At 36.0% G+C, this 121,664-nt stretch overlaps 3 protein-coding genes and 2 long non-coding RNA genes across 7 annotated transcripts in view; 2 read left to right on the top strand and 3 right to left on the bottom strand.

Annotated features, from left to right (window-relative positions):
* Nucleotides 1-3,430: 3,430 nt before the first annotated feature.
* On the bottom strand, nucleotides 3,431-56,998 carry LOC131937012 (glucose dehydrogenase [FAD, quinone]-like). 3 transcript variants are annotated; one of them, XM_059294191.1, is made up of 13 exons: nucleotides 56,829-56,998; nucleotides 55,283-55,491; nucleotides 54,440-54,632; nucleotides 53,915-54,046; nucleotides 53,679-53,800; nucleotides 53,391-53,558; nucleotides 53,139-53,289; nucleotides 52,726-52,865; nucleotides 52,003-52,180; nucleotides 51,473-51,698; nucleotides 50,576-50,712; nucleotides 31,519-31,545; nucleotides 3,431-3,869 (listed from the first exon to the last, which is right to left on the bottom strand). In XM_059294191.1, the coding sequence occupies exons 1-12, from the start codon at nucleotides 56,959-56,961 to the stop codon at nucleotides 31,529-31,531; spliced, it is 1,806 nt and encodes a 601-aa protein (XP_059150174.1). In that variant the 5' UTR covers nucleotides 56,962-56,998; the 3' UTR covers nucleotides 3,431-3,869; nucleotides 31,519-31,528. The 3 variants fall into 3 exon arrangements, 2 of the variants coding, with proteins under 2 accessions (XP_059150174.1, XP_059150173.1); XR_009386137.1 differs by lacking the exon at nucleotides 3,431-3,869 and adding an exon at nucleotides 26,033-26,055 and having other exon boundaries at nucleotides 31,375-31,545; XM_059294190.1 differs by lacking the exon at nucleotides 3,431-3,869 and having other exon boundaries at nucleotides 31,311-31,545.
* A 7,369-nt stretch (nucleotides 56,999-64,367) lies between these two features.
* LOC131936963 (uncharacterized) lies at nucleotides 64,368-65,717 on the bottom strand. Its single transcript, XM_059294108.1, has one exon. The coding sequence runs from the start codon at nucleotides 65,715-65,717 to the stop codon at nucleotides 64,368-64,370; it is 1,350 nt and encodes a 449-aa protein (XP_059150091.1).
* Nucleotides 65,718-67,582: 1,865 nt separating this feature from the next.
* Nucleotides 67,583-71,077, top strand: LOC131937028 (uncharacterized). The gene is made up of 3 exons (XR_009386144.1): nucleotides 67,583-67,921; nucleotides 70,618-70,708; nucleotides 70,912-71,077. It is a non-coding gene; the product is annotated as an uncharacterized LOC131937028 (long non-coding RNA).
* A 3,662-nt stretch (nucleotides 71,078-74,739) lies between these two features.
* LOC131937018 (uncharacterized) lies at nucleotides 74,740-94,644 on the top strand. The gene is made up of 27 exons (XM_059294197.1): nucleotides 74,740-75,882; nucleotides 76,538-76,788; nucleotides 77,517-77,649; nucleotides 77,788-77,894; nucleotides 78,200-78,257; nucleotides 78,560-78,634; nucleotides 79,460-79,545; nucleotides 82,461-82,512; nucleotides 82,677-82,816; nucleotides 83,419-83,551; nucleotides 84,403-84,537; nucleotides 85,095-85,170; nucleotides 85,360-85,483; nucleotides 86,299-86,348; nucleotides 86,497-86,620; nucleotides 88,194-88,294; nucleotides 88,539-88,641; nucleotides 89,770-89,932; nucleotides 90,145-90,214; nucleotides 90,550-90,616; nucleotides 91,657-91,742; nucleotides 92,012-92,138; nucleotides 92,640-92,681; nucleotides 92,828-92,899; nucleotides 93,175-93,226; nucleotides 93,328-93,581; nucleotides 93,911-94,644. The coding sequence occupies exons 1-27, from the start codon at nucleotides 74,778-74,780 to the stop codon at nucleotides 93,944-93,946; spliced, it is 3,822 nt and encodes a 1,273-aa protein (XP_059150180.1). The 5' UTR covers nucleotides 74,740-74,777; the 3' UTR covers nucleotides 93,947-94,644.
* Nucleotides 94,645-116,938: 22,294 nt separating this feature from the next.
* LOC131937019 (uncharacterized) overlaps nucleotides 116,939-121,664 on the bottom strand; it is a 5,737-nt gene continuing 1,011 nt past the window's right edge. Inside the window, exons 2-3 of the long non-coding RNA XR_009386139.1 lie at nucleotides 121,080-121,135; nucleotides 116,939-118,035 (exon numbers count right to left, since the gene is read on the bottom strand). This is a non-coding gene — a long non-coding RNA (uncharacterized LOC131937019). The remainder of the gene's footprint in view (nucleotides 118,036-121,079; nucleotides 121,136-121,664) is intronic.

Raw genomic sequence — 121,664 nt, 5'->3', positions numbered from 1 at the left:
TATAAAACTTCTACAAGGATATATCTTTAGAATGTTTTATCATATTTTTCTATGCTTCAATTTTTTAAAGTGAAATAAAAGTTTTAAAATTTTAAAAATGTTTTCTGTGTTGTATAAATATGTGTGAGTTGACCGTTTGAAATAATGATCTTATAACGACCTGGTGCTCAAACTATGGCACTACACTCAAAAGATAGGTTGATTTGAATATGATACCATTTATTAATTTGTCTAATTGATCTAATAAATGTAGCAATTATTATTAACACTAAGATATATAATTCTTATTATTATTTTTTCTTTCTAAAAATAAATTTTACGAATTTGACATTTTTAGTATTTTTGTAAACACACATATCTTTTCACACATATCTTTTATATGCAGTGGCGTAGCGAGGTCGGGTGTCACCCGGTGCGGTACTTAATGGTGTCACCCCCCAGAGGCGTAGCGACCCTTCCCGGGGACAAACTTTCAAATTTTCGATTTGCACCCCCCCCCCTCAACTTTTTCTCCATATATTTTGCTATTGTTTGCCTTGGTGTCACCCCCCTAAAAGGTGTCACCCGGTGCGGTCCGCACCCCCCGCCCCCCCCCCCCCCTCGCTACGCCCCTGCTTATATGATCCTACTTAAACAATCATACGCAATCTTAGACATACTAATTTAAAAAAAGATTCTACAATATAACTTATTTAACCTTGATAGATATAGTCATGGTACAGTTTTAAAAAATTACCTTTAAAAGGTCACATTTAGTCATTATAAAATTGGGTATATCACATATTAAGTATACCGGGGGTGATCTCCCTTAAACTTTCTCGAATATTCTTATATAACACTTCGGGGGATGAAAACTCGGGATAAAAATATGATTTTTCATTAGTTAAACTTTTAAAAATAGAATAGAATCTCAAAGAAAAAAGAATTGCGGACCAAGTGAACGAGAAGCAAAATGTGTATAATAGTGCGGTATATTATTAGTATTTTATAAATTCACCTGCGTGTTTTTGAGAAATCGGAAATAGCTAATAGCGAGTTTTTCAACTCGGGGGGGGGGGGGGGGGCTGGTGTAAAACGTCGAGATTTGCAAAAATATCTATTTTCATTTTTGCACGATTACAAGACTTTCTCTATAGGCTACTTCCTATATACGAGAAAGTAAAAGATAAATCTAATTATTATTTCTGCACTGTTCCTGTTGGCTCATCGATATTTTTCCTTAGGGCCTGCCACTTTTTCTTGAAACCTCGATGGGTAAATTGTGGTAATATCTGAGTTTTAGCAGCATAACACACGAAAAGATCAGACTTAAGATGGAATCTTTCAGATATTTCTACGAGGGAGGGTGGTGCCACTTGAAAATTTAACGAGAAGTGGTGGGGGGGAGGGGGGAGGCGAATTAAAAATTTGAGACAGGAATGAGCTTACTGTTCCATAAGAATATACGAGAAGGTTTATTAAAGGAAACCATTACCTATTTATTTAAAAAAGGTGATACATGTGTAAACAACAAATGTATAAAATAAAGGAACTTGTCCTGACTGACAGCTTAAACAATTGATAGAATAATAAAATTTACAAAAAACTGTGCCTTTATGTCAGAATGTTGTACTGTATCGGTGCGGTGGGCGGGGTCATAGCGGCATGGGTTGAAAGGGGGTGGGGATTGGTTGGGTACGGTGGCCCACACATCAGGAGCAATGTTGCGTGACCTGAACGCTGTGATGTTCTACATACAGCGTGTGAGTTCGTGTGTTTCTATTTTTCAATAGGAAACTGAATGACAAATTTTAAATGGTGCGAAACAAGGTGGGGACATGGGGGTTGAGGGGTGGGAGTCAAATTAATGTTGATTGAAATGTAATTAGATAATACATCTCCCCTAAACTTTCTCGAATCTAATATTTAAAGCTCAATTCTGTATGTAATAAGTTTGTTTGTCGTTGACATACTTCTATGGATTTAAGTGTTAGACTATTATGGTGCTCATAGTCTAAATTTATGAGTTAAAAAATTACTATTGAAAGTGTTGGGAAAAAATTTTCATTTTTCAAACTGATAATAATAATTGTCGGCATGTTCATTAAACACAATTTTTAAAAAAAAAGAAAAATTCTAATTATGTCTAAAAGTTATTTATATTTAGTCCTTTAGCACTTACTTCCCTTTGATAAATTAGGAAAACACAATTACTTCCCTTTATAAAACATAGCATTAGTGGAAAAGAATTTACTTTTTATTACTTTGTTTTGGTGTTGGGAAAAAAAAATTACATAATTAGCGGGGATTGATCAAGTGCAAATGTTGTAGGTATTTTAAGGTTAAGCTTGGAGTATTATAATTGTTCATTTGGTTTGGTTTGGCACCTACGTTCGTTTAAGTGAGTGTAAAAGACTACGAATAAGTTGGGGTACTATAGTCGTTTATTAAGCTGAAACAGGCGATTCTGCCCCGGGCTAGACTGAGAGCACTTTGCGTTTATGTTCGCGTTTGTGTTTTCATTGTGTTTAGGTTGGGTTTGCGTTAGTGGTTGCGTTTTGATTTGGTTCTTTTTTGTTCTTTCTTTTTTCGTTTTCGTTTGTGTTTTTTTTCTTTGGGTTTGTGTTTGTATTTGTGTTTGTGGTTGGTTTTGCGTTTGGATTTGGTTTCTTTTCGTGTGCTTTTTCGTTTGTGTTTTTTTCTTTGGGTTTGTGTTTGTGGTTGGTTTTGCGTTTGGATTTGGTTTGTTCTCGTTTTCTTTTTCGTTTGTTTTTTTCTTTGTGTTCTTATTGGTGTTTGTGGTTGTGGTTGGGTTTGTTGTTAGGTTTTCGTTTTCGTTTGCTTTTTTGTTTGTTTTTTCTTTGTGTTTGTATTGGTGTTTGTGATTGTGGTTGGGTTTGTTGTTAGGTTTTTGTTTTCGTTTGTATTTGTAATTGTGTTAGCGTTATGTTTGCATTTTGTTGTTTTGGTTGGTTGTGGTTTGGGTGGGCAATGCCGGGTTTATGATGATTACTAAACACACAGGTAATGGTCTTTAACAGAAAGGTTTTTCACAGAAGCCAGAGCAGGGCCTGGCCGGGACGGCTAGTATTTTTATATAACACTACCGGGGTGGCAACTCGGGCTATACAATTGATTTTTTAAATCTGTTTTTACGATGTCAGAAATCGGAGAAATCGGAGAAATATGCAAACTATATTTAAATGTCTACTAAGGAGGTTGGCGTTTGTCGGGTCGGCTAAACAAAGAAACGCTGGCAAAAAATCGGAGTCAACAAATGGCACATAACAAGCAGACACGTAATGTTGTTCCACCCTAGAATTAAGAAGGCAGAGGAAGAAGATGTCTAAATAATCGGAAAAAAGCTACGAAAAACATGTACATCAATAAAGTAGGTATATAATCGTTTATTTCATTTTAACGGTTTTAAAAGAATACTATAAATTTCCTATGCCCAACATTTGTTTTTTTTCCTGCTGATTAAACATGATCACGTAACGTAGCAGGTTGTATTTATGCTTTTTTCATTAATTTTAATGCAGATCTCCCCCACCAAGATCATATAAAGGGGTATACATGGAGATATAGGTTGCTGGTGGTCTGCCTTTATCATGTCTGCTGCTATAAATGTTCAACTGGTTGTAGTGGTGGTCTGCTATAAATGTGGGAGAGGTTGAAGTGGTGGTCTGCCCCTGATCATGTCTGCTGCTATAAATGTGGGAGAGGTTGAGGTGGTGGTCTGCCCCTGATCATGTCTGCTGCTATAAATGTGGGAGAGGTTGAGGTGGTGGTCTGCCCCTGATCATGTCTGCTGCTATAAATGTGGGAGAGGTTGAGGTGGTGGTCTGCCCCTGATCATGTCTGCTGCTATAAATGTGGGAGAGGTTGAGGTGGTGGTCTGCCCCTGATCATGTCTGCTGCCCTCTCACCAATCATGATTGTGGGGGCGTTGGTGTTGGCGGACACAAGCCAGGGCACAACACGGAGACCTTGGATGCCACGGACCCTGGGGAAAGAAATTTCGTGAATTTTGTAACTGTTCGAACATAGGCAAGCGTTGTATTAAAAATATAGGCAAACATTTTTATGTTTATATTTTAAAACAATAGTCTTTTAGATTTTTGTAACTGTACACACATTTCTACTGAATAATACTCTTGCAATAACTTAAAATAGTTTACCAGCGGTTTCCTTACAAGGAGTTGCACCCTCATTGGGGGTCGGGGGGGGGGGGGGGGGGAGAGAATGGGGGGTTAGGTGTCGATTGGAGGATCTACTAACTTTGGATTTGCCAAATATTGACAGGGGAGATAATCCGATTAATTTTAAACAATTATTCGCGCAGTCACGAGCTGGATTTTTTTTTAACTGAAAGCCTACAGATGACGGTATCGAAGTAAAAATTCATCGATTATCGTATATTGATTGGGATTTAAAACATCTCGTGAGATGTCAACATAATTAAAAAAGGGGTGTGTATGTAAGGGAGTAATTGTATTTAACTAGAACGGTGAAAATAAACTCGTTTATCGCAAAATGTATTTACACAATTTCAGGAATAAAAAACCCTTTTTAATTTTACTAAATTATAAACACCATCTAAACCACTGTACTCTAAGTTGCTATTATACGTGTTAATATGAGTTAATATGTTATAGTAATATAACATGTTTAAAGCGTAAGAAATTTTTTTTTAATCAAGGTAATTGTTCTACGCAACGTATTGAGTGACAGTGTGACGGCCAAAGTACGTAGAACATATTTTACACCTGCCACAATACTGCCACCATTAGTGACAGATTACCTGAGTTCAGGGTCAACGACCGCTGTTGGGTCATTAGCCGGCCCCATCTTACACGTGCCCACAGGGTGGTATATGGTGAGTGGTCTAAACTTGAGCATGCACGTCCAGTATTCGTGTGAGTCGTATCTGTGTTGTTTACACGAAGGTGGCGCTGATGTTTCTGTGAGTTCAGCACCGATATCTTTCATCACCTTTGTGTTCGTCAGCTTCCTGCATTCTTTTATACCTGCATCATGACACGAATAAAGGTTAATGACCCCATGCTTATGTTAAATAAGAATATCAAGGGGAGAGAAGGAAGTGGCATAGTGGTAAAGTTCGATGTTATAACTAGGTCGGACATATTTTACCTAGCGTGTTAACAGCTAACAGTTTATTTACAATATCGTTTGAAGCCTATGTATATAAAGAATTTTTTAAAGTAATGACTGACTATGTGAGGAGGTGTAAAATTCCACGAAAAAGGAACAGAAATCGTTTTTGTACGACCGATTAGTGTACTAAAGAAAGTTCTAGAAGAACCTGCAATGAGAACCTCCACGTCCCCCTGTTTGACCAGGTAGTTGGCCCGGATGACCGGATGATCAAACGGGTCTCTGGACCTGAGCCTGATGTGACCCCGACTCTCTGGGCGTAACAGTGCTGGGTAATATTAATGTTTGCGTGTCGATTTATAAACGTTGCAACGTTAAATTAAAATTTGGCTTTGTTAGTCTTGAAGCCAATGATGTCTAACAGAATGACTTTAAAAATCTGGTGATATCAAGTTACTGAGGTGTGTCTGCTAAATCACTGAAGCGTGGAGTAAACATTCTATTTGTGGAGTTAAGTTAAATATTACTTTCTTTAAATGAGATGTAATCTACGCTACTTTTTTTTTTAAATAATAAGACGGCTGTTCCACTCATTTGTAAACATTACAAATAGTTATAAGCTACATGTACTCTTAAGGCTTTATATTATTGTTTTATTACGCTTTATAACAGTGAAACTGTATGACAGTGATAATGTATGTTAGTGATACTTTATGTATGTGATACTGTATATTACTAACTAAATCCATTGTATAGTTAGTACGTATATCCACAACATTTAATACCCAAAATATATAATAATATACCCAAGTCCGACAGTTGTAAATAAAGAATATAGGCCACTACAAGCCAGTATAAGCCTATAATAAACTATCCTTGATGCTGTTTGTTTGTCTTTTATCACAGACGCAGTAGTGTGATCAATAAAATGTTGACTTATTAAACGTGTTTCTGATTGGTTATATATTTTGCAGGCGTGAGTTCGGTTGAACCCATCACAGGTGGGTGGGGGTTAAAGTCACGTGACAGGTGTTTGGTCTGGTAAACACGTCCTTGTAAACATAATGGTATCTGTCACACTCTGGTAAAGGTGTCAGGATAGATTCATGTTGAGAGATGCGCTGTAAATGTTTGGTAGGGATGTCTGGTAGTTTTATAGGATGGGTTAATGGGGATTGTAGAGGATGGGTTGATGGGGATTGTACTGAATGGGTTGATGGGGATTGTAGAGGATGGGTTGATGGGGATTTGTTTTGGATGGGTTGATGGTGGTTGTATTAGATGGGTTGATGGGGATTGCACTGGATGGGTTGATGGGGATTGTAGAGGATGGGTTGATGGGGATTTGTATTGCATGGGTTGATGGTGGTTGTATATGATGGGTTGCTGATAGTTTTAATGGACAGGTTGCAGGTGTTTAAGTAGGTGTTAAAATGGAATGTAAATGCTAGTATTAAGAAACAGTCAGAGTGTGATTTAAGACAGGTAGTACAGATAGGCAGTGGGTGTTTAAGACGGGGGTAGCTGTCATTGTAAGAAAGAGAATTAGACATGTTTAAATAAAGCGGGAGTGATCTCCCCTAAACTTTTTTTTTTTGTTTTTTTTTTTTTAAACTTTTATTTACCATAAAACAAATTACAACATATTTTACACTGGTAGGTTTGTATTACTTTACATAATGGCAAATCATATGTTGAAGTTAAATTGATATGTACAAATCGAAAGAATAACCAAAAGGGGAACAATCATAAGCGGTTAAATATAACAAATGACCACAATTTACTAAGAAAACAACATTTCCAGATTACAGTTTAACTTTTTGATCACTTCCAAAAAAAGGGAATAAATAATAATACATTTTAAACGGTATTCTGCTTAGTAATGTACATCTCAAATGCCTCGCATTTTTACTTTCTCGTATATACGTAGTATAGAGAAAGTATTGTAATCGTGCAAAAAAAAATCGAGATTTTCTTAAATCTCGACGTTTTACACCTCACTGATACGGAAAAACATAATTTTGCAATCTTGTCCGTATGTCTGTGTGTGTGTGTGTCTGTGTGTCTGTGTGTGTGTAAACACGATAACTTGAGTACCGTTACAGCTAGGTTGATGAAATTTCATGTATAAGTATTTTATCAAAATCGTAGATCCATATCAACCTTTGAGCGATTTCCGATAACCGAAAGTGGTACTTTTTCTACTTTGAATTTTTCAAAAGCCTATAACTTGAGTACTATTTCAGATAGATAAATGAAATTTCACATGTAAGTAAAAAATCTAATTCTCTTCGTTCTGTCAAATTTTGAGTAATTTCCGTTGACGGGAAGTACTAATTTACGCTATTTCCGATTTCTCAAAATCGCATCTAAATTTATATAGTACTAATAATATTGCGCACCATTATGAACATCTTTATTCGGCGTTCGCTTGGTGTGCAATACTTTTTTCTATGAGATTCTATTTTATTTTTAAAAAGTTTAAGTATTTAAAATGGATTAAAAATCATAACTATATCCCGAGTTCCCATCCCCTGTTGTTTTATATAAGAATATTCGAGAAAGTTTAGGGGAGATCACTCCCGGTTTATTTTAATTGGCACAATTCGAGGCTAAAAGATGAAAAATATGCTGATTTGAACTGCGAATTGTAAGCAAATGAGCAAACGATCATTATTCTATACCTCTTGATGAGGTAGATGACCTATCTTAAAACACGTCGATACAAGTTTTACTCCTGTGATTTATTCACAAGTCTAATCATTACAAACAAAACTGATAATTGTTTATTAAAATAATTTAACATTTAATCTTGCAAGTGAATTTAAAAAACAAAGCATTGTCATTTAGAAAAAAGAAAGTAATGAAAAAAATGGTTTAGTAACTCCGGACTTGATGGATTCTAATCTGTATGAACTCTAATGCTAAAGTTCCTAGGAATTTCTTGATATATATATATATATATATATATATATATATATATATATATATATATATAGATAGAGAGAGAGAGAGAGAGAGAGAGAGAGAGGTTTGGGCCCAAATATTCAGATTACACAAGCTGCATATTTCAACCTAAAATAGAATTAGTGATTGTCTGACTCGATCTGGTAGGCAAAAGATTGTCCGTTTAGCTAGACAGGGGTTGTAATATCTGCTAGACAGGGGTTGTCATATCTGCTAGACAGGGGTTGTCATATCTGCTAGACAGGGGTTGTCATATCTGCTAGACAGGGGTTGTCATATCTGCTAGACAGGGGTTGTCATATCTGCTAGACAGGGGTTGTCATATCTGCTAGACAGGGGTTGTCATATCTGCTAGACAGGGGTTGTCATATCTGCTAGACAGGGGTTGTCATATCTGCTAGACAGGGTTGTCATATCTGTTAGACAGGGGTTGTCATATCTGCTAGACAGGGGTTGTCATATCTGCTAGACAGGGGTTGTCATATCTGCTAGACAGGGGTTGTCATATCTGCTAGACAGGGTTGTCATATCTGCTAGACAGGTGGTTCTCTGATAAGATGTGGTTGTCTGTGGTTGTCTCGTGTTTTCCGTCAGACAGAACAGTTGGAAAAATCTGGTAGCTGAGTCTAAAGAACACGCAGGAGAAATGTTAAGATACGAGTCGTCTCTCTTACAGCACTGGTGTGGCCAAGTTGGCCAATCAGAGAGGACAACGTGGTGAAATTTAATTTTTATTTTAGTTTGACAAACAGGCGATCGTTACGGTCCATTGATGACGTTTTGTTGACAAACTAGAGATTGATGGTTTTATTTATTCGGTAGATGGACGGGCAGGTGATATTTCTGTGGCTGATGTGGTCCGGTGAACTTGACCAAATATTTTTTTACCTGCACGTTTTGACACCAGGCGGACAATCAGCCCGATTGGTTGGTGTAGCCGTTGGTCCCACTTTGATGTTGTTGTAATGTTATTGTAGCTACTGGTAGCCATTGACACTATGTTTACTTTCCTGGAGGATCACGTGACTACCGTAACGAGTTCTCGTGCTACCAGCTGTTCCCGCACAGATTTGTCACCGATCTTAGCTGTTCTACAACTTTACCAACTTAAGTCATCTAACTTTCAGCTAAAGAACTTTAATTTGCAGTTTTACAACTTTACCAACTAAAATCATTGTCTTCCAGCTAAAGAATTTTAATTTGAAAGTTGAAATATGTTTTTATGAATTTAAAAATGAAGAAATAAAGAAACACAATATTTACTTACTATTTTAATTTTATTTCATAAATAGAAAATATATTACACGTCTTCAATAAATTCATTAAAAATACAGGAAAACATTTACACAAAAAATAAAATAAACTATAAGCTATAAGCTAAAGTAAGTAGATATGCAACAGCATTTATTTAGCTATCATCTCAGCGAAACGATTAAGCTATCATTTAACGTTACACATATATTTACATTTCACAGATGTGTTTTTCTTTTGTTATACAAACATAGCTAAATGCACAGATATGGAAAGTATTATTACGCCAAATGCACATTTTAATTGTCTTATATTTCAAGCAAAATAAAATAACTCGATCTCCTAGATTGAGATATTACTTGAATCAGTGGGTGATTGACTTGAAGAATGATGGACAACTTTCTTGACTGACTCAGTGTGTGATTGACTTGAAGAATGATGGGAAACTTTCTTGACTGACTCAGTAAGTGATTGACTTGAAGAATGATGGGCAACTTTCTCGACTGACTCAGTAAGTGATTGATTTGAAGAATGCTGGGCAACTTTCTCGACTGACTCAGTTGGTGATTGACTTGAAGAATGATTGGCAACTTTCTTGATATTTTTAGATGTAATGCCTGTCTGGTAGCATGCGGATTCATCACTGGATTCTGATCTGGTGAAAATGTTTATACATCCACTGTTAGGATTATTGATGGATCCAATGTTAGGATTGTGGATGGATCCATTGTTAGGGTTCTGCATGTATCCACTGTCCTCTGTGTGTTCGCCTGCAGTATCCACATATCCAATGGATTCATATTTCTCTGTAACTGACAATGTATCACGTGAGTCGTGACTGCCATAGCTGTGTGTGTCAGTACAGGGTGAGTACATCATGTAGCCAGTGACGTCACACCAGACTGTGCAAGTGTTGGGTGGTGGAGGTGGCAGCGGTCGATATTTAGAGACATCTGAGACATCTTCTGTAGGATGTGGGTGTCTTCGCCCAGAAGCACCAGCACAAGATGGGGGAGGTGGACAGACCAGTTTCGGCCAGTTTATCTTCTCGTGAAATTGAGCATGTGACCCATGCACTGACCCCTGTACTGACCTCTGTACTGACCCATGTGGACGAGATAGGTTATAATGTGGCTCGAGGTTTCCTCTGGGAATAAAGTTACTGGGGAAAAACAAGTTGGTAAAAGTTATGTTTAATATATTGATTTTTAAAGTATTTTATCAGGAATGTATTCGAAAAGTAAAAAAGTTTTAAAACTATGATGTGAGTAGAAGACATAAAATGCTGCTGATATATTGGAACAACTTAATGCTGTAGATATATTTGTACAACCAAATGCTATAGATATATTGGTAGAACTTAATTCTGTAGATGTATTGGCACAACTTACTTTGTTTGGGGTATATGATGTCTGCTGTCGTTTGTTCTGTTAGGTGTGAAGTTGTGAGGTGGAAATCTGGAGAATCTAAAAGAACCTTGACAAGGTCTGGAAACGTTTGCACGTCCTCTTAGATTTTTAACAAATTTATTTTGATTGTTCTGGAAACATGGGTTCGCCTGCAACAGAAAAAAACTTACTGTTAAACTGATAATTTTAAAGTTTTAAACTACGAAATTTAACATTTACCACACTAAAAATACTTTGTATGTTGTACAGGAGAGATGCTGAGTATAACGAGAAAACACAGTCGTAAACTTCTTTCAGTTGTAAGCTGGGGTCACTATCTACTTTTGTCTACGCCTTACTTAAAATTAGCTAATTATTTAGGTTTTTAACAGGCCTATTTTTATGAAAAATGTATTTACAACTTTTAAATATGCTCACATTCTTGTAAAAATTAAAAACAATACAGATTTAACATACGAAATCTTCCAATTCCGCAAGTCCCATTAAAATTTAGCATGAAAGAGAGTACAATAGAACTAGTCATGTCTTCACGAACAACAAAGAACAATTGTAGGGTTAAGTGTTTATTATAAAAAGACTTGCATTTTCTTATTTTTGTAGTTCCAATTTTATATGGTAACATATGCTTTCCTCACAGCACTTTAAAATCTACTACCAAGTCTTCAACATTATATCAACTTTTTTGTTAATGTCGAACTAGAACACGATCAATTTACGACGTGCTTTCAAAGACAGATGTTGATTATTATTATATAATTAATTTTAAATTTTCTGCATCAGCCCCAGTAATATGAAAATATGTATTAGCTTTAAACCAACCTGCAAGTTAAAATTCTGCCTCTTGTTGTCTGAATTGAAATTCCTCGGCTGGTGTTTTCTTTTCTGTGTGTGTCTCATGTTCCCATCATGAGAAAAATGTCCTGTTGTATGAATGTCTTCCATGTCAGGGACTATTGATAACTTTAGTAGTTTTTAAAAATAACTTTAGTAGTTGTTTTTTTGTAATAACTTTAGTGGTAGAGGTTTTGATAAGCTTTCAGCACGGGCTGATAGAAATCAAGGTAGACTCATATCAGCAGGTAGCTCTCCTTATATAGGAGGTGGGTCACTGTGGTCACGCACCAGTAGTCCACACAGTCATCTGGCTATGACGTAGACTCCACGTGACCCATTGTCTGATCAAAGGGTCATTGATCACACGGGTGACACCGCCTCCCCTCCCTACCCATACACAAACACATTACACATTTTATTGGACAGATACTTTGATTATAGTTTTACAAAACAGCTTATTTAATTATAATAAAGGGTGTAAATAAAAAATATATCTAATTAAATATAATGCTCAATGTTCATTGAAGTTGCATATTATTTTAACCAATTTGTTCAACAATTAGCTTTTAAAATATTATATTCTGACCTAAGTTACTATAAAACAATATTAGATAAATAATTTATTTCTAGAAAATCGTACTGTTTTGACTAGATAATATGAATCATGAATATTTATACAACTTCATGCTAAATACAATATAATAAATCACACCCAAAAATAGAGTCTGTTACAGATGTTAACACATAAATTGAAACAAATATGTTTTAATTATGTTTGGCTTTAGTTAGAAAATGTACAGATTTTATATTGTTTGGGGGGGGGGTTGGGAGGAACGATATCCGTTCTTCGGGAGGAGGGGGTATACATGTAAGAAACTCTGAACACATTTGCCTTTAAGTATCAAATCATAATTAGTACTGTTTGTATTCTGTACTATAGGACCTATAAAAATGATATAAAGATTATTTTGCATCGACAATTTATCATATAATGTCTTGTTTATTTTTAATGTGATCTGGATTTGTTGTTAAAATGTGTTGTTTTGAAATATATTGTTAGATTGTGAAGTTCGTTTTTTTTTTGCTCACACAATTTATAAACTAAGCCATGTCTAATTAATCCTTTTCAATGCGTTGTCATTAGGGTAAGGGCTTTAAAACTCAATAACAAACTAAACCAAACGTTAACCCTAAATCGTTACAGTCTTTTGTATTGACCGCAAAAATATTTATCTGGAGTACAAAATACGTGTCAACAAAACATTTGACGCTTGAAAATCATTTACATTTCCGGTTTGATGGCCACGCCTACTTCGTCCACTTTAGAATCTCAACCAATCAACGAGTTGGGGCGGATCACGTGATCAGGTGTACTAGTGCCGCGTCACTAACGCTCTGACCTGTTGCTGACTGAGATAACAAACCTTTTGTTCTCTACCAGCCAATGGGAGGAGCGAGGTGTCACCCATTATAACACTAGTCAGTTCGTTACACGGCAGCCAGCAACCGTCGCATCCGTCCCCCCCCCCCCCCCCCCCCCACCTGATTAGTGTATTGTTTAAGTGCCGCGATCAGTGAATTTGACCTCTCAAAATATTTTTACCTCGCTTTTGTTTTTGTTTGTTCAAAACTCCTAATCCCCCACCCACGCCATCCAAACAAACACAAAAATACCAAGAGTAGGCTGATTGGCGTTATAGCCACCATTTCTCCACAGTCTATGTAAAAATAATCAATTATATAAATAGCACAAACGACAAATATGAATATTTTATAATTAGTCAAATGGCCTAAATAAATAATTTTCACATAAAATATAAAAAGAATTGTATTGTATTGACAAATCAACAACAAAACGATGTGTTGTAAAACTTATCATCTTTTATTTAGTTCGTTGTGGATGACAGGGCATGAACTCAGCCAACTGTGACAAACATAGTTCACACTCCACTTCCCTTTAATTAAGCGATCGAAAGTGGTTGTTTTAAATTGATAAATGTCCTATTATTTAGTAATTTAAAAAAAAATAGTAGGCCCTATTGTAAAGTAATTTTTAAATTAAATAGTTTATCTAATAACAGCTAGCTACTTTAAAAATTAGATATTCTTGCATTCTCGTCAGCTAACTCCCACTGCGCAAAGTTTGTGAACTCTAAGAAATATAAGTGGGTTAAATTGATGTTTTAAGTTTGCTGAGCGACACACATATTTAGCGAACAGAGTTTTTTCAAGGCATCTCTTCGTAGAGGGGTCGTCCCCCCCTCCCCCCCCCCGCACGAAAAAAAGTCTACCGCCAGCCCCCCCCCCCCCCCACCCAAACGAAATGGAATTTATATAGAAAAAATATACTATTAACAATGTCCGCCCTCCCCCCCCCCGGAAATTTGATTCCGTCCCCCCCCCCCCCCCCCGAAAATTTCAAGTGCACCCCGGAGAAAAAAGTCTGGAAGAAACACTGTGAGCGAACCTAACAAAAGCCTTTAATTAAAAGTTAAGTAGCATAAAAAATAACAAATTAAAAAAAACGATAGTCATCACAAAACGCCGAAAAGAGAATTCTTTAACGTGTATTGTTAAGGAAGTTTTTTTTTACAGCTATAAATTACTATAATATAAAAATGTAATTGTTCGAGTCCATGTTTCCCAATAACCATTCGCTTCGATTTAGGATCTAATTAAAATGTTTTAGAATTTAATTTTCTTTGGCATTTAAATTTCCAATTTTAGTTATATGTTTTTGAAGCTTTCTTAGTTAGTTGGTTATCTAAATATATAATTCTCTTCTGGGATCAGTTAGAAAACAAGCTGCAAGCGCGCCTTTGCAGTCCCCTCTCTTCCTCTCTATCACTACCACCCCCACCCCACCCCCACATGATCTGGTGAGCGGTGTTCACTCTGTTTACATTTTACAATCATAGAGACGGGTTTGGTGACGTCTATTAGGGGCAGATAATTTAGTTTGAAACGATTTTAAACTGAGAGGAGGTTACTAAGAGGAGGCTGCTTTCACGTGGGGGGGGGGGGGGTTAGTGTTTTTAAGCAAATATTTTCAATGGCAGCATTGGTACTGTCGAATTCACAAATTATAAATTACTGAAAAGTAGAAAAAAAAAAGCAACTAAATAGCGGCGTATGATACGCAGCGGGTCGGCTCGTGTTTTATAATTTGTGCCGTTTAGATGTAGGCTAACCATTTTATTTCGTGTTTTGCTAGTCGGAGATTGCTGGTGATTTTTATTTATTTTTTACTTTCTCGTTTCTCAACTGATAGTAGAGGTTGTATTGTAATCGTATTGTAATGTTTTGTCTTGTAATCGTAATACCTTAACTAGGTTAGGACACGAAACTTTATATTTAAATAATCAACAAAACAGTATGTTTTACTTGCATTATTTATACAATTTAGAGATTTTTACAACGTAATAGAGGGATTTCCTCATTGGGCCAATTTGGTTTTTCTAATAATTGTTCATAACTAATTATTTGCATAAAAACTACTACAAGTAAGTGCCGCCTAAAAAAAGAACCTATTGATTCAAGTCGATTTATGTCATTGTATGGCTAGGCTAGCCCTGACTCAAGTGGCCAGCGGCATTTGTCGGCGAACATCCAAGAAGAACACACATAAATAGAGCCCCTATCTGATGTCACCGACGTGATTCGTTTGATCGCCTCTTCTGTCCCCATAAGGGTGAAGGTCAGTCCTGGTAAAGCCACGCCGGACTCCCCCCCCCCCAAATCCTTTGTTTCTTGAATCTGTTTATACCGTGTGTGTGTGTGTGTTTGTCCGCGTGTCTCGAAGTGTGTCTCCAAATGTTGGAGAATCGCTTCCAAATGATTAAAAATTTGAGGTTTAAAATAATGTCTATATTAGTATAATTGGTTCTTCCCCTTATTTCATTGTTTTAAAATTATTTTTTTTTGGTCTTAGGGTGGGGACAGTAGGCCCGGGGGTCGAAAGAGAGTTTCAAATCCTGGCAGGTAATTGTCCAGTTTGTACACCAGGTCAGGTGTACAGATGTTATACACGTCTACACGTTTTACTGGCTACCAGTGAGCCTTATCGTTTAAATAACAAAATGCAATTAATGGTGTAATTTAGAGGATGGGTTGATGGGAATTTGTATTGGATGGGTTGATGGTGGTTGTATTGGATGGGTTGATGGGGATTGCACTGGATGGGTTGATGGGGATTGTAGAGGATGGGTTGATGGGGATTTGTATTGGATGGGTTGATGGTGGTTGTATTGGATGGGTTGCTGATAGTTTTAATGGACGGGTTGCAGGTGTATAAGTAGGTGTTAAAATGGAATGTAAATGCTAGTATTAAGAAACAGTCAGAGTGTGATTTAAGACAGGTAGTACAGATAGGCAGTGGGTCGTTAAGACGGGGGTAGCTGTCATTGTAAGAAAGAGAATTAGACATATTTAAATAAAAAATAAAGCGGGAGTGATCTCCCCTAACTTTTTTTTTTTTTTTTTTTTTTTTTTTTTTTTCTTTTTTACCATAAAACAAATTACAACATATTTTACACTGGTAGGTTGGTAATACTTTACATAATGGCAAATTATATGTTGAAGTTAAATTGATATGTACAAATCGAAAGAATAACCAAAAGGGGAACAATTACAAGCGGTTAAATATAACAAATGACCATAATTTACTAAGAAAACAACATTTCCAGATTACAGTTTAACTTTTTGATCACTTCCAAAAAAAGGGAAGGAATCCCCCATACTCAAATAATACATTTTAAACGGTATTCTGCTTAGTAATGTACATCTCAAATGCCTCGCATTTTTACTTTCTCGTATATACGTAGTATAGAGAAAGTATTGTAATCGTGCAAAAAAAAATCGAGATTTTTACAAATCTCGACGTTTTACACCTCACTGATACGGAAAAACATAATTTTGCAATCTTGTCCGTATGTCTGTGTGTGTGTGTCTGTGTGTCTGTGTGTGTGTAAACACGATAACTTGAGTACCGTTACAGCTAGGTTGATGAAATTTCATATATAAGTATTTTATCAAAATCGTAGATCCGTATCAACTTTTGAGCAATTTCCGATAACCGGAAGTGGTACTTTTTCTACTTTGAATTTTTCAAAAGCCTATAACTTGAGTACTATTTCAGATAGATAAATGAAATTTCACATGTAAGTAAAAAATCTATTTCTCTTCGTTCAGTCAAATTTTGAGTAATTTCCGTTGACGGGAAGTACTAATTTACGCTATTTCCGATTTCTCAAAATCGCATCTAAATTTATATAGTACTAATAATATTGCGCACCATTATGAACATCTTTATTCGGCGTTCGCTTGGTGTGCAATACTTTTTTCTATGAGATTCTATTTTATTTTTAAAAAGTTTAAGTATTTAAAATGGATTAAAAATCATAACTATATCCCGAGTTCCCATCCCCTGTTGTTTTATATAAGAATATTCGAGAAAGTTTAGGGGAGATCACTCCCGGTTTATTTTAATTGGCACAATTCGAGGCTAAAAGATGAAAAATATGCTGATTTGAACTGCGAATTGTAAGCAAATGAGCAAACGATCATTATTCTATACCTCTTGATGAGGTAGATGACCTATCTTAAAACACGTCGATACAAGTTTTACTCCTGTGATTTATTCACAAGTCTAATCATTACAAACAAAACTGATAACTGTTTATTAAAATAATTTAACATTTAATCTTGCACGTGAATTTAAAAAAAAAAGCATTGTCATTTAGAAAAAAGAAAGTAATGAAAAAAATGGTTTAATAACTCCGGACTTGATGGATTCTAATCTGTATGAACTCTAATGCTAAAGTTCCTAGGAATTTCTTGTTATATATATATATATATATATATATATATAGGTTTGGGCCCAAATATTCCCATTACACAAGCTGCATATTTCAACCTAAAATAGAATTAGTGATTGTCTGACTCTATCTGGTAGGCAAAAGATTGTCCGTTTAGCTAGACAGGGGTTGTCATATCTGCTAGTCAGGTGGTTGTCATATCTGCTAGACAGGGGTTGTCATATCTGTGGTTGTCATATCTGCTAGTCAGGGGTTGTCATATCTGCTAGACAGGGGTTGTCATATCTGCTAGACAGGGGTTGTCATATCTGCTAGACAGGGGTTGTCATATCTGCTAGACAGGGGTTGTCATATCTGCTAGACAGGGGTTGTCATATCTGCTAGACAGGGGTTGTCATATCTGCTAGACAGGGGTTGTCATATCTGTGGTTGTCATATCTGCTAGTCAGGTGGTTGTCATATCTGCTAGACAGGGGTTGTCATATCTGCTAGACAGGGGTTGTCATATCTGCTAGACAGGGGTTGTCATATCTGCTAGACAGGGTTGTCATATCTGCTAGACAGGGGTTGTCATATCTGCTAGACAGGGGTTGTCATATCTGCTAGACAGGGGTTGTCATATCTGCTAGACAGGGGTTGTCATATCTGCTAGACAGGGTTGTCATATCTGCTAGACAGGGGTTGTCATATCTGCTAGACAGGGGTTGTCATATCTGCTAGACAGGGGTTGTCATATCTGCTAGACAGGGGTTGTCATATCTGCTAGACAGGGGTTGTCATATCTGCTAGACAGGGGTTGTCATATCTGTGGTTGTCATATCTGCTAGTCAGGTGGTTGTCATATCTGCTAGACAGGGGTTGTCATATCTGCTAGACAGGGGTTGTCATATCTGCTAGACAGGGGTTGTCATATCTGCTAGACAGGGTTGTCATATCTGCTAGACAGGGGTTGTCATATCTGCTAGACAGGGGTTGTCATATCTGCTAGACAGGGGTTGTCATATCTGCTAGACAGGGGTTGTCATATCTGCTAGACAGGGTTGTCATATCTGCTAGACAGGGGTTGTCATATCTGCTAGACAGGGGTTGTCATATCTGCTAGACAGGTGGTTCTCTGATAAGATGTGGTTGTCTGTGGTTGTCTCGTGTTTTCCGTCAGACAGAACAGTTGGAAAAATCTGGTAGCTGAGTCTGGAGAACACGCAGGAGAAATGTTAAGATACGAGTCGTCTCTCTTACTGCACTGGTGTGGCCAAGTTGGCCAATCAGAGAAGACAACGTGGCGAAATTTAATTTTTATTTTAGTTTGACAAACAGGCGATCGTTACGGTCCATTGATGACGTTTTGTTGACAAACTAGAGATTGATGGTTTTATTTATTCGGTAGATGGACGGGCAGGTGATATTTCTGTGGCTGATGTGGTCCGGTGAACTTGACCAAATATTTTTTTACCTGCACGTTTTGACACCAGGCGGATAATCAGCTGGTGTAGCCGTTGGTCCCACTTTGATGTTGTTGTCATGTTATTGTAGCTACTGGTAGCCATTGACACTATGTTTACTTTCCTGGAGGATCACGTGACTACCGTAACGAGTTCTCGTGCTACCAGCTGTTCCCGCACAGATTTGTCACCGATCTTAGCAGTTCTACAACTTTACCAACTTAAGTCATTGTCTTCCAGCTAAAGAATTTTAATTTGAACGTTGAAATATGTTTTTATGAATTTAAAAATGAAGAAATAAAGAAACACAATATTTACTGATATTTTAATTTTATTTCATAAATAGAAAATATATTACACGTCTTCAATAAATTCATTAAAAATACAGGAAAACATTTACACAAAAAATAAAATAAACTATAAGCTATAAGCTAAAGTAAGTAGATATGCAACAGCATTTATTTAGCTATCATCTCAGCGAAACGATTAAGCTATCATTTAACGTTACACATATATTTACATTTCACAGATGTGTTGTTCTTTTGTTATACAAACATAGCTAAATGCACAGATATGGAAAGTATTATTACGCCAAATGCACATTTTAATTGTCTTATATTTCAAGCAAAATAAAATAACTCGATCTCCTAGACTGAGATATTACTTGACTCAGTGGATGATTGACTTGAAGAATGATGGGAAACTTTCTTGACTGACTCAGTAAGTGATTGACTTGAAGAATGATGGGCAACTTTCTCGACTGACTCAGTGTGTGATTGACTTGAAGAATGATGGGAAACTTTCTTGACTGACTCAGTAAGTGATTGACTTGAAGAATGATGGGCAACTTTCTCGACTGACTCAGTGTGTGATTGACTTGAAGAATGATGGACAACTTTCTTGACTGACTCAGTGTGTGATTGTCTTGAAGAATGATGGGCAACTTTCTCGACTGACTCAGTAAGTGATTGACTTGAAGAATGATGGGCAACTTTCTCGACTGACTCAGTGTGTGATTGACTTGAAGAATGATGGACAACTTTCTTGACTGACTCAGTGTGTGATTGTCTTGAAGAATGATGGGCAACTTTCTCGACTGACTCAGTAAGTGATTGACTTGAAGAATGATGGGAAACTTTCTCGACTGACTCAGTAAGTGATTGACTTGAAGAATGATTGGCAACTTTCTTGATATTTTTAGATGTAATGCCTGTCTGGTAGCATGCGGATTCATCACTGGATTCTGATCTGGTGAAAATGTTTATATATCCACTGTTAGGATTATTGATGGATCCAATGTTAGGATTTTGGATGGATCCAATGTTAGGGTTCTGCATGTATCCACTGTCCTCTGTGTGTTCGCCTGCAGTATCCACATATCCAATGGATTCATATTTCTCTGTAACTGACAATGTATCACGTGAGTCGTGACTGCCATAGCTGTTTGTGTCAGTACAGGGTGAGTACATCATGTAGCCAGTGACGTCACACCAGACTGTGCGAGTGTTGGGTGGTGGAGGTGGCAGCGGTCGATATTTAGAGACATCTGAGACATCTTCTGTAGGATGTGGGTGTCTTCGCCCAGAAACCCCAGCACAAGATGGGGGAGGTGGACAGACTAGTTTGGGCCAGTTTTTCTTCTCGTGAAATTGAGCATGTGACCCATGCACTGACCCCTGTACTGACCTCTGTACTGACCCATGTGGACGAATCAGGTTATAATGTGGCTCGAAGTTTCCTCTGGGAATAAAGTTACTGGAGAAAAACAAGTTAGTAAAAGTTATGTTTAATATATTGATTTTTAAAATATTTTATCAGGAATGTATTCGAAAAGTAAAAAAGTTTTAAAACTATGATGTGAGTAGGAGACATAAAATGCTGCTGATATATTGGAACAACTTAATGCTGTAGATATATTTGTACAACTAAATGCTATAGATATATTGGTACAACTTAATTCTGTAGATGTATTGGCACAACTTACTTTATTTGGGGTATATGATGTCTGCTGTCGTTTGTTCTGTTAGGTGTGAAGTTGTGAGGTGGAAATCTGGAGAATCTAAAAGAATCTTGACAAGGTCTGGAAACGTTTGCACGTCCTCTTAGATTTTTAACAAATTTATTTTGATTGTTCTGGAAACATGGGTATGCCTGCAACAGAAAGAAAACTTACTGTTAAACTATCATTTTTGAAAGTTTTAAAGTACGAAATTCAACATTTACCACACTAAAAATACTTTGTATGTTGTACAGAAGACATGCTGAGTATAACGAGAAAACACAGTCGTAAACTTCTTTCAGTTGTAAGCTGGGGTCACTATCTACTTTTGTCTACGCCTTACTTAAAATTAGCTAATTATTTAGGTTTTTAACAGGCCTATTTTTATGAAAAATGTATTTACAACTTTTAAATATGCTCACATTCTTGTAAAAATTAAAAACAATACAGATTTAACATACGAAATCTTCCAATTCCGCAAGTCCCATTAAAATTTAGCATGAAAGAGAGTACAATAGAACTAGTCATGTCTTCACGAACAACAAAGAACTATTGTAGGGTTAAGTGTTCATTATAAAAAGACTTGCATTTTCTTATTTTTGTAGTTCCAATTTTATATGGTAACATATGCTTTCCTCACAGCACTTTAAAATCTACTACCAAGTCTTTAACATTATATCAACTCTTTTGTTAATGTCGAACTAGAACAAGATCAATTTACGACGTGCTTTCAAAGACAAATGTTGATTATTATTATATAATTCATTTTAAATTTTCTGCATCAGCCCCAGTAATATGAAAATAATTAATTAGCTTTAAACCAACCTGCAAGTTAAAATTCTGCCTCTTGTTGTCTGAATTGAAATTCCTCGGCTGGTGTTTTCTTTTCTGTGTGTGTCTGATGTTCCCATCATGAGAAAAATGTCCTGTTGTATGAATGTCCTCCATGACAGGGACTATTGATAACTTTAGTAGTTTTTAAAAATAACTTTAGTACTTGTTTTTTTGTAATAACTTTAGTGGTAGAGGTTTTGATAAGCTTTCAGCACGGGCTGATAGAAATCAAGGTAGACTCATATCAGCAGGTAGCTCTCTTTATATAGGAGGTGGGTCACGTGGTCACTGTGGTCACGCACCAGTAGTCCACACAGTCATCTGGCTATGACGTAAACACCACGTTGACCCATTGTCTGATCAAAGGGTCATTGATCACACGGGTGACACCGCCTCCCCTCCCTACCCATACACAAACACATTACACATTTTATTGGACAGATACTTTGATTATAGTTTTACAAAACAGCTTATTTAATTATAATAATGGGTGTAAATAAAAAAATATATCTAATTAAATATAACGTTCAATGTTCATTGAAGTTGCATATTATTTTAACCAATTTGTTCAACAATTAGCTTTTAAAATATTATATTCTGACCTAAGTTACTATAAAACAATATTAGATAAATAATTTATTTCTAGAAAATCGTACTGTTTTGACTAGATAATATGGATCATGAATATTTATACAACTTTATGCTAAATACAATATAATAAATCATACCCACAAATAGAGTCTGTTAAAGATGTTAACACATAAATTGAAACAAATATGTTTTAATTATGTTTGGCTTTAGTTAGAAAATGTACAGATTTTATATTGTTTGGGGGGTTGGGAGGAACGATATCCATTCTTCGGGAGGAGGGGGTATACCTGTAAGAAACTCTGAACACATTTGCCTTTAAGTATCAAATCATAATTAGTACCGTTTGTATTCTGTACTATAGGGCCTATAAAAATGATATAAAGATTATTTTGCATCGACAATTTATCATATAATGTCTTGTTTATTTTTAATGTGATCTGGATTTGTTGTTAAAATGTGTTGTTTTGAAACATATTGTTAGATTGTGAAGTTGGTTTTTTTTTTGCTCACATAATCTATAAACTAAGCCATGTCTAGTTAATCCTTTTCAATGCGTTGTCATTAGGGTAAGGGCTTAAAAACTCAATAACAAACTAAACCAAACGTTAACCCTAAATCGTTACAGCCTTTTGTATTGACCGCAAAAATATTTATCTTGAGTACAAAATACGTGTCAACAAAACATTTGACGCTTGAGAATCATTTACATTTCCGGTTTGATGGCCACGCCTACTTCGTCTACTTTAGAATCTCAACCAATCAACGAGTTGGGGCGGATCACGTGATCAGGTGTACTAGTGCCGCGTCACTAACGCTCTGACCTGTTGCTGACTGAGCAAACAAACCTTTTGTTCTCTACCAGCCAATGGGAGGAGCGAGGTGTCACCCGTTATAACTCTGGTCACTACGTTACACGGCAGCCAGCAACCGTCGCATCCGTCCCCCCGTCCCCCCCCCCCCCCCCCACCTGATTAGTGTATTGTTTAAGTGCCGCGATCAGTGAATTTGACCTCTCAAAATATTTTTACCCCGCTTTTGTTTTTGTTTGTTCAAAACTCCTAATCCCCCACCCACGCCATCCAAACAAACACAAAAATACCAAGAGTAGGCTGATTGGCGTTATAGCAACCATTTCTCCACAGTCTATGTAAAAATAATCAATTATATAAATAGCACAAACGACAAATATGAATATTTTATAATCAGTCAAATGGCCTAAATAAATAATTTTCACATAAAATATAAAAAGAATTGTATTGTATTGACAAATCAACAACAACAACAAAACGATGTGTTGTAAAACTTATCATCTTTTATTTAGTTCGTTGTGGATTACAGGGCATGAACTCAGCCAACTGTGACAAACATAGTTCACACTCCACTTCCCTTTAATTAAGCGATCAAAAGTGGTTGTTTTAAATTGATAAATGTCCTATTATTTAGTAATTTAAAAAAAAATAGTATTGTAAAGTAATGTTTAAATAAAATAGTTTATCTAATAATAGCTAGCTATTTTAAAAATTAGATATTCTTGCATTGTCGTCAGATAACCCCCACTGCGCAAAGTTTGTCAACTCTAAGAAATGTAAGTGGGTTAAATTGATATTGTAAGTTTGCTGAGAGACACACATATTTAGCGAACAGAGTTTTTTCAAGGCATCTCTTCGTAGAGGGGTCGTCCCCCCCGCACGAAAAAAAGTCTACCGCCAGCCCCCCCCCCCCCCCCCAACGAAATGGAATTTATATAGAAAAAATATACTATTAACAATGTCCGCCCTCCCCCCCCCCCCGGAAATTTGATTCCGTCACCCCCCCCCCCCCCCCCCGATTTAGGAACTAATTAAAATGTTTTAGAATTTAATTTTCTTTGGCATTTAAATTTCCAAAGTGCATTCTTACAAATTTGTTTTAGTGAATTCGCGTTCAGTCATAAGATTGCATTTCGTTTGTTATTGCTCAGTTTCTTTGTTATTTTTATTACTTGAATTTTTCTACAGCTCCTTTTTCGTTTATTTTACGAGTGCATTTGTTAAGGTTTATGTTTAGTTATATCACAATTTTAGTTATATGTTTTTGAAGCTTTCTTAGTTAGTTGGTTATGTTTTATAATTTGTGCCGTTTAGATGTAACCATTTTATTTCGTGTTTTGCTAGTCGGAGATTGCTGGTGATTTTTATTTATTTTTTACTTTCTCGTTTCTCAACTGATAGTAGAGGTTGTATTGTAATCGTATTGTATTGTTTTGTCTTGTAATCGTAATACCTTAACTAGGTTAGGTTACGAAACTTTATATTTAAATAATCAACAAAACAGTTTGTTTTACTAGCATTATTTATAGGCCCTACAATTTAGAGATTTTTACAACGTAATAGGGATATCGTCATTGGGCCAATTTGGTTTTTCTAATTAATGTTCATAACTAATTATTTGCATAAAAACTAATACGAGTAAGTGACGCTTAAAAAAAGGACCTTTTGATTCAATTCGGTTTATGTGATTGTATGGCTAGGCTAGCCCTGACTCCAGTGACCAGAGGCATTTGTCGGCGAACATCCAAGAAGACCACACATAAATAGAGCCCCTATCTGATGTCGCCGACGTGATTGATTTGATCGCCTCTTGTGTCACTATAATGGTGAAGGTCAGTCCTGGTAAAGCCACGCCGGACTCCCCCCCCCCCACCAAATCCTTTGTTTCTTGAATCTGTTTATACCGTGTGTGTGTGTGTGTTTGTCCGCGTGTCTCGAAGTGTGTCTCCAAATGTTGGAGAATCGCTTCCAAATGATTGAAAATTTGAGGTTTAAAATAATGTCTATATTAGGATAATTGGTTCTTCCCCTTATTTCATTGTTTTAAAGTTTTTTTTTTTTTTGGTCTTAGGGTGGGGACAGTAGGCCCGGGGGTCGAAAGAGAGTTTCAAATCCTGGCAGGTAATTGTCCAGTTTGTACACCAGGTCAGGTGTACAGATGTTATACACGTCTACACGTTTTACTGGCTACCAGTGAGCCTTATCGTTTAAATAACAAAATGCAATTAATGGTGTAATTTAGAAGTCTTGATTGAAACAAAGACAGGAATAATAATTTGGACACTTGTTTTTCCTACGACATCTACTTACTGCTACATCCACATGACGAGGTTAATTTATTTTGTTCAGTCATGAAGAGCTCGAGTTCTGATATTTTTGATAGTTTTCATAAAATAACTTTAAATGTGTTCTAATTAGGGTGAGGGCTTTGAACATACTTGACCAAATAATAAACTTAGTCACTAATTGACGTTTATTTTGATTGTAAAAATATTTAACTTGTGTACCAAATGAATATAAACAAAACATTTGACACTTGAAAAAACATTTACATTTCCGGTCTGATGGCCACGCCCCCTCCGTCGCAAGGGGACGAGAGTTTGGACCAATCGGCGAGTTGGGTTAGATCACGTGATCAGGTGTACCAGTACCGCGACACTAACGCCGCTTGACCTGTTGCTGACTAAGCTAACGAACCTTTTGTTCTCTACCAGCCAATGGGAGGAGTGGTCAGCGAGGTGTCGCCCCTTATAACACTGGTCAGTTTAGTGGTCAGTCTCACACGTCTCAAGTCATTGGACACTGAGAGATCAAGTCTAGGACCATTTGAACGTTGTCTCGCCACACCGTCTGTTGATCTAGACTTTGTGTTGATTTCATCCCAGACGGTACCGCGAGTCTTTGACCAGGTGTTGAACATGGAGCCAAATCCCAGGCCTAACATCCCACCTGCCAATGTACCTGTCCCACGTAAAAGACGAGGCACACCTTTAGAGGATCAGGAGGCTGAGAGAAAAAGACAAAAAGTCAACGCCCAGGTATGTTCGCATTTTTCTACGTTTATTTGAATGTATCTTATCTTTATTGCGTTAAATTCAAGTCGCTCTATTTAGATCATCCAAATGTATTAGCAAGATTAATTAAAGACTAATTAAAGGATTTTTAATTGTACAATGTGTAAGCCTATACTCATGTCTTTACACATACTTAATGTATTACATTAGCACTAAATTATCATTAGCCCCGCCCTCATCTACAAAACATTAATTATATCTACAATCTTAAAAGACCTACAAAACATTAATTAAGTTCACAAAACAACCAGATACAAAAATAACCAAACCTATATTAGCAAATAAACGAAAAATATTAGTAAATAGGCCTATTGTATAAATAGGCCTAAGCATTAGATATAAATGAAACCATTTTAAAATTGACAATTAAGGAATGGAAAAACTTATTAAGATTGACTGCTACAATTTAATTAATTAAAATAACTTTTTTTTGTTTCTGTCCTTGTAGGAGCGAGCCAGACAACAGAAGATAAGAAACGCTTTTGATAAAATGGAAACACTGGTACCACTCAACCCAAACAATGGACACAGATTGGGCAGTAAACGTAACGTCATGAACTCTGTCATTGACCTTTACCCTTCAATCTTCAACTACCTGTCCTTCTTCAACAATGGTCTCCCCCTAACAGAGGCCCAACGTCTCCGAATTCTGCAGTCAGACAATCCTATGGAGGTACTGAACTGTAACATTCCACCTCATGGAACTGGCCATCAGATGACCACTACCACACCTCATAGAACTGGCCATCAGATGACCACTACCACACCTCATGGAACTGGCCATCAGATGACCACTACCACACCTCATAGAACTGGCCATCAGATGACCCCTACACCTCATGGAACTGGCCATCAGATGACCACTACCACACCTCATAGAACTGGCTATCAGATGACCACTACCACACCTCATGGAACTGGCCATCAGATGACCCCTACACCTCATGGAACTGGCCATCAGATGACCACTACCACACGTCATAGAACTGGCCATCAGATGACCACTACACTTCATGGAACTTGCCATCAGATGACCACTACCACACCTCATAGAACTGGCCATCAGATAACCACTACCACACCTCATGGAACTGGCCATCAGATGACCACTACACCTCATGGAACTGGCCATCAGATGACCACTACACCTCATGGAACTGGCCATCAGATGACCACTACACCTCATGGAACTTGCCATCAGATGACCACTACACCTCATGGAACTGGCCATCAGATAACCACTACCACACCACATGGAACTGGCCATCAGATGACCAGCACCACAATGCCAGCACCATACATCGACCCAACATTCAAGCAGATGAAGTCACATCTTGACCAGAAGATGGCGCCATTCTATCATCAATATCACGTGACTGGCCCCAGTGAGACCAAAGTATTCTATGTCCCCTACTCTCGGGCAGCTGGGGACGTGTGTGGGGTCCCACAACAACATTTGAGACCCTCAAACATCGACAGATCTCAAACTGTAGGCCCCCATGTACCTGTCAACACATTACGTCATGATGGAGGATCTCAAAATGTGGGACCCTCTCAGTATTTTCCAGGCCATCAACCTCAGATGGCCCCAAACATTCAGCCTCAATATGGCTCACTCACTGGCCATCCCAGTATGAATAACCTTGGCCATCCAATGCATGGCCCTGCTAGAAAAGGTTACTGACATTTTACTTGAAGTACAAGCCAGCCCATACACCCACCAGACTAAAACAGTAACTCTTCCATTTGTGAATCAACACCTAGGCTCACCATGACCCTACACCATGAGTCTCCAACATCAGCAAAGGACATTTTGAAAACTTGGTTGCTGACTATAAAACTGCTACAAGGATGTATCTTTAGAAAGTTTTATCATATTATTCTATGCTTCAATTTTTTAAGTGAAATAAAAGTTTTAAAATTTTAAAAATGTTTTCTGTGTTGTATAAATATGTGTGAGTTAACCGTTTGAAAGAATGATCTTATAACGAGCTGGTGCTCAAACTATGACACTACACTCAAAAGATAGGTTGATTTGAATATGATACCATTTATTAATTTGTCTAATTGATCTAATAAATGTAGCAATTATTATTAACACTAAGATATATAATTCTTATTATTATTTTGTCTTTCTAAAAATAAATTTTACGAATTTGACATTTTTAGTATTTTTGTAAACACACATATCTTTTCACACATCACCACCTTATATGATCCTACTTAAACAATCATACGCAATCTTAGACATACTAATTTAAAAAAAGATTCTTCAATATAACTTATTTAACCTTGATAGATATAGTCATGGTACAGTTTTAAAAAATTACCTTTAAAAGATCACATTTAGTCATTATAAAATTGGGTATATCACATATTAAATATACCGGTGGTGATCTCCCCTAAACTTTCTCGAATATTCTTATATAACACTTCGGGGGATGAAAACACGGTATAAAAATATGATTTTTTATTACTTAAACTTTTAAAAATAGAATAGAATCGCAAAGAAAAAAGAATTGCGGACCAAGTGAACGAGAAGCAAAATGTGTATAATAGTGCGGTATATTATTAGTATTTTATAAATTCACCTGCGTGTTTTTGAGAAATCGGAAATAGCGAATAGCGAGTTTTTCCAACTCGGGGTGGGGGGGGGGGGGGGGTGTAAAACGTCGAGATTTGCAAAAATATCTATTTTCATTTTTGCACGATTACAAGACTTTCTCTATAGGCTACTTCCTATATACGAGAAAGTAAAAGATAAATCTAATTATTATTTCTGCACTGTTCCTGTTGGCTCATCGATATTTTTCCTTAGGGCCTGCCACTTTTTCTTGAAACCTCGATGGGTAAATTGTGGTAATATCAGAGGTTTAGCAGCATAACACACGAAAAGATCAGACTTAAGATGGAATCTTTCAGATATTTCTACGAGGGAGGGTGGTGCCACTTGAAAATTTAACGAGAAGTGGTGGGGGGGAGGGGGGAGGCGAATTAAAAATTTGAGACAGGAATGAGCTTACTGTTCCATAAGAATATACGAGAAGGTTTATTAAGGGAAACCATTACCTATTTATGTAAAAAAGGTGATACATGTGTAAACAACAAATGTATAAAATAAAGGAACTTGTCCTGACTGACAGCATAAACAATTGATAGAATAATAAAATTTACAAAAAACTGTGCCATTATGTCAGAATGTTGTACTGTATCGGTGCGGTGGGCGGGGTCATAGCGGCATGGGTTGAAAGGGGGTGGGGATTGAGTGGGTGCGGTGGCCCACACATCAGGAGCAATGTTGCGTGACCTGAACGCTGTGATGTTCTACATACAGCGTGTGAGTTCGTGTGTTTCTATTTTTCAATAGGAAACTGAATGACAAATTTTAAATGGTGCGAAACAAAGTGGGGACATGGGGGTTGAGGGGTGGGAGTCAAATTAATGTTGATTGAAATGTAATTAGATAATACATCTCCCCTAAACTTTCTCGAATCTAATATTTAAAGCTCAATTCTGTATGTAATAAGTGTGTTTGTCGTTGACATACTTCTATGGATTTAAGGGTTAGACTATTATGGTGCTCATAGTCTAAATTTATGAGTTAAAAAATTACTATTGAAAGTATTGGGAAATAATTTTCATTTTTCGAACTGATAATAATAATTGTCGGCATGTTCATTAAACACAATTTTTTAAAAATTAGAAAAATTCTAATTATGTCTGAAAATTATTTATATTTTGTCCTTTAGCACTTACTTCCCTTTGATAAATTAGTAAAACACAATTACTTCCCTTTATAAAACATAGCATTAGTGGAAAAGAATTTACTTTTTATTACTTTGTTTTGGTGTGGGGAAAAAAATAATTACATAATTAGCGGGGATTGATCAAGTGCAAATTTTAATGTTGTAGGTATTTTACGGTTAAGCTTGGAGTATTATAATTGTTTATTTGGTTTGGTTTGGCACCTACGTTCGTTTAAGTGAGTGCAAAAAGACTATGAATAAGTTGGGGTACTATAGTCGTTTATTAAGCTGAAACAGACGATTCTGCCCCGGGCTAGACTGTGAGCACTTTGCGTTTATGTTCGCGTTTGTGTTTTCATTGTGTTTAGGTTGGGTTTGCTTTAGTGGTTGCGTTTTGATTTGGTTCGTTTTTGTTCTTTCTTTTTTCGTTTTCGATTGTGTTTTTTTTCTTTGGGTTTGTGTTTGTATTTGTGTTTGTGGTTGGTTTTGCGTTTGGATTTGGTTTGTTTTCGTGTGCTTTTTCGTTTGTGTTTTTTTCTTTGGGTTTGTGTTTGTGGTTGGTTTTGCGTTTGGATTTGGTTTGTTTTCGTTTTCTTTTTCGTTTGTTTTTTTCTTTGTGTTCGTATTGATGTTTGTGGTTGTGGTTGGGTTTGTCGTTAGGTTTTTGTTTTCGTTTGCTTTTTTGTTTGTTTTTTCTTTGTGTTTGTATTGGTGTTTGTGGTTGTGGTTGGGTTTGTTGTTAGGTTTTTGTTTTCGTTTGTATTTGTAATTGTGTTAGCGTTATGTTTGCATTTTGTTGTTTTGGTTGGTTGTGGTTTGGGTGGGCAATGTCGGGTTTATGATAATTACTAAACACACAGGTAATGGTCTTTAACAGAAAGGTTTTTCACAGAAGCCAGAGCAGGGCCTGGCCGGGACGGCTAGTATTTTTATATAACACTACCGGGATGGCAACTCGGGCTATACAATTGATTTTTTAAATCTGTTTTTACGATGTCAGAAATCGGAGAAATCGGAGAAATATGCAAACTATATTTAAATGTCTACTGAGGAGGTTGGCGTTTGTCGGGTCGGCTAAACTCAGTACCGAAAAGTCCCGAGTTCGAACTCCCGGGCTTATGAGGCTCGAAAGGTGGGGGCAACCACTGCTGCCTTGTAATTAATTTTTGGTTGGACAAAGGCTATGGAAGCAAATCCACAAAGAAACGCTGGCAAAAAATGGAGTCAACAAATGGCACATAACAAGCAGACACGTAATGTTGTTCCACCCTAGAATTAAGAAGGCAGAGGAAGAAGATGTCTAAATAATCGGAAAAAAGCTACGAAAAACATGTACATCAATAAAGTAGGTATATAATCGTTTATTTTATTTTAACGGTTTTAAAAGAATACTATAAATTTCCTATGCCCAACATTCGTTTTTTTCCTGCTGATTAAACATGATTACGTTACATAGCAGGTTGTATTCATGCTTGTTTCAGTAGTTTTAATGCTGATCTCCCCACCTTGTTCATATAAAGGGGTATACATTGAGATTAGGTTGCTAGTGGTCTGCCCCTGATCATGTCTGCCAATATAAATGTTCAACTGGTTGTATTGGTGTTCTGCCCTTGATCGTATCTACTGCTATAAATGTAGCAGAGGTTGAGGTGTTGTCTGCTATAAATGTGGGAGAGGTTGAGGTAATGGTCTGCCCTTGATCATGTCTGCTGCTATAAATGTGGGAGAGGTTGAGGTGGTGGTCTGCCCTGATCATGTCTGCTGCCCTCTCACCAATCATGATTGTGGGGGCGTTGGTGTCTGCCAACACCAACGCCCCCACAATCATGATTGGTGAGAGGGCAGCAGACATGATCAGGGGCAGACCACCATTTCAACCTCTCCCACATTTATAGTGGCAGACAATATCTACAACACATATATAGTATTAAACACTGTAGAAATAACTGTAAATTTCAACTAACCACTGTTAAACTAACACACTGGCTTAATATTAAGATCAACACTGTTAAACAGGAGCTACCAACATTCACTAGCACCTGGTTAAAGTCACGTGACAGGTGTTTGGTCTAGTAAACATGTCCTTGTAAACATAATGGTATCTGTCACACACTTATCAAGGTGTCAGGATAGATTCCTGTTGAGAGATGCGCTGTAAATGTTTGATAGGGATGTCTGTAGTTTTATTGGATGGTTTGATGGTGGTTGTATTGGATGGGTTGATGGGGATTGCACTGGATGGGTTGATGGGGATTGTAGAGGATGGGTTGATGGGGATTGTAGAGGATGGGTTGATGGGGATTGTATTGGATGGGTTGCTGATAGTTTTAATGGACGGGTTGCAGGTGTTTAAGTAGGTGTTAAAATGGAATGTAAATGATAGTATTAAGAAACAGTCAGGGTGTGATTTAAGACAGGTAGTACAGATAGGCAGTGGGTGTTTAAGACGGGGGTAGCTATCATTGTAAGAAAGAGAATTAGACATATTTAAATAAAAAAATAAAGCGGGAGTGATCTCCCCTAAACTTTTTTAATAAACTTTTATTTACCATAAAACAAATTACAACATATTTTACACTGGTAGGTTGGTAATACTTTACATAATGGCAAATTATATGTTAAAGTTAAATTGATATGTACAAATCGAAAGAATAATCAAAAGGGGAACAATTATACGCGGTTAAATATAACAAATGACCACAATTTACTAAGAAAACAACATTTCCAGATTACAGTTTAACTTTTTGATCACTTCCAAAAAAAAGGAAGGAATCCCCCATACTCAAATAATACATTTTAAACGGTATTCTGCTTAGTAATGTACATCTCAAATGCCTCGCATTTTTACTTTCTCGTATATACGTAGTATAGAAAAAGTATTGTAATCGTGCAAAAAAAAAATCGAGACTTTTACAAATCTCGACGTTTTACACCTCACTGATACGGAAAAACATAATTTTGCAATCTTGTCCGTATGTCTCTGTGTGTGTGTGTCTGCGTGTCTGTGTGTGTGTAAACACGATAACTTGAGTACCGTTACAGCTAGGTTGATGAAATTTCATATATAAGTATTTTATCAAAATCGTTGATCCGTATCAACTTTTGAGCGATTTACGATAACCGGAAGTGGTACTTTTTCTACTTTGAATTTTTCAAAAGCCTATAACTTGAGTACTATTTCGGATAGATAAATTAAATTTCACATGTAAGTAATAGATCTAATTCTCTACCTTCTATCAAATTTTGAGTAATTTTCATTGACCGGAAGTACTAATTTACGCTATTTCCGATTTCTCAAAAAACGCAAGTAAATTTATAAAGTACTAATAATATTGCGCACTATTTTGCACATTTTGTTTCGGCGTTTGTTTGGTGCGCAATTTTTTTTTCTATGAGATTCTATTCTATTTTTAAAAGTTTAAGTAATTAAAAATCATGTCTACATTCCAAGTTATGTAAGAATATTCGAGAAAGTTTATGGGAGATCACTCCCGGTTTATTTTTAAAAAGTTTAAGTATTTAAAATGGATTAAAAATCATAACTATATCCCGAGTTCCCATCCCCTGTTGTTTTATATAAGAATATTCGAGAAAGTTTAGGGGAGATCACTCCCGGTTTATTTTAATTGGCACAATTCGAGGCTAAAAGATGAAAAATATGGTAAGCTGATTTGAAATGCGAATTGTAAGCAAATGAGCAAACGATCATTATTCTATACCTCTTGATGAGGTAGATGACCTTTCTTAAAACACGTCGATACAAGTTTTACTCCTGTGATTTATTCACAAGTCTAATCATTACAAACAAAACTGATAATTGTTTATTAAAATAATTTAACATTTAATCTTGCACGTGAATTTAAAAAAAAAAAAGCATTGTCATTTAGAAAAAAGAAAGTAATGAAAAAAATTGTTTAGTAACTCCGGACTTGATGGATTCTAATCTGTATGAACTCTAATGCTAAAGTTCCTAGGAATTTCTTGTTATATATATATATATATATATATATATATATATATATATATATATATATATATATATATATAGGTTTGGGCCCAAATATTCCCATTACACAAGCTGCATATTTCAACCTAAAAAAGAATTAGTGATTGTCTGACTCGATCTGGTAGGCAAAAGATTGTCCGTTTAGCTAGACAGGGGTTGTAATATCTGTTAGACAGGGGTTGTCATATCTGCTAGACAGGGGTTGTCATATCTGCTAGACAGGGGTTGTCATATCTGCTAGACAGGGGTTGTCATATCTGCTAGACAGGGGTTGTCATATCTGCTAGGCAGGTGGTTGTCTGATAAGATGTGGTTGTCTGTGGTTGTCTCGTGTTTTCCGTCAGACAGAACAGTTGGAAAAATCTGGTAGCTGAGTCTGGAGAACACGCAGGAGAAATGTTAAGATACGAGTCGTCTCTCTTACTGCACTGGCGTGGCCAAGTTGGCCAATCAGAGAAGACAACGTGGCGAAATTTAATTTTTATTTTAGTTTGACAAACAGGCGATCGTTACGGTCCATTGATGACGTTTTGTTGACAAACTAGAGATTGATGGTTTTATTTATTCGGTAGATGGACGGGCAGGTGATATTTCTGTGGCTGATGTGGTCCAGTGAACTTGACCAAATATTTTTTTACCTGCACGTTTTGACACCAGGCGGACAATCAGCCCGATTTGTTGGTGTAGCCGTTGGTCCCACTTTGATGTTGTTGTCATCAGTGTTCCCTCTAAGCTGCGCGGCTGCGCGGCCGCGCAGTACTTTCAAATGTGCCGCGCAGACATTTTCTGACCCCGCGCACAGATTATCAGAACGTCGGGCGAGCCTGATTCACTAAAAAAATTGTGGCCAGCGGTTTGAATGAAGCGACATTTTTAGTACCTGTTTTGTTAAAGGAACAGTCATTGTGTTTTGGGACATAAACAGAAACCAAGGGGTATCATTGACTTGGGGGAGGGGGTGACCTCGGTTGTCATACCACAGGTCCAGTTAATGACTTAACTCTAAATTGAGCGGGGCGGGTTCCGATGTGATGTCTCGGTGACCCTCCCTCTGCTTGATTTAATGGTTTACCCCAAAACTGACCGTAGCGGAAAGGTATAGCGGCTACTAGCTGACCATGCAAGGTTTTATTTTCTATTGTCACTGCCCTCCCCCATCTCCCAAACCCCCACCCACCTCCAGATACTATGACGGTTTACCCAAGTCAGATGCAAAATCTACTTTACTAAAGGTGGAAGTGTTTTTGTTCTGTTTGGTTTAAGGATTTATACACTATATATCCAATTCTTGGGATTATTACGTGCACCTGGATCGAACTGTTTCAGTGATAACAAACTGGTTTGGTAAATAAGGAATAAAAGTTTACTACTCTATGCTATTTGAAAATGTTGAAAAGAAAAATGTGAGTAACAAGCAGTACAACAATGTGGCACCAAAAAAAAAGCGATAGATTCGTTTCAACTGGAATGGCTCAAAGTTAAAGTAACAACCGATACACCAGATCAAAGAATGTTTCCGTTGAATTAGAAAGCATCTATATTCAGATTAGATTCGACTGAAGTGTAAGTTCTGTGCTGCTACTACTTGTAACAAAACCAACAAGAGCAACGAATTGGTCACAGGAAAGCTCTGGCAATCATGGAAGCTTGACTACTGTAAACGTCATTTATTGTCTCGTGTTTACGTAGGAAATGTTGCGATTTCGTACAACAGCTCACATGGAACTGACCTTAAACGTCTGCTGGTTGAAACTTACACTGAGCGAGGAAAACTAATTGAGCAAAACGAGCGCCAGCGTTCAAACGAGGATCAAGTTCGAATCCTAACGGATAATGTTTTTCTTACCATAAGGATGAACGCCTCGATGCTGTCGGTACAACTGATTCATAATCACATGGGGAAGTATGTTTCTATCTCAGACAGTTGGCGAAGTAAGAAATACGCCTTTGAGTTTGTTCACGTAATCAACGAAGTTGTTGTAAAGAACATACTGACAGAACTTCGAGCAGCATCATTCCACACACTTATAGTTGATGGCATAACAGTACATAAAATGCTAATCCTTTATTTTAAATTTTGTCCAGTCTATTCTGTATTCTACAAAACCGTTTTTAGTGGAATAACTAATTACAGCTTACTGTAAGTGATACCTTAGCTCTGGAGACCGCTATAACAAAGCACTACACTGAACATTAAAGCCAAGAAAAGTGTGAGTTAAACGAAAGAATCGACACAAGGCAAACCACACAGTACATACAATCAGTCTGCGAACATTTAAATGTTAGGTTTCCAGGAGATGAACTGCAGTTTTTGTCATCTTTTTTTTATGCTACAGGTTTAAAAAAAAATGTGCATTTGAGTTCGGCGTCAAAGATATCAAAGAACTGGGCGTAAAGTACAAAGACGGGTTACGTACAACAAATGATCAGTTAATTACCACCCAATACAACGACTTCAAATTTCAATAAAGTGAAAAACTCAAATCTGTTTCTGTAAATTATATGTCTGAATATGCAAGATTTGTCAAAACAAAGAACAATTTAGCTCACTTGCAAAGTTAAGTGACATTATTGTACCAAGCATGCAGTGCTGATTACGAACAAGGTTTTAGCCTTATTAACATAATAAAAGTGCAAGCACGAAATAGACTTGAAGCCACACATTTGGAGAATCTAATGCAAATTAAATTATATCTAAATGCTGGAGAGGATGTGGATTTAAACAAAGCATATAAGGTGTGGAAGCAATGCAAGGTTAGACGCGAGAAATTGCAATAAATACCCCTGAAAGGTTAGCTAATATTTGTTTTTAAGTCAGCTTTATTAAATGTTGCATATGTTAAACTATTGTGTTTGTATAACCGTTATGGTATTAGCATTATTACCATATGACTGTCTTACTTTAACATAGTAAGTCGACCATATAACTTGTTGTCTAAGTATAACTCTGAAAGTTTTTATTAGTTGTTTTTTTTAAATTTTGATGGTATTCGTATCTCCATTTAATTGCATACGTTTCATTAGTCACACACGTTATACTATTAATGTATCAAAATGCATGCCTTCATTATTATGCTTAATTGCGAGACTAAAAATACATATTAACTTGCCCAAGTCATTTTTAGCACCGCGCACACATCATATTTTTTGCACACACACTCTTGGCCCTTAGAGGGAACATTGGTTGTCATGTTATTGTAGCTACTGGTAGCCATTGACACTATGTTTACTTTCCTGGAGGATCACGTGACTACCGTAACGAGTTCTCGTGCTACCAGCTGTTCCCGCACAGATTTGTCACCGATCTTAGCAGTTCTACAACTTTACCAACTTAAGTCATCTAACTTTCAGCTAAAGAACTTTAATTTGCAGTTTTACAACTTTACCAACTTAAATCATTGTCTTCCAGCTAAAGAATTTTAATTTGAACGTTGAAATATGTTTTTATGAATTTAAAAATGAAGAAATAAAGAAACACAATATTTACTGATATTTTAATTTTATTTCATAAATAGAAAATATATTACACGTCTTCAATAAATTCATTAAAAATACAGGAAAACATTTACACAAAAAATAAAATAAACTATAAGCTATAAGCTAAAGTAAGTAGATATGCAACAGCATTTATTTAGCTATCATCTCAGCGAAACGATTAAGCTATCATTTAACGTTACACATATATTTACATTTCACAGATGTGTTGTTCTTTTGTTATACAAACATAGCTAAATGCACAGATATGGAAAGTATTATTACGCCAAATGCACATTTTAATCGTCTTATATTTCAAGCAAAATAAAATAACTCGATCTCCTAGATTGAGATATTACTTGAATCAGTGGGTGATTGACTTGAAGAATGATGGACAACTTTCTTGACTGACTCAGTGTGTGATTGACTTGAAGAATGATGGGAAACTTTCTTGACTGACTCAGTAAGTGATTGACTTGAAGAATGATGGGAAACTTTCTTGACTGACTCAGTAAGTGATTGACTTGAAGAATGATGGGAAACTTTCTTGACTGACTCAGTAAGTGATTGACTTGAAGAATGATGGGCAACTTTCTCGACTGACTCAGTTGGTGATTGACTTGAAGAATGATTGGCAACTTTCTTGATATTTTTAGATGTAATGCCTGTCTGGTAGCATGGGGATTCATCACTGGATTCTGATCTGGTGAAACTGTTTATATATCCACTGTTAGGATTATTGATGGATCCAATGTTAGGATTGTGGATGGATCCAATGTTAGGGTTCTGCATGTATCCACTGTCCTCTGTGTGTTCGCCTGCAGTATCCACATATCCAATGGATTCATATTTCTCTGTAACTGACAATGTATCACGTGAGTCGTGACTGCCATAGCTGTTTGTGTCAGTACAGGGTGAGTACATCATGTAGCCAGTGACGTCACACCAGACTGTGCGAGTGTTGGGTGGTGGAGGTGGCAGCGGTCGATATTTAGAGACATCTGAGACACCTTCTGTAGGATGTGGGTGTCTTAGCCCAGAAACACCAGCACAAGATGGGGGAGGTGGACAGACTAGTTTGGGCCAGTTTTTCTTCTCGTGAAATTGAGCATGTGACCCATGCACTGACCCCTGTACTGACCCCTGTACTGACCCATGTGGACGAATTAGGTTATAATGTGGCTCGAGGTTTCCTCTGGGAATAAAGTTACTGGGGAAAAAACAAGTAAGAAAAATTTATGTTTAATATTTTGATTTTTAAAATATTATATCAGGAATGTATTCGAAAAGTAAAAAAGTTTTAAAACTATATTGTGAGTAGAAGACATAAAATGCTGCTGATATATTGGAACAACTTAATGCTGTAGATATATTTGTACAACTAAATGCTATAGATATATTGGTACAAATTAATTCTGTAGATGTATTGGCACAACTTACTTTATTTGGGGTATATGATGTCTGCTGTCGTTTGTTCTGTTAGGTGTGAAGTTGTGAGGTGGAAATCTGGAGAATCTAAAAGAATCTTGACAAGGTCTGGAAACGTTTGCACGTCCTCTTAGATTTTCAACAAATTTATTTTGATTGTTCTGGAAACATGAGTTCGCCTGCAGCAGAAAAAAACTTACTGTTAAACTGATAATTTTAAAGTTTTAAACTACGAAATTCAACATTTACCACACTAAAAATACTTTGTATGTTGTACAGAAGACATGCTGAGTATAACGAGAAAACACAGTCGTAAACTTCTTTCAGTTGTAAGCTGGGGTCACTATCTACTTTTGTCTACGCCTTACTTAAAATTAACTAATTATTTAGGTTTTTAACAGGCCTATTTTTATGAAAAATGTATTTACAACTTTTAAATATGCTCACATTCTTGTAAAAATTTAAAACAATACAGATTTAACATACGAAATCTTCCAATTCCGCAAGTCCCATTAAAATTTAGCATGAAAGAGAGTACAATAGAACTAGTCATGTCTTCACGAACAACAAAGAACTATTGTAGGGTTAAGTGTTTATTATAAAAAGACTTGCATTTTCTTATTTTTGTGGTTCCAATTTTATATGGTAACATATGCTTTCCTCACAGCACTTTAAAATCTACTACCAAGTCTTCAACATTATATCAACTCTTTTGTTAATGTCGAACTAGAACAAGATCAATTTACGACGTGCTTTCAAAGACAAATGTTGATTATTATTATATAATTAATTTTAAATTTTCTGCATCAGCCCCAGTAATATGAAAATAATTAATTAGCTTTAAACCCACCTGCAAGTTAAAATTCTGCCTCTTGTTGTCTGAATTGAAATTCCTCGGCTGGTGTTTTCTTTTCTGTGTGTGTCTCATGTTCCCATCATGAGAAAAATGTCCTGTTGTATGAATGTCTTCCATGTCAGGGACTATTGATAACTTTAGTAGCTTTTTAAAAATAACTTTAGTAGTTTTTTTTTTTTTGTAATAACTTTAGTGGTAGAGGTTTTGATAAGCTTTCAGCACGGGCTGATAGAAATCAAGGTAGACTCATATCAGCAGGTAGCTCTCCTTATATAGGAGGTGGGTCACGTGGTCACTGTGGTCACGCACCAGTAGTCCACACAGTCATCTGGCTATGACGTAGACACCACGTTGACCCATTGTCTGATCAAAGGGTCATTGATCACACGGGTGACACCGCCTCCCCTCCCTACCCATACACAAACACATTACACATTTTATTGGACAGATACTTTGATTATAGTTTTACAAAATTGCTTATTTAATTATAATAATGGGTGTAAATAAAAAATATATCTAATTAAATATAATGTTCAATGTTCATTGAAGTTGCATATTATTTTAACCAATTTGTTCAACAATTAGCTTTTAAAATATTATATTCTGACCTAAGTTACTATAAAACAGTATTAGATAAATAATTTATTTCTAGAAAATCGTACTGTTTTGACTAGATAATATGAATCATGAATATGTATACAACTTCATGCTAAATACAATATAATAAATCATACCCAAAAATAGAGTCTGTTACAGATGTTAACACATAAATTGAAACAAATATGTTTTAATTATGTTTGGCTTTAGTTAGAAAATGTACAGATTTTATATTGTTTGGGGGGTTGGGAGGAACGATATCCGTTCTTCGGGAGGAGGGGGTATACCTGTAAGAAACTCTGAACACATTTGCCTTTAAGTATCAAATCATAATTTTATCATTTTTATAGGCCCTATAGTACAGAATACAAACAGTACTAAGTATCAAATCATAATTAGTACTGTTTGTATTCTGTACTATAGGGCCTATAAAAATGATATAAAGATTATTTTGCATCGACAATTTATCATATAATGTCTTGTTTATTTTTAATGTGATCTGGATTTGTTGTTAAAATGTGTTGTTTTGAAACATTGTTAGATTGTGAAGTTCGTTTTTTTTTGCTCACACAATCTATAAACTAAGCCATGTCTAGTTAATCCTTTTCAATGCGTTGTCATTAGGGTAAGGGCTTAAAAACTCAATAACAAACTAAACCAAACGTTAACCCTAAATCGTTACAGCCTTTTGTATTGACCGCAAAAATATTTATCTTGAGTACAAAAAACGTGTAAACAAAACATTTGACGCTTGAAAATCATTTACATTTCCGGTTTGATGGCCACGCCTACTTCGTCCACTTTAGAATCTCAACCAATCAACGAGTTGGGGCGGATCACGTGATCAGGTGTACTAGTGCCGCGTCACTAACGCTCTGACCTGTTGCTGACTGAGCTAACAAACCTTTTGTTCTCTACCAGCCAATGGGAGGAGCGAGGTGTCACCCATTATAACACTGGTCAGTTCGTTACAGCAACCGTCGCATTCGTCCCCCCCCCCCCCCCCACCTGATTAGTGTATTGTTTAAGTGCCGCGATCAGTGAATTTGACCTCTCAAAATATTTTTACCCCGCTTTTGTTTTTGTTTGTTCAAAATTCCTAATCCCCCACCCACGCCATCCAAACAAACACAAAAATACCAAGAGTAGGCTGATTGGCGGTTAGCCACCATTTCTCCACAGTCTATGTAAAAATAATCAATTATATAAATAGCACAAACGACAAATATGAATATTTTATAATCAGTCAAATTGCCTAAATAAATAATTTTCACATAAAATATAAAAAGAATTGTATTGTATTGACAAATCAACAACAAAACGATGTGTTGTAAAACTTATCATCTTTTATTTAGTTCGTTGTGGATGACAGGGCATGAACTCAGCCAACTGTGACAAACATAGTTCACACTCCACTTCCCTTTAATTAAGCGATCGAAAGTGGTTGTTTTAAATTGATAAATGTCCTATTATTTAGTAATTTAAAAAAAATAGTATTGTAAAGTAATATTTAAATTAAATAGTTTATCTAATAACAGCTAGCTACTTTAAAAATTAGATATTCTTGCATTGTCGTCAGCTAACTCCCACTGCGCAAAGTTTGTGAACTCTAAGAAATATAAGTGGGTTAAATTGATGTTGTAAGTTTGCTGAGCGACACACATATTTAGCGAACAGAGTTTTTTCAAGGCATCTCTTCGTAGAGGGGTCGTTCCCCCCCCCCCCCCCCCGCACGAAGAAAAGTCTACCGCCAGCCCCCCCCCCCCCCCCCCCACCCCAAACGAAATGGAATTTATATAGAAAAAATATACTATTAACAATGTCCGCCCTCCCCCCCCCCCCGGAAATTTGATTCCGTCCGTCCGTCCCCCCCCCCCCCCCCGAAAATTTCAAGTGCACCCCGGAGAAAAAAGTCTGGAAGAAACACTGTGAGCGAACCTAACAAAAGCCTTTAATTAAAAGTTAAGTAGCATAAAAAAAACAAATAAAAAAAAAACGATAGTCATCACAAAACGGCGAAAAGAGAATTCTTTAACGTGTATTGTTAAGGAAGTTTTTTTTTACAGCTATAAATTACTATAATATAAAAATGTAATTGTTCGAGTCCATGTTTCCCAATAACCATTCGCTTCGATTTAGGATCTAATTAAAATGTTTTAGAATTTAATTTTCTTTGGCATTTAAATTTCCAAAGTGCATTCTTACAAATTTGTTTTAGTGAATTCGCGTTCAGTCATAAGATTGCATTTCGTTTGTTATTGCTCAGTTTCTTTGTTATTTTTATTACTTGAATTTTTCTACAGCTCCTTTTTCGTTTATTTTACGAGTGAATTTGTTAAGGTTTATGTTTAGTTATATCACAATTTTAGTTATATGTTTTTGAATCTTTCTTAGTTAGTTAGTTATGTTTTATAATTTGTGCCGTTTAGATGTAAGCATTTTATTTTGTGTTTTGCTAGTAGGAGATTGCTGGTGATTTTTATTTATTTTTTACTTTCTCGTTTCTCAACTGATAGTAGAGGTTGTATTGTAATCGTATTGTATTGTTTTGTCTTGTAATCGTAATACCTTAACTAGGTTAGGACACGAAACTTTATATTTAAATAATCAAAAAAACAGTTTGTTTTACTTGCATTATTTATACAATTTAGAGATTTTTACAACGTAATAGAGGGATTTCCTCATTGGGCCAATTTGGTTTTTCTAATAATTGCTCATAACTAATTATTTGCATAAAAACTACTACAAGAAAGTGCCGCCTAAAAAAAGAACCTATTGATTCAATTCGGTTTATATCATTGAATGGCTAGGCTAGCCCTGACTCCAGTGGCTAGCGGCATTTGTCGGCGAACATCCAAGAAGAACACACATAAATAGAGCCCCTATCTGATGTCACCCACGTGATTGGTTTGATCGCCTCTTGTGTCCCGTAAGGGTGAAGGTCAGTCCTGGTAAAGCCACGCCGGACTCCCCCCCCCCCAAATCCTTTGTTTCTTGAATCTGTTTATACCGTGTGTGTGTGTGTGTTTGTCCGCGTGTCTCGAAGTGTGTCTCCAAATGTTGGAGAATCGCTTCCAAATGATTAAAAATTTGAGGTTTAAAATAATGTCTATATTAGGATAATTGGTTCTTCCCCTTATTTCATTGTTTTAAAGTTTGTTTTTTTTGGTCTTAGGGTGGGGACAGTAGGCCCGGGGGTCGAAAGAGAGTTTCAAATCCTGGTAGGTAATTGTCCAGTTTGTACACCAGGTCAGGTGTACAGATGTTATACACGTCTACACGTTTTACTGGCTACCAGTGAGCCATATCGTTTAAATAACAAAATGCAATTAATGGTGTAATTTAGAAGTCTTGATTGAAACAAAGACAGGAATAATAATTTGGACACTTGTTTTTCCTACGACATCTACTTACTGCTACATCCACATGACGAGGTTAATTTATTTTGTTCAGTCGTGAAGAGCTCGAGTTCTGATATTTTTGATAGTTTTCATAAAATAACTTTAAATGTGTTCTAATTAGGGTAAGGGCTTTAAACATACTTGACCAAATAATAAACTTAGTCACTAAATAACGTTTATTTTGATTGTAAAAATATTTAACTTGTGTACCAAATGAATATAAACAAAACATTTGACACTTGAAAAAACATTTACATTTCCGGTCTGATGGCCACGCCCCCTCTGTCGCAAGGGGACGAGAGTTTGGACCAATCGGCGAGTTGGGTTAGATCACGTGATCAGGTGTACCAGTACCGCGACACTAACGCCGTTTGACCTGTTGCTGACTGAGCTAACGAACCTTTTGTTCTCTACCAGCCAATGGGAGGAGTGGTCAGCGAGGTGTCGCCCCTTAAAACACTGGTCAGTTTGGTGGTCAGTCTCACACGTCTTAAGTCATTGGACACTGAGAGATCAAGTCTAGGACCATTTGAACGTTATCTCACCACACCGTCTGTTGATCTAGACTTTGTGTTGATTTCATCCCAGACGGCACTGCGAGTCTTTGACCGGGTGTTGAACATGGAGCCAAATCCCAGGCCTAACATCCCACCTGCCAATGTACCTGTCTCACGTAAAAGACGAGGCACACCTTTAGAGGATCAGGAGGCTGAGAGAAAAAGACAAAAAGTCAACGCCCAGGTATGTTCGCATTTTTCTACGTTTATTTGAATGTATCTTATCTTTATTGCGTTAAATTCAAGTCGCTCTATTTAGATCATCCAAATGTATTAGCAAGATTAATTAAAGAATAATTAAAGAAGGATTTTAATTGTACAATGTGTAAGCCTATACTCATGTCTTTACACATACTTAATGTATTACATTAGCACTAAATTATCATTAGCCCCGCCCTCATCTACAAAACATTAATTATATCTACAATCTTAAAAGACCTACAGAACATTAATTAAGTTCACAAAACAACCAGATACAAAAATAACCAAACCTATATTAGCAAATAAACGAAAAATATTAGTAAATAGGCCTATTGTATAAATATAGGCCTAAGCATTAGATATAAATGAAACCATTTTAAAATAGACAAAATAAGGAATGGAAAAACTTATGAAGATAGACTGCTACAATTTAATTAATTAAAATAACTTTTTTTTGTTTCTGTCCTTGTAGGAGCGAGCCAGACAACAGAAGGTAAGAAACGCTTTTGATAAAATGGAAACACTGGTACCACTCAACCCAAACAATGGACACAGATTGGGCAGTAAACGTAACGTCATGAACTCAGTCATTGACCTTTACCCTTCAATCTTCAACTACCTGTCCTTCTTCAACAATGGTCTCCCCCTAACAGAGGCCCAACGTCTCCGAATTCTGCAGTCAGACAATCCTATGGAGGTACTGAACTGTAACATTCCACCTCATAGAACTGCCCATCAGATGACCACTACACCTCATGGAACTGGCCATCAGATGACCACTACACCTCATGGAACTGGCCATCAGATGACCACTACACCTCATGGAACTGGCCATCAGATGACCACTACATCTCATGGAACTGGCCATCAGATGAACACTACCACACCTCATGGAACTGGCCATCAGATGACCACTACCACACCTCATAGAACTGGCCATCAGATGACCACTACCACACCTCATGGAACTGGCCATCAGATGACCACTACCACACCTCATGGAACTGGCCATCAGATGACCAGCACCACAATGCCAGCACCATACATCGACCCAACATTCAAGCAGATGACGTCACATCTTGACCAGAAGATGGCGCCATTCTATCATCAATATCACGTGACTGGCCCCAGTGAGACCAAAGTATTCTATGTCCCCTACCCTCGGGCAGCTGGGGACGTGTGTGGTGTCCCACAACAACATTTGAGACCCTCAAACATTGACAGATCTCAAACTGTAGGCCCCCATGTACCTGTCAACACATTACGTCATGATGGAGGATCTCAAAATGTGGGACCCTCTCAGTTTTTTCCAGGCCATCAACCTCAGATGGCCCCATACATTCAGCCTCAATATGGCTCACTCACTGGCCATCCCAGTATGAATAACCTTGGCCATCCAATGCATGGCCCTAACAGCAAAGGTTACTAAAATTTTACTTGAAGTACAAGCCATCCCATACACCCACCAGACTAAAACAGTAACTCTTCCATCTGTGAATCAACACCTAGGCTCACCATGACCCTACACCATGAGTCTCCAACATCAGCAAAGGACATTTTAAAAACTTGGTTGCTGACTATAAAACTGCTACAAGGATGTATCTTTAGAATGTTTTATCAATATATTTTTCTATGCTTCAATTTTTTAAGTGAAATAAAAGTTTAAAAATTTAAAAATGTTTTCTGTGTTGTATAAATATGTGTGAGTTGACTGTTTGAAAGAATGATCTTAGAACGACCTGGTGCTCAAACTATGGCACTACACTCAAAAGATAGGTTGATTTGAATATGATACCATTTATTAATTTGTCTAATTGATCTAATAAATGTAGCAATTATTATTAATACTAAGATATATAATTCTTATTATTATTTTGTCTTTCTAAAAATAAATTTTACGAATTTGACTTTTTTAGTATTTTTGTAAACACACATATCTTTTCACACATCACCACCTTATATGATCCTACTTAAACAATCGTACACAATCTTAGACATACATATTTAAAAAAAGATTCTACAATATAACTTATTTAACCTTGATAGATATAGTCATGGTACAGTTTTAAAAAATTACCTTTAAAAGATCACATTTAGTCATTATAAAATTGGGTATATCACATATTAAATATACCGGGGGTGATCTCCCCTAAACTTTCTCGAATATTCTTATATAACACTTCGGGGGATGAAAACTCGGGATAAAAATATGATTTTTCATTACTTAAACTTTTAAAAATAGAATAGAATCTCAAAGAAAAAAGAATTGCGGACCAAGTGAACGAGAAGCAAAATGTGTATAATAGTGCGGTATATTATTAGTATTTTATAAATTCACCTGCGTGTTTTTGAGAAATCGGAAATAGCGAATAGCGAATTTTTCCAACTCGGGGTGGGAGGGGGGGGTCGGTGGGGTGGTGTAAAACGTCGAGATTTGCAAAAAATATCTATTTTCATTTTTGCACGATTACAAGACTTTCTCTATAGGCTACTTCCTATATACGAGAAAGTAAAAGATAAATCTAATTATTATTTCTGCACTGTTCCTGTTGGCTCATCGATATTTTTCCTTAGGGCCTGCCACTTTTTCTTGAAACCTCGATGGGTAAATTGTGGCAATATCAGAGTTTTAGCAGCATAACACACGAAAAGATCAGACTTAAGATGGAATCTTTCAGATATTTCTAAGAGGGAGGGTGGTGCCACTTGAAAATTTAACGAGAAGGGGGGGGGGGGCGAATTTAAAATTTGAGACAGGAATGAGGTTACTGTTCCATAAGAATATACGAGAAGGTTTATTAAGGGAAACCATTACCTATTTATGTAAAAAAGGTGATACATGTGTAAACAACAAATGTATAAAATAAAGGAACTTGTCCTGACTGACAGCATAAACAATTGATAGAATAATAAAATTTACAAAAAACTGTGCCATTATGTCAGAATGTTGTACTGTATCGGTGCGGTCGGCGGGGTCATAGCGGCATGGGTTGAAAGGGGGTGGGGATTGGTTGGGTGCGGTGGCCCACACATCAGGAGCAATGTTGCGTGACCTGAACGCTGTGGTGTTTACATACAGCGTGTGAGTTCGTGTGTTTCTATTTTTCAATAGGAAACTGAATGAAAAATTTTAAATGGTGCGAAACAAGGTGGGGACATGGGGGTTGAGGGGTGGGAGTCAAATTAATGTTGATTGAAATGTAATAAGATAATACATCTCCCCTAAACTTTTTTTTTTTTTTTTTTAATGGAATTCTAATATATAAAGCTCTATTCTGTATGTAACATGTTTTACAATATTTTAAGGTCTGTAATTATTATTTTTCGGGTTCAACATAACCAAATGTTGTATAATTTTTTTTTTTTTTTTAACTTTTATTTGCAATTAAAACAAGTACATCAACATCACATTTTTTACATAGTTTCAAATGAAAACGAAAGGTTTTGAACATGTACATAATGAATATTTGCGTGATGTCATGTATATGATTATAACAAAAATTACAAAAGATGGCAGTAAAAGGGGTGAAGGTCAAATAAACGTGTCAGAAGTCTGGGTGGGGAGTGGAAAGGATATTTTTCCGAGAATGACAAAGGGCCAGTGGAGCATTTTCAATGTAGGGAAACAAATTAAGTTGACTAGTTAAAAGAGTTTTTATTTATGTACTGGTCGCATTGAGTTTTCAAAAGGTTGCTGTGTAAAACATGAGGGGAAAGAAACAAGATTTAGAACTTTAAAAAGTAAATGAATAGATATTCGAAATTGATGTTGGGGTGGGTGGTGGGGTCGTTGGAACAGTTAAAGGGAAAGTGGTGTTTTCATGTCTGAGGGTAAGTGGATAGAGGGGGAGAGGGGGGAGTGGGTAGCTGTGTCTGACGAGGCGTGGAGAGGGTGACTGCGTGTTTTAAGGCAAGCCAAGCGTCAAATTTTGTGCTGTGTTATCTGACTGCTGATGTGTTACCATTTGTAGTGTGTGTGGGTGGGGGGGGGGGAGGGTTTGACGAACAGATTGCTGTGTGAGCGAATTAGTGGGAGGGTGAAAGGTTGGTATGTTCAAGTCGGTGTTTATGTTTAGATGAATGTTAAGTACCGACAGGTTAGGGGGGGTAGGCGTGTAGCTATCACGTGTAGGGATACAGTGGAGTTTTATAGATAAAAAAAATTGGTGTTCACATAAAAGAGTTAGTAAAGTTAACGAAACAACTGTAAGTGTTAATTTGGTGATAATACAATGAATACAAAAGGAGTACGGGTCATTGGGGTCATTTGTACGTTGTGGACCAAAGTACCTTACATATATGATAATAGTAATATAGTAACAAATGATAGCTTTACAATGTTTGTAAGCTTTATAAATTAAACAATACACAAAAAGCAACAATAGGAAAATGAAATGCCAAATGATAAATGATGCGACACAGAGTGGGGACATGTCTCCCCTAAACTTTCTCGAATCTAATATTTAAAGCTCAATTCTGTATGTAAAAAGTTTGTTTGTCGTTGATATACTTTAATGGATTTAAGTGTTAGACTATTATGGTGCTCATAGTCTAAATGTATGAGTTAAAAAATTACTATTGAAAGTGTTGGGAAATAATTTTCATTTTTCAAACTGATAATAATAATTGTCGGCATGTTTATTAAACACAATTTTTTAAAAATAAGAAAAATTCTAATTATGTCTGAAAATTATTTATATTTAGTCCTTTAGCACTTACTTCCCTTTGATAAAATAGGAAAACACAATTACTTCCCTTTATAAAACATAGCATTAGTGGAAAAGAATTTACTTTTTATTACTTTGTTTTGGTGTTGGGAAAAAAATAATTACATAATTAGCGGGGATTGATCAAGTGCAAATGTTGTAGGTATTTTACGGTTAAGCTTGGAGTATTATAATTGTTCATTTGGTTTGGTTTGGCACCTACGTTCGTTTAAGTGAGTGCAAAAGACTATGAATAAGTTGGGGTACTATAGTCGTGTATTAAGCTGAAACAGGCGATTCTGCCCCGGGCTAGACTGTGAGCACTTTGCGTTTATGTTCGCGTTTGTGTTTTCATTGTGTTTAGGTTGGGTTTGCGTTAGTGGTTGCGTTTTGATTTGGTTCGTTTTTGTTCTTTCTTTTTTCGTTTTCGTTTGTGTTTTTTTTCTTTGGGTTTGTGTTTGTATTTGTGTTTGTGGTTGGTTTTGCGTTTGGATTTGGTTTGTTTTCGTGTGCTTTTTCGTTTGTGTTTTTTTCTTTGGGTTTGTGTTTGTGGTTGGTTTTGCGTTTGGATTTGGTTTGTTTTCGTTTTCTTTTTCGTTTGTTTTTTTCTTTGTGTTCGTATTGGTGTTTGTGGTTGTGGTTGCGTTTGTTGTTAGGTTTTTGTTTTCGTTTGCTTTTTTGTTTGTTTTTTCTTTGTTTTTGTATTGGTGTTTGTGATTGTGGTTGGGTTTGTTGTTAGGTTTGTGTTTTCGTTTGTATTTGTAATTGTGTTAGTGTTATGTTTGCATTTTGTTGTTTTGGTTGGTTGTGGTTTGGGTGGGCAATGCCGGGTTTATGATGATTACTAAACACACAGGTAATGGTCTTTAACAGAAAGGTTTTTCACAGAAGCCAGAGCAGGGCCTGGCCGGGACGGCTAGTATTTTCATATAACACTACCGGGATGGCAACTCGGGCTATACAATTGATTTTTTAAATCTGTTTTTACGATGTCAGAAATCGGAGAAATCGGAGAAATATGCAAACTATAAACATAACAAGCAGACACGTAATGTTGTTCCACCCTTGAATTAAGAAGGCAGAGGAAGAAGATGTCTAAATAATCGGAAAAAAGCTACGAAAAACATGTACATCAATAAAGTAGGTATATAATAGTTTATTTCATTTTAACGGTTTTAAAAGATTACTATAAATTTCCTATGCCCAACATGATTACGTAAATTAGCAGGTTTTATTCATGCTTGTTTCAGTAGTTTTAATGCTGATCTCCCCACATTGTTCATATAAAGGGGTATACATGGAGATTAGGTTGCTAGTGGTCTGCCCCTGATCATGTCTGCCAATATAAATGTTCAACTGGTTGTATTGGTGTTCTGCCCTTGATCGTATCTACTGCTATAAATGTAGCAGAGGTTGAGGTGGTGGTCTACTATAAATGTGGGAGAGGTTGAGGTGGTGGTCTACTATAAATGTGGGAGAGGTTGTGGTGGTGGTCTGCCCCTGATCATGTCTGCTGCCCTCTCACCAATCATGATTGTGGGGGCGTTGGTGTTGGCAGACACAAGCCAGGGCATGATTGAGGCGTCAACAACACGGAGACCTTGGATGCCACGGACCCTGGGGAAAGAAATTTCGTGAATTTTGTAACTGTACGAATATAGGCAAGCGTCGTTTAGTTATATTTAAAAAAAAAACAGAGACAAACATTGCTTAGTTATATTTTAAAACAATAGTCTTTTAGCTTTTTGTAACTTAACATATGTTACTACTGAGTAATACTTTTGCAAAAACATGGTGGTCGGTGGGGAGGGGGGGGGGGGGAAGTGAGGACAAGTGGAGTTAGGTTTCGATTGGAGGAGATACTAACTTCGGATTTGCCGAATATTGACAGGGGCGATAACCAGATTAATTTTTAACAATTATTCGCGCAGTTATGTGCTGTTTTTTTTTCTCAAAACTGAGAGCCTACAGTTGACGGTATCGAAGTAAAACTCACCGATTGCCGAATATTGATTGGGATTTAAAACATCTCGTGAGATGTCAACATAATTAAAAAAGGGGTGTGTATCTAAGGGAGTAATTGTATTTAACTAGAACGGTGAAAATAAACTCGTTTATCGCAAGATGTATTGACAGAATTTCAGGAATAATAAACACTTTTTAATTTTACTGAATTATAACCACCATCTAAATCACTGTACTATGTGGCTATTATACATGTTAATATGAGCTTACTATAACATGTTTAAAGTGTAAGAAAAAAAATTGAAATCAAAGTAATTGTTCTACGCAACGTATTGAATGATAGTGTGACGACCAAAGTACGTAGAACATATTTTACTCCTGCCACAATACTGCCACATTAGTGACAGATTACCTGAGTTCAGGGTCAACGACCGCTGTTGGGTCATTAGCCGGCCCCATCTTACACGTGCCCACAGGGTGGTAGAGTGTGAGTGGTCTAAACGTGAGCATGCACGTCCAGTATTCATGTGAGTCGTATTTGTGTTGTTTACACGAAGGTGGCGCTGCCGTCTCTGTGAGTTCAGCACCGATATCTTTCATCACCTTCGTGTTCGCCAGCTTTCTGCATTCTTTTATACCTGCATCATGACACGAATAAACGTTAATGACCCCATGCTTATGTTAAAAAGGAATATATATGGACAATCAACGGGAGAGAAGGTCGTGGTATATTGGTAAAGTGCAAGTTTATAACTAGATAGGAAGCAATGAGCCTAGCTTGTTGACACCTAACAGTTTATTTACAATATCGTTTGAAACCTCTGTATATACAGAATTTTTTAAAGTAATGACTGACTATGCGAGGAAGTGTAAAATCCACGAAAAAGACAGAAATCGTTTTTGTACAATCCATTAGTGTACTAAAGAAAGTTCTAGAAGAACCTGCAATAAGAACCTCTACGTCCCCCTGTTTGTCCAGGTAGTTGGCCCAGATGACCGGATGATCAAACGGGTCTCTGGACCTGAGCCTTATGTTGCCTCTACTCTCTGGGCGTAACAGTGCTGGGTAACACGTGAAACCGTACTGGTCATTTCGTCTTCGGGACATCTCAGACTGCACCTGAAATATGTGAAACCGCACTAGTAATTTCGTCTTTGCGACATCTCGGATTTTACTTGAAACATGTGAAACAGTACTGGTCATTTCGCCTTTGCGACTTCTAGGGCTCAAAATCTCAAATACATAACAACATACACACACTACAACATACACACACTACAACAACACACACAACCACATATACACACATCACACACAACACCACACACACACACAACGCACACACACAACACCACACACACAACGCACACACACAACCACATATACACACATCACGCACAACGCACGCACACAACGCACACACACACACAACGCACACACACAACGCACACACACAACGCACACACACAACGCACACACACAACACCACACACACAAAGCACACACACAACGCACACACACAACCACATATACACACATCACACACAACACCACACACACAACGCACACACACAACGCACACACACAACGCACACACACACACACAACGCACACACACAACGCACAAACACAACGCATACACATAACATGACACAACAACAGACCTGCTCCCCATACCCAAAGACTTCGCTTGCTGGTGCCAGGATGCTGGTAAAGATAAGTTGCAGGTCTGGCCATTCTCGTGTTTCCTGCCTCGTACTTCTAAAGGACATGACTTCGATACTCAAAGCTATGCTAAAAATACCTGCTCAAAGAAAACGTTGATTAATGTATTCAATAGCTGGGTTCAGTTTACATGAAGACGGAAATCTATCACGCATTTTGTTCGAATTTTAAAATATAACAAACCGTTAAACTGCATAAACTGCTTTTAAACTTTGCTTCTTGCTACTTATTGATATAACAGGTGATACATTGACTATATTTTAGTTCGTTCTTTTAAAGTGTAAACAGAGTGCATTATAGCCTTAACATTCAACGAAATTAATTTGACAGTGTTGAATAAGAAATAACCGACCTGTGCCGAACAGCTTATACTTCAGATAAGATGTAAGGCTGTTGAAGTCATCCACTACAGCAGTCAGTGGCTCCCTGACCTTGACCCCGACATCAAACATCACGTGGTCCTGTAGGTTCTCCCCCACGGGTAGGTCAGCCTCAACTGAAATCTTAAAGAAATGTCACGATCAGAAGATAAAACTATTTATTTCAACGGTTTTTTTAAGGATATGGTGCGCGTTGAAAATGAAATAAGAATTCATAAACTCACGTTCAGACTTTCCAGATGTTTCCTGGGCCCAACACCCGACAACATGAGAATCTGTGGCGAGCCTATAGCACCAGAGGACAAGATGACCTCACGTCTAGACTTGACCACAAACTTCCTCCCGTCTTTGATGACCTCCACACCTTCAGCTCTTTTATTGGTGATGATCACCTGTGGTATATACAATGTTCACTTATTTTTTATTTGTGATGATCACTTGGTAAAAATAAAGTAAAAAGACAATTTAAATAGTCGATTAGGAACATTCAATGAAGCACGACTTGTACTGACCTTTTGTACATGTGCGTGTACAGCTACATGAAGATTTGGTCTGTGAAGGTTGGGGTGGATAAAGGCACGACTTGTACTAAACCTTTCTCCGTTGTTCGAGGTGACTTGAGAATAGGAAATACCTGCAGCACAAATTACATAATCAATTTTATTAACGCCTTTTATTTTTGCAAGATGTTTTCCAAACTGAAGATTTAAAATCCGAAATGAATGATAACAATTTGTTTGATGCCTACCTTCAACTGTTTTCCCATTAAAATCCACATTGTAGCTGACGCCAAGACTTTGTGAAGCCTCTATGATTTTAGCCGCTATGGGATGGCCGGTCACCCTGCTGATGGTCAGTGGTCCTCCCTTACCGTGGTACTCTGTTGAAATGTACACAAATCACGTTATATCTCAGTTCCACATGTCTAGAACTTTCATTAAAAGCGCCATTATTGGGGTAAAACATTTATAGCTTGAATTTCTACGCAAACGCCTATTTCAATTTTAAAAAGTTCTAAAATAAAAATAAATTCGTGTGTTTTAAGGTCTCCATGGAATTCCCTGTCCTTCTTCTACACAAAGCCATATCCCAGCAATTAAGTAAAAGTCTGTAAATGAACTAAGTGCAAAACTGGTACGGAGATTGACAAAAATTAAGACTCAGTATCAAAGAAACCTCGCGTGTATAGCGCACTGCAATTTTAGTATAACTCTTATTGTAACTCTTTTCCGTTTCTAATTTCCCAAAAAATTAGTTAGGACATATATCAAACCTGAGTCCTGCAGCTCTGGGATCTGAATCCTCTCTGTCTTCTTGAAATACGGCAGCACGTATTGGTAGCTCCACTCTTTGACCCCCGTGTACTCCGCCCACCTGTCGTAGTCGTGTCTGGAAGCTCTGACATACTGCATGGCGTTGATGCTGCTGGAGCCTCCCAGTGCCCTACCCCGGGGCCAGTAGGATCTCTGGAGAAAAGGTACGATTGTCTCAAAACTTAGTTGATATAGGTTCAGCACGTTTAGGTTAATTCTTGAACTCGACAATACAGATCTAAGTGTATCTTCAAGAAAAAGAGCATTAAAGTCCATACCTCCCCCTCCAGCGGTTTCTTTAGAATATCCCATTACCCCAACGCGCTGTCTTCTTACATTAGCAGATTCGTCAACCCTGTAGACACCCCCCTTACATTATCTCATTACCCCACCTTTTAGTCCCCTCTCATTACATTTCCTCACATTACCCCATCTGTCAGTCCCCTCACATACCCCATCTACCAGTCCCCTCACATACCCCATCTACCAGTTCCCTCACATAACCCATCTTCCAATCCCCTCACATACCCCATCTTCCCATCCCCTCACATACCCCATCTACCAGTCCCCTCACATACCCCATCTACCAGTTCCCTCACATAACCCATCTTCCAATCCCCTCACATACCCCATCTTCCCATCCCCTCACATACCCCATCTACCAGTCCCCTCACATACCCCATCTACCAGTCCCCTCACATACCCCATCTTCCCATCCCCTCACATACCCCATCTATTAGTCCCCTCACATACCCCATCTACCAGTCCCCTCACATACCCCATCTACCAGTCCCCTCACATACCCCATCTACCAGTCCACTGAACAAGCCAGCCTGAGGTTCCGTGTAGTACTCCCAGTCCGTATCTGTCCTGAAGTTAGCTGGCACCAGACCAGGTGTGTAGATGTTGCTGTCCTCCCAGTCGTTTTCACCTGCCTCCAACAGCAGCACCGTCACATCCGGGTCTTCAGACAGGCGACTGGCCACAACACATCCTGCAGACCCGGCTCCTACTGGAATAGTTCATCGGGAATGGGCATGACATCAAATATACAAGGTTGAGTCTATTTTGATTGCTTTTATTTGCGAATCGATTTAAGAAATATTTTTGTACTGCAACGTTGAATATTTTTTTTTAAAATCTGTATATGTTGTGTAAGCCAACCGCATAATAAAACAGTTATATAATGTAATTTCTTGCACCACTATGAGGAAAAAAAAACAATGCGCCGACAAAACATAAAAAAAAACTAGATATGTGTTAATATACTTGGTTTGGCTAGGGCATGTAATTATATGCATGGAGTTTTACGACCTTTTACTTGGGTTTTAAACACAAGACCTCCAGGTTTAGCATGTGTTAGTGATACAACTAAACCACAGAGTTTAAAAAAAACATTATATACATTTCACATTTCAGTAGAAATACTCTAGCTACTAGCCAGCATCACATAGACGACAAATTGTCCCGATTGTCATTTGAATTGTCACGTTACCACACAGTAGCGTTCAGAGTTTCTTCCAGGCATCTATTCGGGGCGCCCCCCCCCCCCCCGAAAATTTTTTACCGCCCTCCCCCCCCCCGAACGAAATGAAATTTATATAATTTATATAGAAAATATATACTTTTAACAGTGTCCGCCCCCCCCGAAGAAAGTCTACCGCCCCCCCCCCCCCCCGAAAATTTCAAGTGTCCCCCCGGAGAAAAAAGTCGGGAAGAAACACTGGTAGCGTTACAAACGCTTTATTTGTATTTGAAAGATAAGACAGAACATCGAATAGTCACGTCCCTTGATTTTCGCTGTATGGTTAGATGATAACAAACTTTGCAGCTATGTACTTTTGATTCAGCCTTGAACTTCTCGATATAAAGGACTATTTTAATTGTATTTTTCTTGTATACAAGCTTGGCATATTAAAAGTTAAGTCACATTTAAATAACACATTAAAACATCTTAACAAATCAAGTTTTAGTTTAATAAATTACTAATCCTGTCACAGTAAAACATCACAGATACCGTTAAACCCGCACAAGTCACATGAAAACATCACAAGTCATATTGAAATATCACAAGATCATCTAACATCATAAAAACATTAAACATCACAATTCACATTAAAACATTACACGTCGCATTCAAACATCACAAGTCACATTCAAACATCACAACTCACATTCAAACAACTTAACAAATCCACTTTTAGCAATACAACTGACCAACACTGTTACATTTAAACAACCCAGCCACATAACAACAACTTACTAACACTGTTAAATTTAAACCACCCAGTCACGTAACAACAACTTACCAACACTGTCAAGTAAAACAACCGTCACATAACAACTTACCAACAATGTAGTCGTATGTAGCATTAAACTTTGTCACTAAGCCATATTCGACTGGCAGATCGCGAGCTCTATAAAAAATATTCCAGACTAAGACAGCAAGGCCAACCACTAAAACACTTGCGACTGTAGACATCTTAAATGTGAACTTACAACAATGTTTACGCAAGTGATGGCTGTGTTATCACTAGGTTGGTACGTACTTCTCTCCCCATCATTATCTCGCTGTTCTGCAGCTAATTGCCCTAATTTCTGTGCACTCTTCTAGTGTATAGGATGATGAACGAAACAATAAGACAGTAGAATTATATAGACATTATATCTTGTATAAGGTGTTCGACAGTTATAAACACCATAACAATATTCATAAATTTAAGATTCTAGGTTTGTTAGTATTAAGATGTCGAGATTTGTTACTATTATTATTATTATAACTAATGTGACCTACTTAGGTCGAGTCATTTTTATTTTGACATTGTATAATTCCTTATATGGAATGATGGTGTAACACCTGGGGTTTTTCCACTGACTTATTAAGGTGTTTGAGACATAGAAATTTTCCATTAAAATCTGATTGAATGATTCTGATCAGATGATTATCCCAACCAATGGCGACATGAGTTGAGGATAACCTCCCCTGTCACAGAAGTCTTTAATTGCACTGCACACTCGCAACACGAGGCAGTTTATCTTGACCTGGCAGTCTACGAGGCAGTTTTACCTTAGTCAGGCAGCCGTCCATATTGTCCGGCTATAGACTCTGACCATTTGAACGTGAGAGTACTTAAGACCTGTGTGTGCCTTGCTTTCTTAAGTTGATTTAGTCTTCTAGTTTAATATTACTTGTCGCTCAGTAATTCTAGAAACTACAGCAGTGTTGTGTGGCCTGTAGCTGTTCTTTAGACAGTGTAGAAATCTGTGATAGTGTTTTTTCCTACATTGTGTAAGTTGGTTTTTGATATTTTATACATTAAATATTTTATTTAGTTCAACCTTGTGTTCTGCCACTTCTGAGTTCGCTGATTAAAAGGTCGTATGTAGATTGGATGAGTGTTAATTACAATAGTATCACTAGCTTCCCTAGACATTAAATTCGAGCCCTAGTGGTCGTTGTGTTAAGTGTTCATCCACTTAGGCCGTAAGGCATTTGCATATGACCCCGAAAAAAGAATCCGGGGACGTTCTCCTTCTATTTGGCTGATAGATAGGTTAACGTTACAAAGTGGGAGCTCGCCGAGATTTAATCTGTCGTTCCAGTTGTTGGTTATATCAGTTGAATACTAAGGTTAGTTGGATTTAGTTGTTTTTATATCCAGTAGCGCAGTGTCCTTACAACGCGCGCAAGCATAGAGTTATCTAGGTCAATAGCCAGACGTGTTGTCCTAGATTGAAGAGGTCAAGTACACGGCCCAACGCTGTGTGTTAAGTTAGTGAACCTAGGCTTGTTGTGATTTGAAAGTTAGTGTTATGGAGTCTTTTTTGGCTAATCCTACTTTTGAAGAGGTCGAGAAGTTGAGTAGAAAAGTTTTGATTAGTGTTGTTAAGGAATTGAAATTGGATTATTCTGTTACGCAGAAGTCAGAGGTGTTGAGAGATAAAATTGTTGTTCATTTCATTAATGAAGGGGTATTTGATGAAAGTTTGTTGGCTGGTGTATTACTTCGTGAGGAGAAAGTTGCTTTAGAGAAGGCATTAAAAGAACAGGAGTTAGAGGTTAAAATTGCTTTAGATAGGAGGAGGTTGGAATCAGAATTTGGTCAAGTTAGTGATGTTACTTCTCTGGTAGATCCAAAAAAGTTGTCGGTGGGGCAAGTGATTGCCAAATTTGGGAAATTAGTTCCTAAATTTGATGAAACAGATTTGGTCGTTTTCTTTAACTCATTTGAGAGTTTAGCGAAGACATGTGAATGGCCCGAATCTTCCATTACTGCTTTATTGAGCTCTGTCCTTACTGGGAAAGCTGCAAAAACATACCAGGCACTCTCTCACGACGTTCAAAATAACTATAGTTTGGTCAAGACTGCCATTTTAAAGGCCTACGCACTGACGCCCGAGGCCTATCGGACAAAATTCCGAACACTCCGCAAGTTACCCACACAATCATATGTGGAATTTCTCTTTGAAAAGGAGAAAATATTCTCAAGGTGGCTACACTCTGAGGAAGTTTCTGAGTTTGAGAAACTCAGGTCACTTATCCTAAGGGAAGAATTCCTATCGTCCCTGCCTGAAGAGATACGACTACACATTCTGGATAACAAGATAACTGACATCCAGAAGGCTGCTGAGTCGGCTGACACATATATGTTGGTGCATAAGAAACCACCAGTGTCAGGAAACCGCCTCAACCCCGTGCTTCCCCTTTTTGGCAGCAATCATTCTGTTGGCCAACATTTGAAGGCATCACAGTCCAGAGAGAAACCAAGATCAACTCTCAATCGTCGAGCAGTATGCCAGTTCTGCAAAAGGCCTGGTCACCATGTCAAGGACTGTTACAAACGTCTTCAGAATAACAGAGAGGTGGTGCGTACTTCCGCGCACTATGCTCTATCCCCTCAAGCAGCCAGTTCAACTATGAACTCTAGAATTCAAAAGGACTCTAACCCTAAGTGTCCGCAAGAAGGTAGTCAAGTCTCCACACATTATGTGCAGTCACATTTTGACTGTTCTCGCCACCATCCAGTTTCTTCCGAGTCTACCGATCTCGAGGGATCGAGAAAAGTTGACTTTTCATCTTTTATTGCCGAAGCCATCATTAGCAAACCAGGTGATCCGTTGTCTCAGAAGAATATCACCGTCCTAAGAGACACAGGAGCGTCACAATCACTCCTTTTGAGAAGTTCAATGGACATTACACCAGAGACGAACACCGGAAGGATTTCCATTATCCAGGGAGTGGGGACAAAATCTACTGTCGTCCCTCTACACAAGTTTGCCCTGAAACATCATCTCGTCGAAGGTGAGGTCATTTTAGGTGTGATAGATAGTATTCCAGTCCCAGGAGTACACCTACTTCTAGGGAATGACCTTGCGGGAAGCAAAGTATACCCCTGTACGGTTTCAGACCCTTTGTCAACAGTTCCAGATAATGATAATGAACTGTATCCTGCATGTGCGGTGACAAGAAGCCAGACCAAACAATTGGCTGACACAACGTCTGAACCACACCCGCCGTCATCGTCAAGAAATTCGACTCCCAAACTGGAGTCTATGCTTCCAGAAAACACAAGCTTGGGCTTACCCCTGAGAATATCTCAGGAAGACATCATTAAAGCTCAACAAGTCGACGCGGAACTCAAAGCAGCGGTCGAAAAATCTCTATCATCTGACGATGGAGAATATTTCGCCGAGAACGGCCTCTTCTTTCGTCGCGCTATACCAGTGATTGCCTCACCGGCCGAACCATGGTTGGGTAGAAACCAGCTGTGGATCCCTCCACCTTATCGGCATGAAATACTTAAGCTGGCACATGACCATCCAATGTCAGCGCACCCAGGAGTCACTAAAACGACGGCGAAGATCAAAGAACTGTTCTTTTGGCCCAAAATGAGAAAAGATGTGTCGCGTTACTGTAGAAGTTGCACGAACTGTCAGTTGGCCGGAAAGCCAAACCAGACAATTCCTAAGGCCCCTTTGAGTCCGATTCCTGTATTAGAAGAACCTTTTTCTAAAATCGTCATGGACTGTGTAGGTCCCTTGCCTAAAACCAAGACGGGCAACGAGTACCTACTTACCTTTATGTGTTCAAGTACCCGTTTTCCCGAGGCGATTCCCTTACGGAACATTAAGGCAAAGACTGTAGTCAGAGCCATGACCCGGTTCTTCACTACCTTTGGATTACCTAGAATCGTGCAAACAGATCAAGGCAGCAACTTCACCAGTCTCCATTTTCAGGAAGCGCTAGCCACGCTAGGCGTTACCCACATCACCAGCTCAGCCTACCACCCTCAGTCTCAAGGCGTACTTGAGAGGTTCCACCAAACCCTCAAAACCATGCTAAGGACATTCGCTAACAGTAACACCCAATGGGATGAGTCTGTTCCTTGGATTATTTTCGCCGCGAGGGACTGTGTCCAGGACTCTTTAGGCTACTCGCCTTTTCAACTTGTGCTTGGACATTCTGTCCGTGGCCCCCTGAAGCTGATACACGAACGTTGGACAGGTACCAGTGATCATCCAGTGGAAAACTTCGACGATTTTCACGTTCGACTGAAAGCCGTGTGCGAAATGGCTCACAAGAACTTAAGAAAGGCCCAAGTGAGAATGAAAGAACTGTATGATAAGAGTTCTTGTAAACGAACATTCAATCCAGGCGACAAAGTTCTTGTGTTAGTACCTAATCTGAACAATGCGTTATCCTTGAGATATTGTGGACCCTTTACTGTGCATTCAAAATTAAGTGATTTGAACTATGTTGTCAATACGCCCGACAGAAGAAAGAAACAGACAGTGTATCATGTCAACTCACTGAAAAAGTATTATGATAATTGTAACAATTTTCATTCCACAGCTAAAATTACTTTACCTGTATGTTCAAATGTTTCTGATGATGTGATACATGATAAATTGAAACCCCCAAAATTGGTAAATTCTTCCTTTTTAGATAATTTGAATGTCCACCTTATGCATTTGTCCACAGAGGAAAGCCATAGATTGTCTCAGTTATTTGAGACATTTCCCTCTATTTTTGGGGATGCCCCCAAAGAAGCGAAGGTTCCACCTCATGATGTAGACGTTGGTGACGCAAAACCCATTAAACAACACCCCTATAGAGTTAACCCGGAAAAAGCTGCTTTGATAAAGGATGAAATTGATTATATGCTCAAGAATGATATCATTGAGCCCAGTTTCAGCAACTGGAGTTCCCCATGTCTCCTAGTCCCGAAAGACGGTGGATCTTTCAGGTTTGTGACCGACTTTAGGAAGGTGAATGCGCTCACCAAAGCTGATTCCTATCCCTTACCTCGGATAGAAGACGTTATTGATAAAGTTGGGCAGGCTAAGATAATTTCCAAAATTGATTTACTTTCAGGATACTGGCAAATCCCATTATCTGACCGTGCAAAAGAAATATCTGCTTTTGTAACCCCTAATGGTTTTTATAGATACAAACGTATGCCCTTTGGTATGCGAAATGCTGGTCAAACTTTCCAGAGGGTCATTAACTCTGTCATTGCTGACATAGACCAATGTGAGGCCTACATAGATGATATAGTTGTATTTTCTAATACTTTTGAAGAACATATTGTTCAATTGACTAACCTTTTTAGAAAATTGTCTGAAGTGAATTTTACTGTAAACTTACATAAAAGTGATTTCTGTAAAGCTTCAATTACCTATTTGGGTTATCAAGTGGGAACGAACCAAGTTCGGCCCATTGAAGCTAAAGTAGATGCTATTGTAAAGTTGCCACCTCCCAAAAATTGTAAAGAGATCAAAAAGTTCCTTGGGATGGCTGGTTACTATAGGCGGTTCTGTCAAAACTTTTCAGCTATTGCTGAACCTCTTACTGCATTATTGAAAAAGGGTGTTGAATTTGAATGGTCCAATAAATGTCAAGAAGCTTTTTTTACCATTAAGTCATTTTTATCAAATGCTCCTGTTATGGCTGCACCAAATTTTAGCAAGCCCTTTAAACTTGCCATTGATGCTAGCAACTTAGCCATTGGCTCAGTCCTATTTCAAGAAGACAACATGGGAATTGACCATCCCATTGCCTTTTTTTCCAGGAAGTTAAATGAAAACCAAAAGAATTATTCTACTATTGAAAAAGAAGCTTTAGCTTTGGTTTTATCATTACAACATTTTGAAGTCTATGTCTCTTCTTCAACCAATCCAGTCAGAGTGTTTTCTGACCATGATCCCCTGAAATTTACCTCTAAGTTAGGACAGACAAATCAAAGAATATTGAGATGGTGCTTATATTTCCAAAATTTTAATCTGGAAATTTCACACATTAAGGGTAGTGATAATGTTGTGGCTGATTGTTTGTCAAGGATGTAAAATCTTATTGTACACATTGATCATGTGACATGTTTTGTGGTTCGTTGAGACCATACACAAGTGTTGTGTTTTAACCTGGAAATGAGTGGTATGATTTTTGATTTTTTCAAAATTCCAATCCTGTTGAATATTTTGTTTATTTTCAGGAGCAACCTTAATTAAAGGTGGTTTTTGATTATATGTAATCTTTTATAATAATATGTCTCATATGGTTCCATTGATATTGTAGCTAGTCATTGAAATAAAGGTCTTACCCTGGCGGGTTTACCACTTTTAATATCCACATGGAAATATTGTAATACCCTTTTTTGAGGGATTTTGATGTATAATTACTTTTTGAAGGGTTACTCCCCTTTCACCAATTGTAAAAGTTGGAGTTACTTCCCTTTTATGTTCAGGGATATTTTCATCTGGTATTATGATTTTGATTGCCTACATTTGTAAAACATTTTTGTTATTTCATTGCCAGATTGGTTCCCTATGTATGTTTTTGTGGAACCTATCTGTCACTTCCAAAAAGGGAGGGGATGTGACCTACTTAGGTCGAGTCATTTTTATTTTGACATTGTATAATTCCTTATATGGAATGATGGTGTAACACCTGGGGTTTTTCCACTGACTTATTAAGGTGTTTGAGACATAGAAATTTTCCATTAAAATCTGATTGAATGATTCTGATCAGATGATTATCCCAACCAATGGCGACATGAGTTGAGGATAACCTCCCCTGTCACAGAAGTCTTTAATTGCACTGCACACTCGCAACACGAGGCAGTTTATCTTGACCTGGCAGTCTACGAGGCAGTTTTACCTTAGTCAGGCAGCCGTCCATATTGTCCGGCTATAGACTCTGACCATTTGAACGTGAGAGTACTTAAGACCTGTGTGTGCCTTGCTTTCTTAAGTTGATTTAGTCTTCTAGTTTAATATTACTTGTCGCTCAGTAATTCTAGAAACTACAGCAGTGTTGTGTGGCCTGTAGCTGTTCTTTAGACAGTGTAGAAATCTGTGATAGTGTTTTTTCCTACATTGTGTAAGTTGGTTTTTGATATTTTATACATTAAATATTTTATTTAGTTCAACCTTGTGTTCTGCCACTTCTGAGTTCGCTGATTAAAAGGTCGTATGTAGATTGGATGAGTGTTAATTACAATAGTATCACTAGCTTCCCTAGACATTAAATTCGAGCCCTAGTGGTCGTTGTGTTAAGTGTTCATCCACTTAGGCCGTAAGGCATTTGCATATGACCCCGAAAAAAGAATCCGGGGACGTTCTCCTTCTATTTGGCTGATAGATAGGTTAACGTTACACTAACGTTACGAAGCCGTGAACTCTTGTCATGTTGTTTAGGTGTAAGGTCTGTTACGATATCTTGGTGATGGAAAGTGTTTTTATTAATGATATAATGTTGGTGTACACAGTTTAGCAAACAATGATTTTCTGAGCCCCTAAAGCATGTGAAAGTAATACGTTTGGATTGCAGCATATTTATAAGTTATAGCTGACTTAGATTGTTCGTGAATGAAACATGGGATCTATAGATCATGAATAACTGGCTGATGGGGATGGTGATGGTAGGACATGGTGATGGTAGGACTGGTAGTGATGATAGGACATGATGATTGTAGGGCTGGTGGTGATGGTAGTACTGGTAGTGATGGTAGGACTGGTGGTGATGGTAGGGCTGGTAGTGATGGTAGAACATGGTGATGGTAGGGCTTGTGGTGATGGTAGGACATGAAGATGGTAGGACTGGTAGTGATGGTAGGACATGGTGATGGTAGGACATGGTGATTGTAGGACTGGTGGTGATGGTAGGGCTGGTAGTGATGGTAGGACATGGTGATGGTAGGGTTGATGGTGATGGTAGGGCTGGTAGTGGTGGTAGGACATGGTGATGGTAGGGCTGATGGTGATTGTAGGGCTGGTGGTGATGGTAGGACATGATGATGGTAGGGCTGGTAGTGATGGTAGGACATGGTGATGGTAGGGCTGATGGTGATGGTAGGGCTGGTAGTGATGGTAGGACAAAGTGATGGTAGGGCTGATGGTGATGGTAGGACTGGTGGTGATGGTAGGACTGGTGGTGATGGTAGGGCTGGTAGTGATGGTAGGACATGGTGATGGTAGGACTGATGGTGATTGTAGGGCTGGTGGTGATGGTAGGACATGATGATGGTAGGGCTGGTAGTGATGGTAGGACTGGTAGTGATGGTAGGACATGGTGATGGTAGGACTGATGGTGATGGTAGGGCTGGTGGTGATGGTAGGACTAATGGTGATGGTAGGGCTGGTGGTGATGGTAGGACTGGTAGTGATGGTAGGACATGGTGATGATAGGACTGATGGTGATGGTAGGGCTGGTGGTGATGGTAGGACTAGTGGTGATGGTAGAGCTGGTAGTGATGGTAGAACTGGTGGTGATGGTAGGACAAGGTGATGGTAGGGCTTGTGGTGATGGTAGGGCTGGTAGTGATGGTAGTACTGGTAGTGATGGTATGGCTGGTAGTGATGGTAGGGCTGGTGGTGATGGTAGGGCTGGTGGTGATGGTAGGGCTGGTAGTGGTGGTAGGACTGGTGGTGATGGTAGGGCTGGTAGTGGTGGTAGACTGGTAGTGATGGTATGGCTGATAGTGATGGTAGGGCTGGTGGTGATGGTAGGGCTGGTGGTGATGGTAGGGCTGGTAGTGGTGGTAGGGCTAGTAGTGGTGGTAGGACTGGTGGTGATGGTAGGGCTGGTAGTGATGGTAGAACATGGTAATGGTAGGGCTTGTGGTGATGGTAGAGCTGGTAGTGGTGGTAGGAGATGGTGATGATAGGACTGGTAGTGATGGTAGGACTGGTGGTGATGGTAATATTTCTCCGGGTGGTGACAGTACGACAACAAATCATGTTTGACTGAGAGAGAAGGACGAATGGTTATTAGATGCATTAGATGCATATTTACGTAACGAAAATTAAAGCACTTGCTATTAGCACTTAAACAATAACATGATACAATAAGACTTTATAATGTGAATACAAATGTGTGATAAAACTATTGGTATGATGTGTATGTTGGCTGACATGTAGCTTAAATCAGGTCACCTTGTGCATTGATGACCCTAGAGGGACCAGACGTGCATTCAGATATGTCACATGCAACCAGACGTGTCACATGTATTCAGAGGATCCCCACAGCAGGAAGATCCCCACAGCAGGAAGATCCCCACAACCGTCTCATGTTTCTTCACGGCTCAATGATCTCTTCAACATTATTGACGTCCTTTATATCATGTGTCTAGCACAAATTCTTAGCAATCCGTCTAGCGTTATAACAGTACTACATGTTGTAATCCCGAGTTCGAACCCCAGGGTAGATGAGACTCGATAGCTGGGGACAGCAACCTATCTAGGAAAGTCAACTCCAAAATATAAAACAACTGTTGCCTTGAAATTTGTTCTTGGACAAAGGCTATGGAAGAAAAGCAGGCTGAAATTGAAGACAATGGCGTAAAAAGCGCATAACCAGTTGACACGTAAACCTAAATTGTATTCTAGGAAATCCTTACCAGCATTATTATTAAGAACGAAAAAGAAATAAGTTGCTATTGTGGCATATTTTATAATTTCCTATCTAATGAAATAATTAATAATCTTGCAATTTTGTATTTGCTATTATTTAGTGTTTGACAAAGGCCAAAATTGAATCACTTTAGTAATTTAACTTTATAATTATGGTTAACACAGCCAATGGGACAAATTGTGTGTTGTATCACTAGAACATTATTCTTACCACGAGTAATTAAATCAACAAATATCTTGAACTAAACATCTTTACTTGCAGCAGTCTATTATTTTCGGATATATAGGCCTACCTCAGATCACATTCATTGTAAGGATTCTCAAATAAAACTAGTGTGTATTACAAGGCGGGAGTACTAATCGCCGATTCCCGTGTCTAAGCAAAGTTGTTAATACGTCCTGTTGTGCATGAAGATATAGCCTTGCTTGATAATAAGGTGCTAGTTTGTATGCTGTAACAAAATAATATCGACCACTTTAAAGCAGAGGCGTAGCGACCCTTCCCGGCGCCCGGGGACAAACTTTTCGATTTGCACCCCCCCTCGAGATTCGATTTGCACCCCCCCCCCCAAACTTTCAATTTGCACCCCTCTCAAGATTTCCATTTGCACCCCCCTCAAACTTTCGATTTGCATCCCCCCCCTCGAGATTTCCATTTGCACCCCCCCACCCCACCCCCCCCCCCCGCCTCAAACTTTTGATTTGCACCCCCCTCAACGTTTCAATTTATTTTTCCAACCCATTTTGGCGCCCCCTAAGGTCGGCGCCCGGGGACATATGTCCCCCCCCCCTCGCTACGCTACTGCTTTAAAGGTAAACACACCACTTATTGTGTAGAAAATGAATACAACATTGTGTAGTGTACATTAAAAAATGGCGACTTTATAAATAGAGCATGCAGCAAGACCTCTATAGACTTGCACCCTACCAAGCGTGTCGCCTACATTAAACAAATTCCAACAGTACCAAGCCGTTACGCCTCGGTGCTGATTCTTTGCACTTAACTTCCAATGTATTATTTGTGGGCAGTGCTTACAAGGATTCTATGTATGCAAGTAACACATACTTTATGTGCTGAAATACTATCAAGTATTTTTTCATTGGAAGTGTTAAAACGTTTTGTTTTAACTTTTAATTATGGCCTTAATCATTATCACTGTTTGATGCAGACAACTGTCATTTTTTAGGTAAGTGTTAACGGTGATCTATTTTTATCGATGATTTATGTTTAGTATGACGTCAGACTTTTAGATAAATACAAGACCCATATAAATGTGTGTATTCCTGTTTTTTATATCTCTAAACTAGCATACAAATCAATGGTTTCAGAAACAACATAAACTAAAAAAAAACAGGTTTACACCGACCCATGTGCTAACGAATGATCCGTCTTTTTGTTAACAAAGAAAATGGCCTGTTAGGGCGAGGCCGGTAACATGATAACCATAACATAGAACTAAAAGAAAAAATCTACGCCTGAAGACCTACTGGTCCGGCGTCCTGCACGGTTGTAATCGCCAAGTTTCTAAAAGGTAAGAACTATGTCTTGAATGTGTGTCATTTGAAAGGCCTGACAGATAAATAATATACACAAAATCACCTATAATATTAAAACCCAATTTTAAGTGTTAAGAATTTGATAAGTAAGCTGATATTCAAAATTAAATTGAAATTTAAATCGAAATGTGACATAATCTACCAGGGTCTTTGATGCTACACACCCCTACCCCAACCCATAATGCCCACCTGGGGATCAAATTACCTCTTCTCAATTATCACACTGCGTAATTATCCCATATTATCCCAACCTATCCCAGTCTTTCCACATATCCATTTCTCTGTCTCTTAACCTGTTCCTAACCATGATCTTTTTGATTATTCTTAATTTTCACCATATCCCTAATCTTTATTATATCCTATCCTATCCTAACTATTACCATAAACACAAGCCTACTGCATCTGCCCGATGAACTCTAGGCACCAACGGCAAATGAATATAATACTAATCGTATTGAAAAGGCAATGCATGTGAATATAATTGATTAATTTCTATAGTGACTATTTTACTTAAATAGTTCTTTAACGATAAATAATAAGCCTAACATTATAAGTAGGAAATATCAGCGTAACACGGCCACTATTACTATGAAGCAATTTAATACAATGACCTAGATTAATACATAATGACACGTAGGAGATGTTCACGATTGAGTGGTTTTATGTGTTCGTTTAGCCTGCCTGGGTAATTTGACACAAGAACATACACACAGACATAGCTAAGGCTAGGGGGTAGAATACACACACGCTTTGATCGAATTACAACCCACTTTATATCAACACACTGAACGGAGCAATAGGGGCTTGGTTATCTGGACAACGTTGTGTACGTTTTTTTATCAAATTTTTTTTTCTTTTGTGTATTGTATGTAGCCTATATAGGAAGTTTTGTTATAGTGCAAAAATTGAAACGGAGATTTCGACAAATCTCGAAGTTTTACACCGCTCTGAGTAAGAAAACTTAGTTTTGCAATTTTGTCTGTGTCTGTCTGTTCGTGTCTCAGGGGCGGAACTACAGTGCCGCCAGACCCCGCATTGCGGGGGGGCCCAGGCCTTTTAGGGGCCCACAGACGACCATAATCAATATTTTTATAGTTAAAAAAAATAATTTTCGTGTGAAAAACAAACAGATCTACTACAGTAGTGATGTTCTACAGTAGCCAACGCACGCTGTTTCGTAAAGGAAAAAAATATATAGGCTACATCAGTTGTAGTGTGAAAGATAGGCAAACGTTCAAACCACTTCCATTACTTATTTCCCTTTTTTAAATAGTCAAATATGTGTGCTCTTAAAAAACTTTTAATAGATTTGCACTAAACAAATTAAAAAGCAAGTATTTCTCTCAATTATTATTTAAAGAAAAAATACATAATAAAGAACGAAATAGAATAAAAAGGAAATGTATTAAATTTATTAATATTAATACAAAAATATACAAATAAACATAAGGCGAGAACCCATTACACATACAAAGCTTTCATGCTTCATATTCTTTTGACCAACTTTTAAAATAGGAAGTAACATGTCAGACATTAAAACAGAGAATTTCCAAACTGACCAATAGTACTTACGCAAATGATGTGTTGTTGTAACATGCTTTCATTAAAAAAAAACCTAAGAATTTGTTTTTTTTCAAATTTCGAACAAGCAGGTGTTGAGTATTCTACGTTCGTATTTTGTTTATATATATATATATATATATATATATATATATATATATATATATATATATATATATATATATATATATATATATATATATATATATATATATATATGGCCCAAAAATTTTTTTTGCGGGGCGGCCCTTTTTTTCTAGTTCCGCCACTGCCGTGTCTGTCGGTCTATCTGTATGTGTGTCTATATATTTGTGACTACGACAATTTGAGTAGGCCTACCGTTTCAGTTACGTCAAACAAATCTCATATTATATTACATTAAATGTGTAGTTCTTTATCAACATTTGAGCTTTATCCAATAACCAGTTCTCATCTTCTGGTTTCTCAAAAGCTGAAAACTACAGTATTCTTTAAATTTGGTGGACGAAATTTCGAGACAGTGCAAGAATTGCGCACCAAATGAACGCAAATAATCTGCGTATAATAGCGCAATTAAAATAATACATTTTATGGAAAATATTAATTTATTTAAAAAAATTAATTTATCATCTAATTTAAGTAAAATGTGCTATCACATTGCATTTTCATTGGGTCTTGACCCACGTGGCATGTTAAAAAGAGAACAGTGCAGTACAATCAGTGTTTCTTCCAGACTTTTTTCTTCGGGGGGGGGGGGGGGGGGGGTAGCAATTTTTGGGGGGCGGACACTTAAAGTATATATTTTCTATATAAATTTCATTTCGTTCGGGGGGGGGGGGGGCGGTAGAAGAGACGCCTGGAAGAGCTCTGAATACAAGAGGTTGAAATTTCGCCCGCCAGTTTAGACCCTATAAACAAGAGCACTAAGCATGATATATTATTACGAGGAAGCAAGTTAACATTAAGTTGGTTTTTTTAGATTTTTTTCTATAGGCTAGAGTAGGGGCCTACTGGAAGTGGCTCCACCTTTACTGTTATATAAAAATATAAGAGAAATTTTAGGGGGGGGGGGACACTCCTGCTTTATTTTAACTTGAAAAAAATAAAATTAAACGCCACTTTCATATTTCAGCATACAGCCATGTGTAGGCTAATTTTTCGTATCTTCCGTCTGCTCTTGTTTCTGCTAGAACTGCATGTGACTTTCTTTGCTGTCGGTGTTGGTAAGTAGAATAATTAATTGAATCTTAATTACCTAGTGGTCGGGAGGTATAGAGATTAAGTGTTAACTCGAAAGTATCGAGTTCGCATCCCGTGATCAACAAATAAAACTGAATATTTTATCATGCCGTTGTACACATATATTCTATACTAACAGAATGCAATGCTCCTTCTAAAATATTATCTTCCATATCTGTTGTGTCAGCAGAGGCAAACGCCTACGTAGACAAGGTACCACAAACATCAGTGCAAGAGGGCGCCGCATCTGTGGTTGAAGAAGCCATCAGTATATATGACATTACAGAGACGCCTGTGTATGGTGAATCTACCAGTCTTTTTGACATTACAGAGACGGCTGTGTATGGTGAATCTACCAGTCTTTTTGACATTACAGAGACGCCTGTGTATGGTGAATCTACCAGTCCAAATGCCATCATCGTGACAGCTGTGCTAGAGGACTCCGCCACTGAAGAAGTCACAGATATATCAAGCTCTAAGGACTCAGCTAGTGGACTGGTCACGTCTGTAATCCTAGGGCCAGACGAATCCACCATTAGATGGGAGTTAACTGCGACACCTGTTCTGGAAGAATCTACCACTCAAGTAGACGTCCTCGTGACATCAGGGACGGGAGATGCGACCAGTAGTGGCGTCCAAATATCTCTACAAGATGTAAGATGTAAGTGTTGTTACTCATCTCTGTTTTAGCCAACGTTGATGTAAGTGTCGTTACTCATCTCTGTTTCAATGAGCAATGCTGGTAATATCCAAACTCAATGTACCTAGACTTTTGACACTCTAGAGATTATAAAATGATATGCAGCATTTTTATTATAAAGTACCTATGAAGTAATTAGTTGCAAAGTCTGTCCGAAAACAGGTACAGAAATAGTTCAGTTTGCGATTTGTTGGATATTCAGCTGTATCCGAAGGTTTTAAGAAAATTACAATCATCTATGGGTCATAACAAAGAAAAACAAACGTTAAAATCTGAAAAAAATAATTTTACTTTCTATGATTTACTTAAATAATATTCAAACTAATTTGTAATCGACTCCGTTTACTTTAAAAAGATAACTTTAATTATAAAAAAAAATTAATGTTTTAATTTGCATATACAGTTTGCTTTTAAATAATAATTATAATAATTTTAATTCCAAGGTGAATAAAAAGTTGATCTAAATGTCCTTATCGATCTGCACATCTAAATTTAGCATTTAAGAAGTATTGGTAATTATGTAAATACACTGCCCATGTCTAAATTTAAATGTTAATTCTGATAGACCATTCGAGTCTGAAAAGTGTTATATTCGTCCCAATGAGCAAATCCTTTACAAACTTTAACAAGAAAACAAACATAACCCATTTTGCTGTTATAGACATAGAATGTATATATATATATATATATATATATATATATATATATATATATATATATATATATATATATATATATATATATATATATATATATAAACTATTTATCTTTCATTTTTATCTTTTATGTGTATTCCATACAGATCTTAAAAGCATCATCTGTAACTTTTATGTTTGAAATTGCAGATTTATCAGTCAGAAGGGGATTATCTTCAATATTTCTACTTCTTACGCTCTGTAATTTAGTTGTCTTTACAACTAAAAATGAACCGGGAGTGATCTCCCCTAAATTTTCTCGAATATTCGAGAGGGATATAGACATGATTGTTAATAAATTTTTAATTACTTAAACTTTTTAAAATAGAATAAAATCCCGTAGAAACAGAATTGCGCACCAAGTAAACGCCAAACAATATTTGTATAATAGTGCGGAATATTATTATTATTTAATAAATTTACATGCGTTTTTTGAAAAATTGGAAATAGCGTAAATTACTACTTCCGTTCAACGGAAATAACTCAAAATACGGCAGAAGAGGGAGAATTAAATCTTGTACTTATATATGAAATTTCTTTAATCTATCTGCAACATTACTCAAGCTATAGGCTTTTAAAAAATTGAAAGTAGAAAAAGTTTCACTTCTCGTTAACGGAAATCGCTGAAAAGTTATTTCAGAACTACAAATTTGATATAATACTTATATATGAAATTTCATCAACCTAGCTGTAACGGTACTTAAGTTACCGTGTTCAGAGTTTTTTCAATGCATCTCTTCGGGGGAGCGGGTGGGGCTTGCCCCCCCCCCCCCCCCCCCGAAAAATTTCTACCGCCTCACGAACGAAATGAGATGTATATAATTTATATACAAAATATATACTTTTAACAGTGTCTGCCCTCCCCGAAGAAAGTTTACCGCCCCCACCCCACCGAAAATTTTCAAATGCCACACGGAGAAAAAAATTCGGAAGAAATACTGATCGTGTTCACATACACACATACACTAACATATATATATATATATATATATATATATATATATATATATATATATATATATATATATATATATATATATATATACAGAGACATACGGACAAGATTGCAAAACTATGTTTTTCTGACTCAGGGAGGTGTAAAACGTCGAGATTTACAAAAATCTCGATTTTTTGTTTTTGCAAGATTACAATACTTTCTCTATACTTCGTATACAAGAAAGTAATAAGATGCCAAGTTAATAATTAAAAGCACATTAAAATAAATTAAAGTAAAAAAAAAATTCATTAAAAAACTAGAAAATAAGTTATGCACTACTATTTAAATTACTATAAAGAAAAGCGTGGGCCACTTTAGTATCTATTGGATACCTTTACTAATATTTAGGAACACACCCACGCTTTTCTTTATAGTAATTTAAATAGTAGAGTATAATTTATTTTCTACTTTTTAGTGGATTATTACATAAAAGCTTGTTATTAAAACGTTTTTTAATATGAATTTTTTTTAGTACTTTACAATGTTTTTATTTACAATAGAATGACATGACTAAAAACCATTTCGCACCTATTTAACGTGATGACGCGAGTGGAGTAGTTGGATAGAACTGCCTACTAATTTGGTCAAATTTTTAATTAATTCATAAAAAATTATCAGGCGACCAATTAAGTCAAATTGTTTGTCATGATGCATTGTCTTCATGTCTTGACGCATCTACCAACTAAGAACCGTATCTGTCAGGTAGAAATACCTGCAATTTCGCTCGGGCGTTTCGATCGAGTCGGACAGACTGACGGCTGACGAGGAAGTGAGTTAAAAAAAAGCTTGTAAAAAAGCAGAATATTAACAGCATATTTTTAACTCTGGCGAAGTAGGCTACAATATTATTTTCTCAGCCATCGAGTCCAACATGGTTTAATACTCTATATATTTAAATTTATGTTTTATAATGATTTATCAGCTTTGGTTTGGGAATTTATAAATATGAACAGATAACACACTGGACTAAAATTTAGGGGTTGAAAAACAGATACACTGTAATCATTTGATTAAGTTCAATTAACATTGAAGACTAAACAGCAAAATATGTGCTCGTGAATTACTCAAAGTGGGCCACCACCACCCTCCCCCCCCCCCCCCCCCCCACACACACACTGCAAGACACGTCCACTGTCAAAGCTTAAATTTACTTTTAAAATTTGCAAATGGTAAAGTTTTAACACTCACATCAGGGAGTGGAATATAAAATTACTATTTTACTTACATCGCTTGACGTTTCAAAAGCCACATCCTACAATAAAACCCATATGTCGACATTTCAAAAGCCACATCCTACAAAAAAACCTTAATTCATTTCCTTACTTGTACATTGTTAGACTGAACATAATCAGTGGGCGTGTCCTCATGGAAACTCTGACGATTCATGAAAATATAAGAAACTTCCAGCTCCTCTTCTAATGTATCTGCTTCAGCCCAGCTTCCACTACTGCTCTCACGCCTGCTCTTACGGCTTCCCTTCTTACTTTTTAATAATGCTCGTGTTTCATAGAAACTTCAAAACCGGAAGTTGTTGTTGGTAGTTGGGGTTGTCACAATGTTAGCTTATAAAAGAAAGTAATTATAATAATTTTAAAGAAACTATATTTTTGTTATCAGATATATTGAACTACTCGATTGTTGAAGGAACGTCAACATATACGATGACATCCTCTCCCAGTTTGATGAGATCTACAGAGGTTTATCCTCTCCCAACAGATCTGCCGACCACATCATCCAGTCTACCACAATACGTCTTTACACCCAGCTACACTTCAGTAGTTCTGCCGACCATATTATATAGTCTACCAAAATACATCTTTACACCCAGCTACACTTCAGCAGATCTGCCGACCACATTATCCAGTCTACCACAATACGTCTTTACACCCAGCTACACTTCAGCAGATCTGCAGACCGCATCTACATCCACCTCAATATCAACAACGCCAACAACACAAAGTCAACCAGTGGCACTAAGATTCAGAAAAACTGTACCGCCGACAACAACAGGAAAATCTTTGACTTTCTCTGTGACACTTCAACCCATGAGTACTGACACACTGACATCAGCTGACGGGAAAAATGCTACATTTGTCATTCCAATTTTACCATCAAAATCAAATGTAACAGTTGTAATAAAATTAACTCTTAACTCTCCTCATACCGAATTGATGTCGACATCATTTTTTACAACTACCATACCTACTGATTCACATCAAAACTCCAATCAAACTACAGTCTTTAATAACACTATTCAAACTACAAACACATCTAATATCAGTCAACCTAATACAACCACACCATTCACCAATCAAACAATTGCTGCCTCATTTTACACCACTAATCCCACACTCTCACTGAACACTACACTACTAACAACCACACTCAACAATAATCAAACTACTACTCCTTTACATAATACCACACAGCCCTCTACAATCACATATCAGACCACTCAACTTACAACTACCACACCACATACTACAATATCAACACAAAGAACAAACACCACCCAACCAACAACCACACCAAAAACGACAATATCAACACAAAACACAAACACCACCCAACCAACAACCACACCAAAAACGACAATATCAACACAAAAAACAAACACCACCCAACCAACAACCACACGAAACACAACATTATCAATACAAACCACCACACAGACTAAAACCACACTTACCACACCGTACATGACAACCAACGTACCAGCATGGACAACCACAAACTTTATTTCCTCAATTACCACCAGGAGAGATGGTAAGTACGACGTATACTATTGTAGCATATTTTAAATAGTAACTACTTACCTCAAGTGTAGGCTCCACAATGAACAGTCTAGTTAATCCTATCGACTTGTATTTAGTTCACAATATATGATTTTGTGTTTGTCGGTTGGTTCGGCGTTTTGCTAGTGTGTTTGAGGCAACATTTAAACTCGACTTTCACCTAGTTCAAATGCTACGATTTCGTTCATACTTTTAGATACAATCGTCTCCGATGATAATGCAAAGATATATATATTTAAAACTTATTAGACTTTACATAAGTCAATAAAATGTAATTGAAAGATTACTACATTCAATAGAAAGGGAGATAAACTGCGGGTCACAGTCGATTGATTTCGATTCGTGGATTAAGAATGGTGTCATCATCTTAGTTAAGATGGTTTACTAAAACAGGTCGCAAAAAAAGTTAAAATAAACCATTATAATAATAAGCGTTTTAATTCACTTAAATTAGAAAATAAAATAACCTTCTTACTTTAATAAAAGCATTGGTTGCCCAATGATTTTAACGACCAATGCTTTCCTTAAAAAAGCAAGATTGTTTTATTTTTCGGTTTATTAAAAGGTAATATTATAAAGGTTTTAAAATATTTTTATTATAACTGTACACTTCTTGATTTCTACAGATTCAGTGCGTGTATTATGTAACTATAACGAAGTCTATGTTTCGATTCTCCATTACGGATGTGGTGTGTTAACGACTAATGATGACGTCACGTGCAGGGTGATTGGGTCCAACGCCAGTGACCAGTGGTCAGTGACTGAGGTGTACAGAATGTACACAGATCCAGCCACTAACGTGACACTGACCATCTCGGGGAATACAGTGGTTCTAGAGTCGTGTCTAGCCCCAGGAGCTCTGCTGGGGTTTAACAAGGTACACTTCATAACTGAATCTTTGAATCTGTTGCTGCAATGATACAGTCGCTATCTTTACTCACATGTTCCTGAACTCAAATTTTACTTATTTCCTGACATACATCAGTTGAAAAGTACACCAAATGAAATGCATCAGTTTACAAGGCATGACATACATAAATCGACAGGTATTTGCCATGCCAATAATCGTCATTGTAATGAAGAATAATTAGTCGGATCGGCGTGGTCGAGTCGGTAAAGCTCATGTCTGCTAAACATACAAGTCTCGGGCAGATGAGGCTCGTTAGCTGGGGACTGCCATTCTTCTAGGAGAGACAACTCCAAAATCAAAACAACTGCTGCCTTGTAGTTTGTTCTTGGTTGGACAAAGGCTATGGAAGCAAATTCAAAAAGAAAAGCAGGCTGAATATTGGAGTCAATGGCCTCAATGGCGCTTAACCAGTTGACACGAGTACTTAATTGTGTTGAAAGGAATCCCTTCCAAAACTAAAAAAAAAGAAGAAGAGGAGTGGCGCAAGTGTGGAGATTCAGTATCTCTCGGCATGAAAATACCAAAACAGTTATAGGACAACGTCAATGTTTTCTGAAGAATTTACATTTTAAAAAATTTCGAGGTTGTGCATCATATTCCATATGAACATTTCATTAAGTTAAAGGCAAACGCTCCTACTAAATCAAATCCTATATATTAGCTTTATACACATTAATTTTTCAATGTATGATCAGGTGTCTTTCTTGGTGTCCAGTTCAGCAGCCACCACAAACTTCACTTTAAACGTCATTGTTAACAACATACAGGTGTACACAGACATCAGTGACGTCAGTAATACCTCATACAACAACACAATACATCTTCAAAGTAAGTTTGGATGTTTTATCTTCTGTCTACGTGCGGGAGTGCCGTACAATAGAAGTCTGAGAACATTAATAAGAAGGTATTGTTTACAGACGTTAAGTGCTATATAATTTGATAACAATGTACTGTTTACAATAACAGGCAACAGATCCTATAAGATATCGATAGCAGAAACTGAACATGACAAACTTGGTGAGCACAACGACTCAGCCTTGTTTTCCCAAGATTACTCAATTCAGCAATATAAAGTATGTAATTTTATCTATATGTCGTATACAAATTACGTTGTTTTTCCTGGATTACTCAGTTCAGCATTATCAAGTATGATCTATAAGTCGTATACAAATGTTGGGATATTGCATACAATAGTCATTAGCCTGTGTCGCTATCTGGTAACGGAAGCAATCACGTATTGTGCATCGTTGTATAAAATACTTATCTGTGTGTATATATCGCTTTATTTTTATATCTGTACATGGGAAGTGGGCATTTTGAAGAAAAAAAGTGCTTGTGTACCTGCAGACGCTATTCTTTCTCTTCTCAATTTCTTCAGATTTGGACCAGTGCAGACGACACTCTTCTGGTTAACATCATATACAGAGACGTCTCAGGTGAGTCTTGATATGACTCTCTGTCTTACATTTAGCATCGGCTATTATTTTGCTACCATTCATTTTCTATGTTGATATATTTTTTCCCATTTCGTTCTCATACTGAAATAAGGATCTTTCTATATTCCTTTCATTACGTTTTAAATATTGCCTTTATTGTTTTTATACATAGTTTTCTAAAACGTCTGTCCAAATTGGGTGTTTATTTATGAATTACATTTCCACATTGCTCGTATTAGACTTGTACATTAGTTTATTGAGATCTAAGCCAAGATTTTAAAGAAGAAACATGTTATGTACAGGCTGGCCATGTACTTTAGTAAACCTGGAGAGCTTACGACAAGAAATGGGAAAACTGTGTTTACAAAACCAAACAGGTACGTTACAGTATAATGTAATGTTATTTTTTTTCGCTTTTACTTTCTCGTATATACAAAGTATAGAGAAAGTCTTGTAATTGTGCAAAAAAAAAATCGAGATTTTTACAAATCTCGACGTTTTACACCTCACTGATACGGATAAACATAATTTTTGCAATCTTGTCCGTATGTCTGTGTGTCTTTCTGTGTGTGTGTGTGTCTGTCTGTGTGTAAACACGATAACTTGAGTACCATTACAGCTAGTGTAATGAAATTTCATATATAAGTATTTCAAAATCGTAGATCCGTATAAGCTTCTGAGCGATTTCCGATAACCGGAAGTGATACTTTTTCTACTTTGAATTTTTCAAAAGCCTATAACTTGAGTGCTATTTCAGATAGATAAATGAAATTTCACATGTAAGTAAAAGATCTAATTCTCTACCTTCTGTCATATTTTGTGTAATTTCTGTTGACCGGAAGTACTAATTTACGCTATTTCCGATTTCTCAGAAAACGCATGTAAATTTGTAAGTACTAATAATATTGCGCACTATTATGAACATCTTTATTTGGCGTTCGCTTGGTGCGCAATTCTTTTTTTCTTCTAGTTTTTCTTCTATTTTTAAAAGTTAAAGTAAACAAAAATCATGTCTATATTCCGAGTTGCCATCCCACGTAGTGTTATATTAGAATATTCGAGAATGTTTAGGGGAGATCACTCCCGGTTTATTTATATATAGGTCCTAGCAAAGTATACTCTTTGGGTATTCTTTGGCTTAAAGTATTTTAAATGAATGATTCGTAATTTGAGCCTCCACAATTTGAGTTTTCTACTTTAAGATGAAGATGTAACTCCGTGCTGTCGGAATATTACTGCGTGTCAAGATTTCTACAACGATTGTATCAGGCAACAACTTGAGAAAATGGTAATTATAGATTCACTGTTTACCGTTGGTAATTATAAATTAATCAGTTGCTGTTGTTAATTATAGATCTATCATTTGTTGATGGTAATTATAGATCCATCATTAGCTGATGGTAATTATAGATCCATCATTTGCTGATGGTTATTATAGATCTATAATTTGCTGATAGTAATTATAGATCTATTACTTGCGGTCTATGAAGCTGAGTAAGTTGTTTGCTAACCTCAGACAAGCGTATATGTATATATATATATATATATATATATATATATATATATATATATATATATATATATATATATATATATATATATATATATTAGAAAAACTAATTGCTAGGAACCTTTGAAAATTTTGCGTTTGATCGCACACAGCTGGACACACAGTAGAATAGCATAAGAACATCACATGGTAGTTGAATTCACCTACAGTAGCTACACACATGGCCAGTAGACAGAAGATATGACATCTCAAACTCTCACATTGGAGTCTGTTAATCACCAATATTTGCTTTAGTTTCTCACAAGTCTGCTAGACACCCTTTGGATTAAAACGGTTCTTTAATATATTATCAGTATAGGAATATAAACAAGTAAATTATCTATATATATAAAAAGCAATGTATGTGTATCTGTGTGTCTGTGTGTTTGTCCTTTATGCATTACTACACCTCTCATCACATCGCCGTGACACTTTGGGAAGTTGTTGAGAATATTCCTGGGGAAGTTTCTGCGAAAAAAAAAATTTCAAATTCGCAGGGGTGGCGCCCCGGTAGGGCGCGATTTGTTTTTCTCTATATACGGTATATAAAAATAAAAGTAGATTTTGGTTTGACAGCGTTCACCCGATAGCCATGAGACTTTGGGAAGTTCATTATAAAACTCTAGGGAAGGGTTCTGTAAAAAAATCATTTTTAATTTCGCAAGGACGGCGCCACGGGAGGGTGCGATTTTTCTCTATATACGGTATATAAAAATAAAAGTCGATTTTAGTGTGACACCGTTATCCGATAGCCATGAGACTTTGGGGGAGTTAATTAGAACAATTCAAAGAAGGGTTCGGTAAAAAAAAAATCCTTTTTAAATTTCGCAAGGGCGGCGCCACGGGAGGCTGCGATTTTTTCTCTATATACGGTTTATAAATATAAAAGTCTATTTCAGTTTCACACCGTTCATCCCTGTACCATGAAACTTTGGGGAGATGTTTAGATCACTCAATAGTAGGGTTCTGCAAAAAAAATAAATATTGTTTAATATTGCAAGGGCGGCGCCCTCCGGGTGGAAGGGGGGAATCGATTTTTTTTTCTCTATATACGGTATATAAAAAATAAAACTCGGATGCGGTTCATCCGAGTGCCATGAAACTTTAGGGAGTAGATGAGAATACTCCCGAGAATATTTCTGCGAAAAAGAAAACTAACGTTTCTTATGGGCGGCGCCATATAGGGTACAACTTTCGTCAATACACGGTTTGGCGCCCAGAGTTTTAGAGTGACTATGTTGGCACTTAGCAACCGTTAATCGAGCGTCCCGCATTTCGAGAAAGGGGTACTATAATATTCAGCGGTAAAACTACAACACGCTTCTAAAAATAACTTTGTAACGCGAGGAAATCCTTCAGTGCAGTTTCGTCACCTTGCCAAAGATGAAAAAACAAACTTTTTGAATATGAGGAGCCTACTGTAGAGTTTCGTCACTTTGCGAATGATGCAATAAGCATCTACTATTAGACAAGCCAGTCAGAAATTGAGATCGAGCATCTAATAATAGACCATTAGTAACGCTAGCATATTGCATCAGTCACACTGATGTTTAAAACACGTTAAATACTTTTTTACGTGTTAAAGAAAAAAATCCTGTTAGCGAATGACGAAATCTGCATCATTATTAATAGGATGCTATTTGGACGATGGCGCCTGTTAGTTTAAGGAGCCAGGGGTCGTACGCCGCGCCTATGCGGTAGTCTAATCGTGGGGGTGGGGCCCTGAGAGCGCCCCTATGCGTCTCTGACACATGGGCGGTCACCGAAGTGTGTTCTAACATTATTTCGGTGAGTGATTAATGTACACTCAATGTTTACATGCGGTAGTGTAGGTAAACCTGTGTCCCGATATTTATGATTTAAGCGCAGGCAATGTTTACATTTAAATAACTCACTTTTAGAAAAGACGGTCACGCGTCTTAGAACATATAATTGGTAACGCGTTGCTGAAATCCTAATACATTTCGTCAAACTTACTTCTACCCCGCGGCAACGCGCGGGGGACGGGTACGCTAGTATATATATATATATATATATATATATATATATATATATATATATATATATATATATATATATATATATATATATATATATATATATATATATATATATATATATATATATGTATATATATATATATATATATGTATATATATATATATATATATATATGTATATATATATATATATATATATGTATATATATATATATATATATATATATATATATATATATATATATATATATATATCTCGAGCGCAACGTTGTACCTTATCGTAATATACATTCAGCGGTTGCCATGGTCGGACCGTTAGAGCTCCTAGGTGCTAAACCAAAATTTCCTTAGTTCGAATCGCCGGGCAGATGAGGCTCGACAACAGTTATTAGCAGTTTATCTGAGAGAGAAAACTCCAGAATCAAAGCAGTAATGTGTTCTAGTATGAACAATGGAAATGGTAACAAAAAAATCCAATAAAAAGCAGGATAAAATCGTAGTCAACTTAATTGTGCTGGAGGAAATCTCAGCAAACATTACAATTTAAATCGAATAAGAAGCAGTCGATATTTAATCTTATTAAAATAAATAACATGTACAATTTATATATGTCACTAAAATGTGTTATGATTATGATTTTAATTTCTTTGTCAGCTAAGTTTTCTAAATGCTAATGAAAGCACAATAAGTACGAAAGGACTGGATGGTAAGGACTTTATTTTTTATGTAGAATCTCCTATCTTATACACAAATACGTCATAAGTACAATAAAATACTTATAATATCAATTACTATTTTTTTTAACCCTATTAGAGAAGCAATTGTAGATGAATTCTTTGTGTAACACTTACTTGGTTTTACTTCCTACAGGACAGATACAGAAATTAGATATGTTAACTGAACAGAGGAATGTTGTGGCTGCTAATGCTGAGGTTATCACACATATTATTGATCAGATAGGCGATATCTTGCAGAATGAGAACCTCCAATTAACACCCTATTATTTTGAGGTAAACAAAAGTTTGCACTGTATTATCTTATAAATCGCAAATAGCTTATGTTGGATGTATTAGATGTATCGTTTGGAGGATTTAGCAGGTTTTTTACATTTTATATAATGTTTATGGTGTTGTGGTCGACTAAATATTGCAAATGATTGTGTTATATAATATGTCCATGTGACGGCGTAATCAGGTGGTAGAGCGATAGCCGCTAGATCGAAGGTCTCGAGGGTCTCGGTTGGGACTCAGGATTACAGGTTGTCCTTGAGTCCGCTCATCTCTAATAGGTACCTGACTCACGTTGGGCAAAGTAAAGTAAAATAAATAAATAAACTATAGGCCTACAAACTTCTGAGATTTAGTCAAATATAACATCTTTTTCGATAATTTAGGTAATCTGAAATCAATATAACAGTAATATGAAGGAAAATAATATATTTATTAACATTTTTAAAAGCAATCGTATCCTGTATAAAGCAATAATGTCCCGCTCACTTATACACTGATGTTATATTGTACGTCTTTATTTCTATTGTGTCATCCCATTTATAGTTTTGGAGGTATATACGAGAAAGTTTAAGGGAGACTACTCCCGCTTTATTTTATTTCAGATTCTACTAAATCTCACGGATGTTTTGTTATCCGTGGAACACCAAACGGGGCAAACACTACTTATGGCTGTGGATAAGATCACTTCGCCAAACAACATCAATGGCAGTGTTTCGCTGGACAAGGATAATTTAGGTGAACAGCTGGTTCTAATAACAAAAGTTACTTGTATGGGTTTAGTGCAGCCGTTGATAGACATTAATAATAGAGATAATTTTTATTGTGTGTAGTTTTTGTCTTATATGTATTAAGAAATTATCCGACAAAATGATATATTTCGAATATATTGCGTTTCACTAATATATTGACATAAATACTATGTATATATACACGTATATAGCAAATAATATTGACGTAAATACCAAATGATGATATATACGTAAATATTAAATGGTGATATCGACGTTACAGCCAATTAATGATACATGCAGGTTATTTATATTGAGATTTTTTTTAAAAATGACACTTGCTTAAGATATTACCTAAAACAAAGTAAAACATTTATGTTACTCACACAAATACTTGCCCACATATATTTCTGATGTTACACAAATACTTGATCACATATATTGCTGATGTTACTCACACAAATACTTGACCACATATATTGCTGATGTTACTCACAAAAATACTTGACCACATATATTGCTGATGTTACTCACAAAAATACTTGACCACATATATTGCTGATGTTACTCACATAAATACTTGACCACATATATTGCTTATGTTACTCACAAAAATACTTGACCACAAATATTGCTGATGTTACTCACACAAATACTTGACCACAAATATTGCTGATGTTACACAAATACTTGACCACATATATTGCTGATGTTACTCACACAAATACTTGACCACATATATTGCTGCTGTTACTCACACAAGTACTTGACCACAAATATTGCTGATGTTACTCACTATATTACTTGAAATTGCGTCAAACTGATGTAACTCACACAATTACTTAATCCCGTGTGTAGCTGTAGAATGTAACTCCACACGTGAAGACATCACCTTCTCGAAGACTTTCCTCTTACCGAACACCTCCATTGATTCGATGTCTGACAGTGAAACACAAATCTCCTTTTCAAAAGACAACTACCCAGAGACATCAGGTCAGTGTTCCAGCTTATATTGTGTAAGCTACGAGTAACGTCTTCAGCAAATTAGTATTCAGATATATCATACTATGAATTATTGTGTATTATATAGTTTCAGAACAATGATTATTTTTAACGAAAGATATAACTGACTTCTTGAGTATGATTTATTAAATTTGTAACTTTCTTTGTTAAAGAAGTTAAACTATGTATTTGTGTATAATGGGTTCATGTTTGTTACGGGTCTTTCAAAGGTTGTCTTAGAACGATTAGAACACCGGGGATAGGGATTTGTAATTGGTGTTTAACCCAGTGTGGTGGGTATCGTTACCCCAAGATCGAATATCGATACACAAGACGTGTGGAGGGTAGTGGAGGGGAAGTTCTTAGGACGAGCGAGTACAAGACAAACAGATGGAAATTTAAGATAGGAATAAAAGACTTAGAAAATTTTTAATCCTGTGTTGTATTTTTTTGTTCTTTGGTCAGTATGGGGAGCACGAATTTAACATCAACAATGTTGTCAAACGTTGTGTGTATAATGTGATTATAATGCTATTCTATTTCCGCAGATGAAATCAAGTTCTGTGTGCTCATCTTCCGTGTGTCAGAAGGGAGTATTCGAGTCTTACCATCAATACAAGAAAAGTAAACAAACATATAATATTACTCCACAGAAAACAAACAATGTATTTCAATATCCAAGTCATCATATTTATATTTTTTTTTCATTTGAAATTATATCAGAATTGTATGCCTCAGAAAAGCAATAAACCCAAAATATGTATTTAGTTGCTATGTTTACTTTATGTATTTGTTGATTGTGTTGTTCATCAGATACCCCCAAGGGTCCGCCCTGAGTGACAGCCATATCGTGTCAAATATCATCCAATTAAAAGTCAACGTGACACTGACCACAGTGGAACCTCCTGTAAAAATGTTTTTCTCAAAAACCGTATCGGTAAATGATCAAGTACTGAACTGTACATTTATTTACCAGTGTACTTCAGATAATGGTTTGTGTATCATTTATATGTCAAAACACTGTTGTCCCTTACATATACCGTCCCCTGATTGTGTATGTTGTGGGCTCGTAAGACAGGTACCCTCTTTTTTTTCGTATATATTTGTAGCCCTTGGTTGAGTGTGTTTACATGGAGCAAGATGTGTTCACGTGAAGATTGTCTGTTTACGAGTGACATAGGGGGTACTAGGTTTTCAGGCGGTTGGTTGGCGTGTGGTTTTGGAGGAGGACGTGGAGTGTGTTAAGCATTGTGTATCGTAATTTGTTTAGCAAGCCTTTTATTATTTCTTCTTAACATTTTTTAGTATTATCCTTAGTGTTATATCAACTGATGTATCCTACACTATACTTTGTGTTGTCCTTGAATACCCCTAGACTGAAAAACCCAACAACAGAACAGGTTTAGGCAATTTGAAAAAACAAATTAGAACTCGTAATGGGAGTGTGAGTGTCGGGTACATATTGTAGGTTGACCTGAAGAGTGATATAGAGCAAAACAGTACAACCGGTATTATTAATATTAATGATGTCAGGAAACCCGAATTCACGCAGTAGAGCAAGTCGTACACAGCGTTTACCTAATAATACACAGTAATTCACAACACATGCAACACCTTATACACACACACAGTCTTAATTTTGAGCCAAATGTTTATTTAATTTTGAATGGTACTTTATTACTAATTATTGTTCTAAATTATGTATAAATTCCAAATTAAAAAAAATATTCGGACAAACATTTTTTTTTTCAGAACGAATCATTTCAAAGTCCCTCCTGTGGATTCCTGAATACATCCGTGAAGTAAATATTTGGATCTAAAAGCAACTTCATGGATCTTAGAAAACACACAGAATTTTAATTTCCAAATTACTCTAATTCTATGACCAATCCGATACATACATTGTGTTGAGAGAAGAATCTCTAAATATCTGACTATTGAACTCCCCAGGGAAGGTGTGTGGGCCTCCAAAGGTTGTAAAGTCGTTAACGACACCAGTAACTACACACAGTGTGAGTGTAGTCACCTGACCAACTTCGCTGTGTTGGCACGTTTCTCCAGATCCGGCTTGTCGGTGAGTTGTTTAAATGTAGTATTTATATTACAAATATAAACATGTATATATATATATATATATATATATATATATATATATATATATATATATATATATATATATATCCTAATATATAAAAACCCATGTGCGCACTTCTCTCTCTCTCTCTCTCTGTCCGCAAAATATTTTCGCAGGGTATCACATCAGAATCTTCAGCGATATATGGAGAACTTGATACGGACCTTTGTTTAAAATAATATGGTAGATGTTTTTAATGTATAACCAACATTTTATTTAAAGAAGAAAAATAAAAAAATAATAAAGGCATATTCGAATGTAGAAAAACAGTTTTAATTATGCAGCAGGAAAAGTGTTTGTAGTTGTGAAAAAGAACCCATGAAACAGTGACGTCACTAATGTTTATACATTAACTAATGACGTCATCTGTCGAGTTTAGAATAAAAAGAAATGAACTATTTCATTCAAATTTAATTTAGATCTACGTACGGTATGAAATGTATACAATACAATTTTTCCGGCCTAAACTTATAAAATTTATTTTATCTATTTGGATTCTAGATCTAGAGATTCTAGATCTAGACTAGATCTAGATCTAAATCTACGCAAAAACTAGACGTAGACGCTAAGTCGCTAAAATCTAGATTTAGACTCTATCTACTCTAGAATCTATTTCAGAAATAAATTTTTATATTAAACTATTTCAGGCCTTAATTATGTTATACAAATCTTTGTTTGTTTAGCTATGAAACTGGCTAATTTGTGATAAAAAAATTAATTTGAAAGAATAGGCATTATAGCGTAAGTTTAGCTTTTTAAATACGTCTTTCATTATAAGGTACCTAAATAGCTGAGATGATAATGTACTTAATACCACGCAGGTGGTGTGGGATCGAGATACACCTAGTCATAATTAATTTTTTATTTTATTTTATATGTGATTCTTCCGATTTTAGACTATATAGAAAGGGACTACTTCATTCAAATTTGATTTAGATCTAGATCTATAGATCTACTCATCAAGACGTACGCTATGAAATGTATACAATTTTATCAGTCAAACTAATACAAATTACTTAAAAACAACAAAATTACCATTGAATAGCCAGATTTTTAACGGAATCATTTTAGTCACTTAATCAGTGTGTGCCTGTGTTATGTTAAATGTGTCGGATTTTTAGCTAACTAGTTATTTCTTTGCTTTGTCACTAATATCGTTCAGCGTGTAGTAAAGCACATTGCGTTTTGACCAATAACTATTTCATAAATTATTTTCGCAAACAAGTACATTTTAAAATATATAGCCCTATAATTCACGTGAAACGGGTACCGATAGCCTATTTAAATTGTGTATACAAATCTGATACCACTACTTTTATCTAAAGTTACAACTTTTCTTTCTACTAAATTATTACTTTAATGTTTTATTACTGCGCACATAAAATAAATATAGCGGTTGACAGATTTATTTATAAATAATATAATTTTTGTTTCTAATATGTTTGTTGACATTTTTATAAATATGTTTTATTTTACTAAAAAAAAGCGTATAAAGGTCTAACTTATTTTCCAGAAAAGCGACCTTTTAGCTTTAAACATCATATCGATTATTGGAATCAGCATCTCTCTGTTCTGTCTCCTGTTGACGCTCGTGGTGTACATTTTAGTGTGGAAGTAAGTTCGTTGAGCTTAACGTCATGTGGTCGTTGTTTCTGTTGCTAAGCAACGACTCGCTATTTTAGCGTATCATACTGTGCATTATTTCTTTAAAATTTGACGAGAGTTCGACAGCCGCTTTCTAGCTACTAGTTTCCCCTAGCTTTTTTCTATAAACACCCACTAGTTTACTGTAGCTAATGCCTCGCACTACTTTGTTTAAGAAGGTTATTCTTAAAAATGAATTTATGTACGTTTTCAGATTTTTAAACCATGACCATTCAGTGCTCCATATCAATCTCTGCCTGTGCCTTATCGTGAGTTACATCATCTTTCTGGCTGGTGTCGATAGAACAGAAGACTTGGTAAGAATTAGGCTCCTAATTCAAATATATAATTGATGCAAGGTGTTGTTAAAGGCAAACACAAAGAACATTAGCACGAAAGCCGTTAGTCCGAAAGTAGCTTTCTGAATGAAAGTTTGCCGGAAGGCAGTTTTCTAATTAAAAGTTTGTCCAAATGCGATAAACGGCCAAACTGACAAATAAACTTATATATTTGAATGTTTAAAACTGATTTTTAAATATGGACTAGATAAAGAAGAGTTCATATGTAAATGATCTATGCATACAGTGGGATCGTGTGGTTAGCACTCCTAAGTTTCCCTAATATTAGTAATCTACCAGGGATCCAAACTCACGACTTCTGTGTTAACAGCCATAAGCTATATTATCCTACTACACCTTCCACTTAAGACTCCAACTAGATAAGTATTGTTCGAGAAAAAGGCATTTTTAAATGGGACTTTCGGGCGTTTGTCGTAAACGTGCACATCTTCACTCAATAGAACGGCATTCGGGCAAAGGGGATTCGGGCCAGCGTCTTTCGGGGAATTAGTCGTTGACTTTAGACAACATGTTTACTAAATGTGTATCACCACAACATGTTTACTAAAAGTGTATCACTACAACATGTTTACTAAATGTGCATCACTACAACATGTTTTCTAAATGTGTATCACTACAACATGTTTACTAAATGTGTATCACTACAACATGTTTACTAAATGTGTATCACTACAACATGTTTACTAAATGTGCATCACTACAACATGTTTTCTTAATGAGTATCACTACAACATGTTTTCTAAATGAGTATCACTACATCATGTTTACCTAATATGCATCAGTAAAACATGTTTATTAAAGATGTATCACTACAACATGTTTACTAAATGTGTATCACTACAACATGTTTACTAAATGTGTATCACTACAACATGTTTACTAAATGTGTATCACTACAACATGTTCACTAGGATCCCAGTCAGTGTGCTTACATTAGTGTATTGGACTTTGGTGTACGTTGTTGAACTTTGATTTAACTTCTAATGTGTTAATTGTGAAAATAATTTTCGTCCTTATTTTAGACTCTCATTTCCCAGCCATTTGAATATCTTCCACACATTACTTGAGACTTGTATTCATCTACAGGTAGCCTGTACAGTAGTGGCGGCACTTCTACATTTCTTTTTCCTATCAGTCTTCTTCTCCATGCTAGGGGAGGGAATCCTTGTATTCACCTCAGTAGCAGCTGTTTTTAGTATCAGAGGGAGATCAAGGACAATCATAACTCTTTTAATAATAATTGCTTACGGTAAGCTTTCACGTTTAAACGTCTTCATTTACATTGAAATTCTCAAAATAGCGCTGATTAAAATGTACATTCGGATTAATCTAAGATACTAAGATCACTAAGATACTCTTGCTTTGCATAATCGTCGCCATCTAATCAACTGGTGTTAATGCAACATAAAGTTAAAATAAAACAATAAAAATATCTTCATGTTATGTGGTGTACAATTTTAGGCGTGCCTCTGATCATCGTTGGCGTATCGCTGGGTGTCACAAGAACACAAGGGTATGGTAACAGGGAAAAGTAAGTGAGCACATACTATGGTTATGCTTGATTTTTTTCTTTCACCTTACACAACAGACTACTAGAAATATCAGTGAACGTAATTTATGTTAATGATAAATAATTAAGAAAAGTATAGTAACATTTTTGACATAAAAATATGCCAAGAATAGCAACCAAAACATGCGTTTGGTGTTTAAGATATATAAAGTATTTTAAATAGAAACTCATTCCAGTGTCAAACACATTAAAGAGATGTTCATTATTATAAATACCATGTGATTGGTTTTATTAATCGTGTGTTGCTCATATTGCTTTTAATCAATAATTTGACTGTTTTTACTGAATCAAAAAAGCTGTTGGTTGATGATAGATAATGGTCTCATCTGGGCTTTCATTGGACCTGTGCTGTTTGTTATTGGAGTAAGTTATTTTAAACTTCACACATATTTTATAGCTTAAAATTTCTAACCTTGTAACAACATATATATATATATATATATATATATATGTATATATATATATATATATATATATATATATATATATATATATATATATATATATATATATATATATATATATATATATATATATATATATATACATATGTGTGATTACAAGCTTTCATTTAGTTCGCAACGTCTGTTATTTAGTTTGTGGGTTTGTGGTTATTATTGTAACTCAATATTGACCCACTTCTAATTCAGAGATTTCATCCAAACGTTCCAAATATGTCCACATCGATGATAATCAAGTCTATCTATTTTTAAAATTGATTAGATTTTTAAAGTTCATAAATATTAATTTAAATGTTTCGAAATTAAAGGGAGATGACAAAAATAAATCACTCGATAGATTAATATATTCCTTAACAGAAGGGGAGATAACTAGCTAGACGCTCTCAACCAACCAGTCTATTGAGTTGTGGTTCTGGCCGAATGTTTACAAAGATATGGTCAATCTAATTTAGGCTATTTGAAACAGGGGGAGGGTGTTTACAAAGTTTACAAAGCTTACAACTTGCTGTCGCCTGTAAAATATGGACTCGCACAGCTTATCTCACGGGGCAGATAATCGTCTTTGGATACCGCGAACTACTGATGGTTTCTTTATGGTTTTTGAAAGTAAATATGTTTAGTCATTCGACTTGATGAATTAGGAATCACGAAAATGTAGAAAATAAAACAAATATAAAAAACTATATACCAACAAGCTTTTAAATAGGCTGAAAATAAAAGCTTTTGTTGCTAAAATATATCTCATAAGCGATCAAAGCTTTTATCAATGACAGTAAATTAGTTTTATTTTCAGTGCATGCTTGATGCTAGAAAATTTATATTTTTTTTTATTTCTACAATAAGCTAATCTCAAAATGATTATATTGATTACAATGTGCTTTAGAACTATAAATTATACTTGTGTGGATGAAATATGACATGCATTTCAATGTTTTGATGTAGGTAAATTTAGTAATACTGGTGAAGGTGATTAGAGTGATACAGTCATCTCATGTTATGAGGGACAAATCGGCCCTGCTTAAAGCAAAGTAAGTAATCAATACATGAAGGTGGTGTATCATAAGGGACGGGTTCGCCATGATTAAAGCAAGCGCTTAACATATCAACTTAGTGACCACACATTCATGTCGATATACACGAGATCACACCGTTATAATTAAGTCAAATTTCAAATGACGATTAAACCACAAATTAGACGAGGAAAGATTAAACCTGAGGTAAGAAAATGTAAATTTATACACACACATACATTTTTTACTTAATTTGTCATTACTTAATTCATGGCTTATCCATTCAGGTCCGTGCTAAGGTCTTTGTGTGTTCTCTCCCCTATATTCGGCATGACCTGGGTGTTTGGTGTTCTGTCTGTTAACAATGAAACCATCGTCTTTGAATATTTATTCGCCATCTTCAATTCACTGCAGGTTGGTTTCCTTTCATTTAAAAGCGAAACTGTAATCTAACAAGGTGTGATTGCTACTACTACTATTTCTTTGCTAGTGTGTTCATCATCACCATCATCCCTTAAACCTTTTTGGGGTTAATGGGGCACTACAGTTGACCTAACAATGTTCCGCCATCCATCTCGGTGCGCTGACTGTCTGATTAGTTCTAAGACTGGCGGGCCCGTCCAGTCCCTGATGGCATCCATCCAGAGATGTCCGTGCCTTCTTCTTCCTCTGTTCACAGTAACATACAATGTTGCAAGTATGTTAGCCATGTGTTAAAAGTGAAACTCATGTCTTAATATTGTGTTGCCAACTATTCTCTGTAGCTAGCTACATGACTTTAATTGTCTTTTATTTCAAAATAAGAACACACATTTTGCAGCATATTTGTCACACCCTATATCAAGAAAACTACAAAGTTAGCAGTTGTAATTTTGAAATGACGTATTTATATCAACGGTCTCCAAAATATTTCAGGGTTTGTTTGTCTTTATTTTCCAATGTCTTCTTCTAAAGCAGGTAAAAAGAAATCAATTTTTTTTTCACTTTAAAATAATCATTTAAGAAATTAATCATTTTTTTAACATAACTTTCATTTAATCACCATTTTGATTGGGTTGATATCTAGTTTCATAAAACATACTGATATTTTACAACCCCAATAGGTGAGAGAAGGCCTCAAAGCTCTGAAACACAAACTTGGTTTTGACTGTTTAAATAAACCAAGTAACAAACAAGTAGGATTTCTTACCATTGTTATGTCTTAAAACTCATAATTAAGTATCACTTAAGCGTGTTAATATGTTATTAATTTATTGTATGCTTTACTTAGACCAGCTATCATTGATAGTAAAAGTTTCACAAGTTTTTAAGAGTTAAAAATATTTAGTTTTTTATCTAAACATTATGTAACATTAAAAAACATTGCACGTTTTCTTACAAAGTAGTATGGTACATCATTTCGTACTTGTTTTACTAAATATTAATTTGTAATATTTTTATAATCCTATAGACAAGAAAGATTATAGAAATACATTCTCAAAGTAATTCTAATGAGTGCATTGGTAAGCAAGAAAGCTTTGTTTGTTATTTATTTTTATAAAAATAATAAATTTTCTTTATTTACCCTCGCACACCTAATGATATGATTGCGTGAATTGATCAGATCCGGACCAACAAGATAACATTGTTACAACTCCAACCAGCAACTACAACTTCCGGTTTCGAAGTTTCTATGAAACACGAGCATTATCAAAAAGTAAGAAGGGAAGCCGTAAGAGCAGGCGTGAGAGCAGTAGTGGAAGCTGGGCTGAAGCAGATACATTGGAAGAGGAGCTGGAAGTTTCATATATTTTCATGAATCGTCAGAGTTTTCATGAGGACACGCCCACTGATTATGTTCAGTCTAACAATGTGCAAGTAAGTAAGTGAATTAAGGATTTTTTGTAGGATGTTCGCTATTGAAATGTCGACATATGGGTTTTGTTGTAGGATGTGGCTTTTGAAATGTCGACATATGGGCTTTGTTGTAGGATGTGGCTTTTGAAATGTCGACATATGGGTTTTGTTGTAGGATGTGGCTTTTGAAATGTCGACATATGTAAGAAAGTAGTTGTAATGACGTAGTAAAAACGACGACATTTTTTGCTTAAAAAAAACTATTTAGGCCTATTCCTTTTAAGAAAATAACCATTATCTTTATGCTTAAGCGACCTAATATTAATACACATTTTGTATTGCTTTTGAAGGAATCTACACAAAAAGGAGACACCTTCTTGCTGTAGTCAACCCGTGTTCCCTAAAGTCGAATCTTCTGTTGTTCTGTGGATCTGTCCAGGCGGGCGCCTATCTCACCTCAACGATGTTCTGATTAGTTCACTAGTTGCAGTGTCTCAGGTTAAGCATCAAGTTCTAGCGTGCCTATGAACGTTTCGCCATGAACAGTGATGTCGATCAGCATGACTTTAACATCCCTGATCTAGCACTTTGGAACACATTCACGATGTGATCTAGCATGACTTTAACATCGTTAAAATAGCATTTTGGTACAGATTCACTATGTGACTTAAAACGACTTTTACATCCCTGATCTAACACTTCGGTACAGATTCACGTTGTGATCTAGCTTGACTTTAACATCCCTGATCTAGTACTTTACAGATTCATGTTGTGACCTAGTACGATTTTAACATCCCTGATCTAGCATTTTGGTTGTGACAAACAACAACCTGTGTGAGCATTCTTAAGCAAAATTAGAATTTTTTTTTTTCAATTAAACAAAATGTACTAGCTAAACCAACTGTCCATCAAATCATTTGTAAATGAAGAATTTTTTGGTGATTGTCTGGGTAGTTGTAAACTACATACAAACATTGTAACAAGAAATTAAAAACCATTGAGGAAGTCGAGTGTTAAGTGTTTTATTTATAGGCCTATAGCCTATTTATTTATTTTGTCGGAAATAAATTTAAGCTTTAAATGATTACTTCTTCATGAATAAACCCGGTTGATGGCCGGCAATTGTTTCCTTCAGTGTTCCAGTGAAAATGTGTTCCACTCAGATTTAAAATATATTAACAGTGAAATGTGATACCCAAATGTAAAAATTAAAGTTGTGGTTTTTGTTTTTAATACTTATATAAAACATCCAGATTACAATACTAAGAAATTATCTGAAACACATTGAAAATAAAATTTTGATTATTTATCTATTTGATAATAAAACAAATATACAAAAAAATTGTATAACAACTAACTTTTAAAATGCACTGAAAATACGATAATAAAGCGTGTTTGCTTTCTTTAATAAAAGCTTTTGGCGCTAAAATATGTTAAAGATTTCATGAGCAATCAAAGCTTTTACTAAAGCAAGCAAATACGCTTCGTCATCTTATTTCCAGTGCATTTAAAAGGTGGTTGCTATAAAGTTTTTTTTATATTTGTTTTATTTTATACTTTTTAGTGATTCCTAATTTATAAAGTCGACACTTTGCTTTACGAAAGACGATTATCTTCCCCGTGAAAAGCAGCCGTCCATGACCAAAATTTTACAGACAACAGCAAGTTCTTAATGTTAGGGCGACAGGAATCTCGTGCGACAAAGTATACGAACTACAAACTTTTTCAAGTTAGGGTAATACAAGTTGGGCTAATATCTCTTTGTTTTGTCCTCCTCACAACCAACCGGTGCATCAAACTGACACCTCCAACTGCCCTCCGCATTCCTCCGTACACACCTCCTTCCTACCGCTCATAACAGGCCCGCTGTCACTCGACCAGTCGCTTCCCTTGTTACCTTCGTTCACTCCGTACAACAACATACACGACAACACACCCGGCCTCGCGCACAACTACCGTACACACACACGCAGTAATCCGTCCCTCATACATACCTTTCATACACGTCACATCACCACAGTTCAGATGTGTAAAATGTTTGCATTTTCCAACAGCAGCTATTGTAGCAATACTGACGTCAGTTCTATAATGAAAATAACTTTCTCAATGGGATTACGCCACAATCCACTACAGACTGAATGCTACGGGTAAATGATTTGTCTGGTGAAATACTGCAATAACTAGCCAGACAATACTCACACTATACATCAACCAGCGTACGGTTAATGATGAGTAATTAAGTTGAGGTCACGTAATGTGTCAGATTTCATACATCCAATTTGAATATTGTAAAAGAAATACTTATATACTTAAGTTTATCGGATGTGCTTTTCAGTTCGCTGCTAAGAATTTATTCACAGCGCAATAATCATTAGGACTAATAGAAAACGTTACAAGGAAATTCAACTGAATTTATAGAGGAAATAAAAACGTTAAAATGTTTGTTTTGAAATACATTTCTGTGAAACGGGAAGGATAACCAAATCAGTTTAGTTTTTATGACTAGACTTCCAATGAAGTAATTTCTTCAGTTTTTTGCAATAAGTTTTTGTTTCATAATATTTAACACTAAGACCCTGTTTACTTCTGCTGTATGTGATTCTTATAAAGTAAGTATGTATATGTATTACATTTAATAGTGTAATGTTCCTTAACGATAATTATACATTTATTTACTTTTTCGTATACAAAGTATAGATAAAGTATTGTAATCATGTAAAAAAAATAGATTTTTGCAAATCTCGACGTTTTTCACCTCCCTGAGTCGGAAAAATTTAGTTTTGCAATCTTGTCTGTATGTCTGTGTGTGTATGTGTGTCTGTGAACACAATAACTCCAGGTATCATTACAGCTATGTTGATGAAATTTCATATACAAGTGTTACATCGAATTAGTAGTTCTGTATCATTTTTAAGCGATTTCCGATAACCGGAAGGGGAACTTTTTCTACCTTCAATTTTTCAAAAGCCTTTAACTTGAGTACTATTTTAGACAGATAAATGAAATTTCACATATAAGTGAAATATCTAATTATCTGCTTTCTTTCAAATTTTGAGTTATTTTCGTTGATCGGAAGTAGTAATTTTTGATTTTTCAAAAACACATGTGAATTTATAAAATTTAATAATATTCCGCACTATTATACACATTTTGTTTGGCGTTCACATGGTGCGCAATTCTTTTTTCTATTCTATTTTAAAAAGTTTAAGTAATTAAATATCATGTCTGTATCCCGAGGTGCCATCCCCCGTAGTGTTATACAAGAATATTCGAGAAAATATAGGGGAGATCACTTCCGGTTTATTTGTATTGCTGATAGTTTTCAGACCAATAAAGAAACTACAAGTCCCCTCCCCCACAAGCAAATAACACAAACAAATTGTGTGCTTTAAAATATTGGAGTAACTGAATGTACATATTTTAGCTAAGCTTGACTGCGGACAAAGCCCTAGGATTGCAGAGCTAGAGGCAGCATAGTTCACCCACTGATTAACATTTGTCGGATAAATCGGCTTTCACTTTTTATCTGTCATATTGGTAAGTTTAAACTCCTTAAGTAGCTGCATGTCACACAAACTATTGTAAAATTAAAACGTACATGCTATGACATATAAAACGACACTGTCATTCAGCTTTAAAATGATCTCTTCTTCACAAATGCCACTAAGTAAAAGGGAAATTTGTTGTATCCTGTAAACCCGGTTGATTGCCGGCTCTTGTAGACTGTAAACCCGGTTGATTGCCGGCTCTTGTAGACTGTAAACCCGGTTGATTGCCGGCTCTTGTAGACTGTAAACCCGGTTGATTTCCGGCACTTGTAGCCTGTAAACCCGGTTGATTGCCGGCTTTTGTAGACTGTAAATCCGGTTGATTGCCGGCTCTTGTAGACTGTAAACCCGGTTGATTGCCGGCACTTGTAGCCTGTAAACCCGGTTGATTGCCGGCTTTTGTAGACTGTAAACCCGGTTGATTGCCGGCTTTTGTAGACTGTTAACCCTGTTGATTGCCGACACTTGTAGACTGTAAACCCGGTTGATTGCCGGCTCTTGTTTTTCCAGTATTTCAGTGAAAATGTGTTCTACTTAGATTTAAAATGTATTAACAACATTGAAATGAGATAAACAAATGGAATATTTTAATCAACCTTAAAATAAATATTTGGTCTTGATGAAAAAACAATATTATGAAAATACAAGTTAGTTTTTTGCTTCAATAACTATAAAATACTAAGTGCGCTATCGATGAATATTTCATGTTATATGTTAGTTGTATGAATTGGACGAAAATTTTTAGTTTATTGTATACAGTAACCTAGATTTCTTTTTGTTTAACTTTTTTTTTAACTAAACTAAAACTTAAGTCTTAGGGACAGGTGACACTAGAAACATGTTTTTAGAGTTTGTTCCGCATGGCTGGCTACATTGGGAATAGGACATTTATGGTGACATATCAGGGGAGAGATTACACACATCTTTAAAAATCAAGAGGGGGGGGGGGTCCAGAAATGGTGACACAACAGGGGGGGGATGGATTCCACAAATGGTGACACAACAGGGGGAGGGGGAGATTACACACATTCTTAGAAATCAACGGTCACATAACACGGAAGTATTATCGACATATCTGAACTAAACATTATTCGCATTACAACACCGCTTCCTCTTCACTCAACAGTGGACAATTCGTACAGAGGCTCATGGGCTGGTCTTAAACTGATTTGAAACAAATTGTAAGGTCAGTATATGTATTCGCCTAAACGTTGCTACGCCACTTTCATATTTTCAGCCTACAGCAATGAGTAGTTTTATCGTTCGTGCCTTCAGCCTGTCCCTGATCATATCAGCCCTGCTAGCGATCTTCTGTGCCCCTGGTGTTGGTAAGTGGATTCATTGATTACAACATAATTAATTACGTCGTAGGTTTACTCAGTTCTGAAGGGGACATGAATCACATTACAGTAGATAAAGACGGCTGGGCATATGGCTGATTACAATATACCTTGCCATACTTATATCTCAGAAACAGATAAACTACATAATTGTTCTCAAGAATAGCAGCTTTGAACCGGTAACGTTAAACTGTTAAGGTCGCCTATAAAAAATAAACCAGCAGTGATAAATGTGATTGCGTGGTCTTTTAATTTAATTTTAAATTAATATTAGTGTTTTGTGTTTTGTTTTATACCGCCATTTTTCGGTGGCTGATTTTTTTGTGATAGATGTAGGATATAGGATAGCAGGAGTGGTCAGATAATCAGTAATTGTAAAATTTGTTTTGCAACAAAAACAATAATGCTTTGTTTATTGAAAGATGTTTTAAATGTAGGCCCTACCTTCTTTGGTTGAGCCTTATTGCATCCCCTAAGCCAACGAATAAATTAATTAAACTGATTAATACATCTGGAGCAGTGCATAGTACACAATGTAATTAGTAATAAAACAGATAGTATTAGTTACCTCACAAGTGAGGTAACTAATACTATCTGTTTTATTACTAATTACATTAACCTCACTGCAGCTACCATTTGTTTTTTTATCAGTACACAATGTAATGTTCTACTAACCGACTAACATATTGTAATGCAACTTCTCAATTGTTCACTTCTATATATGTCGTTACAGCTTCAGAAAATACGACAACCGATTCAGTACTTGAATTCTCATCAACAACATCCACGAATGGCTCCCAATACGTCAGTACGTTGAACTACACAACCTCTACATCCGGCTCGATACCAACAACACAAAGTCAAACAGTTGCACTAAGGTTCAGAAAAACTGTACCGCCGACAACAACAGGAAAATCTTTGACTTTCTCTGTGACACTTCAACCCATGAGTACTGACACACTGACATCAGCTGACGGGAAAAATGCGACATTTGTCATTCCAATTTTACCATCAAAATCAAATGTAACAGTTTTAATGACGTTAATGTTTAGGTCTCCTCTCAAGGAACTAACGTCTACGTCATTTTCAACATCAATTATAACAACTCAACCAATTTCTACACAACAAAACACTACTCAAACCACACAAGAAATAAACACAACACAATCTAGTGCAACCACACATAACACCACTCTCACATCTACAACTAACACTGCTTCAGATACAACTGCACCTAGCATCACGCTACATATCACAGCCACACTTAACAGTACTCAACCTAATACAACCACAACAATTCAACCTTTCACAAGCAGAACCACCCAACATACTACTACAATAATCACTCAAATTAATACAAACATAACCACTCAACCTAATGTAATCACAAACACTCAAACTTATACAACTACAACCACTCAACCTAATACAATCACCACAACTCAACTAAATACAACCATAACCACACAACACAATGCAACAACAACCACTCAACCTAATGTAATTACAACCAATCAACCCAATACAGCCCCAAGCACGCAACCTAGTATAACAACAACCACACAACCTGATACAACCATAAACACTCATCCCAATGCAAACACAACCACACAACCTAATACAACGATACCCAACTTTACTCAAACAAATGTAACAACATCAAATATCACTCAGTCTACAAGTACATCTAACACAATTCAATATACAACCACACTCAACACCAATCAACCTGATATAACCACACCCGACATCAATGAAACTATAACTACACTTCAAACCACTGAATTTGATACAACTACACCCGACATCAGTGAAACTATAACTACACCTCACACCACTGAATTTGATACAACTACACCCGACATCAATGAAATTATAACTACACCAAACACCACTGAATTTGATACAACTACACCAGACATCAATGAAATTATAACTACACAAAACACCACTGAATTTGATACAACTACAACCGACATCATTGAAACTATTACAACACCTCACACCACTGAATTTGATACAACTACACCCGACATCAATGAAATTATAACTACACCAAACACCACTGAATTTGATACAACTACACCCGACATCAATGAAACTATAACAACACCTCGCACCACTGAATTTGATACAACTACGCCCGACATCAATGAAACTATTACAACACCTCACACCACTGAATTTGATACAACTACAACCGACATCAATGAAACTATTACAACACCTCACACCACTGAATTTGATACAACTACACCCGACATCAATGAAACTATAACAACACCTCACACCACTGAATTTGATACAACTACACCAGACATCAGTGAAACTATTACAACACCTCACACCACTGAATTTGATACAACTACACCCGACATCAATGAAACTATAACTACATCTAACAGCACTGAATTTGATACAACTACACCCGACATCAATGAAATTATAACTACACCAAACACCACTGAATTTGATACAACTATACCCGACATCAATGAAACTATAACTACACCAAACACCACTGAATCTGATACTACCACACCAATTGCTCAACCTAATATTACCGCACTTTTCAGCACCAAATTTGATACCACATCCAACTCCAATCAAACTTTCACAATCATTCCTGATCGTTCGACAACCAGTAATATCACCATTGAACCTTCAACCACAGCTAATATTACTGAACCTACCTCAACAACACATTACGCCAGTCAAACATCGGCTACCGCAAATAACACCTCTAATCCTACAATGTCACCGAACACTACACTACAAACAGCCGCACTCAACACCAGTCCAACTTATATTGCTTTACATAACACCACACAGCCTTTTACAACCACATATCAGACCACTCAACCTACAACAACCACACCCAACACCTCTCTATTAACACCTATAACAAACACCACTCAACTTACAACAACAACACCACATAGTACAGTAGCAACACCATTAACAAACACCTTTCAACCTACAACAACCACACCACACACCACACTATCAACACCATTAACAAACACCACTCAACCTACAACAACCACACCAAACACAACATTATCAATACAAAACACCACACAGACTAACATCATACTTACTACACCTTCCACGACTACAAACTTAACAGGATGGACTACTACAAACTTTACTTCCTCAATTACCACCAGGAGAGATGGTTAGTACAGCTTATACTAATGCATAATATTTTACTCAAACAATGTTAAATATTAGGCTTCACTAAAACAGTCTGTAAAACCTAATATACCTGTACTCATCGCATTTCGTTTTAGATTCAGGGCGTGTATTATGTAACTATAACGAAGTCCATGTTTCGATTCTCCATTACGGATGTGATGTGTTAAAGACCAATGATGACGTCACATGCTGGGTGATTGGGTCCAACACCAGTGACCAGTGGTCAGTGTCAGAGGTGTACAGAATGTACGCAGATCCAGCCACTAACGTGACACTGACCATCTCGGGGAATACAGTGGTTCTAGAGTCGTGTCTAGCACCAGGAGCTCTACTGGGGTTTAACAAGGTACATGTCATCTTGAACTATTTATAACTGTCAATGCACTATGTGATTCGCTTTCTTTCTTCTCATGTTGACAGTAGAGTAGCGAGGGGGGGGGGGGGGGACATATGTCCTCGGGCGCCGACCTTAGGGGGCGCCAAAATGGGTTAAAAAATAATTTGAAAGGTTGAGGGGGGTAAAAATCGAAATCTTGAGGGGGGTGAGAATGGAAAGTTTAAGGGGGGGGGGGTGCAAATCGAAATCTTGAAAGGGGGGGGGGGTGCAAATCGAAATCTTGAAGGGGGGTGCAAATCGAAAGTTTGAGGGGGGGTGCAAATCGAAATCTTGAGGGGGAGGGGGGTGCAAATCGAAAGTTTGTCCCCGGGCGCCGGGAAGGGTCGCTACGCCTCTGCATGTTGATGATCTCAATTTAAATTATGAGGCCCCTCACCTGACAGGTGCAAGTCAAGAAATGAGGAATGACTGGTACAAAAAATGAGATAGATGACTTTACATGAAAAAGTACATTATTGGCCTGGTTGTGACCTCATGCGATATATATTATATGACTGGTACAAGACATGGCATACTTTACATGCCAGGTGTCAAGATATGACACACGTCACCTGACAGGTGCAAAACATGACACATGTCACCTGAAAAGCATAAGAAATGACACACGCAGCCTGAGAAGATAACATGATATTTGGCAGGTACATAGGACATGACATGATTTAGCTATGACAGGTACGAGGAAGTATATTATGTGACTGTAAACTTGTACTGTGATACAACAAGAAACGTTTATGAAATGTCAGTTGCGAAAGTAGACATTTTCGGTACAATTTATGTTGTAAACATGAATCATTTCCATATTAAAATGCCGATTCGTGGTAATCCTTGTTTTTTACACGTGTATGATTATATGAATAAAAACAACCTACAACACACATTAAACCATCATAAAAAGGAAGATCATAAAAACATTGAAATTTCTATATTTTTACAGGTGTCTTTCGTAGTGTTCAGTTCATCCGCCACCACAAACTTTACGTTAAACGTCACTGTTAACAACATACAGGTGTACACAGACATCAGTGACGTCATTAATGCTACTTACACGAATATCATACATCTTCAAAGTAAGCATAATTTTAAATCTTCTCGGTTTTCGTGTGCATTGTGCAGTAATATCAGTACAATCAAGTTCATTAGATGACCCGGGTAAAAAAAAAAAGATTAGGCTACTGTAACTCAATAGGGCTGATCAATTGAAGCGTGTCCGTCGCTTGACTTATTTTCTAGCAAGTACATTCCCTACCAAATTTTTTTAAAATGATTTATCCAGTAACGTTCTTGTATTATATTATAATAATTGATATAAAATGTTGCATGTTTGCAATAATATTGTATTATTTACTTTGACAGACGCCAAGTCCTACAACATGTCAATAGCAGTAAATGAACTTGACACGATTGGAGAGCACAGCGACTTAAATCTGCTTTCCTCGGATTACTCAGTTCAACAGTATCAAGTACGTAGTCGAGTCTATACTGAGTATGTTATCGACTGCGATAGTCAGGCTTTTCTCTGTACAGTGTTGGTATCGAGTCAATAATTATATCGAAGCAAGTAACAATAGTGCATATGTCAATATTAAATACTTAGCTGTGTACATATATCTGTCACAGCTTGAAATAAGTTTCATTTCTGGTATACGTTTTTGTATCTTCAAATAACATGTCGACGTTTGAAACTTTATTTCTATCAATTTAATGTATTCTGTCCATTTGATTTTGATTAAATGAAACGTAGTTGCAAACTATACAAGCGGCCTTTGATATTGTTATCACAACATGTGAAATTTTCAGCCTGTATATAAAATACCTATTGTAAAAACTGATTTCTCACATTAGCAATAAGAAAACCTTCTTGTAATACCAAAACTCTAAAATGTAGTTCTATTAACACTACATCCTAAACCAATCTTAGAGATTGCATTCCTTTATTATCTTAAGTTAAAGACTGTGTTATTGAAATTAATGTAATGCATGCTATATGAAAATGATATTCCTGTTTCTTCTCACTAGCATGAGATATGGACCAGTGCAGACGACAATCTTCTTGTTGACGTCATTTACAGTGACGTCTCAGGTAAAGTTTGATGTTGATTTGAGCATTTCTTTTCTAAATTGCGCTCATTACTTTACTTCACGACTTTCATACATGTCTATGTTGCTAGAATTTCCTGTCTATATCACCCACTCTCCTTGTCTGTACTGCTCTCATTATTTTAATTCGGCATTCTCATTTCTTATTCAAAGTTACTATAATTACTTGTCTATATCCATTTCTACTTAACTATAGTTCTTTGAATTCCTCTCATTACTTTTAAAATATTTCTATTATTAATATTTACTATATTCTTGGCTCTAGATTGTGTCCGATTTAGAGCTAGGTTTAAGCTTTATTTACCTATTTTGCTCGCATTAAGTTTCCTCCATTACTTGCGTTAATTTTTCCCTTCAATTAAAAAAAATATTTAAAGTTAGATAATCTTATAAAATTATGTTACATTCCAGACTTGTGTAATTTAAGAAACCTAGAGCGTGTGGAACTGGACTTGGATACCGTGTGTTTACAAAACCAAATAGGTCGGCATACGTACCATTAGACAAACTTTATTTTATTTAGATTAAACAACTTTATTAAAATTATTACTCTATTTGTTATTAAGTTTAAGAGAGTTTTCATTTTATTACTTTGTTTTATTTTTTTTAATTTAAATATATACAATTACAAAAATTAAGATCGCTTTTATTAAAAGAAAAATATTTTTTAAAATATTTTTGTCGCTGAGATATTTTGTTTCGGATTTTTAAATATATTATTCCTTGAAATATATACTCTCTATTACATAATGTTCACGGGAAGTTATTTTTGAAAAAGTTTTTAGCTCATGTTATTTTAATTGAATTACTTTATCAAAATAAATTTCTCTATTAAGATGATGGTGTATCTCCGTGCTGTCAGAATGTTACTGCGTGTCAAGATTTCTACAAAGATTGTATCAGGCAACAACTTGTGGAAATGGTAATTATAGATTCATAATTAGCTGTTGGTAATTATAGATTCATAATTAGCTGTTGGTAATTATAGATTCATAATTAGCTGTTGGTAATTATAGATTCATAATTAGCTGTTGGTAATTATAGATTCATAATTAGCTGTTGGTAATTATAGATTCATAATTAGCTGTTGGTAATTATAGATTCATAATTAGCTGTTGGTAATTATAGATTCATAATTAGCTGTTGGTAATTATAGATTCATAATTAGCTGTTGGTAATTATAGATTCATAATTAGCTGTTGGTAATTGTAGATTCATAATTAGCTGTTGGTAATTATAGATTCATTATTTAGCGTTGGTAATTATAGATTCATAATTAGCTGTTGGTAATTATAGATTCATAATTAGCTGTTGGTAATTATAGATTCATAATTAGCTGTTGGTAATTGTAGATTCATAATTAGCTGTTGGTAATTATAGATTCATTATTTAGCGTTGGTAATTATAGATTCATAATTAGCTGTTGGTAATTATAGATTCACTATTTACCGTTGCTAATTACAGATTCACTATTTACCGTCGGTAATTATAAGTTCATAATAAGATGTTGGTAATGATAGATTCGTCATTTAAAACCCATAAAAGCTTTACTAAGTTATATATATAAAGAAGACAAAACAAGATAATCGTAAATGGGAGGCGATAGCATTTTAAATACAATATTTATCGGTGCCGGTAGTTTGTACTACAGCTACTTTGTAAACGCATTGCATGAAACACTTTAGCCGGCTTCGACTACACACCAATTTCCGCTTCATGTTATTGATGGGCAATGTTGAGGATCCAGGTGTGTTAAGAAAATGCAGAACAACATTCATTAAGGCGTCCATGCTTTACTCTCCCATACATACCACTATCGCATGTTTACGCCGCATGACAGACATATTGTTCATACTTTTTTAGAAATAATATATCTTGCAACTTAAATAAAGCTGTTTTGAGTTATTCGTTTTTTTTTCAGCTTAATTATCTTATCGTTAATGAAAGCACAATCGGTACAAATGGACTTGAAGGTAACGACATTTTTCTTTTTTTCTGTAAACTGATGTACTTGTGTAGAGTAATCAAGTACGTTTGCAAAATTATATTCATTTTGGTGAATATTCTTGGTGAACTCAGCAATATTTGTGTGTAGCAATACACAGAATTCGGTTTTGTATAGTCTAAAAATGAGTAGCAATGAATTGAATTAGATTTTCCCCCAACAGGTCAAATATTGACACTTCAGAAGCTTACAAGACACAAAGATGTTGTACTAGATAATGCTGAAGTTGTCACACATATTATTGATCAGATAGGCGACATCATTCAGAATGTGAACCTCCAATTAACGCCTTCTTTTTTTAAGGTATATGCTAGTCATGTTCTCTAAATGAAATTCATTATAAACTCTTAATATAGGTAAATATATTTTGAAACTTTCTTTATCTATTAGTAACGTGAAGTCTCACCTATTTCTATTTCCGGCTCACCAAAAGCCTAAAACTTGAGAATCGTTTTAGTAAGGTGAACATGATTTTACACAAAAGTATTACCATGTATAAGGAAGTAAAATTTTAGTAATGTGGAAGAAATGTAATACATTGGTAGAAGAATATAATTTCTGCTTTCTGTTTGCTATAAAATTGTGTATATTTCCAATGTTCGGAAGTAGTATTTTACGCTATTTTCGACAACTAAAAACACTGAAATGTGTTGTCCCCAATTTCTATTTTTCTATTGTGTCACCCCCTTTATTGTTGTGAAGGATATAGGAGAAAGTTTATGAGAGACTACTCCCACTTTATTTTGTTTCAGATTCTACTTAATCTCACGGATGTTTTGTTATCCGTGGAACACCAAACGGGACAGACACTACTTATGGCTGTGGATAAGATCACTTCGCCAAACAACATCAATGGCAGTGTGTCGCTGGACATGAATAATATAGGTGATCAGCTGGTTTTAATAACAAAAGCTATTTTTATGGATTTAGTGCAGCCGTTGATATGCATTTACAATATAGGTTGCCAGATAGTTTATAATTGACGATTTACACAACTGCTAGAGTCATACTTTTATCATTGTTGCTTGGTGGTATAACGTTATTTTAATAAATGGAATACTGTTTTATTATTGTCATTATTGTCTCAACGTAACAGAATACTTGAAGATGTCGTTTTCTCATCTTCTAATAAAATTTAAACTAAATGGTCATTTACCATTTCTAGCTAAATACTTGTCCACATATCTAGCTGACGTAACTCACACAAATGTTTGACCACTTATCTAGTTGCTAAAGCTCACACAAATACATGTCCATATATCTAGCTGATGTAACTCACACAATTACGTAATCCCATATCTAGCTGTAGAATGTAACTCCACAAGTGAAGACATCACTTTCTCGAAGATCTTCTACTTACCAAACCCTTCACTTGATTCCATCTCTGATAAAGACACTCGCGTCCTGTTATCGAAAGAAACCTACCCTAAGTCGTCAGGTTAGTGGTACCTTATTTGTTTCACAAATCCTAAGTTTATTTTAAATATCTTCATTAGCAAATAGGAAGTCTGTCATATCGTACTTATCATGTACTGAATAATTAAAAAAGGGTCGTATTATTGTCCGTTTAAACTGTGTGTATATTCATTTATTATATAGTGTGTTACAACTGATAGACTAGCAATGGGTGTTAAAGTAATTCAACTGTTTGTTTTCCTATAATGTGTGCACATTGTTGTCCGCAGATAAAATCAAGTTTTGTGTTGTCATCTTTAGTGTTGTAGAAGGGAAATTTCCAGTCGTACCATCAAGACAACTAAAGTAAACACACATTTTATTTTATCCTAATATGTATACTATTGGTAATCCCTACATAGTAGAAGTCAAAATTGTTTGAAAGTTTATAATTTGAAATTATTTTAATGTAAAATATTGAAAAATTTATTTTACGAAAGCAATTATATAATACAATTTACTAAATTGAATGTATATTATTTATATTGCTAATTTTTTAACTGATCAGATACCCCCAAGGCACCGCTCTGAGTGAAAGCCTTATCGTGTCAAATATCATCCAATTAAAAGTCAACGTAACACTCTCAACAGTGGAACCACCTGTACAAATGTTTTTTTCAAAAGTCATATGGGTAAATGATAGAGTAATGAACAGTACAAACATTACACAACTTTACTTAAAGAACACTTTACAGAGATTTTATTTCACAAGTGTAGTAGTTTAGAAAAAGTTTGTATAAATAAATATTTCAAAACTAGTGTTGAGAACACTGAAAAGTATATACATTTGAAAACTATAGGCCTACTTAAGAACTTTGTATAGCTCATACTATTGAAATCTATACTAAGTTTTAGGTAAACTAATTTCAAAAGCGTAATTTATTAAAACTATAAATGCCTTCATAATATTGATTATTACATAATGTTTGGTATTATTCGTGAACAGTTTAGTACAATAAACGGCCAAACACTCGTGATGACACTAGCGAAGTGACGTGTTTTTACAAAAAGATTGGATTCATGATGTTTTATGGAAACAAAAATTTGAAAATATGAACATGCCAACTATACACGTTTAAACAATTCTGGAGGGTAGATCCATGTATACAATTAACCGATGTCATTGCTAGATAATCCTACCCGATCGTGCTCAAGAAACATGGGTAGATGAAGTAGAGTTTGTCTATGTCACTGACCTCAGCTACAAGGGAATGATGTGGTCATCATTAAGTCCAGCCATATTTCTATATGAATTAAATTAATGCCCATAGAAGTTTGAAGACTTTTTTTCGAATCTGCGCTTTTTAAAGAATACTTTTAGATAAGTAGGCCTACTCTTGGTTACGATTAGAATACTACTCACGACAGTTTTAATCAGTTTAAAATGAAGTGCTTAAAAAGTCTGAGTGACGGAGACGTATTTTGCGCTGACTTGAAGCGTCAAACATTGGAGTACAGTAGAAATCGGTATTCTTGAAGCAAAAGAGGAATATAGCATCTTAAACACCTGAATCATCTAACTAAAATAGTCCCCCCCCCACTGGCTAGTATTTCACATCATCATCATCTGATCTCATACCTCACACCATCTTAAGGTCAAGCTGCACATCTAATCGAATTTATTTGAATGCTACTTTATTCTTTTTTATGTATAAATTGTCTCTAAGTTGTACATTTTTTAAAAATTAAAATAAACAAGTGTTTTTATTTTTAAGAACGAATCGTTTTACAGCCCGACTTGTGGATTCTTGGATTTATCAGTGAAGTAAATAATCAATTCTAAAAATATTTTATCGGCTTAAACTGAAATGAAATATTAAAAATATTTACAATGTACAAATCTAATAGTAAGCCGATGTACAAATTATATTGGGAGATGAGAAGAATTTATAAATGTTGACTGTTGAACTCCCCAGGGAAGGTGTGTGGGCCTCCAAAGGTTGTAAAGTCGTTAACGACACCAGCAACTACACACAATGTGAGTGTAGTCACCTGACCAACTTCGCTGTGTTGGCACGTTTCTCCAGATCCGGCTTGTCGGTGAGTTGTTAAATTCTTGCTAAATATATATATATATATATATATATATATATATATATATATATATATATATATATATATATATATATTTATATATATATATATATATATATATGTGTGTGTGTGTGTGTGTGTATGTGTGTGTGTGTGTATATATATAGGTAATCCTGTGTATTAATAAATTGCTAATTTAGCTTAACTACTGTATTTATCTACTGGCTTTTAAACTATTACTCGAAGGAAGCAGCCGAGAATATTCTTGAAATTGTGCACAATATTTAAAAAATTTAGTACGATGTTATTAAAATAAACATGGTTATAAAATCCTGACTGTTTATTTTTTTAATGGATGTTACTCCAAATTAGATGCTTTTGATGTTTTAGTATTTTCGATATCTAAACGCAATTTTAAAAAAGTCAGAAACGATTCGGCTGTTTACTTTTTTGTAAAAAAAAAAAAAAAAACACAAATAGCACAAAAAGATCATGTGGTTTAAAAAAAGAAATGTACTTTAAAAAATTAATCAGCAAAGTTTTGAGAATAATTACTATGAAGTGGGGTTTTTAGAAAATCGATCACGAAGTTCTTGTATAAAAACTAAAACTTAAGGTTATAACTATGGCTTGATTATAAATTAATAGAAATGGGGCCTTAAACTCAATTGCAATTTTTATAATAATGATTAAAAACAATTAAACTTTGTAATTATTTTCTTGATTAAAATATTACTTTGTTTTCTTAAGGTTCAATCGCAACATCTAAAATAAATTTTTACAGTTTTTTGGCCCCTATCAGCAATAACGATTGAATCTCTTCAACTACTTTTCAAATGAGGCCGCTCCCATTATTACTGACATCAAGATTTCGTTTCTGTTTCTTGAAATAAAACACGCTGTTGGAAAAATCTTATTTACACATAATATAGTTTTAGTGTAAAACTGGATTGCATTTTGATAAGAAACCAAAACGACACATTTTAAATAGGGATCAAACGTTGGAACACTTTTAACTTATATTTCAGAAAACCAACGATCTAGCCTTAAGTACAATATCAACAGTGGGAATCAGCATCTCTCTACTCTGTCTGGCCCTCACGGTCCTGGTGTACATTTTAGTCTGGAAGTGAGTGGAATCTACTTCACTAGCGTAGCAGAAGTAAACGTTCATTATTAAAATGAATAGTTGAGGCATGGTCGACTGGTAGATGCTACTACTGCTAGTTTGAACGTCTCGAGTTTGATCCTGTGCTTGAGTCTGTAGCACGTCCATGAGTCCACCAAGCTCTGATGTTTACCTGATTCACGTTAGGGTAACTAAGACGGCTAATCACATGTATGCCTAGGCCATTGAAACAGATGGACTCTACTTCATCTACACCAAGAGTCTTGAGCACGAACGGGAGAAAAAATGATGATGATTGAAATGAATTAAACTTACAATTTCAGATTTGTAAAACATGACCATTCGGTGCTCCATATAAATCTCTGCTTATGCCTTATCGTGGGTTACATCATCTTTCTGGCTGGTGTCGATAGAACAGAAGACTTGGTAAGAGTTTGGCTCCTAATTCAAATACTATTAACTTAGTGTGTTGTTAAGTAAACACATAACAAAAGCTTGATAAATGTGTTCATAAAAACCAGCAATAGAATACACCAAAAACTATTATTAAATTTTTTTTCATCGCCATGAAACTTCAAACACATACAAAAAGTTTTCAGCATAGATGTGCTTTGGACAGTTTTTGTTTGTATGATATCATAAATGATGGGATAGTGTGGTCAACACTATGGCCTGCAGCTTTTACTTTCTTTAACGTTGGTGTCCTCAAGCACGTCATTTGGATTCTTCAAGTCGAGAATTCAAATTTTAGAGGAAACCAACTATTATAAAACGGCGAGTGATGGGGGGGGGGGGGGGGGGGTTGAAAAATCCAAGCATGGAAAAACTATACAAATGAACTATACCGTTACATTCCAAATCTGACAGAAGAAAAACTATAAAAGACTAATAGACAACATTAACAAAAAGCTATTTTCTGTTTTCATTGAAATAATCAACTTTCCAAGATTAATTTTGTATTCTGTAAATCGAAAAATTGGAAATGAAATTGGCTCTTTAGGTGTAATTCAAGCCAAAAAGTTGCGATGTTTGAATGGGTGGTAAGGGGTAGGGGTCTATAGGGTCTAGGATAACCTGCAAAATATAATTATCATTAAAAAAATGTTAAAAACCCACGTTTTCTGATTGAACTAAAAAGTAGAACCATTCGACCATCAACATTCTACTTCCGGATCAGTCAGATTTGCATAGGTTTGTACACAAACACCGCGTGACCACTACTCAGCCAATCGCGTGCTCGCTCCTTCATGATTTTTCATTTGTTTTTCAGTAAGCCAGAAGAGGGAAAGTACCCAAACCTTGTTTTTTATCAAATTACAATTACTAGGTCTTGTCCCTTTTTTGTACAAATCAATAGGAGTCTAAAATGATCAAAAATTTTTTTCCATGGATCAATTTAGTAATAGTAATAATTGAATATTGTATTGTCATCGGAAATGAAGCTTCCCTGAAAATTTCGGCGCGCTAGCTAACTGGGAAGTGCCAGAAATTTCGATCGCAAGATTTGATGGAAAGACAAACAAACAAACAAACGGACGCGAAAGCAAGTTAAAGAAAACGTGGGGAAAAAGGGTCACGGCCTGAAAAAAAATTGTCAACTTTTGCTTTAGATGTTCCCTACCCATTCATCACAGTCCCCAGTTATTTTGACAATTAAACACAACATAAATAGAGACTTGTTGTATCCATCTACAGGTAGCCTGTACAGTAGTGGCGGCACTTCTACATTTCTTTTTCCTATCAGTCTTCTTCTCCATGCTAGGGGAGGGAATCCTTGTATTCACCTCAGTAGCAGCTGTTTTTAGTATCAGATCTAGATCAAGGATAATGATAGCTCTTTTAATACTTCTTGCTTACGGTAAGTTTCTCTTTTAAACAATGTCTTCATAAAAATTGTAATTTTTAAATAAAGCAATACATTTCGACTAATCTACACTCAGATGTTCACATACATTTGGTGTTTATCATCCAATAAACTATTATAATGTCTATAAAACGATGTAAGAAACATCTAATCCTGTGTTAACTTTTATTTAGGCGTGCCTCTGATCATCGTTGGTGTATCCATGGGTGTTACACGAACACACGGATATGGTAACAGTGAAAAGTAATTTTGTGTTATTGTATCTAAGTCAACAGCCTATATATATATATATATATATATATATATATATATATATATATATATATATATATATATATATATATATATATATATATATATATATATTTATATATATATATATATATATATATATATATATATATATATATATATATATATATATATAAAATATATATATATATATAATATATATATATGAATATGTATATAGCTATTAGGAACTTTGGCAAACGGTTCAAGAGAAACAAAATTCATTTTGTACATTGGGTATATTAATTCTATTCAAAATCTAAAGACCTGCAAGCGTCAAAAATATTAAAAATTTGTAACTGGTTTTAATACTTCTAAATTTCTTATATAGTTTCTACACCTAATTTGTTTTTTTATTCAATTACAAAGCTGTTGGTTGATGGTAGATAACGGTCTTATCTGGGCATTTTTAGGACCAGTGCTCTTTGTTATTGGAGTAAGTAACTTTTTAATTGTATATATATATATATATATATATATATATATATATATATATATATATATATATATATATATATATATATATATATATATATATATATATATATATATATATATATATTGCTACACATTAGAAAATGTAATCATATATTAGGATTTTTCAATCCGACAAAAAGGAAAATTTTAAACCATAGAATACGCTTGATTTTTATCGGACAAGACTTGATTGTAATGTGTTTTAGATGTATAACTAACACTTGCTGTTCCCCTTAGTGTGTACGCCATATAACAAAAATTTCAATGCTTTGTTGCAGGTGAATTTAGTGATACTGTTGGTGGTGATTAGAGCAATACAGTCAACTCACGTCATGAGGGATAAATCGGCCCTGCTTAAAGCAAAGTAAGTGCTTAACACATCAACTTAGTTACCACACATTTTTGTCGATATACACGAGATCACACCGTTATAATTAAGTCAAATTTCAAATGACGATTAAACCACAAATTAGACGAGGAAAGATTAAACCTGTGGTAAGAAAATGTAAATTTATACACATACATTTTTTACTTAATTTGTCATTACTTAATTCATTACTTAATTCATTGCTTATCCATTCAGGTCCGTGCTAAGGTCTTTGTGTGTTCTCTCCCCTATATTCGGCATGACCTGGGTGTTTGGTGTTCTGTCTGTTAACAATGAAACCATCGTCTTTGAATATTTATTCGCCATCTCCAATTCACTGCAGGTTGGTTTTCTTAAATGTAAGTGTGAAACTGTTATATACAGGGTGTGATTGCTACTATTTATATTTCTTCGTAAGTATGTTTGCCTTTTGTTAAATCTGAGAGTATGGGAATCTTTTGCCAACTGTTTTTTTTTTCTTTTGGATAGTATATGATTTTAATATGTCCTTTGAATTTCATTATAACAATTTTATAAAGTATTTCTCACACAATATATCTATTAAACTACAAAACCAACATTTGCATTGTTGTAATGTTCCCAATATATTTCAGGGTTTGTTTATCTTTATCTTTCAATGTCTCCTTCTCAAGCAGGTAAATTTAAACACAATTATTTTGTATTTTTTACTGTGAAATAATTTTTTTATTAGAAACAATATGCAAACATTTGGGCAATTAACTAAAATGCTTATTCTTTGCACATTCATTTATTTAATTACTATTTGATCATCAGTAAGCGTGGTTGCGTTGACATCTAATTTCAAACAATTTACTTTTATTTTAATCTCCCCAATAGGTGAGAGAAGGTCTCAAAATTCTGAAACACAAACTTTGTTTTGACTGTTTAACTAAATGTAGGAACACGAAGGTAGCATTTATTATACATCTCCTGGCTTAATTAAAATACTATTTTCAAGTTACATTTGAATTTAACATTGTATTATTTTACTTTTCTTTTTTTACCGTTTTATTTTACATGTGTTACAAAGTCACGGGTATCGCAATGTAAAAGTAAACGTTTCTTAAGATATTAGAGGTTTAAATATTTGTGTTTAAAATGGATTTTTTTTCTAAACATGTAAAAAAGAGTGAGCCACTACTTTATTTCATGATTTTCGGATTTAAATTAATATCTAAAATTTAATGATCTTATAGCCAAGAAAGGTTATAGAAACGCAATCTCAAAGCAATTCACAATCGCAGAGTAATTCTAATTACTCCAACTCAATTAGTAAGTATGCTTTTTTGTGATTACTTTGTATGTAGAAAACAAAATTACATTTTCATTTTTTCCCCTATGTTTGCACATCTAATAATATAATTGCGTGAAGTGATCAGATCCTAACCAACAAGCTAATATTGTGAAAAAAACACATAATGATATGATTGTGTGAATTTGTTAGATCCTGACCAGCAAGTCTAACCTTGTTACAACTCCAACTACCAACTACAACTTCAGGTTTCGTAGTTTCTATGAAACACGAGCATCATCAAAAAGTAAGAAGGAAAGCCGTAAGAGCAGGCGTGAGAGCAGTAGTGGAAGCTGGGCTGGGGTAGATACATTGGAAGAGGAGCTGGAAGTTTCATATATTTTCATGAATCGTCAGAGTTTTCATGAGGACACGCCCACTGATTATGTTCAGTCTAACATTGTACAAGGAAAGGAATTTAGGTTTTGAGTTTTGTTGTAAGCTGTGACCACTAAAATGTCACCATAAGCAAATAAGAAAGTACATAACTTTTTGAGTTTTCAGTAAAAGCTAGGACAGTGGAAGCTTATTGCACTAGCTGTTCACCACTTAGGATGAAAACCATTTAGTTAATAGGTTTACAGTATGTAAGACATGCTTATTTCACCCCCCCCCCCCCACCAACTTGTATTTTTAGAACACGAAACTAGAATATTCAATTCGAATTGTTTGAAAATATTTTTTATGATCTTAGCAAGCTGTATACTGTAAAAATAGTTCCTTAATGACATTTTAGATGTTTAATTTTAATATATGTATCTACAAATCATATGTACGATGCCAAAAACAATTTATAATTTAAAGAGCTTATGTAGGTTTATTTTTTATATTAAAATAACTTGATATTATGTTTTATCTTGCGTGGCATATTTTAATATGTATATAAATATTATTACTGGGCTTTATTTTTTTGTAGGAATCTACAGAAGAAGGAGACACCATCTTGTTGTAGCCAACGTTACATAGTGTAGGCTCGTTGCCTTAACAAAACTAGTCTTCCCAATTGTCACGTCTTCTGTTGTTCTGTAAATCTGTCCGGGTGGGCGCCTATCTCAGCGTTAAACATCTCAACACATGTCCTAAATAGCTCATGTGAGTGACATCTCAAATATACGATCAAGTCCCAGCGATCCTATAAACCAAACAGATTATCTTGATTTGGCGCACTTTTTATTTCACAAACGCCTTTAGCCACTGGTCAATTACATCATGTCAATTACCCGACTTCCCAGCACTAACCCCGATCCAAAAACTGCAGCAGGACATTACCAGCTGCTTGACAATTACCATCGTTTACGGCAGGGGTCTCCAAACTTTTCATCCGACGGCCGCATTAACTATTAAATTTTAGTTCGAGGGCCAGTTTCTTCCGGGCATGTCTTTGATTCTAGGCAAAGTTCCTCAGCCATCACCAACAAACGTTTTTTTCCGTGGACAAAAATATCTCCGCGGGCCGTAGTTTGTAGACCCCTGGTTTACGGTAACGATAACGGTAACGGTGTGGTTGTTGGAGTTACTGTTGTTATTGGTATTGGTATTTACGTTAATTTATAGGTACTGATGTTTTTTTTTAATACACATACTATTTTAGAAACTACTGTACTTGAAAATCAATCCGCTATAGAGTCGCTCCTGTTAAATTGGAAGTATAAATGTATATATGTATACATGTGTGTATATATATATATATATATATATATATATATATATATATATATATATATATATATATATATATATATAAAACGAGAGAGAGAGAGAGAGAGTAGGCACTTACATCTACACCAAGGTAACACAACCTATTACAAGAGACGAGCGCAACAAACAGAAATTAAAATAAAGTAATTTATTTTAATGAGAGCGTGCAATCTTTTGGAAGCAGTTGTTTATACAGAGGGGTAAAACTCAAATCAGTAGACTGCAAATTAACCCAACAATGACCGAAATATTTGCAAAGTGAGTTTCTAATTTACGAAAATAAACCGGAAAACAGAAGAAATATTAAATACACGATTATGATAAAATCAAACCATTTATATAGGATTTCAACTAGACCCAAAACATGATGAAATCCCCAAAAATTGCGATTGTTGGTGGAAAATTAATTGTTCACAGATTTTCCTAACAGAGTAGTACATCCATATAAGTGTGATTATTGTTCTTATCCATATTCAAACTCATGCATATATATTCGTTGTGTATTTGTTATAATATATCAAATTTAAAGTTGCTTTTATTACATTCATAAAAAATATGCCAACAATTTTTTTAAATATTTTTACTACACAAGCCAAAATAAAAAAAAAAAACACTTGAAAAAATTTGAAAACATTTCAAGATACTAATCTAAAATGTAGTTTTAAAAATTGTTGTAAATTTTATGAATCTACTGATTTAAAAAATGTGATGAATGTAACTTTTTTATAAACAAGTTTTACAACTAGTTATTTTTCTCGGTATGGGTGTCAATTAAAATTCCGGGTGAGTGGGAGGGGGGTGTTGAGTGGAGAACCCAGTAAAGGTATATATTTTAATAGAGATAAAATAAAATCATTGCTCCTCTAAAACAGGAGTCTCCAAACTTTTCAGTCCGAGGGCCGCATTAACTATCAAATTTCAGTTCGGGGGCCAGTTTCTTCCAGGCATGTCTTTGATTTTTCTAGGCAAAGTTCCTCAGCCATCACCAACAAACGATTTTTCCTAGGACAAAAATATCTCCGCGGGCCGGATGAGAGGACTTCGCGGGCCGCATCCGGCCCGCGGGCCGTAGTTTGGAGACCCCTGCTCTAAAAGAAACACTAATTACAAATTACAAACGACGTGTGACCAAAACCTACGGTCATAAGTATAATCAATGTCACTGCTACGTCCGCCTTTGGTCCGGATCAGACAAGAAACATCAGATGGGTCGTAGACATAGCTCCAACATCTCTTCGTATGGAGGCAGGTCATAAAACACTCCTTAAGGTAGAAGTAAAGGAAGAAATGAAGTAAAATATATTTATTTAGTTACATTTTCAGCCTTTTTTTTTACAGACACTTAAGACATCTGTGAACATAGTACACATTTGATGTAAGTTATAAAGGTTGTTTTAAAAATTAAATCATCTTATTAAAAATAGGTAGCAAATCAAACCTCTCAGTAAGCATTAAGGAGTGCGATATCATTATGCATTAGTACTTTTTTTTTTAAAATGTGTCTCTTATATTCTAGAAATAACTCCGAATAAATATATGCAGAGAAAGACATCTTAAGTACAAAATGCTTATGTAACTATTTCCAAATGAATAGACTTCATTAGAAAAGTGTTGTTAGCCGTTTCATAAAATATCCTAGTATATAAAAACCTGGATCAGGACGTTCTACCGAAAGACACTTGCCCTAATGCAGTTTGCCCGAAGGCCGATTTCCCGAATGGACACTTGCCCGAATGGAACAAATACCCGAATGGACACTTTCCCGAATGCGACAAATGCCCGAATGAATACATGCCCGAATGCGACAAATGCCCGAATGCCATTTGCCCGAGGGCCATTTACCCGAAAAAATGTTAATTTTAGATAATAAACTAGAATACCCGTCATCCGTTGGATAACTGTGGGTTTCGGGGGTCATCCATCAAAAAACATCACGTCTGTCACTCAGAGGCATAGCGACCCTTCCCGGCGCCCGGGGACAAACTTTTCGATTTGAACCCCCCCCCCCCCGCAAGATTTCGATTTGCAACCCCCCCCCCCCTCAAACGTTTGATGTGCACCCCCCCCCCCACTCAAACTTTCGATTTGAACCCCCCTCAACCTTTCAATTTATTTTTCCAAACCATTTTGGCGCCCCAACATATGTCTCAGTCTAGTAGTAGTAACTTTCAAATTAAATTTTATCTTAAATTAGCCAAACAAAGATTTATATAAAATAATTAAGGCCTGAAATAGATTCTAGATGTATTAAGGCCTGAAATAGATTCTAGATGTAGAATTTACATTAAGTCTAGATCTAGAATTTACATTGAGTCTAGTGACCTAGATCTAGGCTAGATCTAGATTTAGGCTAGATTCATAACTTTCCTTCGACAGCTGATCTTTAGATCTAGAGAAATTTATTATAAAACTAAATGCAAAAAAGACAGTTTAAAATTGATATAAGTGTTGGAACGTAATAAATACAGCAAACGGACGTATTGTTAAAGTTAAAGCCGACAGAAAATTAGCTTTAGAACGTGTTAAACATTGGAATGGGAACACAATCTTCTTCGATAGGCCGCCATTATCGATAAAAAAAAATAAACACATCATGTGACGTCACTGTTTCCGTCGAGTCTAGTGGCTTTTCAAATCTTTTTAAAAAATTGTGGTTAATATACGTATGAATAAATCAATAAATTAATTAACGTCTTTAAATAAATGTGTGATTAACAGTCTGTCTGAATTAAAAAATTATTCTCTACCTACATACTATTTTACAGCTCTCCAGATAGAGTACAACATATCACAAAACTCGATCAACCAAACAAAAAAACAAACAAAAAAATAAATATTCAAACATGTAAACAAACTTGACTTTTAGTAGTATATAGATAGATAATATTACCAAATAGACATTCTTAATTCAAGTTTGAAATTTTAATAATATACACAATTCTAAGCATAAAAACAAAGTTGTTTATGTTTTTAAAATTTAGCCTTAATTTTTTGAAAACTGAGAAATTGTTGTAAAATAAAATCTTTATTCTTTAATAAATGTAAGGTGATATTGGCGCCGGTGTCTTCATATTCTTTTTAGAAAATGAAATTTGTTTTAGAAAATCTTCAATATTAATTTTTTAAATAATTAATTTAGATAATGAGCACCTTAGAAATATTACACTATGGCGATCAAATCAAGTTTTACACTATTCCTGTGTTACCACGGACCCGTCCGCCCGTCCGTCCGTCCGCCACATACAGAATTTAACTTTACATATTATATTAGCTGAGGCCAGTGGCGTAGCGAGGTCGGGTGTCACCCGGTGCGGCACTTAATGGTGTCACCCCCCCAGAGGCATAGAGACCCTTCCCAGGGACAAACTTTCAAATTTTCGATTTGCACCCCCCCCCCCCTCAAACTTTTGATTTGCACCCCCCCTTGAGTTTTCGATTTGCACCCCCCCCCCCCTCAAACTTTCGATTTGCACCCCCCCCTCGAGTTTTTCTCTATTTATTTTGCTATTTTTTGCCATTTTGTCACCCCCCTAAATGGTGTCACCCGGTGCGGTCCGCACCCCCCGCCCCCCCCTCGCTACGCCCCTGGCTGAGGCGACTATCAGAATACAAAAAAAAAAACATTTTTTTTTTAAATTCTTAAAGTATACACTGCGGCTATATGGATTACTGATCATATTTAACATAGTTAATAAATAAAGTAGTAAAAACATGCCGTACCAGACCCACAAGTTACCGGGAAGAGGGTACGAGATACGCGGAGGGGCTTTACCTTGTTCGCTTACGCTCGGCAGTGTACTGTTATTGTTCAATTCTTTTTTTCACTTTAATTCATTTACTCGCTACATTCTTAGCGCTACACCTTATCTCAAGACCTCGTGTTACTAAACTAAAATCATCGTGATTTACGTACTTGAACTTAAATGATACTTCGTCATGTATTATTACATACGCTTTATTTCTTTAACAACTTTTTTCTTCATTGTAATTTGCCTTTTCCGCAAAACTTCACTCATTTTCACGTGCATGCGGTTAAAATCAAAACAGGTAAAAGAGGTTTGTCTCTTCCTCCCTCAACTTCTAATATTGTTAAAATCTCGTACGTTGAGGTAAAACTGTACTTTGAAAATATCTAATATTAATTTGCAGGCCCTTTTATTTCTACAGATGTCTTAGGTTTACAGATAAACTATATACCTTATAAGCTTTTCTTCATATAAACTGTTGTGCATTATATTTTTTTCATAAGTAAATCCCTTTATGTTTTCACTTATTATTGCGATTGAAAAAGTGTGCTAAAGATTTACCGTGTGATTGTTCGCTTGCACAGGAAAGTTGAAATCTTCTAAATAAGTATTACAGCCTAAAGGAAGATTTAATATTTGGAACTATTTTTAATAGCATACAACCTACATACTATTTATAAAGTAATATAAATAAAACATAAACTTATATATATATATATATATATATATATATATACATATAGGCCCTATATATATATAGATGTATATATATATAATATAGGGCCTATATATATATATAACGAATATGTATGTAATTATATGTCCTTGTGCGTGCGTATGTGGAGGTTTATGTGTGTGTTTTTGTGTTTGTTGTTTTTATATATACATGTATATATATATATATATATATATATATATATATATATATGTATATGTATATATATATATATATATATATATATATATATATATATATATATATATATATATATATAACCAATATATATGTAATTATATGTCCTTGTGCGTGCGTATGTGGAGGTTTATGTGTGTGTTTTTGTGTGGGTGTGCGTGATGAATAAAAATTTCAGAATAGATTATCTCACACTAAGATAAAGAGTATAAACGCTCTGAATATACAACAGC

This window comes from Physella acuta, unplaced genomic scaffold, assembly GCF_028476545.2.
Source record: "Physella acuta isolate Inbredline_101_S28 unplaced genomic scaffold, ASM2847654v3 ptg000197l, whole genome shotgun sequence".
Taxonomy (NCBI): domain Eukaryota; kingdom Metazoa; phylum Mollusca; class Gastropoda; family Physidae; genus Physella; species Physella acuta.
Note: the sequence above shows the minus strand (reverse complement) of the source record. Positions and strands in the feature narration are given on the sequence as shown.

Bases quoted from the DNA above. Each gene is read 5' to 3' on its own strand.
- LOC131937018 (XM_059294197.1), top strand. From the start codon at position 74,778: ATGACATCCTCTCCCAGTTTGATGAGATCTACAGAGGTTTATCCTCTC. The intron at 75,883-76,537 runs GTAAGTACGACG...TGATTTCTACAG, and splicing joins AATTACCACCAGGAGAGATG to ATTCAGTGCGTGTATTATGT. The intron at 86,621-88,193 runs GTGAGTTGTTTA...CTTATTTTCCAG, and splicing joins TCTCCAGATCCGGCTTGTCG to AAAAGCGACCTTTTAGCTTT.
- LOC131937012 (XM_059294191.1), bottom strand. From the start codon at position 56,961: ATGTCTACAGTCGCAAGTGTTTTAGTGGTTGGCCTTGCTGTCTTAGTC. The intron at 53,559-53,678 runs GTCAGTACAAGT...TATATACCACAG, and splicing joins TACACGCACATGTACAAAAG to GTGATCATCACCAATAAAAG. The intron at 51,699-52,002 runs GTTCTTCTAGAA...GTCATGATGCAG, and splicing joins CGTAGAGGTTCTTATTGCAG to GTATAAAAGAATGCAGAAAG.
- LOC131936963 (XM_059294108.1), bottom strand. From the start codon at position 65,717: ATGATTTGTTGTCGTACTGTCACCACCCGGAGAAATATTACCATCACC.